This window comes from Schistocerca cancellata, chromosome 12 (assembly GCF_023864275.1).
Source record: "Schistocerca cancellata isolate TAMUIC-IGC-003103 chromosome 12, iqSchCanc2.1, whole genome shotgun sequence".
Lineage (NCBI taxonomy): Eukaryota > Metazoa > Arthropoda > Insecta > Orthoptera > Acrididae > Schistocerca > Schistocerca cancellata.
In genome coordinates this window covers 53,533,297-53,677,475 of record NC_064637.1, presented here as the reverse complement: position 1 = coordinate 53,677,475, position 144,179 = coordinate 53,533,297, and the positions used below count along the sequence as shown (strand labels likewise).

Here is a 144,179-nt window from a genome sequence, read left to right as displayed (position 1 = left end):
GAAGGAAGTCGGCCGTGGCCTTTCAGAGGAACCATCCCGGCATTTTCCTGGAATGATTTAGGGAAATGACGGAAAACCTAAATCAGGATGGCCGGACGCGGGATTGAACCGTCATCCTCCCGAATGCGAGTCCAGTGTCTAGCCACTGCGCCACCTCGCTCGGTGTGTGAAAAGTCAACCCGTATCTGACGAAGGTACTGTATCTCTATCGCAGTATTGGCTCAGTCTTCTTCCCTTTCACTGATTTTTGTCTCTAGTGTTATAAATATTATTGCAGTTCTAACCGGTAACTCCTCAAAATTCGGCGAGTGTTGATTAGAAAATGAAGCGATACGAAGTTAATTCATGTGTAAGCAGTACTGTGACGAACAAAAAGGTAACAATTTGTCATTACTACAGTGGTGCTAGTATTAATAGTAGTAGAAAATAATCTCACTTTCACTGTGTGAATGAGTCTTACTATTTTTTGTTTCAGCTCTCATCACGTCCAGTCTTTCCCTTTGACTATGTGAAGCAAGTATAGACGGCACGAAGAAGAAGCCGACAGCACTGTCGGGTGACGGTGTGAATAGAATAACACGGTTTCGGATGTGAATAAAAAGCACGCCAGTTGCGTTAAAAAACAAATTTTAACGCAACTGATGTGTTATTTCTGCTCATCGGCATTCTTGAAAAATAGTTGCTCAAACTGGTGAATAAAAATCTAAATAACAAGATTGTCTTTGGGGTGGACAGAGATGTATGGAGGAAACGGTGACGTGGTCGGCGCTACCAACAGAAATTGCAGCGTTTAGTTTCACCACGGAGTTTTAAGACTACAACTGGTAAGTCGCTGACGTTTGCAAAAATGAAAAATCATGGAAGGTGACATGAAGTGTTCCGGACAAATCCGATATGTGACGAAACCGAACGACAGACCCATCGGACAACTCTTATTGAGCTACGTACATGCAGTTACTACTGTTAGCAAAGTGGTTATCGCCAAGCGTAAACGTGCATCGTTTTCCTTTCAGTTCTTGCTGTACATCTACATCTACATATATATATATATATATATATATATATATATATATATATATATATATATATATATATATATATATATATATATATATATATATATATATACGTCTACGTGATTACTCTGCTATTCACAATAAAGTGCCTGGCAGAGGGTTCAATGAACCACCTTCAAGCTACCGTTCCGCTCTCGGAAGGCACGCGGGAAAAACGAACACTTAAGTTTTTCTGTGCGAGCCCTGATTTATTTTATCGTGATGATCATTTCTCCCTATGTAAGTGGGTGAAAACAGAATGTTTTCGCAATCGGAGGAGAAAACTGCCGATTGAAATTCCATGAGAACATCCCGTCACAACGAAAATCGCCTTTGTTTTAATGATTGCCACTACAGTTCACGTATCATGTCTGTGGCACTAGATCCCCTATTTCGCGATAATACAAAACGAGCCGCCCTTCTTTGTTCTTTTTCGATGTCATCCGTCAGTCCCACCTGATGCGGATCCCGCACCGCACAGCAGTATTCCAGAATAGGGCGGACAAGCGTGGTGTAAGCAGTCTCTTTAGTAGACCTGTTGCACTTTCTAAGTGTTCTGCCAATGAATCGCAGTCTTTGGTTTGCTCTACCCACAATATTATCTATGTGATCGTTCCAATTTAGGTTGTTTGTAATTGTAATCCCTAAGTATTTAGTTGAATTTACAGCCTTCAGATTTGTGTGACTTACCGCGTAATCGAAATTTAGCTGATTTCTTTTAGTACTCTTGTGAATAACTTCACACTTTTCTTTATTCAGGGTCAATTATCACTTTTCCCACCATACAGATATCTTATCTAAACCATTTTGCAAGTCGTTTTGATCATCTGATGGCTTTTCAAGACGGTAAATGACGGCATCATCTGCAAACAATCTAAGACGGCTACTCAGATTGTCTCCTATGGCGTTAAAATAGATCAGGAACAATAGAGGGACAATAACACTTCCTTGGGGAACGCCGGATATTACTTTTGTTTTACTCGATGACTTTCCGTCTATTACTACGAACTGTGACCTTTCTGACAGGAAATCACGAATCCAGTCGCACAACTGGGGCGATACTCCGTAGGCACTCAGTTTGGTTAGAAGACGCTTGTGAGGAACGGTGTCGAAAGCCTTCTGAAAATCTAAAAATATGGAATCAATTTGACATCTCGTGTCGATAGCACTTACCACTTCATGAGTATAAAGAGCTAGTTGTGTTTCACAAGAACGGTATTTTCTGAATCCGTGCTGTCTGTAAGGGAGATAAGCACGCTGATAGCTTGTCGATGTACAGAATATCTAATAACAAATCAATACATAAATATACTGCTCTAAAACCAGCAGTACATTTACAATGTGCAGCCTGCAGCGGGACATCCTCCTCTAGCACTACTGTGCCTCAACAGTAGTTGTCGATACCACTATTATTTTTCTTGTTGTGGACAGGTCAGTATTATCTCAGCTGCTTTTCTGAAAACATAAATGTAATTTTGCACAGAATATGTTATATTTAAAGCTAAAATTTGTGAAAAGGAATTACAATCGATAAGTACTAGCTCTGAATGTACAAATTGTCCAAATGGCTCCAAGCACTATGAGACTTAACATCTGAGGTCATCAGTCCCCTAGAACTTAGAACTAATTAACCTAAGGACGTGACCGAGGCAGGATTCGGTCCTGCGACCGTAGCAGTCGCGCGGTTCCAGACTGAAGCGCCTAGAACTGGCTTCTGATTGTACAGTTAAGATTATTTTTTTTATATAGAAACATTTCAAATTACGAATTATTTGGTGCACTTAAAATTTTCTATTATTAATTACGGAATCTAGTATTGTTTACCATGTTTATTTCAGGATTCTGTTATGAAATAAATAATCGAAATCAATAGAAACTCATTTGACAAGGAAAATTGTAAGTGGCAGTAAGCATGCCTCTGATGTGATTGGATGTATTTTTGTGTTTTAGGCAAACACTGTAATTTCGGCTTTATTAATGTGAAAATTCAAAAAGCTGTATGGCGTACTAAAATGTGACAAAAATTCTGCAACAACAGTCTTCACATCTGCTGAGATTGGGCCGGCCATGGTGACCGAGCGGTTCTAGGCGCTACAGTCTGGAACCGCACGACCGCTACGGTCGCAGGCTCGAATCCTGCCTCGGGCATTGATGTGTGTGATGTCCTTAGGTTAGTTATGTTTAAGCAGTTCTAAGTTCTAGGGGACTGATGACCTCAGCAGTTAAGTCCCATGGTGCTCAGAGCCATTTGAACCATTTTTTTTTTGTTGAGATTGGACACGCATTCGGGAGGACGACGGTTTCAATCCAGCGTCCGACCGTCCTGATTTAGATTTTCCGTGATCTCCCTAAATCACTCGAGACAAATGCCGGGATGGTTTCTTTCAAAGGGCACGGCCGACTTCCTTCCCCATCCTTCCCTAACTCGATGAGACCGATGACATCGCTGTCTCTCTCTTCTCCCAAACTATCCAATCCAATCTATTGGGATCAATTCAGCCATGTGGAACTTAAATGTGACAATTTCAGCTTCAAGAATCAGACCCCTACACAAGAAGAAAGGGAGACAACTTGAAACGTCCCCTTAGAAAAATTAATGAATTACTGTGCTGATAAACCCCTTACATTATTTGATTTTCAAACAGCTGAGCAGAACTGAACGTACTCAGGCATTTCGCTTTTTTACCTCTTCTGATCAACACTAAACTGACACACAATATTTTTAGCGCAACGCAGTCTTTCAATAATCCCTACAAAAGAATGGCCCTGACTAACAATAACCTATACCTTTCACAAGTCCATTACCTCACAAAAATCTTCGTATCTCGAACTACTGCAATACAGCGAGCGCCACTACTGCCAGCTAAATAAAAGATTCTAACTACTGAAGGCACTAACTACTCATAGGCATAGTTAGCAAATGAAAGATTTTGATAAAGAACAAACAATGTATTTACCTTAATAGTGTTCAAAAGTCATAATATATATAGCAGTTCATGACATCCAGTCTTAACAAATTTACTGTCTCTGATGGACACACGTCCACATCATCCGCTCTGAAAACTCCTCCATTTCTCTCCGCACCACTGCTGGCGGCTCACCTCCAACTGCGCAACGCTATGCGCTGTTAACAGCCAATTGGCCACTACAATAGAGAGTTTTTCAACAATGCCAACCGGCCACAGACTGCACACAGCACAGCCAGTGATTTCCATACAGAGTTCTACGTGGCGTAACCAATATAAAAACCTAAAAAGCCTACTTACAAACTCTATACGAAGTAAACTAGAAAGATTATTGTAAACATTGGTCTTCTCAAAGTTTTCATATAAGACTTCGCTTATTGCTGACAATAATGGTTCAATTGGCTCTGAGCACTATGGGACTAAACTTCTGAGGTCATTTGTCCCCTAGATGGTTCAAATGGCTCTGAGCACTATGGGACTCAACTGCTGTGGTCATAAGTCCCCTAGAACGTAGAACTACTTAAACCTAACTAACCTAAGGACATCACACAACACCCAGTCCCGTAGAACTTAGAACTACTTAAACCTAACTAACCTAAGGACATCACACACATCCATGCCCGAGGCAGGATTCGAACCTGCGACCATAGCGGTCGCGCGGCTCCAGACTGTAGCACCTAGAACCGCTCGGCCACAGCGGCCGGCTGTAGTTGTCAATACCAGTACTATTCTTCTTGTTTTGGACAGGTCAGTATTATTTCAGCTGCTTTTCTGCAAACTTTCATGTACGTTTGCACACAATGTGTTATATTTAAAGCTATAATTTGTGAAAAGGAATTACAATCGATAAGTACTAGCTCTGAATGTACAATTGGTCCAACTGTGAGCAGTATTGGACTTAACATCTGAGGTCACGCATCCGCGCCCAAGGGAGGATTCGAACCTGTGACAGTAGCGGTCGCGCGGTTCCAGACTGAAGCTCCTAGAACCGTTCGGTCACACCGGCCGGCTTCTGAATGTACAGTAAAGATTATTATTTTTCTATAGAAGCATTTTAAATTGCGAATTATTTGGTGCACTTAAAATTTCTATTATTAATTACGCAATCTAGTATTGTTTACTATGTTTGTTTCTGGATTCTGTTATGAAATAAATAATCGAAATCAATAGAAACTCACTTGTCAAGCAAAATTGTAAGTGGTAGTAAGCATGCCTCTGATGTGATCGGACGTATTTTTGTATTTTAGGCGAACAATGTAATTTCGGCATTGTTAATGTGAAAATTCAAAAGGGTGTATGGTGTACTAAAATGTGACCAAAATTCTGCAACAAGAGTCTTTAGACTTATTGAGATCATTTCAGCCATGAGGAACTAAAATGTGAGAATTTCAGTTTCACTAATCAGACCACTAGACAAGAAGAAATGGAGACAACTCTACACGAAAAGCTAAGTCAACTAGAAAGTTTATTGTAATCTTCGGTCTTCTCAGATTTTTCAGAATAGACTTTGCTTGTTGCGGACAATAGCAGGAATTAGTAAGGACGCGGGGGAGATTACAAGCCGATATTTTTATAGGCCGGTACATCGATACCTTTTGTCTATGTATCGATACTTTTTTCGGTTTATCTAGGGTCGATAATGGTACTTTTTAAATATAGGTGTATCGGAGTCCCGAAAATTTTAAAAATATCAACAGTCCTAGTTACAATGTATCCATGCTCTATTCTGCTCTGCGGTCGAAGCGAACTCTGTGCAGCCTTTACAGAATAAATATTTATTTTGTCTTTTTTTCCGGTATTTTAACTTGCTGACTCTTTCCGCTACCCCTGGATACGGCTGTCACAGTGCCCCTTAACCCCAGATTATCCCCGGGTAAGCCAGTCATACGCAGCGGTGATTCCGGCGCGCGTGTGTGGCGTAATGGCCGCTAGTCGAAAAACGCTACCCGTGTAAATATTGGCTTAGAGCGCATCGAGCCCCCGTGTTGTCGCGCGTTTTCGACACACACACACACACACACACACACAGACGAGCGAGTCGCGTAACACACAATTGTCCGCCGCCGACCTGTGTAAAGCACCGGCGCAGAGCGGATTAATCGCTGCCAATCCGGGGCCAGAGTTCAGCGAACCGAGAGCAGAATGACGCGCAGTGAATAGTGACAGACCAACAAACAGTCCCTCGTGTCCAGTCGCTCTAGGTAAATCAGGGAGCTTCCGAAGCGATTGTGGGCCTGCGCGAGCGGCGTCTAGTGGTTGCTACAAAATTATCGGTCGATTTCATAATGCCGCATTTTCAGCACAAACGAGCGCAAACGCGTTACCCATGCGTTATTACGTGCTTGCTCCCTGTTGTTTGCTGTACTCGCAATGCAGTACGGCTAGAGGTCCTTCTCTTATTATCTGCTGCTACACACGTACCTACACTGTCTGATGAACGCACTATGTTGTCCTCTGCGGCGAGTGTTCATCAGAGACAAGGGAGTCGTTAGGGGTGCCCCAGGGAAGTGTGGTAGGACTGTTGTTGTGTTGTACACAGAAGTGCCAAAGGAACTACGTATTCAAATACAGAGATATGTAAACAGGCAGAATACGTTGATGCGACCGTGGAGGTAAGAATAGAGGGAGACGCCGTGACGTCACAGCTGTGAAGCTATGTGAAGCCGAGGGTAGCCATCTCAATCCGACCAAAACATTGCTGCTGTAAGCTTGTGTGCATAGGCTTGTCGCTCGCTTTTGGAAGGATTTTGCGCTATTATGGTGACTTGTGTGGTGTTCGGATGTACGAATCGTTCTGATTGTGATGCGAAATCGAAGGGAATAACATTTCATGTGTAAGTTGTCTCGTTAAGTGTGATTTTACAAGATCATTGTGAATGAACGTGTGCTACATCGGTACTTGCACTATAGCGTGTTTTTCTCCTGTATGACTTTAGATTTCCTAAAAATGAAAGTCGGAAAGCTCTGTGGGAGAATGCCGTGAGGAGGAAGAATTGGCGTGCGTCTAAATGGAGCACTATATGTTCTTAGCATTTCCGAGAAGAGGACATAGACCGAACTTCCCTTTCAACAGTAAGGCTCCGAGAAAATGCTGTACCATCAGTTTTCCCTACACACCCAAAACATTTGCAAAAGGTATCTTAATTCAAAGAATTAAATTCTTAGTTTTCAAGTTCACGTTTCAGTATAATACGTACGTATCGTCAATAATCGAAGTGTTGAGTAACTCACTTTGTCTTCATCATGTACCAAATTAAAAGCAAACACTACATTAACTGGCGTAAAGTATAGGCCTAAACAGGACACTGTGTAGATTTGCCATTCTATGTACCGTATTTCAGTAAATATTGGTGGTAATGAACAGTGTTTCCCAGTAGTGTAACGTAACTGAAATGTCCCAGTACGTATTACAAACAAGATGTATTTATGGGGCTTTGGAGGGAGGGTATAGCTAAGTTAGTTTTCAGTTTCTATTATTTAGATTGTGATACACGTTTATTACTGAATTAACAAAATTGTATCGTTTAAATTGACGGATAGCTGTTCGTAATATTACATTAAAAACTATTTTTAATGAGAAGAAACGCGGAATTTCGCCTTTACGAGATTTTATTTTAAACAAAAACTTTGAAACAACCAATCTGATGACGTTACATGCGTATATGGTGCAATTAGCGACTGTAATACACGCAGCGCTATAGCACACTGGCAATGTTTTGGTCAGAGTGTCATGGCAGCGAGCCACGCCGCCATGGCTTCAAAACGTAGTACGGCTGGGATACGTAGCGCCATCTCCCCTTATTCTTACCTCCATGGATGCGACAATAAAGTAATGAGACAGATACTTTCAGCATTGCAGCGCGTCATCAATCGTAAGTATCGGAATAATTATGAAAAGTCCCCCTCGATTGCACAAACTACCTGGTGTTTACCTAGGTTTCAGCGTGCGTAACCACGCCTTCTTCACAACAAATATTAAAAAAAAAAAAAAGGTTCAAATGGCTCTGAGCACTATGGGACTTAACATCTGTGGTCATCAGTCCCCTAGAACTTAGAACTACTTAAACCTAACTAACCTAAGGACATCACACACATCCATGCCCGAGGCACGATTCGAACCTGCGACCGTAGCGGTCACGCGGTTCCAGACTGAAGCGCGTAGAACCGCACGGCCACACCGGCCGGCCAACAAATATAAGACAACTTGCCTAAATAGGCATAGTCAAAGGCTAAAATCAACACCTACAGCGGCAAGACCCCATAAAATTTTTTTTACCAATAAACGGTGCATATGTACCAAGTCAATAATATTACTTACCTCAACCCTGTGTGTGCTGGTTCGCCCCATCCAACGAACTCGGTGGAGAGCCTGTGACCTTCGTACGTTGGCTGGGACGAGGCAGCACACACAGGGTTGAGGTAAGTAATATTATTGACTTGGTACATATGCACCGTTTATTGACAAAAAAATTTTATGTGGTCTTGCCGCTGTAGGTGTTGATTTTAGCCTTTGACCATATCTATTTAGGCAAGCTGTTTTATATTTGTTCTGAAGAAGGCGTGGTTACCCACGCTGAAACCTAGGTAAACACCAGGTATGAAACTTCCTGGCAGATAAAAACTGTGGGCCCGACAGAGACTCGAACTCGGCACCTTTGCCTTTCGCGGGCAAGTGCTCTACCATCTGAGCTACCGAAGCACGAGTCACGCCCGGTACTCACAGCTTTACTTCTGCCAGTACCTCGTCTCCTACCTTCCAAACTTTACAGAAGCTCTCCTGCGAACCTTGCAGAACTAGCACTCCTGAAAGAAAGGATATTGCGGTGACATGGGTTAGCCACAGCCTGGGGGATGTTTCCAGAATGAGATTTTCACTCTGCAGCGGAGTGTGCGCTGATATGAAACTTCCTGGCAGATTAAAACTGTGTGCCAAACCGAGACTCGAACTCGGGATCTTTGCCTTTCGCGGGCAAGTGCTCTACCATGTGAGCTACCGAAGCACGACTCACGGCCGGTACTCACAGCTTTACTTCTGCCAGTACTTCGTCTTCTACCTTCCCTACTTTACAGAAGCTCTCCTGCGAACCTTGCAGAACTTGGAAGGTAGGAGACGAAGTACTGGCAAAAGTAAAGCTGTGAGTACCGGGCGTGAGACGTGCTTCGGTAGGTCAGATGGTAGAGCACTTGCCCGCGAAAGGCAAAGGTCCCGAGTTCGAGTCTCGGTCGGGCACACAGTTTTAATCTGCCAGGAAGTTTCATTTCAGCGCACACTCCGCTGCAGAGTGAAAATCTCATTCTGGAAACACCAGGTAGTTTGTCCAATCGAGGCGGATTTTTCATAATTATATTAATGAGACAGATGTTGTTTGCAAGATGTGGCAACCCTGCAGGTTTGCATAGGCACGATATCGTTGACCTTGGTCCATAAGATGCTTCTAGTCCAAGCGGCACATCGATGCAACAGCTCAGTCCTGCGTTGTGCTGTAATAAGTTAACACGTGTTTGTGTCTCACGTCGCGGAAATGGAACCGTATAACATTGCGCAACGGTATGCCATTTCTTTTTGCAGTTAATTGGGTGAAAACGCGACAACAACTTACAGTAAGCTTCAGTAGGCTTTTGGAAAGGAGGTTATGTCAATAGCTCAAGTTTTTTGTTGGCATAAAATGTTTGGTGAAGGCAGAACGAATGCTGAAGATGAAGACCTTAGTGGATGACCATCAACCTTACAGACAGATGTCCGCCTGGCCAGGGTGTGTGAACTGGTAAGATCTGGTCGAAGATTATCCGTGAAAATGATTGCAGAAAAACTGAACATCAATCGAGAAACGGTTCGTCTAATAATAACTGAAGATCTTGGTATCAGAAAGATTTCTGCATTACGATAATGCGCCATCCCATACTGCTCTGTCAGTAGAGCAATTTTTAACCTCAAAACAAATTTGAGCACAACCATAGCCACCTTATTCACCAGATATCGCTCTGCGTGACTATTTTCTATTTTCAAGAGCCAAAGCGACGGTCAAGAGACACAATTTTCAAACAACACAAGATGTCCAAAAAGCTGTGACGAGGGTCTTGAAGGATATTACAGAAGATGAGATCCAGAAATGTTACCATCAATGGCAGAAGCGCTGTAAAAAGTGTGTGCAATCAGAAGGGAACGAATTTGAAGGAGACAATACCAAACTTTACTAAAACTGTAGGCAACATTTTTTTTTTCACATCAGTCTCATTACTTTACTGTCACACCTTGTATATAAGACAAGTGTCTGGCGCAGTTAGATCTGTTACTGCTGCTACAAGATTTGAGTGAGATTTAACATGGTGTTATAGTTGGCGCACACAGCATCTCCGAGGTAGCGATGAAGTGGGGATTTTCCCCGTATGACCATTTCACGAGTATACCGTGAATATCAAGAATTCAGTAACACCAAGGGGACATTGTATGCGTAATTTGTTGAAATTTGACATTTGCTGTTTTCCACTCCATAATGTACTTTGGACTTTCCTAAATATTTTGGTATAAAACACACTAAAATCAGACACTTGTGAGACCTTCAAATAATATTTTGAATGTTGATGGGTGACTGTCAAAATTCGTGGCTACCCACATACTGCCACAGTTGAACAGTCATATCTTGGGAACGACACAGTCTAGAACGCTGTGAATTACTTTGTTTTGTGCCTGTTGTTATGTCTCAGAAGTTGGCATTACGAATAAACATATCAGTCCTTTGTTTCTGATACTAGTTTTCGTTGAAAGTAGTGTGATTATCGGCTATTTTTGTAGTAAGCTAGCTTCTATTGCTTTTTGTACGTAAATAAAATGACTAAGCGTAAAAGTAACTTCAAGGAACTCAAATTGGCGGGAAACAGATATGTGAGACCTGCATTTTCTTCTGAAGTACTTGAAAAGACGTGTGCTAACAGTGAAGGAAACCACAATAATGTTTCTGAAGTGGCCATGCCGCCTAGTGCATCGAAAAGGAAAGTAGCGTTAGAAACGGGCGACAGTGGTAAAAGTAATGATATTGTCACGTAAGAGAAAGTGTAATTAGATGAACCACGAACGCTAACTACACTGAACGATTGTTTTTTCAGCACTTGCACATACAAGAGCGCGGAGCGAACTTCCTCCGGCCGTAACAAAAATGGTTCAAATGCCTCTGAGCGCTATGGGACTTAACATCTGAGGTCATCAGTCCCCTAGAACTTAGAACTACTTAAGCGCCGGCCGGTGTGGCCGTGCGGTTCTAGGCGCTTCAGTCTGGAACCGCGTGACCGCTACGGTCGCAGGTTCGAATCCTGCCTTGGGCATGGATGTGTGTGATGTCCTTAGGTTAGTTAGGTTTAAGTAGTTCTAAGTTCTAGGGGACTAATGACCACAGATGTTAAGTCCCATAGTGCTCAGAACCATTTGAACCATTTGAACCACTTAAGCCTAGCTAACCTAAGGACATCACACACATCCATGCCCGAGGCAGGATTCGAACCTGCGACCGTAGAGGTCGCGCGGTTCCAGACTGAAACGCCTAGAACCGCTCGGACACTCACGCCGGCGGGCAGAACACATACAGTATGTATACAGCTATCGAACGTTCCAGTAAAATGATTCTTGACATTTGTGTATACTTGTAGAATGTATTAGAACCGAATATAAAAATTGAAATAGTACAGCTCAGGTGAATTTTGGACTCATGACCCTCCATGCAACAGTTTAGTATCAGAACCACTAAACCACGGAGCTACTCAGCTTCTTCTGCGACAATATTATGGACACCGTCATTATTGATTTGCAAATCCTTGGACTGTTTCTTGCTGTCTTCGTGGTGGTGAAGTTAAACTTGACGAGAATATTGGACTTAAAATAGGTGTTGTTTCTAAATTGATCATTAAATGTCAGAAGAGCAAAAACGAAAAAGCATTTCATACTTCATGAAAGTGTTCAGGTAATTACTTTTGAATACATTATGAGAGTGACAGTGGTCAATATGTTACAAATATTTACTACACTCCTGGAAAATGAAATAAGAACACCGTGAATTCATTGTCCCAGGAAGGCGAAATTTATTGACACATTCCTGGGGTCAGATACATCACATGATCACACTGACAGAACCACAGGCACATAGACAAAGGCAACAGAGCATGCACAATGTCGGCACTAGTACCGTGTATATCCACCTTTCGCAGCAATGCAGGCTGCTATTCTCCCATGGAGACGATCGTAGAGATGCTGGATGTAGTCCTGTGGAACGGCTTGCCATGCCATTTCCACCTGGCGCCTCAGTTGGACCAGCGTTCGTGCTGGACGTGCAGACCGCGTGAGACGACGCTTCATCCAGTCCCAAACATGCTCAATGGGGGACAGATCCGGAGATCTTGCTGGCCAGGGTAGTTGACTTACACCTTCTAGAGCACGTTGGGTGGCACGGGATACATGCGGACGTGCATTGTCCTGTTGGAACAGCAAGTTCCCTTGCCGGTCTAGGAATGGTAGAACGATGGGTTCGATGACGGTTTGGATGTACCGTGCACTATTCAGTGTCCCCTCGACGATCACCAGTGGTGTACGGCCAGTGTAGGAGATCGCTCCCCACACCATGATGCCGGGTGTTGGCCCTGCGTGCCTCGGTCGTATGCAGTCCTGATTGTGGCGCTCACCTGCACGGCGCCAAACACGCATACGACCATCATTGGCACCAAGGCAGAAGCGACTCTCATCGCTGAAGACGACACGTCTCCATTCGTCCCTCCATTCACGCCTGTCGCGACACCACTGGAGGCGGGCTGCACGATGTTGGGGCGTGAGCGGAAGACGGCCTAACGGTGTGCGGGACCGTAGCCCAGCTTCATGGAGACGGTTGCGAACGGTCCTCGCCGATACCCCAGGAGCAACAGTGTCCCTAATTTGCTGGGAAGTGGCGGTGCGGTCCCCTACGGCACTGCGTAGGATCCTACGGTCTTGGCGTGCATCCGTGCGTCGCTGCGGTCCGGTCCCAGGTCGACGGGCACGTGCACCTTCCGCCGACCACTGGCGACCACATCGATGTACTGTGGAGACCTCACGCCCCACGTGTTGAGCAATTCGGCGGTACGTCCACCCGGCCTCCCGCATGCCCACTATACGCCCTCGCTCAAAGTCCGTCAGCTGCACATACGGTTCACGTCCACGCTGTCGCGGCATGCTACCAGTGTTAAAGACTTCGATGGAGCTCCGTATGCCACGGCAAACTGGCTGACACTGACGGCGGCGGTGCACAAATGCTGCTCAGCTAGCGCCATTCGACGGCCAATACCGCGGTTCCTGGTGTGTCCGCTGTGCCGTGCGTGTGATCATTGCTTGTACAGCCCTCTCGCAGTGTCCGGAGCAAGTATGGTGGGTCTGACACACCGGTGTCAATGTGTTCTTTTTTCCATTTCCAGGAGTGTATTAAAAACAGTCCTGATCACAATTTATTTAGTACGGTGACCGGTGATTCTGTAGCAGAAGGAGGTTCTAACTCATTGGTATGAAGATGACCACAGTAGTGGTCGAAATCGGTCACCGTACTAAATAAATTGCGATCGAGACTGTTTTTAATAGTAAATATTTGTTCAGGTAATGAATTGTATGAAACTAATGTGAGAATCTTTTATGGCCTTACAAGGGAACCTCCCCATCGCACCCCCCTCAGATTTAGTTATAAGTTGGCACAGTGAATAGGCCTTCAAAAACTGAATACAGATCAATCGAGAAAACAGGAAGAAGTTGTGTGGAAGTATGAAAAAATAAGCAAAATATACAAAGTGAGTAGTCGATGGCCAACATAGGCCATATAAAGGACAGTGTGAACCCATGAGCGCCGTGGTCCCGTGGTTAGCGTGAGCAGCTGCGGAATGCGAGGTTCTTGGTTCAAGTCTTCCCTCGAGTGAAAATTTCACATTCTTTATTTTCGCAAAGTTATGATCTGTCCGCTCGTTCACTGACGTCTCTGTTCACTGTAATAAGTTTAGTGTCTCTGTTTTGCGACCGCACCGCAAAACCGTGCGACTGGTAGACGAAAGGACGTGCCTCTCCAATGGGAACCGAAAACATTTGATCGCAAGGTCATAGATCAACCGATTCTTCCAAAGTAAAACACGTCTGATATATTCTATACCACACTCGTGGCGGCATGTGCGTCACATGATAGGAATATGTTGTCGTCCCACGTAACTCGTACACTTGGCGAATGGGTAAAAAGATTTTTCTACCTTGCCCGATTTAGGTTTTCTTGTGCGTGGGATAGTCACTCCCAAAAAAGTGATGAAAACATAAGTTTGTCACATAAACTGAAAATAAAAAATTAAACTTTTCGGTCGAGGGAAGTCTTGAACCACGGACCTCTCGTTTCGCAGCTGCTCACGCTAACCACGGAACCACGGCGCTCCTGAGCTCACATTCTCCTTGATATTGCATATCGTACGCATGGACTACTCAGTTTGTATATTTTGCTTATTTTTTCATTGTTCCACACAACTTCTTCCTGTTTTCTCGACTGATCTGTGTTCAGTTTTTCAAGGCCTGTCCACTGTGCCAACTTATAACTAAATCTGAGGGGGGTGCGATGGGGAGGTTCCCTTGTTATATGCATTGGTAAAGGTGCTAGGGCTAGTAATGTTCTCTGCACTGTGTTGAATTTGCCAAAACCACCTTCTAGGTATATGAAATATGTAACAGCAATATGGGACTCTCTCAATGCCGTGGCTGAAGATTCAATGGTTGCTGCTACATCAGAAGCTGTTGAAGAAAAAATGGCTCTGAGCACTATGGGACTTAACAGCTATGGTCATCAGTCCCCTAGAACTTAGAACTACTTAATCCTAACTAACCTGCGGACATCACACAACACCCAGTCATCACGAGGCAGAGAAAATCCCTGGCCCCGCCGGAAATCGAACGCGGGAACACGGGCGTGGGAAGCGAGAACGCTACCGCACAACCACGAGCTGCGGACTTGTTGAAGAAACTGAAGGGTGACACAGACATCAGCACAGCTGTGGATGGATCCTGTCAAATGCGTGGGTTTAGTTCTAGAAATGGTTTTACATCTGCAATAAGTATTGACATTGGAATAGTTTTGGATTTTGAAGTTCTCAGTAAGACTGCCAAGGTTGTACAGTGAATCAGAAGAGCAGATTACTTCATAAGCAGCAGTGTTTAAAAATTATGATGGCACAAGTGGAGGAATAGAGGTAAAAGGAGCAGTTAACATTAAGAATGCTGGAGGTTAGATGGGTAGATCACGTAACTAATGAGGAGGTACTGAATAGAATTGGGGAGTTGTGGCACAACTTGACTACAAGAAGCGATCGGTTGGTAGGACATATTCTGAGGCATCAAGGTTTAACATTTTTTAAATGTTCGGATAATAAGTTGTCGTCTCTTTATCTAAGAATAGATGATGAATACAGCTAGCTGCTATGTCTGTGTAATGTCTTGTCTGTATAGACGTGTATCTGTTGTCTTTAAGATCCCTTCACCTTCACACATAAATCTATACAGTAAAGTAAGGCCCTCCCAGTTCTTGGCTGATCCGTGATAAGACAGGCGAAAATTTTAGACTAATGGAGGATTCTTAGCATTATCTCTATTTTCATTCGCACTCTCTCTTTGTCTCCTTTATCTATGTACAGTTTTTAATATAAAATTTCATTACGTGATATAATGATAAAAAGAATCAGCCAAATATAATCTTTGGTGGAGTCCTTCGTCTTGGTAATCAGCGGCTGGCTTGCTGTAAGAGATCTTTACATTTATTATTACCGTTAAACACTGGAGTCAGTCGGGAGAATCAATCGTTTGGACGATTTGTTTCTTTTACGAAAGATTGCGAATTCCAGATGTGTACGAAGCCTTTTTGGACGATTTAACACAGACTCAGTGATTGCAGGCTCTCTTCGACACAGCTGAAACTTCCCCGCTAATTACAGGGCCAACGTGATCATCAAATGATTAAAAAAAAACTCATCGTTCATTCACTCCAGAACAAAAAAGTTACAAACCTTATTTGGGGAGGAAATTGTGTATTAAATCCATCTCCATTAAATGTCCAGATCTCCGGTGATTCCACGCCTTAATTATTTTCCGTTTACAGTCTCTTTCTCTTCAAACAAACCGCTAGCGGCACAAATGTTAATTGGCTCGCTTTAGCGAGAAGAAAAGCAGAATATGTACCTCTCAGAAACTCGTCAATCCCTCAACAGATACTCCAGAAGCTGTCCGAGTTACCACTCTAACAACCATGGAGAACGCATATATGCATCTCTGTTATTTCAAAGAATAAACGCACCAGAAAATACTTTGGCGTCGTCGAGCTGTCGCCGCATATATTACGAGATAATCAGATCAGATAACTTTTCCAAAGTGAATGAATGTGGAAGGTTTGATTGAAAATGATTAACTGGTGCGTGGTAGAGGGTATTTTCTGTGGGTGCATTACAATGCCCCTCGCAGCGAGCGAAGTTTGTGAGCCAAATTTTGATTTACCAAACACACTTCGCGAGCTATCTATTAATGTGGGTAACCCGGAAGTGATGATAGTCAGTCCTCCAACTGAAAAAAATAATTATGTTTAAGGCAGACGAAGAAAAGAAACATTGAAAACATAAGAAATGAAGAGACAGCTACCGCGGCTGTATTGCTTTTACGTGCATCAAGGTGTTATGTTTGCTGTGCACAACCAAGGAAGATGATCTTTCATGAAACTGTTATCAGGGTCTACCCATTCGGGAACTTTCTTAGGCAGGGAAACCTTGGAAAACCTCTTAAGCCTAGACCCCCCAGCCTACGGTACATAGAAGATAGGATAGCCTACAGAAGAGAAAAAAATAATTTTGAAATTGATCTCTAAAGGAAAGATAGGGATCGATTTATATAACGATTTGGAGAAGAGTGATTTGTGCCTCTAGCTAAAAAAAAAATTACAATCAATAACTCGAGTTTGTTTTTTACAATCTTGTTACCAGGACAGTATCTTGCGGTGCTGATACTCCCCCGGATCTTGCATGTCCCCGACGTCCACATTTGTAGTTGGTCTTCTACGCGGCCCACAATGGGAAGAGTAGAAGGGACAGGGATACCAGATTTTACATGCAACATTCATTCCAAAAGAATTAGCAATGACCGAAAGGGAAACTCTTCCTGTAAAAGAACTGGTTAGGTTGCACCGTCCAAGATTCTCCTTTTTGAAAACAAAATCCCTAAGGCTTCATGCATCCTTTTTCTTACGAGGTACTGCAAGGAATTTAGCCATTGACTTAAGGTTTCCATTTCTCGATTGACTAATGCTGTTGCCGAAAACATCATAACATTTACTATAGTTTGAATTTTCTTTTGGACTCCGCATCACCACTTGTGCTTATAAGTCCAAAAATTCTGACACGTTTTCTGTCAATGATTTATTCTTCGTAATTTAAAGGATTCATGCAACTTGCAGTAGATTTTGGATTCAAATCATCGAATAATGGAAAGTGTGGTTCATTTTATACAAAGACATAATCCATCATTTCCTTGAAAAGTCATATCATTTATCTATACTCATAAAAATTTTATCCTAAATACATATATTTCTCCGCTTGATTGCTATAATGTAAAAGTTATTAGTAGTGAGGAATGTGGATTCACTTCTTTCATTTATTCTCCGATTCATCCGGCATTCATACATGCAAATATATGGAAATGGATTCTCAAACAAAATTCCAAAGTGAACAAGACCCATTAAATAACTACTAATTCTATGAATATTACTTTCTTTTGACATTCAACAATAAATCAAGAACTCTTAACGTCTAATTATGATACTTTTTATTTGAAGTTCAACATCAGTCAGTTTCCACTCGGGTTTGATGCGAGTCTCTTACGAAGCATATCTGTGTCGTCTATATCGATTCTAACTCTCGCGCCGACGTCAATTGTTTTGCGCGGGAAATTATCTTTGCGGCTTTAACCGTCACTCATGATTCACTACTTAACAACAAAACTTCACTTCACACGTTTACACATCTAAGCGTGCACTTGAAATTATATATGAACATTCACTGGGAACCTCTTTTGATTATGCACCGTCATTTTAGGGAAATATTTCTTTCTTCTTGAAGGTCATTCAGATCCTTTATAATTCTTGATGACATTAGCAATGCTAAAGTTCTATGTTTACCCAAACACAGGTGAAGCCTATCTCCACTATCTTCTTTGCAGCACTCGATAGTAATAGTGAGTCACTATTTCTACAATCTGTGTCACTGATTAATTATTTCAGTTTAAAGTTTTCTAACACACACAGTTTATTGTTATCTTTTTACGAGCGTTCATCTCTGTCACTCGCAACACCATTCCTCCGTATCTTCTAATCTTCATTAAATTTTTTTAGGTCGTTATGGGAAAATAAACCTTTAATTTTGTTAGATCCCGAGTATGCTAACAGATAAGCCCCAGGGTTCCAAATTTGTAGAATGATGTATGGGCCGGTATATAATAACTCCCATTTCTTTATACTCTCCTTTATTAAGAATGATTCGGTATGTCTTTTGACTAGTACCTTCTCTCCGACGTGGTACGCCTGAACCCTCTTGATTAATTTGTGATATTGTTGTTTTCTCTGACCAGCCTTTTGCGTCATATTTATGATGGCTTGTCTTATTTTTTCTTCCCAAGGCATCTCCGTTTCCTGAGTTTTGCGCATATGTTCAGTCCAGAAGTTTTCTTCTTTTGCCTCGAACATCAAATCATGAGGTGTATATCCAGTGGAGGAGTGGGGCATGTTTTTGTATATCTGCTCAAATTCTTCCACATAATTTTCCCACGCAGTCTGTGCTCTATTTCCTTTTGAACCTGAGCCTTTAACCTCCAGGGAACAGGATAGAAAGTTCTACAATACGTTTCGTGCGGCTTAACATAGAGATGGCATATGTATCCCTTAATAACTCCTGGCCTTTCATCGAAAACGTTTTCATACAAAATAATAATTCATTGAGTTGCTTCTTCTGATCTTTGATAATGTAGTCGGATTCATTTGACTTTTCAAACACTAATTGACCGAAATCTTCTTTGACTTGGAACTCATTAATTACGTGCTCTTTAGAATTTTGGGCCGTCCTGATTACTTGCACACTGATCCCACAATTATATTTTCTCGTAAGGCTTTTTTTTTCAACAACTCCAACTCAATTTCTTGTTTATTAACATTCAACCAAATTTTTCCTGTTTTAAAATCTATTCTGCATCCGTATTGACGTAAGCTGTCGACTCCGATAATGCAATCTACCACCAAATTTTTCACAACAAGGAATGTGCTTAATATAGCTACATTTCCGACTTCTACACTAAGTAGTGAATGCACTTTTACATTAGCCGATCTAGCCCCAACGGCGCCTATTATTCTGCAATTCTGAACTGGAAAAACTGGTACTCGTCTTATATTTCTGATCCTGTTGAATAGTGCCTCCGAAATAACATTTGTGGTTGCAGCTGTGTCTAAAACCGCCACTATGGGTACGGTCTCCATAATGACTTGCACTTCGGCTACTGCCACCTGTTCCTTATCCTCATCTTGTGGTTCTAAGTCCTCGGTCAGTTCATCTGCCAGTAATCGTCTATCATTATACTTTAGCATGGGTACACATATCCTGTTGCCCCTCAACCAATTGTTGACCGCTCCTCCGGGGCACGAGTGGGTCCTTACAAGTTTGTTGGATTTTGATTTGTCTGCTGGTTGACATCATCCGTCACTTCGGTAATAACCGGTTGATTCGTAGATGTCCGTCCCCACTGATGTTGGATATTATTCCTCCCGGTTGATTCCACTTTCTATTATTGTTATTATTGGCTTGGGGTCTGAAATTTCTTTCGTTCCCCAACACGGGGTTGTATCTTTTCAAATCAAAACGACCAGGAAATCTCACCTGTGGGGTCATTCTGCTCCACGACAATGCAAACCTGTATGTGTCCTAAGAGCCGATGATGGCGGCTTTAGTCTCGCCGAAACCGGTAATCATCGAATAAAAATGATTACTGCGATCTTGGCTACCAGTTTATTGTTTTACAATGCAAAGAATCATACAGCCAACACAGTCGTGCTACTTCTGCAGTAATTCAAATGGGAGGTTCTCGGCCACCCACCATCCAGTCTTGAACTCCCTCCCTGTGATTACGCCATTTCTGGTCCCCTTAAAGAGGCTCTGAGGCACAAAAGATTCACCTCAGACGACGACGTCCAGCAATACGTGCGGAACTGGTTTACATCGCAGCCCCGGGAATTTTATGAGACAGCCATACACCGCCTTGTGTCACAGTGCGATAAGTTTCTCAACAGCCAGGATCATTCCTCTGGCTCGTGTAACATACAGGTACTTGTTTCTGTAATCATTCCTCTGGCTCGTTTCTTTTTTCCCTATATATATATATATATATATATATATATATATATATATATATATATATATATATATACTCCTGTAAATTGAAATAAGAACACCGTGAATTCATTGTCCCAGGAAGGGGAAACTTTATTTACACATTCCTGGGGTCAGATACATCACATGATCACACTGACAGAACCACAGGCACATAGACACAGGCAACAGAGCATGCACAATGTCGGCACTAGTACAGTGTATATCCACCTTTCGCAGCAATGCAGGCTGCTATTCTCCCATGGAGACGATCGTAGAGATGCTGGATGTAGTCCTGTGGAACGCCTTGCCATGCCATTTCCACCTGGCGCCTCAGTTGGACCAGCGTTCGTGCTGGACGTGCAGACCGCGTGAGACGACGCTTCATCCAGTCCCAAACATGCTCAATGGGGGACAGATCCGGAGATCTTGCTGGCCAGGGTAGTTGACTTACACCTTCTAGAGCACGTTGGGTGGCACGGGATACATGCGGACGTGCATTGTCCTGTTGGAACAGCAAGTTCCCTTGCCGGTCTAGGAATGGTAGAACGATGGGTTCGATGACGGTTTGGATGTACCGTGCACTATTCAGTGTCCCCTCGACGATCACCAGTGGTGTACGGCCAGTGTAGGAGATCGCTCCCCACACCATGGTGCCGGGTGTTGGCCCTGTGTGCCTCGGTCGTATGCAGTCCTGATTGTGGCGCTCACCTGCACGGCGCCAAACACGCATACTACCATCATTGGCACCAAGGCAGAAGCGACTCTCATCGCTGAAGACGACGCGTCTCCATTCGTCCCTCCATTCACGCCTGTCGCGACACCACTGGAGGCGGGCTGCACGATGTTGGGGCGTGAGCGGAAGACGGCCTAACGGTGTGCGGGACCGTAGCCCAGCTTCATGGAGACGGTTGCGAATGGTCCTCGCCGATACCCCAGGAGCAACAGTGTCCCTAATATGCTGGGAAGTGGCGGTGCGGTCCCCTACGGCACTGCGTAGGATCCTACAGTCTTGGCGTGCATCCGTGCGTCGCTGCGGTCCGGTCCCAGGTCGACGGGCACGTGCACCTTCCGCCGACCACTGGCGACAACATCGATGTACTGTGGAGACCTCACGCCCCACGTGTTGAGCAATTCGGCGGTACGTCCACCCGGCCTCCCGCATGCCCACTGTACGCCCTCGCTCAAAGTCCGTCAGCTGCACATACGGTTCACGTTCACGCTGTCGCGGCATACTACCAGTGTTAAAGACTGCGATGGAGCTCCGTATGCCACGGCAAACTGGCTGACACTGACGGCGGCGGTGCACAAATGCTGCGCAGCTAGCGCCATTCGACGGCCAACACCGCGGTTCCTGGTGTGTCCGCTGTGCCGTGCGTGTGATCATTGCTTGTACAGCCCTCTCGCAGTGTCCGGAGCAAGTATGGTGGGTCTGACACACCGGTGTCAATGTGTTCTTTTTTCCATCTCCAGCAATTAGAAATAGCACGTATGTCTTTATGAAGTTTTTGTTGAAAAATCACTGATAGTATTACCCGTCCAAAACATGTTCCGTTCCTTCTGACTCACCCCGTACTGCTGCGTTCCTGCCTTTCCCTGCATATTTTCGTACACTACTGGCCATTAAAATTGCTACACCACGAAGATGACGTGATACAGACCCGAAATTTAGCCGAGGGTAAGAAGATGCTGTGATATGCAAGTGATTAGCTTTTCAGAGCATTCACACAAGGTTGGCGCCGGTGGCGACACCTACAACGTGCTGACATGAGGAGAGTTTCCAACCGATTTCTCATACACAAACAGCAGCTGACCGGCGTTTCCTGGTGAAACGTTGTTGTGATGCCTCGTGTAAGGAGGAGAAATGCGTACCATCACGTTTCCGACTTTGATAAAGGTCGGATTGTAGCCTATCGCGATTGCGGTTTATCGTATCACGACATTGCTGCTCGCGTTGGTCTAGATCCAATGCCTCTTTGCAGAATATGGAATCGGTGGTTTCAGTAAGGTAATACTGAACGCCGTGCTGGATCCTAACGGCCTCGTATCACTAGCAGTCGAAATGAGAGGCATCTTATCCGCATGGCTGTAACGGATCGTGCAGCCACGTCTCGATCCCTGGATCAACAGATGGGGACGTTTGCAAGACAAAAACCATCTGCACGAACAGTTCGACGACATTTGCAGGAGCACGGACTATCAGCTGGGAGACCATGGCTGCGGTTACCCTTGACGCTGCATCGTAGACAGGAGAGCGTGCGATGGTATGCTCAACGACGAATGGCAAAACGTAATTTTTTCGAATGAATCCAGGTTGTGTTTACAGCAACATGAAGGTCGCATCGCGGTGAACGCACATTGGAAGCGTGTATTCGTCACCGCCATACTGGTCTATCACCCGGCGTGATGATATGGGGTGCCATCGGTTACACGTGTCGCTCACCTCCTGTTCGCATTGACGGCACTTTGAACAGTGGACGTTACATGTGTTACGTCCCGTGGCTCTAACCTTCATTCTATCCCTGCGAAACCTTACTTTTCAGCATGATAATGCACGACCGCATGTTGCAGGTCCTGTACGGGCCTTTCTGGAGACAGAAAATGTTCGACTGCTGCTCTGGCCAGCACATTCTCCAGATCTCTCACCAATTGTAAACGTCTGGTCAATGGTGGCCGAGCAACTGGCTCGTCACAATACGCCAGTCACTACTCTTGATGCACTGTGGTATCGTGTTGAAGCTGCATGGGCAGCTGTACCTGTACACGCCATTCAAGCTCTGTTTGACTCAATGCCCAGGCGTATCAAGGCCGTTATTACGGCCAGAGGTGGTTGTTCTGGGTACTGATTTCTCATGGTCTATGCACCCAAATTGCGTGAAAATGTAAACACATGTTAGTTCTAGTATAATATATTTGTCTAATGAATACTCGTTTATCATCTGTATTTCTTCTAGGTGCAGCAATATTAATGGCCAGTAGTGTACTTCCTCCGCACACCGATCATCTGAAGTATTCCTCCTGCTAGCCAAGGAGTTTCTTCATCGTTACATTCGTTGTATCTATGTTCCTGTTTGCAGCTTGTGTTATGGCTCTTTGCGAAGTAGCCCCTCCGTCTTTACTGACCAGCATACTGTGCAGTCCATTATCGCAGTATATACAGCCTTAGAGACCTTCAGACGCATTTCATCACTCCTCACAATCCCAGGATCCTAATACTGGCTGTAGGGATAGCGAATAGTTGATTTAGGTTTAATGGGAAGCATGCAGGAAAGTGAATGTTGTGTGTACGGTAAATGAGATCTTGTATAGAACATTTGCATGACCCATTCTTGTGTGCTGCTCAAGTATTTGGGATCCCAACAAGGTCATGTTAAAGGAAGACATCGAAACAATACAGAGGCGTGATTTGATGCTAGATCTGTTGTCGTCAGGCTCCGTTCAAAATGACAGTATTACGGAGATGATCCGAGAACTCACATTCAATACTTGGAAAGAGGAAGACAACCTTTTCGCGATGCGCTCTTAAGAATACGAGATGCATTCAAATTATAAGGCCTCCAATTTTTTTTCTCTGGACTGGAAAGAGATAGAAACATGCACATTGTTTTAGAATGAGGCCACGTTCATTGTCAATACATCCCAGAGATGGCAGCACCGTACGGCAGATGGAATTTTACCGCCAGCCACGAGAATGAGAACTGTTTTAAATACTTAAAATGGTGACGTTTTCTTTACTTGAACAGCGTGCAATGATTAGTTTTCTGAATTTGCGTGGTGTGAAACCAATTGAAATTCATCGACAGTTGAAGGAGACATGTGGTGATGGAGTTATGGATGTGTCGAAAGTGCGTTCATAGGTGCGACAGTTTAATGAAGACAGAACATTGTGTGGCAACAAACTGAAACAATCTCGGGCTCGCACAAGCCGGTCTGACGACACGATCGAGAAAGTGGAGAGAATTGTTTTGGGTGATCGCCGAATGACTGTTGAACAGATCGCCTCCAGAGTTGGCATTTCTGTGGGTTCTGTGCACACAATCCTGCCTGACGACCTGAAAATGCGAAAAGTGTCACCCAGGTGGGTGCCACGAATGCTGACGGACGACCACACGGCTGACGGTGTGGCATGTTGCCAAGCAATGTTGATGCGCAACGACAGCACGAATGGGACTTTCTTTTCGTCGGTTGTGACAATGGATGAGACGTGGATGCCATTTTTCAATCCAGAAACAAAGCGCCAGTCAGCTCAATGGAAGCACACAGATTCACTGCCACCAAAAAAATTTCGGGTAACCGCCAGTACTGAAAAAATGATGGTGTCCATGTTCTGGGACAGCGAGGGCGTAATCCTTACCCATTGCGTTCCAAAGGGAACTACGGTAACAGGTGCATCCTACGAAAATGTTTTGAAGAACAAATTCCTTCCTGCACTGCAACAAAAACGTCCGGGAAGGGTTGCCCGCGTGCTGTTTCACCAAGACAACGCACCCGCACATCGAGCTAACTTTACGCAACAGTTTCGTGGTGATAACAACTTTGAAGTGATTCCTGATGCTCCCTACTCACCTGACCTGGCTCCTAGTGACTTTTGGCTTTTTCCAACAATGAAAGACACTCTCTATGGCCGCACATTCACCAGCCGTGCTGCTATTGCCTCAGCGATTTTCCAGTGGTCAAAACAGACTCCTAAAGAAGCCTTCGCCGCTGCCATGGAATCATGGCGTCAGCGTTGTGAAAAATGTGTACGTCTGCAGGGCGATTACGTCGAGAAGTAACGCCAGTTTCATCGATTTCGGGTGAGTAGTTAATTAGAAAAAAAATCGGCTGCCTTAGAACTTGAATGCACCTCGTATTTAGAGGACAGACTTTTCCAGATAACTGCAGAACGATTCCTACACCGCCAATGCTTACATCTCTGCTAAGGACCGGGAAGACGACTTAAGAGAAATCGGTGCTCGTACGGATGCACGCAGACAGTTGTGATCCCATCGCTCCATTAGTGGGTGCATCAGGAGAGGGATAGCTTAGCAGAGATGCAATGTACTCTCCGCCATGCACCGTGTAGTGACTTGCGAAGTATGTATTGTATACTGGGTGGCCTATTGATAGTGACCGGGCCAAATATCTCACGAAATAAGCAGCAAAAGAAAAAAAAATACAAAGAACCAAACTCGTCTAGCTTGAAGGGGGAAAACACATGGTGCTATGGTTTGCCCGATAGATGGCGCTGCCATAGGTCAAACAGATACAAACTGTGTTTTTTTTAAATACGAACCCCCATTTTTTATTACATATTCGTGTAGTACGTAAAGAAATATGAATGTTTTAGTTGGACCGCTTTTTTCGCTTTGTGATGGATGGCACTGTAAAAGTCACGAACGTATAAGTACGTGGTACCACGTAACATTCCGCCAGTGCGGACGGTATTTGCTTTGTGATACATTACCCGTGTTAAATTGGACCGTTTACCAATTGCGGAAAGGTCGATATCGTGTTGTGTATGGCTATCGTGATCAAAATGCCCAACGGGCGTGTGCTATTTTTGCTGCTCGGTATCCTGGACGACAGCATTCAAGTGTCCGGATCGTTCGCCGGGTAGTTACGTTATTTTAAAAAAAAAAAGGAAGTCTACAGCCACACGCGAAACGTCAACCACGACGTGCAACAAATGATGATGCCCAAGTAGGTGTTTTAGCTGCTGTCGCGGCTAACCCGTACATCAGTAGCAGACAAATTGAGCGAGAATAGGGAATCTCAAAAACGTCGGTGTTGAGAACGATACATCAACGTCGATTGCACCCGTACCCTATTTCTGTGCGCTAGGAATTGCATGGCGACGACTTTGAACGTCGTGTACAGTTCTGCCACTGGGTACAACAGAAATTACGGAACGGTGACAGATTTTGTGCTCGAGTTCTATTTAGGGACGAAGCGTCATTCACCAACAGCGGTAACGTAAACGGGCATAATATGCACTACTGGGCAACGGAATATCCACGATGGCTGCGACAAGTGGAACATCAGCGACCTTGGCGGGTTAATGTATCGTTCTCCATTATGGGTGGAAGGATAATTGGCCCCCATTTTATCGATGGCAATCTAAATGGTGCAATGTATGCTGATTTCCTACGTAATATTCTACCGATGTTACTACAAGATGTTTCACTGCATGACAGAATGACGATGTACTCCCAACATGATGGATGTCCGGCACATAGCTCGCGTGCGGTTGAAGCGGTATTGAATAGCATATTTCATGACAGGTGGATTGGTCGTCGAAGCACCATACCGTGGCCCGCACGTTCGCCGGATCTGACGTCCCCGGGTTTCCTTCTGTGGGGAAAGTTGGATATTTGCTATCGTGATCCACCGACAACGCCTGACAAGATGCGTCAGTGAGTTGTCAATGCATGTGCGAACATTACGGAAGGCGAACTACTCGCTGTTGAGAGGAATGTCGTTACACGTATTGCCAAATGCTTTGAGGTTCACGGACATCATTTTGAGCATTTATTTCTTTAATGAGGTATTTGCAGGTAATCACGCTGTAACAAAATGCGTTCTCCGAAATGATAAGTTCACAAAGGTACATGTACCACATTGGAACAACCGAAATAAAATGTTGAAACGTATCTACATTCTGTATTTTAATTTAAAATGCCTATGAGTTACCAACTGCTCGTCTAAACTTATGAGCCATATGTTTGTGACTATTATCATTAAGCGAAAAAAGTGGTCCAACTAAAACATTAATATTTATTTACGTAGTACACGAATATGTAATAAAAATGGGGGTTCCTATTATAAAAACGCAGTTGATATCCGTTTGACCTATGGCAGCGCTATCTAGTGGGCATACCATAGCGCCATCTGGTTCCCCCCTTCAAGCTAGACGAGTTTCGTTCTTTGTAGTTTTTTCGTTTGACGCTTATTTCGTGAGATTTTTGGCCCGGTCACGATCAATGGACCTCCCTGTATAGATTCAGATGTTGATGTGTGAGCAATACGTGCTGCAGTCCCTTTGTGTGAGACCTATATCCGCCACAATTGGAAAGTCCGATATGGTTATCGCTTCATGAAGAGGCTCTTTATCATCAAACAAACACTTCAGACGTTTGCCTCGCTATGCGTGTTTCCCTCCCTCTCGCCCCCCCCCCCCCCCCCGCCCTTCATCACAGTGTTTGCTCACTCTAAGCGGCTTCTTTCACGGCAGTTTGCTTCCTAGATAGTGGCACCATCTGGAGAGGCAGCGAACTGTGTTTGTTGTGCACTTGTTCGCACTTGCAGCTGAGCAGACCCGAGACTCGGCCAACATGAGGTTCCTCGCACAAGCCTTGCTCTGTCTTGCAGCGCTTTCGGCGGTTTGCGCTGTTCCAGCACCCATCTTGAAGCCGGCGAAAGATCTTCACACCGCACGGTAAATACTGTAACGCCATCCACGATCTTGAAGTCTTAGCGGTAAGTGTGAACAGGTGGGAGTGTGTCTGTCGTTGATGACTGATCAGGTGGGTGTTGTGGTCTACAGCCCAAAGACTGGTTTGATGCAGTTCTCTGCGCTATTCTGTCCTGTGCAAGCTTCTTCATCTCCCAGTACTTACTGCAACTACCTGTAGAGCACTTGCCCGCGAAAGGCAAAGGTCCCGAGTTCGAGTCTCGGTCCGGCACACAGTTTAAATCTGCCAGGAAGTTTCATATCAGCGCACACTCCGCTGCAGAGTGAAAATCTCATTCTGGAAACATCCCCCAGGCTGTGGCAAAGCCATGTGTCCACAGTATCCTATCTTTCAGGAGTGCTAGTTCGGCAAGGTTCGCAGGAGAGCTTCTGTAAAGTTTGGAAAGTAGGAGACGAGGTACTGGCAGAAATAAGGCTGTGAGGACGGAGCGTGAGTCGTGCTTGGGTAGCTCAGATGGTAGAGCACTTGCTCGCGAAAGGCAAAGGTCCCGAGTTCGAGTCTCGGTTCGGCACACAGTTTTAATCTGCCAGGAAGTTTCATATCAGCGCACACTCCGCTGCAGAGTGAAAATCGCATTCTGGAAGCATCCCCCAGGCTGTGGCGAAGCCATGTGTCCGTAGTATCCTATCTTTCAGGAGTGCTAGCTCGGCGAGGTTCGCAGGAGAGCTTCTGTAAAGTTTGGAAAGTAGGAGACGAGGTACTGGCAGAAATAAGGCTGTGAGGACGGAGCGTGAGTCGTGCTTGGGTTGCTTAGATGGTAGAGCAGTTGCTCGCGAATGGCAAAGGTTCCGACTTCGAGTCTCGGTCCGGCACACAGTTTTAATCTGCCATGAAGTTTCATATCAGCGCACACTCCGCTGCAGAGTGAAAATCTCATTCTGGAAACATCCCCCAGGCTGTGGCTAAGCCATGTGTCCACAGTATCCTATCTTTCAGGGGTGCTAGTTCTGCAAAGTTTGCAGGAGAGCTTCTGTAAAGTTTGGAAAGTAGGATACGAGGTACTGGCAGAAATAAGGCTGTGAGGACGAAGCGTGAGTCGTGCTTGGGTAGCTCAGATGGTAGAGCACTTGCTCGCGAATGGCAAAGGTCCCGAGTTCGAGTCTCGCTCCGGCACACAGTTTTAATCTGCCAGGAAGTGTCATATCAGCGCACACTCCACTGCAGAGTGAAAATCTCATACCTGTACATCCTTCTGAAATTGCTTACTTTGTTTTTTCATTGATCTCTCCCTCTTCAATACCCGCCCTTCCCCCTCCCCACTTCCCTCCATTCCCAAACTAAAGCCGTTGGCACACGTACCGTGCAACCGAACGTTGAGCGTGCCCAGTTTCTGACGTCATAACGTGGAATAGCACGTTAGGTAGTCTTTCCGAACGTGCAGAGCAATATCTGGCATGTCAGATATTCTGAGCGTGCGTCTGAGCGTTGACCAATGAGATGGCACAATGCCACCTACGTCACACGCACGCCGTCTCCCTTCAGTGTAGAGTTGTGAGGCGCCATATTGGCATCCATTTCAAGGCTATACGTATGTATACCGTTTCGGGGCACCAGCTAATTGAGAATCACTGGAAAACGCGTTGTTAAGAGTGTGGTTCGTTCCAATAAAATAATGAGAAACACGATATTCGTGGCAAAAGAATTACTGTAAATTGCGTGTTACGATAGTATGCTATTTGAAGACAGCGATACACTGAAGATCCACCCAAAACGTATTGCTCTTGGTACAATTTGTTATAATTAAATTTCAATTGGTAACATATCTACGATTAAAGTTTTCAGAGAGGGGTTAAAATGCTATGATTGCGCGTCAGTAGTGTGTTGTTGGTTTAGCGAAGTGAGTAGCGTCACTGATCCGTGAGTAGTAGTATGTGTGGGCAGTGGTTACCGACTCGACACACTGCGATAGCGTTCTCGCTTCCCACGCCCGGGTTTCCGGGTTCGATTCCCGGCGGGGTCAGGGATTTTCTCTGCCTCGTGATGACTGGGTGTTGTGTTATGTCCTTAGGTTAGTTAGGTTTAAGTAGTTCTAAGTTCTAGAGGACTGGTGACCATAGATGTTAAGTCCCATAGTGCTCAGAGCCATTTGAACCATTTGACTCGACACTTTCAAATTTTTTTCGTAACATTTGCGTTTTTATTAGGTTCTGATAGTTCGTTATTAGCTTAATATAAGTATATACTATACTATTTGATGTTATGTAAATATAAGTTCACCTTTTTTTGAGGGGTGACTTTCTTCTATTGGCTTAATTTATAGGATAGCTTGCGCTGCTTGTATAAAGATATTTTGCTCCTTTTTCTTTAACGCCTCGGCCAGCCGGGGTGGCCGAGCGGTTCTAGGCGCTACAGTCTGGATCTGCGCGACTGCTATGGTCGCGGGTTCGAATCCTACCTCGGGCATGGATGTGTGTGATGTCCTGAGGTTAGTTACGTTTACGTAGTTCTAAGTTCTAGGGGACTGATGACGTCAGAAGTTAAGTCCCATAGTGCGCAGAGCCATTCTTTTACGCTTCGTAGTTCACATGTTGCAAAGATTCAGCTACTGGGTAGGAGCAGTGATCAAGTAAGGCTGACCTTGGGGTTTTACTAAAATGTGGGAATGATGAAATAACGTTTATCTTATGTGGAGATGTATTGCAAATTTGTACCTCACTGTTTGTAATGGAACTTTTATAAGCCTGCGTCCTTATTGATTGGACGTGGTACTTTCCTTTTCGTGGATGATGGAGGAAAATGTTCGTTTTAATAGAGCAATGTGGGAATTTTACGCGTGTCCTTTTAGTAAATAGTGTAATTTACGAACTAGAAACATCCCGCAACTGCCGCTGGAGTGCGTTGCGATCGCGTATACCACTTTGGGGCCCACGTACCGTATGCACAAGTCGGATCGTTCCTGAGCGTTCAGCAGCGCGTTGAACTTGGCACGCTCAACGTTAACGTTCGACAGCACGGTCCGTGTGCCGACGGCTTGACGTTTTTTAGAATTCTCAGAATGTGTCCTATCAACGGATCCCTTTATTTAATCAAGATGTGCCAAATATTTATTTTCTCCCCATCTCGATTCAGTACGTCACGTCACCAGCTTAATATAGAGTGTTTCAAAAAGCGTACACGTTATAGGATATAACTTGCACCTGTATAGAAAAACACTTTCTTCTTTTTACCCAAAGATGTTTCGTGCCATCATCAGTGGGTTATTGCTAATCGAAAACTTTATTCTAAATTATATGGCTTTGCACTACCATCTATCTGGTGTCCTGCAGTGATAGCTACCAGCGCAAGACACCATGATGGTTCTGCAAAACCATATAACATAGAGGGACGTTTTGGATAAAGAACAAAGTACTGCTGATGACACAGTGGTTTCGGTAAAAAGAAAAAAAAAACAATGTTTTTGCGTCAAGGCTGAACTTGCACTGAAGAGCCGAAGAAACTGGTCCACCTGGTTAGTATTGTGTAGGGCCCCTATGAGCATGCAGAAGTGCCCCAATCCGACCTGGCATGGACTCGAATAATGTCTGCAGCAGTGCTCAAGGGAATTTACTCCTGCAGCGCTGTCCATAAATCCCTAAGAGTAAAGGGGGGGATGGGCAATGGGTTGGAGATCTCTTCTGAACAGCACTCTAGAAGACATGTCAGAGACGTTCATGTCTGGGGAGTCTGGTGGCCAACGGAAATGTTTAAACTCAGAAGAGGGTTCCTGTAGCCACTGTGCTGCAGTTCTGAGCGTGTGGGGTGTCGCAGTGTCCTGCTGGAATTGGGCAATTCCGTCGGAATGCACAATGGACATGAATGGTTGCAGGTGATCAGATAGGATGCTTACAATCTGTCTCAACTCTCAGATTCGTGTCTAGACGTATCAGGGGTCCAATATCACTCCAACTGCACACGCTCCACACCATTACAGAGCCTCCACCAGCTTGAAAAGTCGCTCACATCGATTCATGAGGTTGTCTGCATCCCAGTACACGTACTGCTCGATATAATTTGAAACGAGACTCGTCCGAACAGGCAACTTGTTTTCAGTCATAAACAGTCCAATGTCCGTGAAGACGAGCCCAGGCTATGCGTAAAGCTTTGTGTCGTGCAGTCATCAAGGGCACACGAGTGGGCCTTTAGCTCCGAAAACCCATATCGATCATGTTTCGTTGAACAGTCCATATGCTGACACTTGTTGATGGCCCAGTACTGAAATGTGCAGCAGTTTGCGGAAGCGTTGCACTTCTGTCATACTGAAAGATCCTCTTGAGTTGTCGTTGGTCCCATTCTTGTTTGATCTTTTTCCGGCCGCAGCGTTGTTGGAAATTTGATGTCTTACCGGATTCATGATACGATACACTCGTCTACTGGTCGAAAGAGAAAATCCTGACTTCATCGCTACCTCGGAGATGCTGTATCCCTTCGCTCGCGCGGCGACTGTAGCATCACGTTCAAACTCACTTGAATCTTGCTAACCTCCCATTGTAGCGGTTGTGACCTATCTTACAACTGCGCCAGACACTTGTTATCTTATACTGTAGTTGCCGACCGCAGCGCCGTATTCTGCCTGTTTACATATCTCTGTATTTTAATAGTCATGCCTATATCCGCTTCAGTCCGGAACCACGTTGTTGGTACGGTCGCAAGTTCGAATCCTGCCTCGGGCTTGGATGTATGTGATGTCCTTAGGCTAGTTAGGTTTAAGGGGCTCCGGAAAGGCTCAAAATCATGAAAAGTTCAATTTTTACTTTTTTGCGTTTTCTGAATCTGCAGACTATTACCTTTTAATAGATATATAATTTATTCAATTCCGAAGACTACAACTATTTTTAAATTTTTTTTGAAATGTGTTCTACATGGGCGTGACCTACTGTGGCGCTGTTAAACTGCTGTCAAATGGTGTTATTATTAACGTCCGTGTTCATCAGGTACATAATGGAGGTGATAAAACCTATTTTCAGAGACTTAGCAGCACCTGAACTGTTGAAAAAGTGTATTCACGGAAAAACTCAAAACCCCCAATGAAAGTGTGAATAGTGTTATATGGTCGAGAATCCCCAAGACTGTATTTGTTGGAATAGAAACACTTCACTTTGGTGTGTATGATGCTGTTGCGACTTTCAATGATGGCAACATTGTAAGGTGCAAGGTATTTAGAAATATGGGAATGAAGATAGGTTCTAACATGGTACGAGCGATGCTTGCTTTAGACAAGGAACGCCTTCGGGCTGCAGACAGGGCTGTAAACAGTCTAGAAATACAAGCAAGAGTAAACAGGAGGAGTAACAAGAGGAAGCTGGAGGAGGAGTTGGCAGAGGATGAAGATAATCCATCCTATGGACCTGGAATGCAATAAAAAGTTAATCCAATCTTTGTCGCTCGATTCCCAAAACTTTTATTTTCTCATACTAATTACATGTTTTCTAAGGATCTTCCAAACATATTTGTTTCAAACTTTCAGTAAATGTTACACAGTACCTTCTGCATAATTTAACACAGCCTTTTTCCAAAAAAACTGTATATTTTTGAATATATAAACAAAAAATTGCAAAAAAATGTTGTGAATTTTCATTACAATTGAAAAAAAAATCATCTTTAATAACTGAACTAAAATTTTGTAAAATCCCTGTGTTAAGTTGTAGCCTATATTCCAATAAATAATCTGTAAAAATTTCAACTTCCTACCTCAAATACTTTGTGAGGAAAGATGTAATTTATAAGCGTTATTTTAACATTGCAAGTATAGGGCGTTCCGCAGCCCCTTAAGTAGTTCTAAGTTCTAGGGGACTGATGACCTCAGATGTTAAGTCCCATAGTGCTCAGAGCCATTTGAACCATGCCTATATCACTTTTACGCTCCCGTGTGCGTCCTGTAAGGAGCTGCAAACACAGAAAGAAAGACAAGAGCTGCAGATCGAAAAAATGAAGAATATACGTCTTTCGAATACATTTATTCATTAAACTCTAAGATACACAGCTGTAAAACGTGCGATACATATTTACGAATCTCTCAAGTTTAGCTTGCGGATGTTCAATTTGTCATCCGATAACGACCCGAGCAATATCACATCGATATTCGAATTTCTCCCACACACGGGTAAGCATGTCCATCGTCAGTGACGCTACGACATTACGGATCCGATTCTTCAACTCATGCTGGTTCTGTGGTAGTGCTGGCACATGAACGTTGTCCTTAATGAAACCCCTCAGGAAGAGGTCAGAGAGTGTCAAATCCGGTGACCGTGGAGGACAACTCACAAGTGTTGAGTCGCCGACTGCTTGACGATGAATCAAAGGTCCGGTAGAGATTCATTCAGATATTCACGCAGTTGGCGACTCCAGTGTTGAAAAATGAAGTTTATCAAAACTAGACATGATTGTCTTAATGGGATTTCCGCGACCGTTCATTAGATAAAAATATGGCGTTTCAGTCTTTGATCGCTATTTTTTATTTTCAATGACCGGTTTCGGGCTAGCTGCCCATCTTCAGATCATATATTGCAGTTACACAGTAACTTGTCAGTACTGTCATAACTGACAGCGAACCGATAGTTCTGTACTGTCAAGTTACTATGTAACTGCAATATACACTACTGGCCATTAAAATTGCTACACCAGGAAGATGACGTGCTACAGGCGCGAAATTCAAACGACAGGAAGAAGCTGCTGTGATATGCAAATGATAAGCTTTTCAGAGCATTCACACAAGGTTGGCGCCGGTGGCGACACCTACAACGTGCTGAAATGAGGAAAGTTTCCAACCGATTTCTCATACACAAACAGCAGTTGACCGGCGTTGCCTGGTGTAACGTTGTTGTGATGCCTCGTGTAAGGAGGAGAAATGCGTACCATCACGTTTCCGACTTTGATAAAGGTCGGATTGTAGCCTATCGCGATTGCGGTTTATCGGATCGCCACATTGCTGCTCGATTTGGTCGAGATCCAATGACTGTTAACAGAATATGGAATCGGTGGGTTCAGGAGGGTAATGCGGAACGCCGTGCTGGATCCCGACGGCCTCGTATCACTAGCAGTCGAGATGACAGGCATCTTATCCGCATGGCTGTAACGGGTCGTGCAGCCACGTCTCGATCCCTGAGTCAACAGATGGGGACGTTTGCAAGACAAAAACCGTCTGTACGAACAGTTCGACGACGTTTGCAGCAGCATTTACTATCAGCTCGGAGACCATGGCTGCGGTTACCCTTGACGCTGTATCACATACAGGAGCGCCTGCGGTGATGTACTCAACGACGAACGTGGGTGCACGAATGGCAAAACGTCATTTTTTCGAATGAATCCAGGTTCTGTTTACAGAATCATGATGGTCGCATCAGTGTTTGGAGACATCGCGGTGAACGCACATTGGAAGCGTGTATTCGTCATCGCCATACTGGCTTATCACCCGGCGTGAAGGTATGGGGTGCCACTGGTTACACATCTCGGTCACCTCTTGTTCGCATTGACGGCACTTTGAACAGTGGACGTTACATTTCAGATGTGCTACGACCCGTGGCTCTACCCTTCATTCGATCCCTGCGAAACCCTACATTTCGGCAGGATAATGCACGACCGCATCTTGCAGGTCCTGTACGGGCCTCTCTGGATACAGAAATTGTTCGACTGCTGTCCTGGCCAGCACATTCTCCAGATCTCTCACCAATTGAAAACGTCTCGCCAATGGTGGCCCAGCAACTGGCTCGTCACAATACGCCAGTCACTACTCTTGATGAACTGTGGTATCGTGTTGAAGCTGCCTGGGCAGCTGTACCTGTACACGCCATCCAAGCTCTGTTTGACTCAACGCCCAGGCGTATCAAGGCTGTTATTACGGCCAGAGGTGGTTGTTATGGGTACTGATTTCTCAGGATCTATGCCCCCAAATATCGTGATAATGTAATCGCATGTCAGTTCTAGTATAATATATTTGTCCAATGAATACCCGTTTATCATCTCCATTTGTTCTTGGTGCAGCAATTTTAATGGGCAGTAGTGTATGATCTGAAGTTGGGCAGCTAGCCTGAAACCGGTAACTGAAAATAAAAAATAGCGATCAAAGACTGAAATGCCGTATTTTTATTTTTGAAAAATGAAGTTGTCCTCATTCAGTTTCGGAAAGAACCAGTTTTATAAAATATCAAGATACTGCTGACCGTTGACCGTGTTTCCATCGAATAAGAGTGGGCGAGAAACTGATGAGTGCTGTATAGCACAAAACACATAGACTGTGCAATAATCTCGGACGTGTTACACGGGCGCATGTGGATCCAAATTCGAACAGTGCTGTGTGTTCCGAGGAAGACACAGCCAGGGCAAAAGCATCGCAGGCGCAAATATGAGAGCTGCTGGCAGTGCCGTAGAGACTCGCCACTTGCCCGAGTTTCAGCGGCGCTGAGGATGAAGATATCGACCTCGCTCGGCCAGTTGCCGGGCGAGTATAATCCGCCAATGACCGGACGACAACGGACAGAGGTCTACTCGGAAGATAGAAGAGCAGCTTGCGAGCAGTCGGTTACAGATCATCGTCCAGGGCTGACTTAGAAGTGAACAGACAGTTGTCATAAATTGCATTTGCTGTCTACTGTGAAGTTTACCTAGCATTATTTGCACTTAGCCATTGATGGCCTTTTGTATGTTACATTACAAGCAGTGTTGCAGACTTCTTCTTCATCAACACACAAAGGAACCTTTTAGTTCATTTGGTGACTTTGTTACTAATTTGTTGGAGTGTCGTAGAACCTTCGTTCTCCTATCCTCTTTCCTGACCCTGTGGCATAGCAGCGTAATAGTGGCAGTGGGAAATTGTCCTAGCGGTGTATTGCACCAGGAGCTGTTTCCGACGGAAATGACTATTAATCAGATTGCGTGCATATGGAGTATCGTCTCAGTTGTGTGACTGGATTCGTGATTTCCTCTCAGAGAGGTCACAGTTCGTAGTGCTAAACGGTAAATCATCGAGTAGAACAGAAGTGATATCTGGCGTTCAGCAAGGTGGTGTCATAGGCCCTCTACTGTTCCTGATTTACACAAATGATCTAGGTGATAATCTGAGAAGCCCCTTGGATTGATTGCAGATGACGCTGTAATTTACCGTCTAGTAAAATCAGCAGACGATCAGTTCCAATTACAAAATAATCTAGACAGAATTTCTGTATGGTGCGAAAAGTGGCAGTTGGACCCGACAAAGAAAAGTACGAGGTCATCCACATGGGTACTAAAAGAAATCCGATAAATTTTGGGGATGTGATAAATCGCACAAATCTAAGGGCTGTGAATTCGACTAAATACCTGTTGTTGTTGTTGTTGTTGTTGTTGTGGTCTTCAGTCCTGAGACTGGTTTGATGCAGCTCTCCATGCTACCCCATCCTGTGCAAATTTCTTCATCTCCCAGTACCTACTGCAACCTACATCTTTCTGAATCTGCTCAGTGTATTCATCTCTTGGTCTCCCCCTACGATTTTTACCCTCCACGCTGCCCTCCAATACTAAATTGGTGATCCCTTGATACCTCAGAACATGTCCTACCAACCGGTCCCTTCTTCTCGTCAAGTTGTGCCACAAACTCCTCTTCTCCCCAATTCTATTCAATTCCTCCTCATTAGTTATGTGATCTACCCATCTAATCTTCAGCATTCTTCTGTAGCACCACATTTCGAAAGCTTCTATTCTCTTCCTGTCCAAACAATTTATCGTCCATGTTTCACTTTCATACATGGCTACACTCCATACAAATACTTTCAGAAACGACTTCCTGACACTTAAATCTATACTCGATGTTAACAAATTTATGTTCTTCAGAAACGCTTTCCTCGCAATTGCCAGTCTATATTTGATATCCTCTCAACTTCGACCATCATCAGTTATTTTGCTCCCCAAATAGCAAAACTCCTTTACTACTTTAAGTGTCTCATTTCCTAATCTAATTCCCTCAGCATCACCCGACTTAATTCGACTACATTCCATTATCCTCGTTTTGTTTTTGTTGATGTTCATCTTATATCCTCCTTTCAAGACAAAGTCCATTCCGTTCAAGTGCTCTTCCAAGTCCTTTGCTGTCTTTGACAGAATTAGAATGTCATCCACGAACCTCAAAGTTTTTATTTCTTCTCCATGGATTTTAATACCTACTCCGAATTTTTCTTTTGTTTCCTTTACTGCTTGCTCAATATACAGATTGAATAACATCGGGGACAGGCTACAACCCTGTCTCACTCCCTTCCAAACCACTGCTTCCCTTTTGTTATGTGTGTCGACAGAAGTGCCGACACAGTGTTATTATGAAGGGGCCGAATAGGGCACGCGTCAACTCACGCCGTCCTGCGTTAAGTCTGAAACAGGATACTTCATAAATGCTATAAAGAAAAGAACGGAGCTTCTCGTATACTCAACTTTATTCTCCTGTGTGGTACATCTCCATGGTGAATACAAGTAAGACTCTCTCCAGATATGGTTAACTGCGCCTTGCTAGGTCGTAGCTATGGACTTAGCTGAAGGCTATTCTAACTGTCTCTCGGCAAATGAGAGAAGGCTTCGTACGTCTAGTCGCTAGCAATGTCGTCCGTACAACTGGGGCGAGTGCTAGTCCGTCTTTCTAGACCTGCCATGTGGTGGCGCTAGGTATGCAAGTACTGACAGTGGCGACACGCGGGTCCGACATGTACTAATGGACCGCGGCCGATTTAAGCTACCACCTAGCAAGTGTGGTGTCTGGCGGTGACACCACATTCCTCCCCCGCAAATCGGCGAACGGTCGTGGTATAAGGCTTCCGCCCGCCGTGGGGAGGGCCCCATGTTGACGTAGGCGATGAGGTGGGGAGCCTAACAACAGGCGAGGCTGTGCCACCCGCACCCGGCCATTCGGTCCGAGGGGAGCTAGGAAACGCCTGGAAACCTACTCCAGGGTGCATGTCAACATGCGGCGTATGCGCCCGTAAAAAGACAGGGTCGACCTCCATTGCGTCGGGGTATCCGACGCGCGATGACGCCATGTGGTCCGGAGCGGGCAAGAGGTCCAGGGCGGACGACAGCTGGTCACGGGAAGCGATCGGCGGCGCGTGACCCAGGGAGGCGGTTGGCGGCTGCAGCGAAGCGTCCACTGCGGGCTGCGCCGGCGGCGGCTGCTGCGGCGGCGCGACATCATGGGGCAGAATGGAAGGCATCGTCGGTAACACCTGGGGATGAGGCGAGCCAGTAGATGGGTCCCCAGGGCGCTGACCGGACGGCTCCGTCGCTGAAAGCAGACGGGGAGCGGCAGAACCTAGGCGACGACAGAGGCGCAGCTGATTGAGATGCCGACGCACCTCACCAGAGGCCCCAAAACCAAATACATCGCGCGGCCGAGGCAGCGAAGAATGCGCCCTGCGAGCCAACGCCGTGAACCGCGATAGTTGCGATAGAATACAACGTCGCCTGGAGCAAAAGCAGGAGTCTGCCGCTGCACAGGAACCTGATGCGGCGGATGCAGCAAAGACATCAAGGTTCGATGAGGACGACCGTGAAGCAACTCAGCCGGCGAGCGACCATCGCGGGGCTGAGAGCGATACGAAGACAGAAAGAGCAACAACGCGTCCTCCCGAGAATGCGACTCTTTCAACTTCAACATCTGTGACTTAAAAGTCCGGACCAATCGTTCAGCGGCACCGTTTGACTGAGGCGAAAACGGCGCGGACGTCAGATGTTGAATACCATTGGCCTTGCAGAATGACTGAAATTCTGCGGACATGAATTGTGGGCCATTGTCGGAAACAATAGTCTGTGGAAGACCTTCAATGCAAAAGATAGCAGACAACGCTTGGATGGTGGCAGATGACGTCGTGGAAGACATCCGGACAACAAAAGGAAAATTACTGAAGGAATCGACAACAACCAACCATCGAGCATTCCAGAAGGGACCAGCAAAATCTATGTGTAAGCGTTGCCATGGGGAAGTGGCTTTTGGCCAAGCAAAGAATTTCCGCGGCGGTGCGGATTGTTGTTCGGCACACGCCATGCAAGAAGAACACATATTCGTAATCGCAGCATCGATGCCGAACCAAGTACAGTGCTGACGAGCAAGTTGTTTCGTACGCACTATACCCCAATGTCCTTGGTGGAGAAGCTTTAAGACAGAGGACTGTAACGAACGTGGGACCACGACCCTAGACTGATCATTATCAGAACGCAACAACAAAACACCACGTCGTACAAAAAGTCTCTCCTTGTGAGCAAAAAATCTGCGAACCAACGGATCCTCGATCCGCGACTTCGACAAGGGCCATTGCGTAGCAACAAAACGCAAAACGGTAGCAAGGACAGGGTCAGCAGCTGTGGCGGTAGCTACACGACGAAAATCAATCGGAAACGATTCGACCACGTCATCGGTTTCCGCATCCATGAACATGCAAGCAAGTTCGGAAGAATCGAATGCTTTATCCTCGGCAACAGGCAAACGGGACAACGCATCAGCGTTTCCGTGCTTAGCAGTGGACCGGTACAAGATATCGTAGCGGTACTGCGAGAGGAAAATAGACCAGCGAATGAATTTCTGCGCTGTACGTGGAGGTACAGGCTTGTTCGGATGAAAAAGCGATGTCAAAGGTTTGTGGTCTGTGATGATGGTAAAGTGACGACCATACAAGAAATCGTGAAACTTTGTAACACCAAACACGAGAGCCAAAGCTTCTTTCTCTATCTGGGAATAATTTCTTTGCGCTGACGAGAGCAATTTGGACGCAAAGGCAATAGGGTGATCATGCGAACCATCTTTGTGCGCAAACACAGCACCGATCCCGAAATCCGAGGCATCGACCATCAACAAAAGGGGTTTCTGGGGATCGAATGGCGTAAGGCAAGTATTTGAAAGCAACGCCGATTTCAATTGGCGAAAGGCGCGTTCGCATTCCGTCGACCAGACGAACGGAACACCTTTACGGCGTAAGCGATGAAGTGGAGCTGAAATGGAAGAGGCATGAGGAAGAAATTTATGATAATAGTTAATTTTTCCCAACACACTCTGTAGCTGCTTCACATTTTGCGGCGAAGGCAAGTCCTGTATGGCACGGAGGTGCTCCGGACTCGGATGTATGCCTTGGGCATTAATGACATGTCCCAGATATGGCAAGTCACGAGCAAAAAACACACATTTGTCCTTCCTCAAGCGAAGACCATTCTGTCGCAAGACCTGAAATAATGTTCGGAGATTTTGTAAATGTTCCGCTTCTGTCTTTCCTGAGATCACTATATCGTCCAGATAGTTAGCTGCAGTAGGGACCGACGCACAAATAGTTTGTAAATATTGCTGAAACAATGCAGGGGCGGATGCACACCCGAATGGCAGTCTTTTGAATCTGTATAGTCCAAGATGCGTGTTAACCACCAATACGCGCTGGGATTCTGCGTCCACCGGTATTTGCAAGTACGCATCTGCTAGGTCCAACTTTGAAAAATATTTTCCCGGGCACAGTTTGTCAAATAGATCTTCCGGGCGGGGCAAAGGAAAAGTAGCAGTCACTAGTTGTGGATTCACTGTTGCTTTGAAGTCCACGCAAAGTCTCAACTTTCCGGAAGGTTTTTGCAAAATTACTAAGGGTGAGGCCCAGAGAGAAGCCTGCACACGTTCAATTACACCTTGCGATTCTAGATCGTTTAATGTTCTTGCGATCTCATCACGCAATGCGTGGGGAACATTGCGCGCTCTGTAAAATTTCGGTTGCGCGTTGACTTTTAGTTCCAAATGTGCTTCATAGTTCTTAGCGCAACCAAGGCCCGGTGCAAAAATGTCTGCAAACTCCTCACATAGACTAGAAACACTGGCTGAAGGCACAGTCTGGTTCACTGATAGGACCTGATTCACGATAGACAAGTTAAACAATTGAAATAAATCTAAACCAAACAAGTTCACTGCAGCAGAAGAAAGAAGAACGTAAAACGACACAAGTTTTGTTTGTCCCTTGTATGTTGCAAGAAGGCTGCACTGTCCTAACACAGGGATATGCTGTCCTGAATAACTAGTGAGCTGAACTTTTGCGGCACGCAACGGCGGTGCGCCCAGTTGTTTGTACGTGGCGTGATTGAGCAATGAAACTGCAGCTCCGGTATCGAGCTGGAATGGTATCACTTGTCCGGCAAAGTCCAAATCTACAAAGAGTTTATTGTCTTGCTGACGACAAGAGCGACTGTTTTGTGCAACTTGAACAGACACTGGTACAGAAGCACTTGCGACGTGACGGGATTTCCGTCGACGTCGACGCACACGTTTTGTGGGACGAACACAGTCACTGTTAGAGAGAGGAACACTGGGCGGAGTGGCATTAACTACATGAATGTCCATGGGCGAATGTTCCCGAGCCTGAGTGTCCTTGGTTTGATTCCGGCGCGAAGCAAAGGGCCTGGAATGGTTAATAGTGTCCGATCTAAGCTTTTTCTGGCAAACACTTTGAACATGTCCTTTCCTATTGCAGAAAAAGCAAATAGCTTGGCGTGACGGGCAATTCTCACGCGAATGTCTAGTTGCACACCGCGGGCATGATTTCAGCACTGCATTTGCTTGCTTTCGCGGGACACGTGTTTTTGCACTTAGCGTGCGCGAAGGCTGTTTACAGTTCCTTGCAGCGCGCCCGGCGGGCCGGTTAATGCGACACACAGCTGGCGAAGTTGCAAATGATTCCTGAGCAAAGTCAAGTGTGTCTTGCCTATCCAGTATGTCTATCACTTGTTGAAGGGAGGGATTAACTAGTTTCAAAATCTGTTCCCTTATGCGAACATCAGAAACGTTCTGTGCTATTGCATCACGCACCATTGTGTCTGAATAAGGAAGGCCACAGTCACATTCAAATGCGCAATCCCTAGTAAGGCCTTGCAAAGTTGCAACCCACTCCCTATTAGTTTGACCGGCCGTACGTTTCGTACGAAAGAACGTATACCATTTTGCAACCACATTAACTGTTTCTTTGAAATAGGCATCTAAAGCCGACACAATTTCTTCGTAGGACAGAGTTGCTACGTCGCGTCGGGGAAACAATTTCACTATCACACGGAACGTTGGCACGCCGACACAAGACAATAAGTGAGGCTGCCGCTCGTTACCTTGAATTCTGTAGGCAGCGAGATGAAAGCCGAACTGTCGTGACCATTCCGGCCACGATTCTTGAGTGGAATCAAAGGGTCTGAATTGCGGTGCAACAGCATGTTGTGGCTGCGGCAGCTGTGAGGAAGCGGCGGCGGCCGCATCGTTTTGCAGCGCATGTTGACCCTGTACGAGCTGTCCCAGGGCATCCAATAACGCCTGCGTCTGCTGATTCTGCAAGCGATAAAATTCGGACAGTACATCTGGAGATTGTGGCGAAGCCATGACACAAGCAAATGAATTCAGAGCAAAGCAAGGAAAAAAAAGAACAATCCGTTAATCCGCGTCGCCAAATGTTATGTGTGTCGACAGAAGTGCCGACACAGTGTTATTATGAAGGGGCCGAATAGGGCACGCGTCAACTCACGCCGTCCTGCGTTAAGTCTGAAACTGGATACTTCATAAATGCTATAAAGAAAAGAACGGAGCTTCTCGTATACTCAACTTTATTCTCCTGTGTGGTACATCTCCATGGTGAATACAAGTAAGACTCTCTCCAGATATGGTTAACTGCGCCTTGCTAGGTCGTAGCTATGGACTTAGCTGAAGGCTATTCTAACTGTCTCTCGGCAAATGAGAGAAGGCTTCGTACGTCTAGTCGCTAGCAATGTCGTCCGTACAACTGGGGCGAGTGCTAGTCCGTCTTTCTAGACCTGCCATGTGGTGGCGCTAGGTATGCAAGTACTGACAGTGGCGACACGCGGGTCCGACATGTACTAATGGACCGCGGCCGATTTAAGCTACCACCTAGCAAGTGTGGTGTCTGGCGGTGACACCACACCTTTCATGCCCCTCGACTCTTATAACTGCCATCTGCTTTCTGTACAAATTGTACATAGCCTTTCGCTCCCTGTATTTTAGCCCTGCCACCTTTAGAATTTGAAAGAGAGTATTCCAGTCAACATTGTCAAAAGCTTTCTCTAAGTCTACAAATGGTAGAAACGTAGGTTTGCCTTCCCTTAATCTAGTTTCTAAGATAAGTCGTAAGGTCAGTATTGCCTCACGTGTTCCAATATTTCTACGGAATCCAAACTGATCTTCCCCGATGTCGGCTTCTACCAGTTTTTCCATTCGTCTGTAAAGAATTCGCGTTAGTATTTTGCAGCTGTGACTTATTAAACTGATTGTTCGGTAATTTTCACATCTGTCAACACCTGCTTTCTTTGGGATTGGAATTATTATATTCTTCTTGAAGTCTGAGGGTACTTCACCTGTCTCATACATCTTCCTCACCAGATGGTAGAGTTTTGTCAGGACTGGCTCACCCAAGGCCGTCAGTAGTTCCAATGGAATGTTGTCTACTCCCGGGGCCTTGTTTCGGCTCAGGTCTTTCAGTGCTCTGTCAAAGTCTTCACGCAGTATCGTATCTCCCATTTGATCTTCATCTACACTCTCTTCCATTTCTATAATATTGTCCTCAAGTACATCGCCCTTGTATAGACCCTCTATATATTCCTTCCGTCTTTCTGCTTTCCCTTCTTTGGTTAGAACTGGGTTTCCATCTGAGCTGTTGATATTCATACAAGTGGTTCCCTTTTCTCCAAAGGTCTCTTTAATTTTCCTGTAGGCAGTATCTATCTTACCCCTAGTGAGATAAGCCTCTACATTTGTGCTCTATCCAGCCCTGCTTAGCCATTTTGCACTTCCTGTCGATCTCATTTTTGAGACGTTTGTATTCCTTTTTGTCTGCTTCATTTACTGCATTTTTATATTTTCTCCTTTCAACAATTAAATTCAATATTTCTTCTACCTAAATACCTAGGAATTACAATTACGAGCAAATTAAATTGGAAAGACCACATAGATAATATTGTGGGGAAGGCGAAACTAAGACAGTGCTTTGTTGGCAGAACACTTAGAAGATGCGACAAACACACTAAAGAGACAGCCTACATTACTCCGTCCTCTGCTGGAATATTGCTGTACGGTATGGGATCCTTACCGGGTAGGATTAACGGAGGAAATCGAAAGAGTGCAAAGAAGGGTAGCTCGTTTCGTGTTATCGCGCAATAGGGGTGAGAGTGTCACTGATATGATACGCGAGTTGGGGTGGCAGTCACTGAAACAAAGGTGGTTTTCTTTGCGGCGAGATCTATTTACGAAATTTCAGTCACCACCTTTTTCTTCCAAATGCGAAAATATTTTGTTGAAACTCATCAACGCAGGGAGAAATGATCATCATAATAAAATAAGAGAAATCAGAGCTCGAACGGAAAGGCGTTCCTTTTTCCCACGTGCCATTCGAGAGCGGAATGGTAGAGAAGTAGTATGAAAATGGTTAGATGAACCCTCTGCCAGGCACTTAAGTGTGAATGGCAGAGTAACCAGACTACCGTAAACAGACTACCGTAACAACATCGGCAACTCCGCCTCCACAGCGGTAGCGATGAAGGCTTTACTGAACTGGCGACGAGGGTTTACGAAAAAATAGTGTGACTGTTTTGTTTCCCACTAAAGCGGAAACTCGCTTCATCTCTGAACGCGATGCATTTTGCGAATATATGATCATTGTCAATAGCTTTCTGAAACTCGAAAGCGAAAGACACACGTTTTCATTTGTCGTCGTGACGTACAGCCTGTAACAGCTGTAACTTGTATGACTTCACGACCAACCGACGCCTGAAAACACAACACGTTGTTGTTGTAGGCAGCTGTTAATTCCTGCTTGGTACGATCAGCTGATTTTGTAGGACTACTTTAGAAGGCAGTTCGGCTGCGTGAGACATTCTGCCTCTACATCTACATGGTTACTCTGCAACTCACGCTTAAGTGCCTGGCAGAGGGTTCATCCAACCATTTTCGTACTACTTCTCTACCATTCCACTCTCGAATGGCGCGTGGGAAAAAGGAACACCTTTCCGTTCGAGCTCTGATTTCTCTTAATTTATTATGAACCTCATTTCTCCCCACGTAGGTGGGTGTCAACAAAATATTTTCGTATTCGGAAGGGGACTTGGTGATTGAAATTTCGTAAATAGATCTCGCCGCAAAGAAAACCACCTTTGTTTCAGTGACTGCCACCCCAACTCGCGTATCGTATCAGTGACACTCTCACCCCTATTGCGCGATAACACGAAACGAGCTGCCCTTCCTTGCACTCTTTCGATGTCCTCAGTTAATCCTACCTGGTAAGGATCCCATATCGCGCAGCAATATTCCAGCAGAGGACGGACAAGTGTGATGTAGGTTGTCTCTTTAGTGTGTTTGTCGCATCTTCTAAGTGTACTGCCAACAAAGAACTGTCTTTGTTTCGCCTTCCCCACAATATTATCTATGTGGTCTTTCCAATTTAATTTGCTCGTAATTGTAATTCCTAGGTATTTAGTCGAATTGACAGCCCTTAGATTTGTGCGATTTATCGCATACCCAAACTTTATCGGATTTCTTCTAGTACCCATGTGGATGACCTCGTACTTATCTTTGTTAGGTCCAACTGCCACTTTTCACACCATACAGATTATTTTGTAATTGGAAATGATCGTCTGCTGATTTTACTAGACGGTAAATTACAGCGTCATCTGCAATCAATCTAAGGGGCTGCTCAGATAATCACCTAGATCATTTATGTAAATCAGGAACAGTAGAGGGCCTATGACACTACCTTGCGGAACGCCAGATATCACTTCTGTTCTACTCGCTGAGTTACCGTTTATCGCTACGAACTGTGACCTCTCTGAGACGAAATCACGAATCCAGTCACACAACTGAGGCGATACTCCATATACACGCAATGTGATTAATAGTCGCCTGTGAGGAACGGTATCATTTTCATCGGAAACACTAGAGCCGCCAGCCCTCTTTCTTTTACATACGCATTCTATGTCTAGAAAATGTCGACACTGGCTCCTCAACCTGAAACGTTTTCGCACTATAATAAAGGAATTACACTTCGCAAACTCGAGAACACAAAACGATTTCCGCTGCAGAGTAGCCATTTTACATCATGTGTCGTCATCTAATGAATTCTCTTACTACTTTGGTTTTGATGAAAGTCTATGTGTGTGTTAATGCAGCTAGCCGCTAACTTGGTGTAATGTTTTGTCTGTACAGAAGTGTATCTGTCGCCTTTATCGCTCTCTCACCCTCACACACAATTCTGTACAATAAAGTCAAGGGCTTAGATTTTCTTATCAGGCTTATCCGTGCAAAGACAGACAAAACATTATACTAATGGGAGGATTCTGAGTAACTTCTAGAATTCCATTCGCTCTCTCTCTCTCTCTGTCCTTTATCTGTGTACAGTTCAAATATAAGTTACATTAAATCAGCCTAGTAGAATCTCTGGTGGAGCCCTTTCTTCTTAATATTCAGCGGCTGGCTTGCTAGAAAAGATCTTTACATACGTTATTATTATTAAGCGCTGCATTCAGTTGGGAAAATCGATCGTTTGAACACTTCGTTCAGTTTACGACAGATCTAAAATATCAGATGTGGACGAAGCCTTTTTGGACGATTTCAATAAAACTCAGAGATTGCAGGCTCTCTTCGTCACAGCTGATACTTCCCAATTAAGTACAGGGCCCAGACAATCATCAATGATTCAGACAGAGAACGCATTCGTCATTCACTCTAGAATAAAATGGTCACAAACCTTATTTCTGAGGAAAATTGTATATTGAATCCATTTCCGTACATGTTCCGTTTCCGTGGATTTTAAGTCTCATGCAATTTACTTTTTCAAGTCCTTCTTTCTCTTTATCTACCACGCTAGCGGCACAAACTTTCCTGTCTCGCTTTAGCGCGAAGAAGAGTAAATAAAATCTCCTTTAGCAATCCGAAAATCTTCCAACCGATACTTTCCGAAGCTGTTCCTTTCTCTCTCCCTCTATAATAACCATGTACCTCTATAATAACCATGTACCTCTGTTGTTCCAAAGAATAAACGTACTAGAAAAATACCTTGGCGTCGACGAGCTGTCGGCGCATATATTACTAGAAAATCTGCTCAGATACTTTTCAAACGTAAATAAATGTGGATGATTTGATTGACATTATTAATTATGGCGTGGTAGAGGGTAATTTTCCGTGGGGCGATTACAGTCAACCAATGAAATGGAAGACATCCGATATCTAGTGGCAATGAATATAAACTGGACAATGTATTTGTTCCTCCAATAACCGAGCTGTGACGCTGTGCCGCAGTGACGATACTTTTGACAACAAAACACTGTGTAATGTGTGTATACTTTTTCCCTTGTGTTCACCCTTGTCCTGTAGTACCATTATCCAAAAATTTCCCTTAACTTCTTTTCTAAGCTGTTTAACTTCCCTGTTTCATTCCCATACGAGGTTACACATTAGACAAAACTCTTCATACGCGATTTAGTTTCGCTATCGATACGTTAATCTATGTTAGCTACGCATTTGTTGCTGTTGCATACTCTGGTCGCCATGTTTATGTTTAGGAAGAATGCATTTTCTGACTACAGCTTACAAGTGCCTCTGTAGTATGTCAACAGTTCCACAACATCGTAGCATTATATGTGTGTACTAGCATATAAGTATGCTAATATATACAATGTCATCCACCTGCCCCTACCGATGTCGTTTTATGCAACCTGCAATGTTATATCTGGCCTTTAAAAACTGCGGGCGAGATTTTCGTATTTTTTCGCTCGCTACACGCAAACTGTTAGTCCTACAGAGAAAATTAACAGAATTTTGTTGACACACACACACATATACACATACACACACACACACACACACACACACACACACACACACACACACACACACTCTTATCCCTCACCAGTCAGCATTCGTGGCACTCCCTCTTATTACTGTACAAAATTTCTGATTGCATGAAATCTTCCTAAAATTCGACATTTTTTGGTCAGAATTGATTGAGTTGTTTCCGCCACCACAATAGTCAGGTATTGCGTTAAAATTATTAATTTATTTGTTCCTGGAAAAAGCTTTCGTCAACGTAAAGTGGTGCAAGATGTTCGAAATTCTGAGAAAAATAGGGGTAAGCTGTACGGAGAGACATGTAATGTACAATAAGTCAAGAGTGAATAATGAGAGTGGACGACCAAGAGCGAAGTGTTCGGATTAGACAGGGTATAAGACAGGGATGTACTCTTTCGCCTATACTGCTCAATCTATACGTCGAAGAAGCAATGACGGAAACAAAAGAAAGTTTCAATCTGTACATCGAAGAAGCAATGATGGACGTGTGTATTTCAATTCGTAAGGGACCAAATTGCTTAGATCATCGGTCCCTACACCTACATACTACTTAAACTAACTTATGCTAGGAACAACACACACACACATGCGTGAGGGAGGACTCGAACCTCTCGCTGGAGGTTTGATGCCTCAAATCTCGCGGCCACTCCGCCCAGCAAGCAATGATGAAAACAAAGGAAAGTTTCAGTAGTGGAATTAAAATTGAAGGTGAAATGATACCAGTGATGCGATTAGCTGATGACATTGCTATTCTGAGTGAAAGTGAAGAAGAACTACATGACCTGCTGTATGGAATGAAGAGTGTAATGAGTGAGGCTGTAGGGACTGAGAGAAAACTGAGGAAGTACGAAAGTCATGAGAAGTAGCAGAAATGAAAACAGCGAGAAACTGAACATCAGGACTGGTAGTCACGAAGTAGATGAAGTTAAGGAATTCTGCTTCCTAGGCAGCAAAATCAGTAATGACGGACGGAACAAGGAAGACATCAGAAACAGACTAGCACTGGAAAACAGGGCATTCCTGTCCAAGAGAAGTCTACTACTATCAATCACAGGTCTTAATTTGAGGAAGAAATTTCTGAGGATGTACATTTGGTAATGAAACATGGACTGTGGGAAAACCGTAGCAGAAGAGAATCGAAGCACTTTAGCTGTGGTGCTACAGAGGAATGTTCAAAATTAGCTGTACTGATAAGGCACGGAAATGAGGTGGTTTTGCGTAGAATTGAAGAGGAAGATGTGGAAAACACTGGCAAGGAGAAGGGACAGGATGATAGGTCACCTGTTCAGATATCGAGGAGTGATTTCCGTTGTAATAGAGGGAGCTGTAGAGGGCAAAAACTGTAGAGGAAGACAGATTGGGATAGATCCAGCAAATACACTATGGCCTTTAAAATTGCTACACCAAGATAAAATGCAGATGATAAATGGGTATTAATTGGACAAATATATTATACTAGAAATGACATGTGATTACAGTTTAACTCAATTAGGGTGCATAGATCCTGAGAAATCAGTACCTCTGGCCGTAACAACGGCATCGATACGCCTGCGCATTGAGTCAAACAGAGCTCGGGTGGCGTGTACAGGTACAGCTGCCCATGCAACTTCAACACGATACCACAGTTCATCAAGAGTAGTTACTGGCGTAATGTGACGAGCCAGTTGCTCGGCCACCATTGGCCAGACGTTCTCAATTGGTGAGAGACCTGGAGAATGTGCTGGCCAGGGCAGCAGTAGAACATTTTCAGTATTGAGAAAGGCCCGTACAGGACCTGCAACATGCGATCGTGCATTATCCTGCTGAAATGTAGGGTTTCACAGGGATCGAATGAAGGGTAGAGCCACGGGTCGTAACACATCTCAGATGTAACGTCCACTGTTCTAAGTGCCATCAATGCTAACAAGAGGTGAGCGAGACGTGTAGCCAATGGCACCCCATACCGTCATGCCGGGTGATACGCCAGTATGGCGATGACGAATACACGCTTCAAATGTGCGTTTACCGCGATGTCGCCAAACACGGATGCTACAATCATGATGCTGTAAAATGAAGTTTTGCCATCTTTGCCATTCGTGCACCCAGGTTCGTCGTCAAATACACCATCGCAGCCGCTCCTGTCTGTGATGCATTGTCTAGGGTAGCCGCAGCAATGGTGTCCGAGCTGATAGTCCATGCTGCTGCAAAAGACGTCGAACAGTTCGTGCAGATGGTTGTAGTCTGGCAAACGTCCCTATCTGTTGACTGAGGCATCGAGACGTGACTGCACGATCCGTTACAGCGATGCGGGTAAGATGCCTGTCATCTCGACTGCTAGTGATACGAGGCCGCTGGGATCCAGCACGGCGTTCCGTATTACCCTCCTGAACCCACCGATTCCATATTCTGCTAACACTCATTGGATCTCGACCAACACGAGCAGCAATATCGCGATACGATAAACCGCAATCGCGATTGCTACAATCCGACTTTTATCAAAGTCGGAAACGTGATGGTACGCATTTCTCCTCCTTACAAGACGCATCACAACAACGTTTCACCAGGCAACGCCGGGCAACTGCTGTTTGTGTATGAGAAATCGGTTGGAAACTTTCCTGATGTCAGCACGTTGTAGGTGTTGCCACCGACGCCAACCTTGTGTGAATGCTCTGAAAAGCTAATCATTTGCATATCACAGCATCTTCTTCCCGTCGGTTAAATTTAGCGTCGGTAGCACGTCATGTTCGTGGTGTAGCAATTTTAATGGCCAATAGTGTAGTTGAGGATGTTACGCAGAAGACCAAAGACTCCGTGACGGTAACGAAAGAAAAGCGACTTTTATAAATGTTATTACGACGTAGTTGTTTATTTTATGCTGTTAAATTTCAAAAAGTTGTTAGGTAAAATTTGTACAAACATTTGTTTTACATGTATTACAGTTTGAAAGCGCTAGATTAAGCTGATGGCGGTATAAGGTCACCAAAAAGGTTGAGAGTGGGAACTAATTGTTGCAGTCGTAAACTTTTGTACAGAGTACGGGAAACGTACTAGAAATACTGACTGGTGGGGACTGAATGTTGCAGTGGGATGCGTTTTAATATCACATTTGTACGGTTTTCTTGAATAACTCGAAAAGTACTGCCTCTAGCGGAAACTTATCGTAGAACAAAATTTAACTACTTTAAATTTCATATAAAACGGTCCAGTGCATTATGTTTGTAGCTCTAATAGCTTGCGCATAGTGAGAGAGAGTATGAAAATCCCGCGCGTGCTGTTTGAAGGCCTGAAATAACACTGAGGGTTGCATGGAACGACATCGGTAGAAATAGCTGAATCATCCCATGTGTATTATTATACAAACGGAGTAGTATGCAAAAATTGATTCTTTGTCATGACAGCTGTGTCAATTCTGATATATATATATATACACTCCTGGAAATGGAAAAAAGAACACATTGACACCGATGTGTCAGACCCACCATAAATGCTCCGGACACTGCGAGAGGGCTGTACAAGCAATGATCACACGCACGGCACAGCGGACACACCAGGAACCGCGGTGTTGGCCGTCGAATGGCGCTAGCTGCGCAGCATTTGTGCACCGCCGCCGTCAGTGTCAGCCAGTTTGCCGTGGCATACGGAGCTCCGTGGGCGTGAGGTCTCCACAGTACATCGATGTTGTCGCCAGTGGTCGGCGGAAGGTGCACGTGCCCGTCGACCTGGGACCGGACCGCAGCGACGCACGGATGCACGCCAAGACCGTAGGTTCCTACGCAGTGCCGTAGGGGACCGCACCGCCACTTCCCAGCAAATTAGGGACACTGTTGCTCCTGGGGTATCGGCGGGGACCATTCGCAACCGTCTCCATGAAGCTGGGCTACGGTCCCGCACACCGTTAGGCCGTCTTCTGCTCACGCCCCAACATCGTGCAGCCCGCCTCCAGTGGTGTCGCGACACGCGTGAATGGAGGGACGAATGGAGACGTGTCGTCTTCAGCGATGAGAGTCGGTTCTGCCTTGGTGCCAATGATGGTCGTATGCGTGTTTGGCGCCGTGCAGGTGAGCGCCACAATCAGGACTGCATACGACCGAGGCACACAGGGCCAACACCCGGCATCATGGTGTGGGGAGCGATCTCCTACACTGGCCGTACACCACTGGTGATCGTCGAGGGAACACTGAATAGTGCACGGTACATCCAAACCGTCATCGAACCCATCGTTCTACCATTCCTAGACCGGCAAGGGAACTTGCTGTTCCAACAGGACAATGCACGTCCGCATGTATCCCGTGCCACCCAACGTGCTCTAGAAGGTGTAAGTCAACTACCCTGGCCAGCAAGATCTCCGGATCAGTCCCCCATTGAGCATGTTTGGGACTGGACGAAGCGTCGTCTCACGCGGTCTGCACGTCCAGCACGAACGCTGGTATAACTGAGGCGCCAGGTGGAAATGGCATGGCAAGCCGTTCCACAGGACTACATCCAGCATCTCTACGATCGTCTCCATGGGAGAATAGCAGCCTGCATTGCTGCGAAAGGTGGATATACACTGTACTAGTGCCGACATTGTGCATGCTCTGTTGCCTGTGTCTATGTGCCTGTGGTTCTGTCAGTGTGATCATATGATGTATCTGACCCCAGGAATGTGTCAATAAAGTTTCCCCTTCCTGGGACAATGAATTCACGGTGTTCTTATTTCAATTTCCAGGAGTATATATATATATATATTGTAAACCACATCAAATACTGAGGAATCGATTCCACAGATCGAACGTGAGGAGAGGGGATAGTGTAATTGGTTAATACAAACCATAAAGAATGCACGGAAGTATGTTTTTTAACGCAAACCTACGTTTTTTTTAAATGGAACCCCGTTAGGTTTGTTAGCACACCTGAACATATAAACAAATACGTAATTAGTGCCGTTTGTAGCATTGTAAAATGTTAATTACATCCGGAGATATTGTAACCTAAAGTTGACGCTTGGGTACCATTCCTCCGCTGTTCGATCGTGTGTATCGGAGAGCACCGAATTACGTAGGGATCCAAGAGAGACTGGAACAGCACATTACGTCCACATTCTAACACCGTTTTATTGGTCTTTTTCACTGACGCACATGTACATTACCCTGAGGGGTGAGGTACACGTACACACGTGGTTTCCGTTTTCAATTACGAATTGGAATAGAGTGTGTCCCACTGGAAACGCGTCGACGTATGTGGTATCAGCATGATGGTGCACCTGCACATTCAGCAATTAACACTAGGCTGACTCTTGACAGGATGTTCGACGGGCGTTTCATAGGACGTGGAGGACGCATTAATTGGCCACCCCGTTCTCCTGATCTTACACCTCTGGACTTCTTTCTGTGGGGTACGTTAAAGGAGAATGTGTACCGTGATGTGCCTACAACCCCACAGGATATGAAACAACGTATTGTGGCAGCCTGCGGCGACATTACACCAGATATACTGCGGCGTGTACGATATTCATTACGCCAGAGATTGCAATTGTGTGCAGCAAATGATGGCCACCACATTGAACATCTATTGGGCTGACATGTCGGGACACACTCTATTCCACACCGTAATTGAAAACGGAAACCACGTGTGTACGTGTACCTCACTCCTCATGTTAATGTACATGTGCGTCAGTGAAAAAGACCAATAAAAAGGTGTTAGCATGTGCACGTAATGTGCTGTCCCAGTCTCTTCTGTAGCTAAGGTCCATCACCGTTCCCTTTGGATCCGTACGTAATTCGGTGCTCTCCGATACACACGATCGAACAGCGGAGGAGTGGTACTCAAGCGTCAAATTTAGGTTACAATATCTCCGGATGTAATTAACATTTTACAATGCAACAAACGGCACTGATTACGTATTTGTTTATATGTTCAGATGTGCTAACAAAACTAACGTGGTTCCATTAAAAAAACGTAGGTTTGTGATAAAAAACATACTTCCGTTCATTTTTTTATGGTTTGTATTAATCAATTACACTAGCACCTCTCCTCACGTGCGGTCTGTGGAATCGATTCGTCAGTATTTGATGTGGTTTACGAAATATATCCAGCGGTAACGTTAGGTGACTCACCCTGTATATATATATATATATATATATATATAATCGCGTGGCGAGATCCTTGCCGCATGTGGATTCTAGATGACAGCCTCAGTAATTGTCAGAAAGCTCCTTCTTGATTTCAGCCTAGGACGTGCGGGCTGACGACCATATAGTGGATGGGCTTCCTTCTTTGTGGCCTTACTTTTCTGATACCTCGCAGCTACGTCACGTCTGATTTCAGGAGGAGGTATGCCAGCGAGACAATGGAGTTTGTCCACAGGAGTAGGTCTTAAGCAACCCGTGATAATCCGGCAAGACTCGTTTAGAGCCACATCTACGTTCCTGGCATGGCTGGACCTGTACTATACCGAACATGCATATCCAGCAGTGGAATAACACAGAGCAAGCGAGCTTGAGCGCACAGTGCATGGACTGCTGACACTATGAAGAGCAGAAAATCGTTGCTTGAAAGTATTTACCACACCGTCGGAAGCCATACGCCTCGTATCGAAGTATGGTTCAAAGAATAAAGTTCAAATGGTTCAAATGGCTCTCAGCACTATGCGACTTAACTTCTGAGGTCATCAGTCGCCTAGAACGTAGAACTAATTAGTCCTAACTAACCTAAGGACATCACACACATCCATGCCCGAGGCAGGAGTCGAACCGTAGCGGTCGCTCGGCTGCAGACTGTAGCGCCTAGAACCGCACGGAAAGAATAAAGTCTGTCCTCACATTGCGTTATCTTACTGTCAATTACTGTTTACCGTTTTTCATATATGTGATAAAATTCATACAACAAGACGTACATTTATAGAACAAAAATGAAGGATCTGAAATTTCGTCAGCCCTATACATATATGTATCCTTTAAAGATAATGCAAATTACATAAATGAATATCAGGTAAATAACGTACAGAAGCATACTATTCTGGGAACCAAACGAGAAGATAGATGAGACAAAACAATGTACCCTCAACCACACATGCCATTATCACTTCCAGGTTACACATTACATCTATTTACCTATTTGTATGAGGTGCAATCAAATTCTAAGGCATCCGATTTTTTTTTCTCTGGACTGAAAAGAGATAGAACATGAGCACTGTTAAAAAATGAGATCGCGTTCATTGTCAATACGTCCCAGAGATGGCAGCACCATACGGCAGACGGAATTTTACCGCCAGCGGCGACAATGAGAACTGTTTTAAATACTTAAAATGGCGATGTTTTCGTTACTTGAACAGCGTGCAATCATTCGTTTTCTGAATTTGCGTGGTGTGAAACCAATTGAAATTCATCGACAGTTGAAGGAGACATGTGGTGATGGAGTTATGGATTTGTCGAAAGTGCGTTCGTGGGTGCGACAGTTTAATGAAGGTAGAACATCGTGTGACAACAAACCGAAACAACCTCGGGCTCGCACGAGCCGGTCTGACGACATGATCGAGAAAGTGGGGAGAATTGTTTTGGGAGATCGCCGAATGACTGTTGAACAGATCGCCTCCAGAGTTGGCATTTCTGTAGGTTCTGTGCACACAATCCTGCATGACGACCTGAAAATGCGAAAAGTGTCATCCAGGTGGGTGCCACGAATGCTGACGGACGACTACACGGCTGCCCGTGTGGCATGTTGCCAAGCAATGCTGATGCGCAATAACAGCATGAATGGGACTTTCTTTTCGTCGGTTGTGACAATGGATGAGACATGGATGCCATTTTTCAATCCAGAAACAATGCGCCAGTCACCTCAATGGAAGCACACAGATTCACCGCCACCAATAAAATTTCGGGTAACCGCCAGTGCTGAAAAAAATGATGGTGTCAATGTTCTGGGAGAGTGAGGGCGTAATCCTTACCCATTGCGTTCCAAAGGGCTCTACGGTAACAGGTGCATCTTACGAAAATGTTTTGAAGAACCAATTCCTTCCTGCACTGCAACAAAAACGTCCGGGAATGGCTGTGCGTGTGCTGTTTCACCAAGACAACGCACCCGCGCGTCGAGCTAACGTTACGCAACAATTTCTTCGTGATAACAACTTTGAAGTGATTCCTCATGCTCTCTACTCACCTGACCTGGCTCCTAGTGACTTTTGGCTTTTTCCAACAATGAAAGACACCCTCCGTGGCCGCACATTCACGTCGTAGATTCACGACCCTGCAGCACATTCGCCTACGGCCAAAAATTTCCCGTTTCATTTTAATGGGTGGAAAAAAAATAGGCTACTGTTCACAACTTAGTTCACTTTAAGTGTTACTACATACTGTTTAATTGTTAAGGAAATCACGTTTTAATTAGAAATGTAGTTGTTTTTGTTGACCAGTCTGTTACCTGTGTCAGCAAGATGCATGATTCATTCCCTGTATGTCAGCCTTTACCTGTTTACCCGGCAAACACTTGTTCTGCACACAGGCCTCAGCTGCGTCAGGCCGGCGGCCGCCTGAGTATCGAATTCAACGAGCTGTTCGACCGCCTGATCGACGGCATATCAACCTTCATAGTGTCCAGCGGCCTGGACCCGCTGCCGCTGCCGGACGAGGGCATCGAGTCCAGCATCGTGAGTAGTCGATCTCCACCTCTCTACCATACGGACATCCTCCTGGACCACTACATAGGATAGTTTCACTAGCAAGTAGGGACTGCCAAATTTTCTGAAGCAGTGGTATACCGAGCATACAGTAAATGATCGAGACTTCTCAATACAGTCGATGTTAAATTATCGATATTTTCTAGCTATCAGTAATCTTATATAATATGGATCTGTTTTACACACCAGATATCTGATATGTGAAAAATGGCTGTTGTTTGGGAAATGATAGTGTTGAAAGAGGAAACTGTTATCCCCGAAATCTTTATTATAGATGACATAAAAGTATTATAAAAGTCCACTATCCTTGTTATACTCGACATATATCTTGACAGCTATTTATTTTTTTAGATTAGGAAATGAGACACTTAAAGTAGTAAAGGAGTATTGCTATTTGGGGAGCAAAATAACTGATGTGGTCGAAGTAGAGAGGATATAAAATGTAGACTGGCAATGGCAAGGAAAGCGTTTTTGAAGAAGAGAAATTTGTTAACATCGAGTATAGATTTAAGTGTCAGGAAGTCGTTTCTGAAAGTATTTGTATGGAGTTTAACCAAGTATGGAAGTGGAACATGGTCGATAAATAGTATAGACAAGAAGAGAATAGAAGCTTTCGAAATGTGGTGCAACAGAAGAATGCTGAAGATTAGATGGGTAGATCACATAACTAATGAGGAGGTATTGAGTAGAATTGGGGAGAAGTTTCTGGCACAACTTGACTAGAAGAAGGGATCGGTTGGTAGGACATGTTCTGAGGCATCACAAATTTAGCATTGGAGGGCAGCGTGGAAGGTAAAAATCGTAGAGGGAGACCAAGAGATGAATACACTAAGCATTTTCAGAAGGATGTAGGTTGCAGTAAGTACTGGGACATGAAGAAGCTTGCACAGGATAGAGTAGCATGGAGAGCTGCACGAAACCAATCTCAGGACTGAAGACCACAACAACAAAAGCCATCATAGCCACCGTTGACTGTATGAAATATTTATTATTACGATTGCAATATCGGCCTTAGGGCCATTTTCAGGTAACAGTGCAGAAGTTACTTAAACACAAAAATGACGTACAGAGTGTATATACAAAATTAGACAATCATTTCATTAAGATAATAGCGTAATTATAAAAATTAATTAGAAATGCACATAACTTACATTCTGCCACTAATATGAAGTACAGAGTGTATATACTAAATTAGACAGTCATTTCATTAAGATAATAGCGTATTTATGAAAATTAATGAGAAATGTACATAACTTACATACTGTCAGACATGAGTATATATCATCCTTTTTTTTTTTTGCCTTTATTGTGTTTCAATTCCCCATCGGGGCGGGCTGGCAGCAGCATAGGCGCTGCTCTTCAGCCGAAAGACAGAACAAAACAATAGAAGACATTTAAAAACAGCAAAGGAGAGAATAAGGTGAACATAGATATAAAAAAGGGGGAACAGCATGGAAGGCAATAGACAAAAAAACGGTGTGACTGTAAAATGGAGATAAAAAACTGTTTAAAAGTAGCACATACAAAAAGCCACACACTGCGACGGTTAAAAGAACACGAGGCACAGTATGACAGGAGCATACAGGTAGCGACAGACGTCATAGCACGTAATGTAACACTGACGGCGAACCTCAAGGCAGGACACAATTAAAATCACATCTCTTGACGCACACGAGAAACAGCACTAAACACAACACTGAAGTGGCACACTGATGATGATCAATACAGAGGATCTGCCAGGCGCTAGGAGATGAGGGAGAACTGAAGAAGGGAGGGAGGGAGGGGAAGAGATGGTGGTGGTGAGCAGGGGGGCGCGCGGAAAAGGGCCAGGTAGGGTGGGTAATATATCATCGTCAAAAAGCAACCTTTTTGACTGCGAGAATCCCACAAGATCCGATGAGTTCGACACTTATTACATCGTAAAATGTTGTTAAATATGTGTTGTATTGTCAACGTTACCATCGTTCTAATAATCTATCACAATAGTTATTTGTTCCTGGTGACGCCGAGGCGTCCGTCTTTATCCACCGTTCCTTTCAGCTTTCATTCCGGCTCGATCTGAGTTGTAGTTTCCGCGCAACTCTGATGTGTCACTTGTCACTGAAATTTTGTAATACCTGAAACATGGGTTTCATTGTACTGGGTTTTTCATATCTTATCCAGAAAGAGAAACTGTGAGTTGTTTCTGCTGTTGTATTTTAAAACGTGTTCTCCTCCTGTGGAAGTTTTTGTCAGTCAACCAGTTATTATTTGTATAGTTCTTAAGATTTACGTAAAGAGGGTTTTGAAATTGTGGTGTCACCGCCAGACACCACACTTGCTAGGTGGTAACTTTTAAATCGGCCACGGTCCGCTAGTATATGACGGACCCGCGTGTCGCCACTGTCAGTGATTGCAGACCGAGCGCCACCACACGGCAGGTCTAGAGAGACGTACTAGCACTCGCCCCAGTTGTACAGCCGACTTTGCAAGGAGCGGTTCACTGACAACTACGCTCTCATTTGCCGAGACGATAGTTAGCATAGCCTTCCGCTACTTTTGCTACGACCTAGCAAGGCGCCTTATTCAGTTGATATTAAGATTCTATACTGTATCATCAAGAGGGATGTTCTACAAATGTGGATTAAAGTTAAGTATTCCAGAAGCTACGTACTTTTCTTTATAGCATTCATTACGTATCCTGTTTCAGACCTCACGCCAGCCTGCGTGAGCTTATAGCGTGCATTTCGGTCTCCTCAAACAAAACAGTGTTGGCACTTCTGCCGACACTTCAGAAATTACGTGTTGTTTGGGGTGGGCTTCGACGCCTGTAGACATTTTGTCTGTTTAGTAATGTTTCAGATTCTAGGGCAATTATGTATATTATTCTGGGGTAACTGCAATATACTGCTGTCATGCAATTGAGAAATAAAATCTGTTGCAAGTTACAAGGCAGAGTTTGCGTTTGATTCGTAATTATTGCCATGTCTTTACTGAGTTGCCGGGCGTGTGACCGAGCGATTCTAGGCGCTTCAGTCTGGAACCCCACTGGTGCCGCGGACGCAGGCTCAAATCCTGCCTCGGGCATGGGTGTGTGTGATGCCCCTAGATTTTTTAGGCTTAGGTAGTTCTAAGTCTAGGGGACTGATGGCCTAAGATGTTAAGTGACATAGTGCTTAGAGCCATTTGAATCACTTTATTGAGTTGAAGTATCCTCGAGCGTGGGTCCCACATCACAAAATACGTTAGTGAATGACGTCGGAAGCTGACTGACCCATTTCGTGCATGATGCTTTTGTGTACAGGGAAGTGGCGACACTAGAGAATTTTAGCAAAAGAAACAAAACTTGCAGAGAATCAACCCTTGGTGGCAGTTGATAGTCAACATAAACAAATATAACGCATTCGGAATATATGAACAAAAAGATCATTTATTATTATGATTACAAAGCCGCAGAGCAGTCACAGGAAGCAGTTACTTGCGTAAATTATCTAGGAGTATACGTACGGAGCGATTTGAAGTGGAACGAAAACATTTAACAATTCGCGAGTAAGGCAGATGTCAGACTGAGATTCACTGGAAGAATCCTGAGGAAGTGTAGTCCGTCAACAAACGAAGTAGCTTACAAAACACTCGCTCGACCAATATACTACGAATCGGTTATTATGGAAAGGTCATAACTCCATAAAACATGATTTTGAGATATTCAAAGAAAACTGTTTTATGCTTCAATGGCAGAAGATATGAAGTACCGGTACTTGGACAGGTCTACCTGGAAACCATTAAATCTACATCTTCAAATCGTCAATTTTTATTTTCACATTCTACAAATTAATTTTTTTGTATCTTGGACTCAAGACCTTTTTGAACCAAATTAAAGTAAATAATAGTACAACGCTAGAATTTTGACAATTTATTGATAAACTCAAATTACAGATACTATTTTAACATAATTATCATTACAGATAAGCTTTGTTGCAACATTTTCTGTAGGTTTCATAGATTTTCATCTTCTTCAGTTGTTGTAGGCCAAGCGAATAAATCAATATAAAAGTATTGGGCTCATCAGGGATGTACTGTTCCAGTTTTTTTATATCGTTTATCTTTGTTTATAGGACAATTCACACCGTGTGCTAAGGTTGTTGGGAGTCTGATATTTGGTAGGGGTTTTAAAAGTCTGGGTCAGTCCATCAGGGAATGATTGAGCTACTAATAACCCTGGGTTGTGGCTGTCATACTCTAAGATATTGTACTGTGAAACACTTATTTTCACTTTCATTGAACTGTCTTTTCCCATTGATTGTAAACTCTAGGAATTGCATTTAAAAAGATCTGGTTACCAGTCCTTATAGTTCTTAACAATGTTGTTATCCTCAAGGTAGTTGACAATGAATGAGTTCTTTTTATTGGCAGAATGAAGAATATGTTCAGTATATTCTTTCGCATTGTAAACTTTATCAGTTTGGCCTAACTTTCTTCTTATATTCCCGAACACCCTATCACAAGGTGGGAAACAGTGTCCCCAGATAGGAAAGCGTTGAAAAAATTTTTCAAACATATCAGTTGCAGGAATGTTTTGTCCTTTGTAGTTAATGTACGCTTATCCTCCTAATCTAGTCTTCTTTATAATGAAGTGTGTGAGTTTATCATAGTGCCGTACACCTTTCGTCTTGTTAGACCTTGGCTGTTACCTTCTTCATTTGAGTAAATTCTCTCTTTTCTGATTAAATTGTCCCTGCTAATGAAATATTACACAACAACCACACACGATTTGTCTTACTGTGTGGTGCCAACATTAGATCATGAAATCGGTACTGGTAAAATTTGATTTTTGTTAATATAGGAACAAAACCGTAGGTTACTTCCAGTGATTAAAAAAAATTACATAGAACTAATGAGAAGATGTAGTATGGAAACGTCATGAGTCCTGGACTCATGACATTTTCATACCAACTAAAAATTTTGGCAACGATTTTCTTGGCTTTAAAGGCAGAAACTCATGACGTTCTCAGCACAGATACATGCGTCTGCAGATGGAGAATGCAAAAGTACTGAAATCTGAATTTGTGAAAAATTGGACTCATGACCTTTTCATAATAACTGATTTATTACTCGTCAGTATGGAATCCGTAACAGACAGGATTGATAGAGGAAATAGAGAACATCAAAAGAAGAAATAAACATTGTACAGCCAAAGAAACTGGTACATTTTCCTAATATCGTGTAGGGTCCCTGCGAGCACGCTAAGTTCTGGAACACGGCGTGGCATGCACTCGACTAATGTCTGAAATAATGCTGGAGGGAACTGATACCATGAATCCTGTAGGGCTGTCCAAAAGTCCCTATGAGTACGAGGGGGTGGAGATCTGTTCTGAACAGCACTTTTCAAGGTATCCCAGATATGTTGAATAATGTTACTGGCCAGCGGAAGTCTTTAAACTCAGAAGAATGTTCTTGGACGTGTGGGGTGTCGCGTTGTCCTGCTGGAATTTTCCAAGTCCGTAGAAATGCACAGTGGACATGAATGGATGCAGGTGATCAGACAGGATGCTTAAATACGGTATCTAGACGTAACAAAGGTCCCATGTCACTCCAACTACACACGCCACAGACCATTACAGAGCCTCCATCATCTCTAACAGTCCCCTGCTGACATGTAGAGGCCACAGATTCGTGAGGTTGTCTCCATACCCATACACGTCCATCCGTTCGATACAATTTGAAACGAGACTCGTCTGACCGGGCAACATGTTTCCAGTCATCAACAGTCCAATGTCGATGTCGGTGTTCACTGACTCAGGCGAGGCGTAAAGCTATGTGTCGTGCAGTCATCAATGGTACAGGAATGGGCCTTCGGCTCCGAAAGCCCATATCGATGATGTTTCTTTGAATGGTTCGCGCGCTGACACTTGTTGATGGCCCAGCATTGGAATGTGCAGCAATTTGCGAAGGGTTGCACTTCTGTTACGTTGAACGATTCTCTTGAGATGTCGTTGGTTGCGTTCTTGCCGGATCTTTTTCTGGCTACAGCGATGTCGGACATCTGATGTTTTACGGGGTTCCTGATATTCATGATACACTCGTGAAATGCTTGTGTGGGAGATACTCCACTTCATCGCTACCTCGGAGATGCTGTGTCCCACCGCTCGTGCGCCGACTGTAGCCCCACGTTCAAAGTAACTTAAATGTTGATAATCTGCCATTGTATCAGCAGTAAGCGATCTGACAATTGCGCCAGACATTTGTTGGTTTACATAGGCCTTGATGACTGCAGAGCCGTATTGTGTCTGTTTACATATCTCAGTACTGAAAAATACGCGTACCTTACCAGTTTCTCAGGCGCTTCAGTGTATTCTTTCCTGCTACATGTGTTGCCAAAAGACCGTGCAAATAAAATCAGAGAGATTAATAAATGGTTCAAATGGTTCTAACCACTATGGGACTTAACATCCAAGGTCAGCAGTCCCCTAGAACTACTTAAACCTAACTAACTTAAGATGAACATCAACAAAAGCAAAACGAGGATAATGGAATATGGTCTAACAAAATGGGGTGATGCTGAGGGAATTAGATTAGGAAATGAGACACTTAAAGTAGTAGAGGAGTTTTGCTATTTGGGGAGCAAAAAAACTGATGATGGTCGAAGTAGAGAGGATATCAAATGTAGACTGGCAATGGCAAGGAAAGCGTTTCTGAAGAAGAGAAATTTGTTAACATCTAGTATTGATTTAAGTTTCAGGAAGTCGTTTGTGAAAGTATTTGTATGGAGTGTAGCCATGTATGGAAGTGAAACATAGACGATAAATAGTTTAGACAAGAAGACAATAGAAGCTTTCGAAGTGTGGTGCTACAGAAGAATGCTGAAGATTAGGTGGGTAGATCACATAACTAATGAGGAAGTATTGAATAGGACTGGGGAGAAGAGAAGTTTGTGGCACAACTTGACAAGAAGAAGGGACCGGTTGGTAGGACATGTTCTGAGGCATCAAGGGATCACCAATTTAGTATTGGAGGGCAGCATGGAGGGTAAAAATCGTAGAGGGAGACCAAGAGATGAATACACTAAGCGGATTCAGAAGGGTGTAGGTTGCAGTAGGTACTGGGAGATGAAGAAACTTGCACAGGATAGGGTAGCATGGAGAGCTGCATCAAACCAGTCTCAGGACTGAAGACCACAACAACAACAACAACCTATGGACATCACGCACATGCCCGAGGCAGGATTCGAACATGCGACCGTAGCAGCAGCGCGGTTCCGGACTGAAGTGCCTAGAACCGCTCGTCCCGGTCAGAGAGATTACAGCTCACGCGGATGTTTACCAGCAATCGTTCTTCCCACGAACCATTTGCGACTGCAACGGGAAACGGATAAGTGACACTGTTACAAAAAGTACTCCCTGCCACACTCCAGAACGTGATTTGCGGAGTGTAGGTGTAGATGTAGGCCAACGCCCTTGCCTCAGTAACAGCACCGATTCGCGTACGATTATCGAAGTTAAGCACTTTCGGGCTTGGCTAGAACTTGGATGGGTGACCATCCAGTCTGCGGAGCGCTGATGCATTGTGCTGCTCTCAGACCTTGTGAGGCACAGTGAGCAGCTACTTGGCTGAGAAGTAGCGACTCCGGTCACGAAAACTGACAACGGTCCATCCACATCCGCGTCGATACTTCGTTCATCATAAGAATAAACCTGATGTAAACATTACGTCATGTATTCTTCCGCGGTAGCTTGAATCTCATTGGGTGGAACGGAAACCAAGCTCTGACCGGTACAGTCAAGTACGATCATAGCAGGTATACATTTGATGCTGCATTACAAGCACATAGCTTGAGCGATAATGCGGGACAACAGCTATAGCGGCGCATTAAACTTGGACAGCACTGGCCAGCCAGCAATCCAAGTTACCTGCAATGGTGTGGGCAGTTCAGTTCAGACGCAAAAAGAGACGAGCAAGGAAACAATACAGCTTCGAATTTTATATAATTTTAAAAGAGGATGAAATAATATTCGGCAAAACTCCAGCACTATCACGCGCATGTGACCAGACGGAAAGCATAAAATGCTCTCGTTCTCACCTAACATAGTATTCTAATTACAAACAAGAGTGATGAATTCTCCGAACTTAAATACAGGGTAATTTTTCTGGACGAGCTACGTGTGATGCAAAAGCATGCTGCAGGGATTCCACTGTACTGTTGAATACTGATTCAGTACTGGAGCTGTCCACGTCTATGTTGATAAGGAGTCCATCAACAACAGAATCCACGGATCCACACCGGCGTCTCATTTTTCCCTCTTTCTTTACGACGTGCCGTTCTATATCCCTTAACTTTGGCCCAGATCAGTTCTGTTGGGTTCATATTGTAATGAATCAGTGCAAATGTAAAAATGCAGCATTTACTGTGAAAATGTTTTCTTGTTTCTACGATACGTATCTACGTCTGTGCTATGAAACAATGGACATAACCCAAATAAAGAGTAGCTAGGTTTTCATTTTCGCCTTAAGAAATTGAATTGTTACGTTTTCTTAATTTAACTAACCTTTACTAATACTCTTTCACAAAATATCGATAATTGAGAATTTATACGGGGTGTTAAAAAAGCCTCTCCGCAGTGCCGTATGATTGTTCGCCTGCCTGGGTTACTTCCCTTCAAGAGGACTCTCCCAACATTCCACTGTTTATCTCAGCCGGCGTCAGTAGTATCGTTGGTGTGTGTCGTTACGTGTTGACGTGAACATTTAAGTTTAGTTCATTTACTCGTTTGTTTCGTTTTTGTCACTGTTAAAATGCTAAGCACTGAAGAACGTGTGTTTTTAGACGAACAAGTGTTCAAAGCTGGCAGTAAATACACAGTTCCTCAAACATTTAATTCAGTTTTCCCGGAGACAATACTCCCACATCGCGATACTGTGCGAGATTTGATTAACAAATTTCGCAGTACTGGTTCAGTGACATATGCACCGAGAAGTGGTCGTCCTAGCGTTTTGTCTGAGGATAAACTACTCGATACTTCCGATAAAATGTCCACGAGACCAAACAAGTCAGTAAGAAAACTCGCCCAGGAAATCGATGTTATTGTCGGAACGGCCCACACAGCTGGAAGGAAAAAATTAGAACTTTTCCCATACAAAGTGACAGTCGTGCAGAAATTGAAAAATATTGATTATGGCAAGAGACTGCATTATTGTCAATGGTTCAAAAATTCGTTCAACAAAATGGAAGCGATGTTCCTAATGAAACGTTTTCCACTGATGAGGCGTGGTTTCACTTATCTGGCTACATGAACTAACAAAATTCTCGTATGTGGAGTACTGCAAATCCATTCTGTATTCTTCAGAAACCACTTTACAGCTTGTGTTTGGAAACATGATTAGACGAATTGAATAGTGTATTCAACAACAGAGGGGACACTTTCAACATTTAACGTGGAAAAAACTTGTATTTCACTGAGTTTCATTTCGGCACATTCACTGCGGCATAGGCCACGCACGGATAACAATTATACGGCACTGCGAAAAGACTTTTTGAACACCCCGTATTTGAAATGAAAACAGGAATTTCCCGTGGAATGTGTAATTAAAAACAAGAAGTCGTACATTATTCGTAAAAAATGATGACAAATTTTACAATTACTAAAAATGTTCAAATGTGTGTGAAATCTTATGGGACTTAACTGCTAAGGTCATCAGTCCATAAGCTTACACACTACTTAACCTAAATTATCCTAAGGACAAACACACACACCCATGCCCGAGGGAGGACTCGAACCTCCGCCGGGACCAGCCTTACAATTACGAGATTTATGTATTTCAAATTTAGCGAGAAGAAAGTTGAGTCGGGTTAAACTAGGAATAGTCAATCCTAACTGCGGTAAGTTATCAAGCTACTATGCCACCGATATCGCTATTTACGAAGGTGCATTTATATGTCAACTGTATCTAATACAGTCCGCTGGAAAACTTCAAAGCCGATTATCTCTGTACATTTACGAGAAACATTAAGAACAACCTATTTCCTCGGCACTTTTTAACCGTGTTCCAGACGTGTGTTTCACTACGGAACAGGAAGCAGCCTAAGCCATACATACAGCGTATTAACAGCGCTACAATCAGAGCTCAACAATGCACAAGCAGTGACTGTACACTACATTTGAAATAAAAACTACACAAGTAAAGCGCAATTAAGAAAGACGTTGATGGCTGGTGTGGTGGTTGCACACTCTAACCTTGTATACCAGTAACACAACCAGTTTTTAGTTGCAACACTTCTTTATTGATTACACATACACATGAACTCATCAGCCGTAATGATCAATTAACAACATTTGCATATCAAGGCCCTATCCACAATTAGTGATTACAATATTAACCGTCATGACAACGACCCCTTTACGTGCCGGTAGCAACAACCAAAATAATAGATGAAATAGACTGAAAGTGTTGTTAATAAAAATTCTCTATTTAAACTAGACTGAACTGCATGTGACTGCTTTAGTCTTTAATAAAACTTGCATCTGACTGCGTATTTAACTGAACTGAACTTTATTTGACTGCATGAAAGTATTGTTGGAAAATTAGTACTGAAAATACACATCTGACTGCATGAAAGTTTAGTGGTAAAAATAAATGAAAGTCACCAATGTGCATTTGACTGCATCTGTGGACTTAGCTCATGCACTCCTTCCCGTTTAGCCAATAATAAAACATATATTCAACTCAGCCGTAGCGCAATGGCATAAAATTGTCATTCTAGCTAACTTTACTCATGTTGGCCCTGTTTGTTACTCAGTAAAAATTCTGTCCTGATCTGAATAATTTGCCAACTGTGCAATGGCATATAGATTATTTTACTCTGATAAATGAAATTATTAGCTTTACTCATGGGAACTTTACATTAATGTACCTTTTGGTTCAATGCAAGCACAGGATGCGGAGAACGACATAAGGTGTGAGATGAAGCTCTAATTTTATCTAAAAAATATGTATTGTTCACACTTTTAACGCACATTTGAAAAACTAAAAAAAACTTCTATAGCATGGATTTACGAGAAAGTTTCACAAAACGCTTATTGCATCAACAATGGGATTTCTATCTAGCTTTTAGACATTATTTAACCGAAGAAAACCCATTTTATTAATTACTCTTTCTAATTTCCCAGGTATGGGCGGAGTTTCGCACAATATATAGCTCATTATGTGCGTAGCGCCAATTCTTACTTTTAATGCTGTCACGACCCGGCTGCCTCCTGCAAGCATCCAGCTCCGACTCGAAACACGTCTGCTGTCTCTGCGCATCTCCTCACCACTACCCAAACTTTTACCGCGTGCACCTAGCTCTGTTAGCTGTCAAAGATCTTACTACTCGAAGATGTACTACTCGTCCAACCTTGCGGTTGGGAACTATCGACATTTTTCACTGGCTCTATCCTGATTGAATCTCAGCACATACCTTTCAAGACAACCAAATGTTTACAATGTCGGCTATCGCCTTTTTCAGTTTTACACTTACTGAAAAGGTAAAATTAATTTGATGCTATCTGACCTGAAGGGTACTATTAATTGTTCTGTTTACACTTAGAGGTCTGCTACACTCAACGTCCGGAATATTCCAGACTTTATGCAAGCTTAAAGCAAAACGTCAATTTGATGAATATGTGATGGACGCGAGCAAACGTTAATCTATTACGATTTCACAAACACACGATGCAAAGGGTGAACTTATACTCAACTTTGGGCAGTAGAAAATCTTGTACCTAAAACAAGCCTCTCGTTGAATGGAACAGAGAAATCGAGCGTTAACGGGGTCCGGACGGCCCTGAGTTCAAATCCTGAGATTTCCGTCACACTGAAAGCTAGCGGAGCGAGGTTTGCTGGCGTCGACCGCTATACACGTTTCTGAAAACAGGAAAACATAAGCGGCAAACACACTGTAGTATATACAAGTTACACGAATATATATACAGAAACCCAAGTCCTTAATGCAAACATATTGCAAGTTAACCAATGAACATAATTAAGGAGCTTAGTTTCCTTTGACGCAAATATATGAAAAGATGTCAGTCGACACCCAATGACTTAAGGTCCACCTTACAAGATAACCTGTCTTTGCTGAATGGCTGACACCACATAAATCAAACGTGCAGTATCTAACGTGACAATCAACCTCCAGATAAGTATATGAAATTGCAATAGAAAACTAATGTCACTTCAATAGGTCGCTAATGGAATAAGCACGGCACCTATGGCCAGAGACCAAAACACACACAGACCATAAAACACAATGTGACCTATATTTATCATGGCCACTTGCCTTTTTATACACACAAGACATTATTAAGAGGAGACAACTACCACTTATTCGTAAAAGAAGAAAATTCTAAATTTATAACTAAATTAAGAAATGACGTTGGGTGAATCAGCTACCTTCAGCGAGCCTCTAAGCACCAAATCTAATCTTACAAATGCGAGGCGCTATTTATAGCCACTTTAGTAACATAATTTCATGGTTCCAGAACATAACTCGCCTCGCCTCCACTACAGTGAATGTTTTGCTGGCCACGAGCAGAAGCAACTGCGACAGTCAACAGTCCTTACGTCCACAATAATATTGACTATACAAGGTGAGTCACCTAACATTACCGCTGGATGTATTTCGTAAACCGCATCAAATACTGACGAATCGATTCTACACACCGAACGTGAGGAGAGGAGCTAGTGTAATTGGTTAATACAAACCATAAAAAATGCACGGAAGTATGTTTTTTAACACAAACCTACGTTCTTTTTATGGAACCCCGTTATTTTTGTTAGCACATCTGAACATATAAACAAATACGTAATCAGTGCCGTTTGTTGCATTGTAAAATGTTAATTACATCCGGAGATATTGTAACCTAAAGTTGACGCTTGAGTACCACTCCTCCGCTGTTCGATCGTGTGTATTGGAGAGCACCGAATTACGTAGGGATCCAAAGGGAACGGTGATGGACCTGAGGTACAGAAGAGGCTGGAACAGCACATTACGTCCACATGCTAACACCTTTTTATTGGTCTTTTTCACTGACGCATATGTACATTACCATGAGGGATGAGGTACACGTACACACGTGGTTTCCGTTTTCAATTACGGAGTGGAATAGAGTGTCTCCCGACATGTCAGCCCAATAGATGTTCAATGTGGTCGCCATCATTTGCTGCACAGAATTGCAATCTCTGGCGTAATGAATGTCGTACGCGCCGCAGTACATCTGGTGTAATGTCGCCGCAGGCTGCCACAATACGTTGTTTCATCTCCTCTGGGGTTGTAGGCACATCACGGTACACGTTCTCCTTTAACGTACCCCACAGAAAGAAGTCCAGAGGTGTAAGATCAGGAGAACGGGCTGGCCAATTTATGCGTCCTCCACGTCCTATGAAACGCCCGTCGAACATCCTGTTAAGCGTCAGCCTAGTGTTAATTGCGGAATGTGCAGGTGCACCATCATGCTGATACCACATTCGTCGACGCGTTTCCAGTGGGACGTTTTCGAGCAACGTTGGCAGATCATTCTGTAGAAACGCGATGTATGTTGCAGCTGTTTGGGCCCCTGCAATGAAGTGATGACCAATGAGGTGGTCGCCAATGATTCCGCACCATACATTTACAGTCCACGGTCGCTGTCGCTCTACCTGTCTGAGCTAGCGAGGATTGTCCACGGACCAGTAATGCATGTTCCGTAGATTCACTGCCCCGTGGTTTGTGAAACCCGCTTCATCGGTAAACGGGTAGAACTGCAACGCATTCTCTGTTAATGCCCATTGACAGAATTGCACTCGAAGTCATCACCACGTAATTGCTGATGTAGCGACACATGAAACGGGTGAAAGCGGTGACGATGCAGTATGCGCATGACGCTACTTTGACTCAGTCCACCGGCTCTCGCAACTGACCGTCGGAGCTTTCAAGCGCCAACTTTAGGTTACAATATCTCCGGATGTAATTAACATTTTACAATGCAACAAACGCCACTGATTATGTATTTGTTTATATGTTCAGATGTGCTAACAAAACTAACTGGGTTCCATTTAAAAAAAACGTAGGTTTGTGTTAAAAAACATACTTCCGTGCATTTTTGTATGGTTTGTATTAAACAATTACACTAGCCCCTCTCCTCACGTTCGGTCTGTGGAATCGATTCGTCAGTATTTGATGTGGTTTACGAAATATATCCAGCGGTAATGTTAGGTGACACCCTGTATATAGAAGGAACCCACCACGAAAGCTTGGCGATTAATTTTTTCTTCTTCATGTGAAATTTACACGCCATCCATTCACATCGCTCTCGAGGTAATAGCAATCCTTGTCACGACTGGCCAGTCGTGCCGATACAACTTTAATACCTTCCGGCATCGGCCCATGCTTCTTCGTTGCTCCAACTCAGCTGGTCCTCACGGCATACGGCCCTGACACGTGACATGGTGTCGCCAACTCCCCACAACGGCAACACCGAAAGCACGTCACGTGATAGGCTGCCTCGGCTCATGCGCGGACTCACTCTCCTCGACTTGCGCACGCACGCCACCATAAATAGCCTGCCTCAGAGACGCAAAGAGAACAAGGCACAGCGACAACGCTCAAAGATGAAAGTAAGAATCGATATCGCCTGGCGCCAGAAACCCACCGGCTCAGCGGCTGTTAAGATCTTAAGATTACATTTAACGTAACTTAGTAATAATATATCTAATAGATAACTAGCACCTACTTCCAAGAGAGTAGCAACACCGATGTACGGGGTGCATTCAAGTTCTAAGGCCTCCGATTTTTTTTTCTAATTAACTACTCACCCGAAATCGATGAAACTGGCGTTACTTCTCGACGTAATCGCCCTGCAGACGTACACATTTTTCACAACGCTGACGCCATGATTCCATGACAGCGGCGAAGGCTTCTTTAGGAGTCTGTTTTGACCACTGGAAAATCTCTGAGGCAATAGCAGCACGGCTGGTGAATGTGCGGCCATGGAGAGTGTCTTTCATTATTGGAGAAAGCCAAAAGTCACTAGAAGCCACGTCAAGTGAGTAGGGATCATGAGGAATCACTTCAAAGTTGTTATCGCGAAGAAACTGTTGCCTAAAGTTAGCTCGATGTGCGGGTGCGTTGTCTTGGTGAAACAGCACACGCGCAGCCCTTCCCGGACTTTCTTGTTGCAGTGCAGGAAGGAATTTGTTCTTCAAAACATTTTCGTAGGATGCACCTGTTACCGTAGCGCCCTTTGGAAACCAATGGGTAAGGATTACTCCCTCGCTGTCCCAGAACATGGACACCATCATTTTCTCAGCACTGGCGGTTACCCGAAATTTTTTTGGTGGCGGTGAATCTGTGTGCTTCCATTGAGCTGACTGGCGCTTTGTTTCTGGATTGAAAAATGGCATCCACGTCTCATCCATTGCCACAACCGACGAAAAGAAAGTCCCATTCGTGCTGTCATTGTGCATCAACATTGCTTCGCAACATGCCACACGGGCAGCCGTTTGGTCGTCCATCAGCATTCGTGGCACCCACCCGGATGACACTTTTCGCATTTTCAGGTCGTCATGCAGGATTGTGTGCACAGAACCCACAGAAATGCCAACTCTGGAGGCGATCTGTTCAACAGTCATTTGGCGATCCCCCAAAACAATTCTCTCCACTTTCTCGATCGTGTCGTCAGACCGGCTTGTGCGAGCCCGAGGTTGTTTCGGTTTGTTGTCACATGATGTTCTGCCTTCATTAAACTGTCGCACCCATGAACGCACTTTCGACACATCCATAACTCCATCACCACATGTCTCCTTCAACTGTCGATGAATTTCAATTGGTTTCACACCACGCAAATTCAGAAAACGAATGATTGCACGCTGTTCAAGTAAGGAAAACGTCGCCCGTTCTCATTCTCGCCGCAGGCGGTAAAATTCCATCTGCCGTACGGTGCTGCCATCTCTGGGACGTTTTGACAATGAACGCACCCTCATTTTAAAACAATGCGCATGTTTCTATTTCTTTCCAGTCCGGAGAAAAAAAATCGGAGGCCTCAGAACTTGAATGCACCTCGTGCGTGTGCTACGGCGTCTGACCAATCATCGCGTTTGTGTTTGTTTACGTCACGTTTATTCTTACGATGAACGGAGTATAGCGACGGCTGTAGGATGGAGATGGCCTAGCGGTTCGTCACTACCTCTGGGGTCTTCCAAGACCTATTCTGACGGAGTTATCGAGTTTAGTCTTAGTCGTAGACGTAGGTTGCGTTTTACGCGCGAAAAACTTTGAGTATTGCTTATGTGGAGAATGTGACGAACGTTTCGAAATGCAGGAGACGTGCAACACAGCCTTTGCTGTGTGAGCATTTGACAAAGTAATAAAGGTTTCACATCATGGAAGGAATGGAAAACAGGTTATTTGTCAGTAAATTACGAGCTATGGTGGCAATATTAACAATTTGTGTCGCAAATAGTTGGGACGCTTTCGGGCGAATAATACGCACTTCATTTGTCAATACGATTGCTTATTAGCATTGATTTGTCATTAAGTATCGTAGTCACAAGTATGTAAATCTGATAACGAAAATAAAGTGGATAATTCCATCTGACTTTCGCTGAGTACTTGGTGACTCGTAATAACGCGAGAAAAATATACTTTTAGCCACTGATGATCACATATTACCCCCCCACTAGATTTCGGGTCATCAGTTCACTGTTTTGCGTTACTGGCGTAGATGTTATTGTGAATACTGCTCAGAACATAAACAGAATAGATAATATACAAAGTAGATAATATACAGCTTTCAGTAATATTAACCGTGTTAATACTAAATATAGAAAAGAAACATAATCAGTCGTAGAACACTAAAACACAGACTGTATACAAAAATCTCTGTGATTTCCTAACGCAGTTAAACAACTGTGCGAGATCAATACTTGTGCCATCATGTAAAGTCAACCCAAAAAGTTTTGCAAAAAAAAGTTAGCACAGCTTTAGACGGACTCTTTTCGTAATCCGTAAAATGTCATGACAATACCCTATCTCACCCCACGTACGCAAGAGCATGTGATGGTGGCTTTTGCATCCGCAGTTGTTCTGTGGAGACCGCCAAGGTCCCATACAGGCGACGCATACGCAATGTGATTCACATAACCGCACAGCAAGAAACCCAGAGTCGTTACGTCCGGATATCGCGGTGGCCACATCGTTCGACCATCTCTCTCTCAAAAATGATATGCTGCTTCTTCGGGTATTCAACACTTTGCTCGCGTCTGTGAGCTCCTGACGTGGCATTCAGAAACTTCTTCCCCTTTGCTCGGAAAATCATTGCATGGCTGCGCATCCACAGAACGACATCCAGAGGGTTTTCGAGCTGCAACAAGTTCTGAACAGAAAACGACACACACCACACGCACACACACACACACACACACACACACACACATATTCATTAACACACGCAAACGTCCCTCACACACGCACATACACTTCATCGCCATCTCTGGGATTTTCACCTGCCTCGAGATGACTGGGTGTTTGTGTTGTCCTCATCATTTCATCATCATCCAGGAAAGTGGCGCAATTGGACTGAGCAAAGATTGGGTAATTGTACGGGCGCTGATAACCACGCTGTTGAGCGCCCCACAAACCAAACATCATCATCATCTCATCGCCATCTCTAGCAGCTGGGACTGCAATGCGTGTCGGAGCTGCCAGAGATGGCAGTCATGAGTGTGTGTGCGTGTGTATATGTGAGAGCAGTATTTGCTTGTATTAATGAATATCTGTGTGTGTGTGTGTGTGTGTGTGTGTGTGTGTATGTATGTGAGAGCAGTATTTGCTTGTATTAATGAATGTCTGTGTGTGTGTGTGTGTGTGTGTGTGTGTGTGTGTGTGTGTGTGTATTCCCTTTTAAAACGAACGCTGTTGCCGGGAGCTAACGTGTAAGAGTGTTATAATTGTGCGTGTCTGCAACTTGTGATACTATTGGATTTCAGACATTTTGCATATGAGAAAAGACAGCCACCGAGCTGTAGTTTGTAATGATACTAAGCGTGACAACGCGAGAGTTAAGAAACGAAATCTGTTTATAACGTGCGCCTATACCAAGACGCGCGGCCAGCGTTTAGAAGGTACTTTTAAACACTATGACTCGCTGGGCGCAGATATTTGAAATCATTGCCGCAGCGCTTGATAGCAAGTAGCTGCGAAACAGAAGAAAGAACAATTTATCATTTGTTAGGAAAATTCTAGAGTCTTTATAGTTAGTTGTACTTCTGGTCGCCGATATGTTAACATGTACTTCATTAACTTTGATGTTTGGTCGCCGACTTGTTAAGACGTGTTGTGTAGCACCGCTACAAGTTATATTTCATTTAGTGTGAAAAACCATATTATCACCAAGAAAAAGGAAACGCTTTTGTAAACCTTGTGACGATAAAAAATACTTACGCCCACGCCGGGACATTTAATTTTTACAAAATATCACACATACAAAAGCAGCGATTGTTGGACTGCTCCATGTATGAAAAAAACATAAAAATGTAAGTTTTGTATTCATTGTAAATTTGTTAATCTTTATAGTTTAACGCCTTTGTTCTTTGAGAATATATTGATGCTTCACTGTACAGAAAATCTATGCTTATTCTTTTCTTTAAATTAACCACGAATAATGTTTATGTTTAAATGAACTTTGTTACAGGTTCGCTCTTTATCGCGGTGTCTCGATTGTATTTGGGAGACCATAAATGTGTTCAATTTCCGATCTGACAACCTTTTTTTACAAAATTTCACTGTTTTGCAATCGTTTCCAATTTTTTTTATTATTCAAATAGGTCCCTTAGGTAATTTCATTGAAGAGTCTGATTGCGTGAAAGCAATCCGGGTTAAGAGGTCATTTGAGAAACTATTTTCGCGCAATCAATCTGTACGTCTCCTGAACACAATAGAGAACCGACGCATCGGCGATCATTCATTAATTTTTCTCTCTTTCCAAGTCGTACCAAAAAACGGCCAAGGAGAACTGCCGTGAGTACGCAATCTAGTGTTAAAGGCTGCATTCTTTATCTTCTCGGCAAACATTGCCATAAATTATCATCATCAATGTTATATTTGGTTAAATGTGAAAAGCCAAAAAACCTTTTAACGCTAGAAACTAAACGTGTCATCTTTACGTTAAGAAACAATCTATCTTTTCCTTACATTGTAAATAGATTTTTCAATGTTTTGAAATATAGAGTATACTAGTAGGTTACAATGTTTGTAATAGGTTGTCACAAACTGCCCATCCCTCCTGCTGTTGGTAAGGCTAGCGTAAAACGGTGAAAAATGTGTTGTATACATGGTCATCCACGACGCCAATTTTTTGATATGTTATTGCACAAGAAAAGTAAAGAAAAAAGTTCATATAAACTTAGGTTCACAAATGTTTAGTTACGGAGTTACGGCCGAAAAAAAAATATTGCTGAAATTTAGTATCTTCGCTAATATGAAGCCATCGCAAAACTGTACGAGGTTAAAGTACAACACAATTTCCATTTATTTTGTTGTTATAAGTCTGGTGAATCTAATAAAACATGTCCCAGACGTGAATCTGCAGTAGTTTTTCAGAACATCCAGAGAAGCCCAGAAGTAATTTCGTAAAATTTTTAATTATAATTTAATTACTCGGCCCATTGTGCTATTTAAATTGCACAAAATTTTCAACAGAAGTTTAAGAGAATTTAATTTTGTAAATTAATATGACAGCAATAACGTTAACTGAAACTGTATGAACGTGTTGCATAATCTGGTTTTCTATTATACCATGTTGTTGTTGTTGTGGTCTTCAGTCCTGAGACTGGTTTGATGCAGCTCTCCATGCTACTCTATCCTGTGCAAGCTTCTTCATCTCCCAGTACCTCCTGCAACCCACATCCCTCTGAATCTGCTTAGTGTATTCATCTCTTGGTCTGCCCCTACGATTTTTACCCTTCACGCTGCCCTCCAATACTAAATTGGTGATCCCTTGATGCCTCAGAACATGTCCTACCAACCGATCCCTTCTTCTGGTCAAGTTGTGCCACAAACTTCTCTTCTCCCCAATCCTATTCAATACTTCCTCATTAGTTATGTGATCTACCCATCTAATCTTCAGCATTCTTCTGTAGCATCACATTTCGAAAGCTTCTATTCTCTTCTTGTCTAAACTATGTTTCACTTCCATACATGGCTACACTCCATACAAATACTTTCAGAAATGACTTCCTGACACTTAAATCTATACTCGAGGTTAACAAATTTCTCTTCTTCAGAAACGCTTTCCTTGTCATTGCCAGTCTACATTTTATATCCTCTCTACTTCGACCATCATCAGTTATTTTGCTCCCCAAATAGCAAAACTCCTTTATTACTTTAAGTGTCTCATTTCCTAATCTAATACCCTCAACATCACCCGACTTAATTCGACTACATTCCATTATCCTCGTTTTGCTTTTGTTGATGTTCATCTTATATCCTCCCTTCAAGACACCATCCGTTCCGTTCAACTGCTCTTCCAAGTCCTTTGCTGTCTCTGACAGAATTACAATGTCATCGGCGAACCTCAAAGTTTTTATTTCTTCTCCATGGATTTTAATACCTACTCCGAATTTTTCTTTTGTTTCCTTTACTGCTTGCTCAATATACAGATTGAATAACATCGGGGAGAGGCTACAACCCTGTCTTACTCCCTTCCCAACCACTGCTTCCCTTTCATGTCCCTCGACTGTTATAACTGCCATCTGGTTTCTGTACAAATTGTAAATAGCCCTTCGCTCCCTGTATTTTACCCCTGCCACCTTTAGAATTTGAAAGAGAGAGAGAGAGTACAGCACACGTGAATTGATGTTAAACCGGAAATAACAAAGCTCAGTGTTAAGGAAGTTCTACAGTGTACAGAAAATTTCACAATACATTCACAATAAATGTTCACAACTGCCTCCACCGAGTTCAAAACATTTAGCTACCTCATGTATGAGCGGATTTTATTGCTCGTTTCGCAGGGTTCTTTTTAAATTCGTCTATTACATTCATAATGCGAGCAAGCAATGGCTCACGTGTATTGACTTTGTCCTCATAAAGTACGTCTTTCATCCATCCCCATACACAAAAATCTACTGGTGTTAAATCTGGCGATCAGGATGACTACAGTCGTGTAGCACCATGACCAATCCATTTCTGGGGAAAACGTTGATTTAAATGTGTAGTAACGGCGCTGGTGGAATGTGGAGACGCGCCCTCGTGTTAAAAATACTTTAGCAATCGCGTGGCAAGTGGAACATCTTCGAGCAAACGGGGTATATCTTCTTGAAGGGATTATAAGTACGTCTCGCCAGTTAGATGTCCTGGGAAAATGAATGGTCCAATAAAGCGTGTGTTGATAATACTGGACCACACATTTATGCTGAATCGCAGTTGGAAACTGCGTTGCACTGTTGCATGTGGGTTTGCTTCAGTACATACTTGGTCGTTATGTAAATTGTTTATACCATCTCGAGTAAACTGTGCCTCATCAGTAAATAAAGCGTATTTGTGTAAGTGCTGATTGGTATTTAACCAGTTGTACAATTACAAGCGAAGGGGAGGATCTCCCGGATGTAAATGATGCACTTTTTGCTTACGGTAAGGATACAGATTATTGTACTTCAGTGTACGCCATAGCTTAGATTGTGATATGCCTAATCGTTGAGACATACGTCGTGTACTGGTACCATGGCTACGGTGAACAGCATCCATAATATCCTCATCATCGTCTTCACATATCGAGCCCTCATATTGATTATGAACGGTAGGTTGAGAACCTGTCACACGTAACGTTCAAAATACTCCGGTAATGGTTCGCGCATTCGGAATCCTCTGTGTTAGATAACGTACGCGATATTCGTTAACTGCAGCCGTAGCATTACCATCACACCTGCCATTAATAAACATGATATCTTCGTATTCCTGTGTTGTAAATTTAAAAGACATCCCTTTTTCATAAATAATATACAAACTCTTACAGGGTGTTTCAAAAATGACTGGTATGTTTGAAACGGCAATAAAAACTAAACGAGCAGGGATAGAAATACACCGTTTGTTGCAATATGCTTGGGACAACAGTACATTTTCAGGCAGACAAACTTTCGAAATTACAGTAGTTACAATTTTCAACAACAGATGGCGCTGCGGTCTGGGAAACACTATAGTACGATATTTTCCACATATCCACCTTTGACAACGTGTCTGGCGGAATGGCTTCACATGCAGATGAGATGTACTGCTTCAGCTGTTCAATTGTTTCTGGATTCTGGCGGTACACCTGGTCTTTTAAGTGTCCCCACAGAAAGAAGTCACAGGGGTTCATGTCTGGCGAATAGGGAGGCCAATCCACGCCGCCTCCTGTATGTTTCGGATAGCCCAAAGCAATCACACGATCATCGAAATATTCATTCAGGAAATTAAAGACGTTGGCCGTGCGATGTGGCCGGGCACCATCTTGCATAAACCACGAGGTGTTCGCAGTGTCGTCTAAGGCAGTTTGTACCGCCACAAATTCACGAAGAATGTCCAGATAGCGTGATGCAGTAATCGTTTCGGATCTGAAAAATGGGCCAATGATTCCTTTGGAAGAAATGGCGGCCCAGACCAGTACTTTTTGAGGATGCAAGGACGATGGGACTGCAACATGGGGCTTTTCGGTTCCCCGTATGCGCCAGTTCTGTTTATTGACGAAGCCGTCCAGGTAAAAATAAGCTTCGTCAGTAAACCAAATGCCGCCCACATGCATATCGTCGTCATCAATCCTGTGCACTATATCGTTAGCGAATGTCTCTCGTGCAGCAATGGTAGCGGCGCTGAGGTGATGCCGCGTTTGAATTTTGTATGGATAGAGGTGTAAACTCTGGCGTATGAGACGATACGTGGACGTTGGCGTCATTTGGACCACAGCTGCAACACGGCGAACAGAAGCCCGAGGCCGCTGTTGGATCACCTGCTGCATTAGCTGCGCGTTGCCCTCTGTGGTTGCCGTACGCGGTCGCCCTACCTTTCCAGCACGTTCATCCGTCACGTTCCCAGTCCGTTGAAATTTTTCAAACAGATCCTTTATTGTATCGCTTTTCGGTCCTTTGGTTACATTAAACCTCCGTTGAAAACTTCGTCTTGTTGCAACAACACTGTGTTCTAGGCGGTGGAATTCCAACACCAGAAAAATCCTCTGTTCTAAGGAATAAACCATGTTGTCTACAGCACACTTGCACGATGTGAACAGTACACGCTTACAGCAGAAAGACGACGTCCAGAATGGCGCACCCACAGACTGCGTTGTCTTCTATATCTTTCACATCACTTGCAGCGCCATCTGTTGTTGAAAATTGTAACTACTGTAATTTCGAAAGTTTGTCCGCCTGAAAATGTACTGTTGTCCCAAGCATATTGCAACAAACGGTGTATTTCTATCGCTGCTCGTTTATTTTTTATTGGCGTTTCAAATATACCGGTCATTTTTGAAACACCCTGTAAATACACTGTTGTTGTTATGTTGCTCCAGTGAACATTACAGAAAAAACTCGTTTCAAGGTTAGGAAACGACTGAAACAACTGAGTAACGGTTGCCAACAATGACATAAACATTTCCATATTCTTAATGGAAAGTGATGAAACCTACTTGCAAATAATCTTTGCTTCTCTGGACGTTCTGGAAAACTACTGCAGATAAACGTCCGATATGTGTTTTATTAGAGTCACCAGACCAAAAACAATAATGGAAATCATGCTTTACTTTAACTTTGTACAGTTTTGCGATGGCGTCATATTAGCTAAATTTCAGGCAAAAATTTTTTTTGGGCCATAACTCTGTAACAAAACATTTGCGGACCTATGTTTATATGAATTCTTTTCTTTAGTTTTCTTGTAGAATAACATATTAAAATATTTGCATGTCTTCCTTAATCACTCTATACAGCCACATAACAACTGTAATACAAACAACACACCAGACTGTATTGTGTTATTCCCTTCAAAGGTGTATCTTATAGTGCAGTTCAACCGAGTCTCAATCTTTTATAGCAAAAGCTGTAGACTGACTGCCGGGTGGTTGCTGTATTGTTGTCGCCAGACGGACCCACTGGGCATCGAGCGCAAGACAGAGATCTCGCTGAAGAAGGGCTGGCTCACCGACCTGTCCACATTCCAGCGGGATGGCGATGCTAAGGTCCGCTACGTCAACTCGTCGCTGCACGTGTTCAGCGTGGGCCTGGACTTCCCCACGGTCTCTGTAAGTGCCTGTTGTTCCGTCTGTCATGTCAACCCACTCCCGGACCTCCCCACGGTCTCTGTCAGTGCCTGTTGTTCCGTCTGTCGTGTCAACCCACTCCCGGACCTCCCCACGGTCCCTGTAAGTGCCTGTTGTTCCGTTCATCACCTCAACCCACTCCCGGATTTCCCCACGGTCTCTGTAAGTGCCTTTTGATCCGTTCATCGTCTCAACCCACGCCTGGACTTCCCCACAGTCTCCATAAGTGCATGTTGTTCCGTTCGTTGTGTCAACTCACTCCCGAACCTCCCCACGGTCCCCGTAAGTGCCTGTTGTTCCGTCTGTCACGTGAACCCACTCCCGGACCTTCCCACGGTCTCTGTGCCTGTTGTTCCGTTCATCACCTCAACCCACTCCCGGGCTTCCCCACGGTCTCCATAACTGCCTGTTGTTCCGTTCGTCGTGTCAACCCACTCTCGGACCTCCCCATGGTCCCCGTAACTGCCTTTTGATCCGTTCATCATCTCAACCCTTGCCTGGACTTCCCCACGGTCTCCATAAGTGCCTGTTGTTCCGTTCGTCGTGTCAACTCACTCCTGGACCTCCCCACGTTCTGTGTAAGTGACTGTTGTTCTATCTGTCGTGTCAGCCAACCCACCACATCCGTAACTACCTGCATACCTAGCTCTTGCTGCCTTTTCTCCACAATACCCTTGCCTCGAATCCACAGCCTTGCTGGTTGCCTATGTCATAGGCAAGTAAACCTCTTTCTGCTTAGACTGTGATCAACACAATTTGTGACACACATCTCCAACTATCAGATGGTAATAACTGAAGTTCAGTTAGTAACACCTATCCAGTGTGATCTGTAACTACTGCATGGCAGCAAAACTTGTTAAGTATTCGAGTGCATTAATGCACAAATGATTAACGCTGGAAAACAAGTTAGTTCCAGCTTTGGCTACCAGCTGCATATCTGGCGCTCTCAATGCAAGGAATAGGTACAGAAATGTTTCCATATGTCATGCATTAGGAACTGTATGTGGGCAGGAAATGTCCAACAACTGAGAAAGACATATTGTTGATTTTATTATGAACTGCTGCTTGTGCAGTTTGTTCAGTATGAGCACTGCAGATGTTGAACAGATGAAGCATCAGTTGCTCCCAGCAGCAGCAGCAAAATGAGACCAGCATGTTGCTGTATACTGACTATCAGATCAGGTAGAGATTGGTGAACGCATTCATTTAGATATCCCCAGTGCCAACAGTCACGTGTATTCACGTCAGGTGATCTAGCAGGCCATGCATCTGGGAAACCTCTGTACACAACGCATTCGTAAAAGGTTGCATGAAGCAGATCTTTCACTGAGCGAGAGGCATGATGTGTTTCCCAATATTGTATGAAAATGGTGCTTTGCACACATTCATGCTCTACCCAGTCAGGAATTACATGCTGCACAAGGATTTTATCAAAACACATGTCATGATTCACCTGACATGCCCTCTGGGTGTATTGTCTTCAGAGAAGAATGGATCAAGAATAAAGGTGCTTGTGAATCCACAACACATGGTAACATATGGCGAGTGTGATGATACTTTGTCCACAACACATGGTTTAACAGTACCCCAAATCCAGCTGTTGTGTGTCTTAACTGCATCTTGTAGTGTAAAGTGTACTTTGTCACTACACAGAACATTGCCCAGCCACATGTCATCAACTTCGATCCTTGCCAGAAAGCAAAAGCAATTTCAGATACGGTGCTGGAAAATCACGACGTTACAGTTGCTGCACCATCTACATGTTGTTCAGGTACAGTGTAAAATACACTGCAAAACTATCCGTACAGCTGAACATGGTTTGGATGATTCTTGAACACTAGCACTACATGCATGGTCAGTTATAGCAACAGCACCCTCGTCAATAACTTCCATCCGGATGGTGGTGGTGGTGGTGATTAGTGTTAAACGTCCCGTCGACAACGAGGTCATTAGAGACGGAGCGCAAGCTCAGGTTAGGGAAGGATTGGGAAGGAAATCGGCTGTGCCCTTTCAAATGAACCATCCCGGCATTTGCCTGAAACGATTTAGGGAAATCACGGAAAACCAGGATGGCAGGAGACGGGATTGAACCGTCGTCCTCCCGAATGCAAGTCCAGTGTGCTAACCACTGCGTCCACCCGGATGCTCAAGGTAGCTGCACGGGGTAGCTGCACAGTCTCAAGCACATAGTCACGGTTTGCGCGGCTCGCCCCATTGGAGGTTTGAGTCCTCCCTTGGGCATGGGTGTGTGTGTGCTGTCCCTAGCGTAGGTTACTTTAAGTTAGATTAAGTAGTGTGTAACCTTAGGGACTGATGACCTCAGCAGTTTGATCCCATAGGATTTTACCACAAATTTCCAAAAAGACTTCGACCAGGACAGGACACCTTGAGCCTCCAGGTGCCACACCAAACTCACCCATGTTTTCCAGTTTCAGTATTATCTTCTTTAAACCATTTTATGACATGAGGCCTCTCATCACATCCTTCAGTTGGCGATACCCTCTCAGTGCCGTACTGTAATTCCTGCCATGCGCATAAAGCAGTACCACTAACAGCACATGGTCTCCACACACAATAGCCATACTGTGCACTGAAGTTAAGGCTTGTCAAATGACATTGTGGATGTCATACCATCACACATACTCTGTCTATGCAGCAGTGTAATTGCTGCCATTCACATATAAATCTGTATCGCAAACAGCACAAGGTCTCTCTTCTCTATAGCCACACTGTGTACTCATATTATGTCTTGTCAAATAACAACGTGGACGTCATACCGTCATACACTGTACAGTGTCAGAAATGCATCTGGCGGCCAAATTCAGAACGGTGGTTTTCAGCGTAAATTGGTTCTGCATTAACATGTCTACAACGTTTCGTTACCACGGTATGGTTACAGTCCACACGACTTTCACGAGTAGCGGCACTCAGTTCTAACCACCTGGTACTTTCTCTTCATGTGCAACAGTCCGCTGTACTTAGCTAACATACTCTAAATTACATCTACAGCGAGTCAGCCTTAACACTCATGTGTGGAACATGCAATGAAAAGAATCTAAAAAACTATTTCCTATACACAATTGATAATTATTCCAAAGGTTGCAGGAGACGATGGCATGAAAACAGCCAGACCTACAGAAAGCGGCCACGTATCAGTGGACACAGCAGTTCTCCAAATTCCTAGTTCACAGGGAAGATGTCCATCGCTAACACCATTTGTGTTGCGGGAAACCCCAATATCAGTTGAAAAGCATGTGTGTGCGATTCACTGAAGACACTGCTGCTGCTAAGACAGCTGTGTTGCCTATCTGCAGTGGTGAACTAAATCGATGCGACAATATGGAGAGGATGACATATCAGCATGTTCTGATATACATCTCCTCAATGGGTTTAGTCTGCAACTACGCCAAACTTGGAGATATATTGAAGTCCTGGAGATACTTACAAGTTATCCAGTATACAAATCGATGTCAATGGGAAGTACAGGCCTGTTATATACATAGTTTGTTTTAGTTCCACTATGCGTTTCGGAGTTTAAAATCTCGTCAGGTAGATTTATAGCAACTGCCCATGCCACTTACATGACATAAAAGCAACTAAAGATGGGTGTTTAAACTTCTGAAAGACATAGTGGAAATTACAGAAAATTGTGACTGGTTACAGTAAATGTGTAGTTTTAAGTTGTATACGTAAGAGTCACGGAAATGGGTAAACTAAAATGTCTGCATTTAAAGACGTAATGCTGATTTACATGTGTTTGCATGTATGTCACCATACACAGCCCGGTATTCTGTGTGACAGCATGCCAGGACACACCCTATCGTCCTGGTGTAACGAGCAAAATGATGCATATGCCCAGGCGATGTTTCTGTGCATCCACAGTCTAGTCTCCGCTACTCATACACACAACCGTCGTAACTGCCATTGTAGTTAGATCAACTGAGGAACACATCATCTACTGCAGAGCCCCAATTCTGCTATGTACTCTGAAACGCCAACATTTTATTCTGTCCTTAGATATGTCACAGATAGTCGCCTATTCTGCTTTACCGAGCAATCAAGAATCCCACCTATCCATGCTGCGATGAGGACTGGATGTCCAACACCTTCCAGCTTTCCCAAGATCCTCATGCCCAGATGCTCAGTAAAAACTGACGTTTTAGGAAGTCGCCATCTCAGAGGTTTTCCTCACATGCGTCCTGAATCGTTGTCTCTAGAATGAGTCTCAGTTCATCTTTTCCCCATATATACAGGCTGTAACAAAAATGTACGGCACAAACTGCAGGACACATTCCCCGCCCATAGACGAACATGTGAACATGGGTCTGGAAACGCTTTGTTTCCATGTTACAACTCATTTTCTCCAACTCATTAGCCATGGGCAACATGTGAACAGAACACACCAGCATACCAAACGAAACACTATCAGCGGCAGATTTTCCTGCACAGGTACTCTTCTGCGAAAGGTTTATTCAGTAAAGTGTCAACCCTACAATGCTCCAGTTTCATGGCCTGCTCGTCCATCAGCTCTGAACCCTCACGTGGGGCCATCTCCAAAGTACTGTGCATGCGGAGCCCATTGCAGATGTGGAGACACTGGAGCACAGTATTCCTGCTGCCTTTGACACTGTTCGGATGCAGCCTGCCCGATGAGAACGTGTGAGACAGAACATGCCATATCTTATATTTTATGCATTTGCTTACATATTATCATTACTGTAAGGATTCTGTATGATAATAATGACTTATTTATAACCTCAGTGTACAAACTACATGTATCTGAAACGGTAAATTAAAAAACAAAAAATCAATAACATGAATGTAAAACTAAAGTAACAATTTCAAACCTAAAACAAATATAACTAAGATAAATAACTACTATAGTAATGAATGTTCAGATATTTAAATTACGTTTGTTGAAAATAATGCAAAAGCACATTGTTTATAGCTCATTATCCAAAAATTGGTATTTCAGGAACCAGATTTACTATGCACGGAAGTATGTATGTGTCTTGGAAGCTTCTTCAATTTGCGTTGTAACAAAAATTCTCATTTTTCAAAATTAATTATTGTTGTTGGGGGATTTCTCAAAATTTCTAATTATTACGAAGTTGATTATACACTCACAAAGAACGCAAATTACATGTCAACTTTTACATGAAAAACATGTTTTGTATATCATCCTTTTGAGGATTCTCTCTCTAAATGTAACACACCGAATTATCTATCTGGGTGTGGTTTACCCCTTCAAAGTAAAACTCGGCGCAGGCAAAAAAAAAAAAAATAAATAAATAAATAAAAAAAATAAAAAATAAATAAAAAAATAAAAAAATACGCTTAGCATTATTTTGTCTCTTATGTACTATCGCCAAGTTTCATCACGATCGTTAATTTACACTTGGGGATGTTTCATTGTAAGCTGTAGAATCGAAAGTACTCTCAGCCATGGTACTTCACAGAGGTTGACAGTTCATGGACGAAGATGTAAATCGAATCTGCTAAATCTGAAGTCGGTTGCTCAATTTGATTTAGAGAATATACAGGGTGAGTCACCTAACGTTACCGCTGGATATATTTTGTAAACCTCATCAAATACTGACGAACCGATTCCACAGACCGAACGTGAGAAGAGGGGCTAGTGTAATTGTTTAATACAAACCATACAAAAATGCACGGAAGTATGTTTTTTAACACAAACGTACGTTTTTTTTAAATGGAACCCCGTTAGTTTTCTTAGCACATCTGAACATATAAACAAATAAATAATCAGTGGCGTTTGTTGCATTGTAAAATGTTAATTACATCCGGAGATATTGTAACCTAAAGTTGGCGCTTGAAAGCTCCGACGGTCAGTTGCGAGAGCCGGTGGACTGAGTCAAAGTAGCGTCATGCGCATACTGCATCGTCACCGCTTTCACCCGTTTCATGTGTCGCTACATCAGCAATTACGTGGTGATGACTTCGAGTGCAATTCTGTCAATGGGCGTTAACAGAGAATGCGTTGCAGTTCTACCCGTTTACCGATGAAGCGGGTTTCACAAACCACGGGGTAGTGAATCTACGGAACATGCATTACTGGTCCGTGGACAATCCTCGCTAGCTCAGACAGGTAGAGCGACAGCGACCGTGGACTGTAAATGTATGGTGCGGAATCATTGGCGACCACCTCATTGGTCATCACTTCATTGCAGGGGCCCAAACAGCTGCAACATACATCGCGTTTCTACAGAATGATCTGCCAACGTTGCTCGAAAACGTCCCACTGGAAACGCGTCGACGAATGTGGTATCAGCATGATGGTGCACCTGCACATTCCGCAATTAACACTAGGCTGACCCTTGACAGGATGTTCGACAGGCGTTTCATAGGACGTGGAGGACGCATAAATTGGCCAGCCCGTTCTCCTGATCTTACACTTCTGGACTTCTTTCTGTGGGGTACGTTAAAGGAGAATGTGTACCGTGATGTGCCTACAACCCCAGAGGATATGAAACAACGTATTGTGGCAGCCTGCGGCGACATTACACCAGATGTACTGCGGCGTGTACGACATTCATTACGCCAGAGATTGCAATTGTGTGCAGCAAATGATGGCCACCACATTGAACATCTATTGGCCTGACATGTCGGGACACACTCTATTCCACTCCGTAATTGAAAACGGATACCACGTGTGTACGTGTACCTCACCCCTCATGGTAATGTACATGTGCGTCAGTGAAAAAGACCAATAAAAAGGTGTTGGCATGTGGACGTAATGTGCTGTTCCAGTCTCTTCTGTACCTAAGGCCCATCACCGTTCCCTTTGGATCCCTACGTAATTCGGTGCTCTCCGATACACACGATCGAACAGCGGAGGAGTGGTACTCAAGCGTTAACTTTAGGTTACAATATCTCCGGATGTAATTAACATTTCACAATGCAACAAACGCCAATTACGTATTTGTTTATATGTTCAGATGTGCTAACAAAACTAACGGGGTTCCATTTAAAAAACGTAGGTTTGTGTTAAAAAACATACTTCCGTGCATTTTTTTATGATTTGTATTAACCAATTACACTAGCCCCTCTCCTCATGTCGGTCTGTGGAATCGATTCGTCAGTATTTGATGTGGTTTACGAAATATATCCAGCGGTAATGTTAGGTGACTCTTCTGTATAGGTTGATATGACAGGTCATGAGACCTTGAGGACCAGTGAAAATCCTAATGTAGCGAATTGTGGATGGGAGATGGAGCGAAAATTGTAGTTTCGAGTACAGCAAGCAGCTTGATATATTTATAGTTTTTCGTAGTTACTCAGAGATGAGGAGTTAACTACATGTTGTACCAGTGTGGAGAGCTGCATCGGACAAGTCTTCGGGCAGATGACCGCAGCAACAACATTGGGCTCTCACTAGATGACCTCGTGTTGACTGACTCTGTCTCCTTACTGCGGTTGCAGGTAGCGTACGACTATACACTGAAGATCCTGGACATCGGGCCGACAGGCAGCATCAACGCCAAAGCGGAGGACCTCCTCGTCTCGCTGGAGGTCAACATCGATGTCGCGACATCGCAGCTCTCGCTGGGGAGCTACACTATCACCGATGCTGGGTGAGTCCACTTCCCAGGTTCACATGCAGCATTGGGAAATTATAACCACTGGCGTAGCGAAATACTCCTCGACCATTACACAGTTGATAATGCTAATACAATACAATACTCCAGTCAAGATCTTACGTAAGCTGGTCAAATATTAAATCTGAAATTATATCGTAAAAGAAGAATTCAAACAGCAAATATTATGTACGAAGACAATAACTGTTCTCGAAAGAACAGTTACTGTTGATGACCGTGAAGCTTTTCCCTGGAATAAATGATGACTAACTGTAACCCTCAGCTGCCGACAGGTTTTGTTGATATACCTTGATGTGGACAGCTGAAAATGTGTGCCCCGACCGGAACTCGAACCCGGCATCTCCTGCTTACATGGCAGACGCTGTATCCATCTGAGCCACCGAGGACACAGATGAATAGCGCGACTGCAGGGACTTATCCCTTGCACTCTTCCCGTGAGACTCTCATTCCCAACTGTCCACAATTCCACATATGTATTGTACCATGTAGACATTTGCCCACCAACTCATATACAGGGTGTTACAAAAAGGTACGGCCAAACTTCCAGGAAACATTCCTCACACACAAATAAAGAAAATATGTTATGTGGACATGTGTCCGGAAACGCTTACTTTCCATGTTAGAGCTCGTTTTATTACTTTTCAAATCACATTAATCATGGAATGGAAACACACAGCAACAGAACGTACCAGCGTGACTTCAAACACTTTGTTACAGGAAATGTTCAAAATGACCTCCGTTAGCGAGGATACATGCAACCACCCTCCGTCGCATGGAATTCCTGATGCGCTGATGCAGTCCTGGAGAATGGCGTATTGTATCACAGCCGTCCACAATACGAGCTCGAAGAGTCTCTACATTTGGTACCGGGTTTGCGTAGACAAGAGCTTTCAAATGCCCCCATAAATGAAAGTCAAGAGGGTTGAGGTCAGGAGAGCGTGGAGGCCGTGGAATTGGTCCGCCTCTACCAATCCATCGATCACCGAATCTGTTGTTGAGAAGCGTACGAACACTTCGACTGAAATGTGCAGGAGCTCCATCGTGCACGAACCACATGTTGTGTCGTACTTGTAAAGGCACATGTTCTAGCAGCACAGGTAGAGTATCCCGTATGAAATCATGATAACGTGCTCCATTGAGCGTAGGTGGAAGAACATTGGGCCCAACCAAAACATCGCCAACAATGCCTGCCCAAACGTTCACAGAAAATCTGTGTTGATGACGTGATTGCACGATTGTGTGCGGATTCTCGTCAGCCCACACATGTTGATTGTGAAAATTTACAATTTTATCACGTTGGAATGAAGCCTCATCCATAAAGACAACATTTGCACTGAAATAAGGATTGACACATTGTTGGATGAACCATTCGCAGAAGTGTACCCTGCGAAGCCAATCAGCTGCTGATAGTGCCTGCACACGCTGTACATGGTACGGAAACAACTGGTTCTCCCGTAGCACTCTCCATACAGTGACGTGGTCAACGTTACCTTGTACAGCAGCAACTTGTCTGACTCTGACATTAGGGTTATCGTCAACTGCACGAAGAATTGCCTCGTCCATTGCAGGTGTCCTCGTCGTTCTAGGTCTTCCCCAGTCGCGAGTCATAGGCTGGATTGTTCCGTGCTCCCTAAGACGCCGATCAATTGCTTCGAATGTCTTCCTGTCGGGACACCTTCGTTCTGGAAATCTGTCTCGATACAAACGTACCGCGCCACGAATATTGCCCCGTGCTAATCCATACATCAAATGGGCATCTGCCAACTCCGCATTTGTAAACAATGCAAAGACTGCAAAACCACGTTCGTGATGAACGCTAACCTGTTGATGCTACGTACTGATGTGTTTGATCCTAGTACTGCAGAGCAATGAGTCGCATGTCAACACATGCAACGACGTCAACATTACCTTCCTTCAATGGGGCCAACTAGCGGTAAATCGAGGAAGTACAGGGCATACTGACGAAACTAAAGTGAGCTCTAACATGGAAATTAAGCGTTTCCGGACACATGTCCACATAACATCTTTTCTTTATTTGTGTGTGAGGAATGTTTCCCGAAAGTTTGGCCGTACCTTTTCGTAACACCCTGTATAGTTCAAGGCTACCCAGCCATTGACCTTCGTCTGTGCGAATGCGCACAGGTTGCCCAAACTCTTACGGGAATCTCCAAAGCGTGCGCGATTAATGAGTGGGTGGGCAAATGTCTATAAGGTACAATGCATAAGTAGAATTGTGGACAGTTGGGAATGTGGGTCCCACGGGAAGCGTGCAAGGGATAAGTCCCTGCAGTCGCGCTACTCATCTGTGTCCTCGGTGGCTCAGGTGGCCGGCACGGTAACTCAGCGTGTTCGGTCGGAGGGTTAGCTGCCCTCTGTAATAAAAAAGCTGAGTCAATCGATCAACAACGAACTTAAACGGATGTCTTACGACGTCCGCTCCGACCAGATTCAACGAACAAAAAAAAAAAAACGCCGGCACGGTAGCTCAGCGTGTTCGGTCAAAGGGTTAGCTGCCCTCTGTAATAAAAAAACTGAGTGCACCGATCAACTACGAACTGAAACGGATGTCTTACGGCATCCGCCCCGAGCCAATGCAACGAACGAAAGCGAACAAAATGAGATTAAAAAAAAAAAAAAAGGTGGATATAGCGACTGCCATGTAAGCAGGAGATCCCGGGTTCGAGTCCCGGTCGGGGTAAACATTTTCAGCTGTCCACATCAAGGTATATCAACAACACCTGTCGGCAACTGATGGTTTCAGTTAGTCATAATTTGTTCCAACAAATATTATCTTTCTTGAAAGTACCTAATTAGTTTTTGGTTTACAGTAATGTATAGTCCCGTTCAATGGTATTTAGTCTGTATGGTAATGTAACACTGAAACTTTGATTAGAGGAACAGTTAAGCTCGTATTCAAGTTCGTAGGTAATTCCGAAATTCTTGAAAAGTGTTCAGTAATGCAAAAGTTAATCGGAAATGCAAAATATTAAACTGTGTACCGCAACGCTCATGGGGAGAGTACATTCTGTTCTGTTAAATTTATGAAAGCTCTCCTGTCAGCAATAATGCTAGCAGTCTGACTACGAGTAAAACTCTCCGTCTGAAAAGGTCTTGAAAGGACTGACGGGACCGACCGGCCGCCGTGTCATCCTCAGACAAAAGGCGTCACTGGATGCGGATACGGAGGGGCATGTGGTCAGCAAAATGGTTCAAATAGCTCTGAGCACTATGGGACTTAACTGCTGTGGTCATCAGTCCCCCTAGAACATACGAGGTGCATTCAAGTTCTAAGGCCTCCGATTTTTTTTCTAATTAACTACTCACCCGAAATCGATGAAACTGGCGTTACTTCTCGACGTAATCGCCCTGCAGACGTACACATTTTTCACAACACTGACGCCATGATTCCATGGCAGCGGTGAAGGCTTCTTTAGGAGTCTGTTTTGACCACTGGAAAATCGCTGAGGCAATAACAGCAAGGCTGGTGAATGTGCGGCCATGGAGAGTGTCTTTCATTGTTGGAAAGAGCCAAAAGTCACTAGGAGCCAGGTCAGGTGAGTAGGAAGCATGAGGAATCACTTCAAAGTTGTTATCACGAAGAAACCGTTGCGTAACGTTAGCTCCATGTGCGGGTGCGTTGTCTTGGTGAAACAGCACACGCGCAGCCCTTCCCGGACGTTTTTGTTGCGGTGCAGGAAGGAAATTGTTCTTCAAAACATTTTCGTAGGATGCACCTGTTACCGTAGTGCCCTTTGGAAGGCAATGGGTAAGGATTACGCCCTCGCTGTTCCAGAACATGGACACCATCATTTTTTCAGCACTGGTGGTTACCCGAAATTTTTTTGGTGGCAGTGAATCTGTGTGCTTCCATTGAGCTGAGTGGCGCTTTGTTTCTGGATTTAAAAACGGCATCCACATCTCATCCATTGTCACAACCGACGAAAACAAAGTCCCATTCATCCGGTCATTGCGCGTCAACATTGCTTGGAAATATGCCACACCGTCGTCCGTCAGCATTTGTGGAACCCACCTGGATGACACTTTTCGCATTTTCAGGTCGTCATGCAGGATTGTGTGCACAGAACCCACAGAAATGCCAACTCTGGAGGCGATCTGTTCAACAGTCATTCGGCGATCCCCCAAAACAATTCTCTCCACTTTCTCGATCATGTAGTCAGACCGGCTTGTGCGAGCCCGAGATTGTTTCGGTTTGTTGTCACACGATGTTCTGCCTTCATTAAACTGTCGCACCCATGAACGCACTTTCGACACATCCATAACTCCATCACCACATGTCTCGTTCAACTGTCGATGAATTTCAATTGGTTTCAGACCACGCAAAATCAGAAAACGAATGATTGCACGCTGTTCAAGTAAGGAAAACGTCGCCATTTTAAGTATTTAAAACAGTTCTCATTCTCGCCGCTGGCGGTAAAATTCCATCTGCCGTATGGTGCTGCCATCTCTGGGACGTATTGACAGTGAACGCAGCCTCAATTTAAAACAATGCGCATGTTTCTATCTCTTTCCAGTCCGGAGAAAAAAAATCGGAGGCCTTATAACTTGAATGCACCTCGTAGAACTACTTAAACCTAACTAACCTAAGGACATCACACACACCCATTCCCGAGGCGGGATTCGAACCTGCGACCGTAGCGGTCGCGCGGTTCGAGACTGTAGCGCCTAGAACCGCTCGGCCACTGCGGCCAGCTGTGGTCAGCACACCGCTCTGCCGGCCGTTGTCAGTTTACGACACCGGAGCCGCTACTTCTCAGTCATGTAGCTCCTCAGTTTGCCTCACAAGGGCTGAGTGCACCCCGCTTGCCAACAGCGCTCGGCAGACATGATGGTCACCCATCCAAGAGCTGACCCAGCCCGACAGCGCTTAACTTCGGTGATCTGACGGGAACCGGTCTTACCACTGCGATAAGGCCGTTGGTACGAGGAAAATATGAATTATAAATAACTACCAAAAATATGTCCCATCTGAGAAGTATGCCACTGTTGAAATGTTAACTGCATTACATGTAAATTATAAATGGCCTGCCTGTTTGAGCAATGAATAAATGCTGTGCTGCCGCCTCCAAACTACTGCTGTTGCTGCTTCTGCTATGCCAGTTGCAAATAAAAATTCAAACTACTAGCAACGTGATGTGCAATGCGTGCTTTAAACTGTAGAGATATCCACAACACTTCGCTGCTAATAAATCTCATTGCTGCTATGATCATTTACTCCATTTACATAAACGATCTGGTTAATGGTATTGACAGCGAGACTGTTTGCCGATGATGCTGTAGCCTACAGGAAAATAGTATCACACGAAAGTTGTGAACAAATCAATGTGGATTTGCAGAAAATAAATGCGTGGTGTAATGACTGGCAGTTATCTCTCAATATTAGTAAGTGTAACCTACTGCGTATAACAAGGCAAAAATCCCCATAAATGTACGAGTATAAAATAAACGTCCAATCTTTGGAAGCGGTAACAGCCGTCAAGTATCTGGATGTGACTATTCGAAATGATCTCAAATGGAATGATAAGATTACACAAGTAACGGGCAAGGCGAAGTCTAGATTGAGGTTTCTACGATGCAGTCCTTCAACAAACGAAATAGCTTACAATATGTTAGTTCATCCAGTCTTGGAGTATTAATCGTCTGTATGGCACCCTTAACAGTTGGGTCTGATTCGAGAGTAAGAAGGTCCAAAGAGGAGCGGAAATATTCGTGACTGGTACATTTAGCCATCGAGAGAGCGTTACAAATCTCATAGAAAGTTTGAAGTGGGTCATCTTGCAGATAGATGGCGCGCTACGAGGAAGGGGCTGTTCACTAAATTCCGAAATCCGATCTTGATGTAGAGCATATATTATTACCACGAACTTTCAAGTCGCGCACTGATCACCATTCAAAGACAAGGGAAATTATAGCTCGTACTGAGTCGTTCAGACAGTCGTTTTTCCCTCGCGCGATCCGTGAGTGGAACAGAGGGCGGAAATATGATTTTGGCGCGAATTGTGCTCTCCGCCACACACCGCTTGGTGGCAAGCGGAGTATATATGTAGATGTAGATGTACATCATCGTCAGTTGGAGTTATGTTACTGAAAAACCCGGAATAGCAAAATTATATATGTGAAACTTGAAATAAAGAGACGAGTGCTGATTGATAGAGAAAACAACACACTAACTGTATTATCAAAATTTTACATCAATAAGACGAAATATTTTAACTCTTGAAACATTAAAAATTCACTTTACATCAATAGTGGCAAAACCTGAATAAATTCTCGTTACTTTCTTGAAGAAGAATCAGTGCTCACACATTGCTATATTATCACAAAAATCTCCAATTCTAAATCCCTGAGCTAATTAATTACTGCACTTCGATGTGTCGGCAAATGCGCTATTACAGTACCTTTTGAAGTCTTCTGAATGATTTTACAAAAAATCTCTCAATAAATAAAAAGTAATGTAAGAAAATTATTGCCGGCACACATCTTACTCCATCACAAGATACAACTAGACTCCTCCTCTCTATGTCTAAGACTGCACTCCACTAACAAGCAAAGGTTCTACTAACAATCTCTCGCAGCACAACCTCTCTGGCAGAGATGTTGCCCACTATTTCTGAGATGCTACTGAAGATTTACTTTTCCACGTGACATTCAAAATATTAACAAAATTACAATTTTCTGTATAAAACAGAACCCTTAGATGCAAAGGTTTGTGTTATGGGCAAACCGAAGAGATGAAATCCGTAATTTAAAATAAATGTTGAAACAATTATTTGTGTCACTCACTTTTGTTGCATTCTGCAAATCTCTCTACTTCGACCATCGTTTTACTTTTCTGTCCAAACAAAAAAACTGATATACTACTTTTAGAGCCTGACTTCCAAACCTAATTACCTCAGCATCACCTGGCGGCATTCAATCATCCCTGTCTTACTTTTCTTAAGGTCCATCTCTCTGAATTTTAATACCGTTTCCCAGTTTCTCTATGGTGTCCTTAGATTTGTGCTCTGTGTCCGGATTGAATAACATGGGGGAAAGGCTATAATCCCGTTAATAAACTGCTGTTTTTAACAAATGATTTTCATACTGCTTGCAGTCTGAATCCTCTCTACTTCGGTCATCGTGAGTTATTTTGCTCTGCAATTAGCAAATCCCATCCATTACATTTAGTGTTTCATTTTTTGATCTACTTCTACAAGGATCACCTTATATAATCCGACTACACTATTCAGTGTTCAGGAGTTGGCAATTGCAGATGGTCATGCAGAGTTTGGGCAAAATACCAGCAAGAGTTTGCCTGGAGAGGTCTCATTCCATCAACTCTTGGATACTGTTCGATGGTGTGGGACCCTTCCCACACTGAATTCACTGAAAATATAGAGAATATTCAGAGAGGAGTGACGTTGTTTTTCACGAATTCGTATAATCAGCGTGAAGGTGCTACAGAAATGCCAAGCGAACTGCACTGAAAATGGAACTTCCTGGCAGATTAAAACTGTGTGCCGGAGCGATACTCGAACTCAGAACTTTGGCCCTTAGGGGCAAGTGCTCCACCGTCTGAGCTAGCCAAGCACGACTCACGCCCCGTCCTCACAGCTTTATGGTATTGCTGCCAGTACCTCGTCTCCTACCTTCCAAACTTTACAGAAGCTGCCCTGCGAAGGAGCTCTGTTGCGAAGGAGAGCTTCTGTAAAGTTTCAAATGGTTCAAATGGCTCTGAGCACTATGGGACTTAACATCTATGGTCATCAGTCCCCTAGAACTTAGAACTACTTAAACCTAACTAACCTAAGGACATCACACAACACCCAGTCATCACGAGGCAGAGAAAATACCTGACCCCGCCGGGAATCGAACCCGGGAACCCGTGCGTGGGAAGCGAGAACGTTACCGCACGACCACGAGCTGCGGACCTGTAAAGTTTGAAATGTAGGAGTTGAGGTACTGGCAGAAGTACCATAAAGCTGTGAGGACGGGGCGTGTGTCGTGCTTGGGTAGCTAAGATGCTTGCCCGCGAAAGGCAAAGGTCCCGAGTTCGAGTCTCAGTCCGGCACATAGTTTTCGTCTGCCAGGAAGTTTCATATCAGCGGACACTCCGCTCCAGAGTGAAATTCTCATTCTGGATGCATTGGAAATACCCCGCAGTTTGTGGTGCTATATGCTACATTAACGACGTGCATTATTTGGAGCCTATGTCATAAAGTTCTGAGAGCCGATGTTCAAAAACCGGTCATGAAAGGTTCTAATTTATCCAACATGCTTCTCGTGGAATGACATACACTGATCGGCCTAAACATTGAGATCATCCTGATTAATAGGCTATTCGTCCGTCTTTGGAACGAAATGCATCACTGATTCTGCCTATCAGGGATCCGACAGATAGGTTTGTGGAGGTACGTGGCATCACATGTCTACGCGCAGGTGACGTAATACGCGCAAATAACGGACCGCTAATCTGCGTACGCGGTGATGGCTCCTGATAGCGACTCAGATGGATAATGTAGCATCTACATCAGGCAAATTTCGTCGCCGACACGTCAATCGTGAGTTCACTACAACACTCCAGAAATCACTGTAGCGCGGTTACAGCTTCGAGACACAGATAATTATACTGCTGAAAGATGACATCACCATTGGGGGGAAGACATCGAGCATGAAGGGATACAGGGGTTTCGCAGCTGTCAGCGTGTCATCTGTTACTGCCACAGGTCCCATGCAAGAATGTCTCCCACAGCATGATACTGGTCCCACCAGCATGCGTCGATAGCGCGCTGCACGTTTCGAGCCGTCGTTCTCCTCGATGACGGCGTTCGTGGAGACGACCAGCGACGTAATGTGGTAAAAACGTGGTTCACCTGAAGAGCCAGCACGTTTTCATAGATCGACGGTCGTGTCCCGGTGGTCCCGTGCCCACTGCAATTGTAGCTGACGATGTGGTAGGGTCAACTTGTGTCCGCCGCTCGTGGTCTCGCAGTAGCGCTCTCGCTTCCCGAGCGCGGGGTCCCGGGTTCGATTCCCGGCGGGGTCAGGGATTTTCACCTGCCTCGAGATGACTGGGTGTTTGTGTTGTCCTCATCATTTCATCATCATCCAGGAACGTGGCGAAATTGGACTGAGCAAAGATTGGATAATTGTACGGGCGCTGATAACCAAGCAGTTGAGCGCCCCACAAACCAAACATCATCATCATCAGGGTCAACTTGCATACTCATAAGTGTGGTATCCCGAGGAGCTGCAGGTTCAATAATATGCCACGATCAGTAACCTCCATAACACTTTTACGTGCACCAGCATTGTGCTCTTTCGGCAGAGATGACACAGAACACCATCCGTCCTACTTTACAGAGCAGTTTTTTTTTTCTTTATTGATTTTCAATTCCCCCCGAAGGGGGCGGGTCGGCAGCAGCTTACTACGCTGCTCTACAGCCTACCGACTTTTTTTAAACAAAGGGAGGAGAAAGCAAAGGGGGTTGGCAGTGTAGATAAAAAGACACAGGAATCAGACAAGTAACACAGTAGACACACAATTAAAAAACATGGCGACAGTCTGGTTTCTGTTCGCAAGTAATAAAAAGCACACCCAGCGACAGTACGATGGCTGTTCGCTACACTTCCCGAAAGACACAACACGGAGCACGCACTGGAAAAACACACTGTAAAACACTGCACGAAAAAGGCGGCACAAAGATGGCACTCCCGACCCAAGGCAGATCGGCGGGGGGGGGGGGGGGAGGACCTGGAGTAGGGGGAAAAACAAGGAGGGAGGAGTGGAAAAAACGAAAAGGGGGTGGGGAAACCAAGGAGGGAGAGGACTAATAAAGGGGGAGAAGGGCAGACGCGAGAGGGAATGAGAGGAGGCAGAGGAGGGAAATGTAAAAGGACGCGGGGGAGAGAAGGGGGCATAGAGAGGGGAGGTGGGGAAGAAAGAGGATGGAAGGGGGGGAGAGGGAGCCCGGGAAAAGGACAGAGGAAAGGAGGGGGAGTGAGGATCAGAGTTGATAGGAGGGTTACAGAGCAGACAAGGGAGGATAATATTAATGTCATCTTCCGTCCACCAGCAAAGATCAGGGCGTTAGTCGGAACCGTTAAAGACGATTTACGATTGAGGAAGGCGGGTGTTTATAAAGTTCCCTGTGAGTGTGGCTCTGCATATACAAGGTGGTTCATTGATAGTGACCGGGCCAAATATCTCACGAAATAAGCATCAAAAGAAACATCTACAAAGAACGAAACTGGTCTAGTTTGAAGGAGGAAACCAGATGACACTATGGTTGGCCCGCTAGATGGCGCTACCATAGGTCAATCGGATATCAACTGCGTTTTTTAAAAATTGGAACCCCCATATTTTATTACATATTCGTGTAGTACGTAAAGAAATATGAATGTTTTAGTTGGACCACTTTTTGCGCTTTGTCATACATGGCGCTGTAATAGTCAAACAAATGGCTCACAATTTTAGACGAACAGTTGGTAAAAGGCAGGTTTTTTAAATTAAAATACAGAACGTAGGTCCGTTTGAACATTTTATTTCGGTTGTTCCGATGTGATACATGTACCTTTGTGAATTTATCATTTCTGAGAACGCATGGCCGGCCAGTATGGCCGTGCGGTTCTAGGCGCTTCAGTCTGGAGCCATGTGACCGCTACGATCGCAGGTTCGAATCCTACCTCGGGCATGGATGTGTGTGATGTCCTTAGGTTAGTTAGGTTTAAGTAATTCTAAGTTCTAGGGGACTGATGACCACAGATGTCAAGTCCCATAGTGCCCAGAGCCATTTGAACCATTTTTTTGAGAACGCATGACTGGGTGTTGTGTGATGCCCTTAGGTTAGTTAGGTTTAAGTAGTTCTAAGTTCTAGGGGACTGATGACCATAGATGTTAAGTCCCATAGTGCTCAGAGCCATTTGAACCATTTTTGAGAACGCATGATGTTACAGCGTGATTACCTTAAAATACCACATTAATGCAATGAATACTCAAAATGATGTCCGTCAACCTCACTGCATTTCGCAACACGTGTAACGAAATTCCTCTCAATAGTGAGTAGTTCGCCTTCCATAATGTTCGCACATACATTGACAATGCGCTGACGCATGTTGTCAGTCGTTGTTGCTGGATCACGATAGCAAATATCCTTCAACTTTCCCTACAGAAAGAAATCCGGGGTCGTCTGATCCGGTGAACGTGCGGGCCATCGCATGGTGCTTCGACGATAATTTATTGAATCATCATAACGGCCTTTAATTGGAATCCAGTTATTAAAATTATGCGGTCACAACGGAATCGACATGCTCAGTCGATACTCAGCAATTATTTTGTTCTAACTTCACCACTGAGGGCAGCACACACAACTTGGCTACCTCGCGCATATCACCTCCTAATGCATGCTCCGTAAACCGCCAGTACGATAAGCATGCGCGGAATTCGCTATAAATACCATGACTGCGTCAGGCCTCTACAGTACTTCGTCTGCTCACCTGAGGATGGCCGGACGTCTCTGGGCCGAAACATCGTGACAGAATGTTGATGGGATCCGGCTGCATCCCAATGTACTAAAATATGCGTGACGCACAATAGGATATTTTGTTTTATGTTGTGTTCCCCGTCATGTGTCGTATGTGAATGAATTTCATTCATTTTACGTACGTGGTATGAATAAACGTTTTGGTTTGAGCATATCTTTACAGATTATCATTATTGCAATGATTTTGTATCATAATAATAAGGTACACATAGCTTTCAATTAGCAAAATATGTGTACATGAAACAGTAATGTGAAAAACAAAGGAATCATGAATGTAAGAATTTAAACTAACAAGTTAAAACATAAAACAAGTGCAAGTAAAATAAATAATTAGAATATTAATGAATATTTAGATATTTTAAACAAGTTTTCTGAAAATACTCGGGTTATTTTCGAAAAATGGTCTTTCAGGAACTAAGATTGTTACACTGAAAGGTTTCTGCTGGATTCCTTTCATGTTAATTTCTTAAATCTGTTGTCATTTACGGCATAAATTCCTCTTCTAAATTTACTGTGGCGTTTATATCTGGGAGGAGACTGAGTAGTGGAACGTGTTACTTTTACACATAAACAAGAACGATCTGTCACACTACTACACTTCAAAACACAGTTTATATGTAATTGATGTCACACAGTCTCATACGGAACCTACATCCGCTTTCTTTTATATATTGTATATGATAAGATACTGTCATCCCCCTTCCCTTCTGTGTGAGATGATGAATGATCAAATGTTTTTCTAGTTGCATGCTTGAGGGTAGCAGACAAGCCTGTCTGCTAGAGAACAGTAGGACCAACGTCGGAACAGGTAGCTATGCTTTCTAAAAGCAAAGAGGTTTCTATCCTTAGTATGGTCCTGTCCGTCCCTTGTCATGTTGATATAGGAAGCTGCCCCTCTGGCCACTTCCGTTTGTATTTGTGAGCCACCCTCAGGAAGGGACCAGGTCAGTCTGTCCGTGGCGAGCGTCTGAAGTGGTAAGGTCTCCGGCTAAGCGCGTGTCTGCTAAGTCCGTAGGACAATGGATTTCTTAAGTTCAGCCTAACTGAAGATTTAATCACCTTTATTTCAGGTTTAGCTCTAAATTATCTAATGTTATCTTAAATTGCAACGCAGTGTAATTCGAGTGTGAAGTTCAGAATATATTCCGGTAGTTGCTTTGTCACTACTTTATGAGTAAAGTGGAACCACGTGTAGATCAGTAACTCTAACAAGCATCATCAATCTTCAATGCGAATGTGCGTGAGATTATAATGTCTCGTCTTGACAATATTTTTCAATATAGCAACTTTTCTTTGTGTTCAACCCACGTGGGGTGTACTTTGTGAGACCAGTACCACGTGCTTATACAATTGTTTGACCCATCAGGTTAATATTAAGACGATAGTAACCAGTTCGAGGTTTTTTTTGTAAATTGCTTTTCGATCTAATTTATTTTAATTATCAAAATTATTGTGGGGTTACACTCTTTGTGTAAACCAAGTTGACCACGTGAAGCATGTGGTGTAATCATCAAAGTAGCCCTCAGCTACTCTTTTCGGGAAGATTTCACAGAGAGTTAGTATGAATTTAGTATACCAGTGTGTGGTAATTACATGACGGACAGGATTGTGCTACGAACGTAACTTCTTTGGGCGAAAATTGAATCGGTTGGTTGTGGTTAATTTCCTCTTGCATATGTTTCAACGCTCTTCGTGTGTTATTTTATGAATGCAGTGTTGTATGTAGTCTCCAAATCTCGGCTCCATATTTGATGTGTTCCGTAAGATTACAATCTCACATTTTCACAATCCTAAATACGGCACCAGCTTAGTTATGACTCACGTTTAATATGCTGAAATTTCAATGATCAATGTTAAAACAAATTTCCAAATATAAACTGATTTATTTCTTTAGTCTGGTTGGGAATTTGGTAAGCTAGACTGGATACCAGGTGAAACAGTTGCTCAGTAATGCAAGGTTAACTTCCCCAGACAGCTCACAGCTTTTAACCCGCTTTTATTGTCTATCAGCACCGCTTACACCACAAATTAATGCAACAACGTTACAACACATGCATGTATGTTTTTATTGCTCAAAATTAATTGTAGGTGGTGGGATGTTTTGCAGAATTTCACATTATTACAAAAGTTTATCTACTGTTTTCAAGGGCGTTAATTGAATGTAGAGTCTTATACGAGAAACATTTTGTATACATCATCGTTTCTAAATCTAATATGGTAAATTACCATTCAGAGCAAGGTAAAAGTCAATTTTTGGTACAAACAGTATAATATGTACTGCTTTATTTTGCCTATTCTTCACGCCCACCAAAGTTCTCCCACGAGAGCTGTGCTTGGAGGTGTTTACACTGCAAAAGCTGACGCTGGATACATTGCTTTGCAATTTTAACACACTGTTCGAGTTCTTCTGGGGAGACTTTCCACGTCAACATTAATAACCATTTTATCACTGTAATCGTCTTTTTAAGCGCTTCCGGACGCCGTTAATAACAGCGAATCACACAATACGAATAAAAGGAGTGTTACATCTTACGTGAGTCACCCCGTATATGAAAGGGTGCTTCTTGTCGGTACAAATTTCGGCAGGTTAAATGAATAAATGAAATAAGCTATGAAAGCTATTATACATTTCGATTGATGTTAACAATATACTTTTTCTACGCCTGAAGGCTTCTTGGCATGCAATCATTTACTGCCACTGCTCGAACCAAATTAATTACTCCCCACAGTTTTGCCCCGTAGCAGCGTATTATAACAGGCGCAGGGCTTTAATTAAAAAATAACAGGGGCAAATTGAAGCTGTCCTTCCGAAAATGTAGTGCACGTTCATAGCAATGAACTGCGAATGCGGAGGATGTGGGTTGGGGGATGAGGGGTGAGAAGTGATAGAGGGGGTGGATCGCTGGTGGAGGGAGGAATGGGGTGTGGGTGGGGAGCGATCGAGGGTGAATCGAGACAGGACGGGAACGTGAACGAGATACCGGGGGGTTTCTACGATGCACTCACTAAACTGAAATGGCAGGTGAAAAAAATTTGAATGTCTTGCTCCCGACGTGAAACGGGGGCAGTTAATTAAAAATCCAATCAGGGAGCGGAGTTTCCAATTGAAACTGCACCAAATTGCTGTAACTCCTTTTTACTGCAACAAATTCGATCGTGTCATATTTCCTGCATAACTTTACAGAACACGTTGCGTAACAGGGCTCGCAAAGCATAAGCTATGAGTATATGCACAGAGGACAAAAATTTACGATTTGGAAATACTTTACTTTTATATACACTACTGGCCATTAAAATTGCTACACCAAGAAGAAATGCAGATGATAAACAGGTATTCATTGGACAAATATATTATACTAAAACCGACATGTTATTACATTCTCACGCAATTTGGGTGATAGATCCTGAGAAATCAGTACCCAAAACAACCACCTATGGCCGTAATAACGGCCTTCCCACGCCTGGGCATTGAGTCAAACAGAGCTTGGATGGCGTGTACAGATACAGCTGCCAATGCAGCTTCAACACGATACCACAGTTCATCACGAATACTGACTGGCGTATTGTCACGAGCCAGTCGCTCGGGCACCATTGACCAGACGTCTTCAGTTGGTGAGAGGTCTGGTGAACGTGCTGGCCAGGGCAGCAGTCGAACATTTTCTGTATCCAGAAAGGCCCGTACAGGACCTGCAACATGCGGTAGTGCATTATCCTACTGAAATGTAGGGTTTCGCAGGGATCGAATGAAGGGTAGAGCCACAGGTCGTAACATATCTGAAATGTAACGTCGACTGTTCAAAGTGCCGTCAATGAGAACAAGAGGTGACAGAGACGTGTAACCAATGGCACGCCATACATCACGCCGGGTGTTACGCCAGTATGGCGATGACGAATACACGCTTCCAATGTGCGTTCACCGCGATGTCGCCAAACACGGATGCGACCATAATGATGCTGTAAACAGAACCTGGATTCCTCCCAAAAAATGACGTTTTGCCATTCGTGCACGCAGGTTCGTCGTGAAGTACACCACCGATGCAGCGTCGAGGGTAACCGAAACCACGGTCTCCGAGCTGATAGTCCATGCTGCTGCAAACGTCGTCGAACTGTTCGTGCAGATGGTTGTTGTCTTGCAAACGTCCCAATCTGTTGACTCTGGGATCGAGACGTGGCTGCACGATCCGTTACAGCCATGCGGATAAGATGCCTGTCATCTCGACTGCTAGTGATACGAGGCCGTTGGGATCCAGCACGGCGTTCCGTATTACCGTCCAGAACCCACTGATTCCATATCCTGCTAACAGTCATTGGATCTCGACCAACGCGAGCAGCAATGTCGCGATACGAAAAACCGCAATCGCCATAGGCTACAATCCGACCTTTATCAAAGTCAGAAACGTGGTGGTACGCATTTCTCCTCCTTACACGAGGCATCAACGTTTTAGCAGGCAACGCCGGTGAACTGCTGTTTGTGTACGAAAAATAGGTTGGAAACTCTCCTCATGTCAGCACGTGTTAGGTGTCGCCACCGGTGCCAACCTTGTGTGAATGCTCTGAAAAGCTAATCATTTGCGTATCACAGCATCTTCGTCCTTTCGGTTAAATTTCGCGTCTGTAGCACGTCATCGTCGTGGTGTAGCAAATTTAATGGCCAGTAGTGTATTTATAAACCGCGCTTTTCATCGGTCAAAGGTTTATCGTAAGCTCACGATTCCCATATGATGGATTTCTTCATGCAAAAAGGCCTTTTCCTCCTTTTTGTTTCTTTTTTTCCGGTCATCAGTCTTCTGGCTGATCTGATGTGGCCCACCACGAGTTCCTCTCTTGTCCTAACCTTCTCATTTCAGAGTAGCAATTGTAACCTACATCCTCAATTACTTGCTGGGTGTATTCCAGTTTGTGTTTCTCTACATTTTTTACGCTCTTCACCTCCTTCTAGTAACATGGAAATTATTCCGTGTTGTCTTATCAAATGTCCTATCACCGTGTCCCTTCTTCGTCTCAGTGGTTGCATCATACTCGTTCTCTCCCCGATTCTGCGGACTATTTTCGCATTCATTGTCTTATCAGTCCATGTAATTTTCAACACTGCTCTGTAGAGCTGCATCTCAAACCCTTCGACTCTCTTCTTATCCGGTTTCCCCACATTCCATGTTTCAACACAACACAATTCTGCGCTCCAGTGGTACATTCTCAGAAATTAAGGCTTACTCTTAGCACCAGTAGACATCTCTCGTCGAAGAGGATGGAACACGCTTTTATGTAGCGCCCTGATGGGTTAACGGAAGCGTCCGATTCCACCCGTCTGCTTTGACCCCATGACGTAAGGGTGTTTTCGTGTGTGACGCCAGTACGGCGCGGAGTTTATGAGTTGGTTGTGTTTGTAGATGTCGTCTCGTTGTGTTTGATGGCGCCGTGTGTTCGTCTCTCTCTCTCTCTCTCTCTCTCTCTCTCTCTGTATGTGTGTGTATCTGTGTGTGTGTGTGTGTGTGTGTGTGCGTGTGTGTGTGTGTGTGAGAGAGAGAGAGAGAGAGAGAGAGAGATGGCCGACCTACTTTGAAGCACCGAAATTTGTTGGTGGTAAGTAATTGTTTTTTTTTTTTTTTGGAACTGTTTTTCTCGAGTTGTAATGTTTTGTGCATTTCTTGTGTATTGAAGGTGTTTTAATTTACGTAGGGATGTTTGATTTTTTACTTCTTGAGGTGTTATGGGGTTGGTTTTGTTTTCCGTAGTTGTAGGTGTTGGATATTTCGTATCAATAGATATGGTTGACCTATATAGGTCAAGGGAAATGACTGATTGCAATTTTCGTAGTTTTATATTTAGGAATTTGTGTTTTGGTATCGTCAGCTGTGGTCAAGGGAAATGTCTCTTTCCAGTTTTCATAGCTTTTGCTGTAGGCATTGCTGTTTTGGTTTCGTCAACTGCGGTTGACGTATATAGATCAAGGGAAAAGTCCGAATCCTGTAGATTTTGTAATTATTGTTTTTTGTTCGTCGTTTTGTGTGTTTTGGCATCTCGGTGTGTTTTTTGACTGTTATATTTAGCTTGTCCCCTCTCTAAAACCCCCAATTTCCAGCAGTTGTCGCGTTAGTTTGATTGTATTTTTCGAAGGAGATGTTATTGTCTTATTTATACATATTTTCGTGGTGCCGTGTGTATATAGTGACATCATAGGCACCATATTGCAAAAGCTTAGAATAGCCATTTCTTCCAAATTGATGACGTTATGGGTCAAAGCAGACGGGTGAAATCGGACGATTCCGTAGCCCCAGAATTTTTCTTCTGCAGATATGGATGTAAACTATTTTTTTTTTTACTTGCAGCGACAGTATGGGCGGATTTTTTCCGTTAGTGTCCATTTATCTGCTTCCATTTTGCTGGCCAGTTGGTATATGTCACTTCAAACACTTTTACACAATCTATATTAATTTAGACCCTGACAGCGAAACTTTGCCAGCATCCAGCACGCGCTTGTACGACCGTTGCTTATAACAAAGATTTTGACAAAAAGTTATGGTATAGACTTACTTTGCACAGAGGTGTAATTTGTCCTTTTTTTGCATGTATTAAAGTCGATATAAGGGCAAATATTTTAATCAGACTGGCATTAACATGAGAGCACAAAATAATATAAATAAATGAAGTACCACAATAACAACTTCAAGTGATCTGGTGTCTTATCTCTATTAATTCTATTCTATTTCATCTATATCTATTTGTACATTAACGTATGAAACAATCAGTTTATAGCAAATATTTTAATCAAGATAGCACTTAACATGAATGCCCAGGAGTCAATAATACACAGATATTGTATCTGCAATGAGATACAGCTGTTTGTATGACCGTAAGCATTATATTTAAATTTAATTTTAAATAATAACAAAAATTAAAATGAACTGTTGACTTATTTCTGTTATTACGTTAATATGATCTGGAATATCAGTAAGAGTAGATTCTGTTTATTTTAGCTAAAGGTAATATGTATAAAAGTTATATTGTTCGTAATGGACGAAAGCTGTTTGTATGACGACGCACTTTATATTTAAAAAACCAGTAACAATATAATATTAAGCAATATAAGTCTACTTACATTATGCACTTCTATAGCAATGACATGCTTGTCAATTAATACGACAGGATCTGAAATATGTCCGATATTATAATACACAGTTTGTCATGCATGTTACTGTTGTCAAATATTAGTCTGTGACAGTTCTTGATAATAGTTGCAACTGTCATATAGAGCAGACAGGTCAGGCAGTGTGAAACGTCCCCTTAGAACAATTATACATGACTGTGTTTAAACTGACACACAATATTTTTTAGCGCAACGCCATCTGACTTTCAATAATCCCTACAAAAGAATGGTCCTGACTAACATTAAACTATACCTTTCACAAATCACTTACCTCACAAAAATCTTCGTTACTCAAGCTACTGCAATACAGCGAACGCCACTACTGCCAGCTAAATAAAACATTCAAACTACTGAAGGCACTAACTACTGATAGGCATAGTTAGCAAATGAAAGATATTAATAGAGAACAAACAATGTATTTACCTTAATAGTGTTGAAAAATCATAACATACATAGCAGTTCATGACATCCAGTCTTACAAATTTCAAAACTCCGCCATTTCTCTCCCCACATCCACCACTGCTGGCGGCTCACCTCCAACTGCGCAACGCTACGCGCTGTTCACATCCAGCTGCCCAACGCTACAATGGCAGACAACAATGCAAACTATCCACAGACTGCACACAGCACAGCCAGTGATTTTCATACAGAGCGCTACGTAACGTTGCAATAAGAAAACATAAAACGGCAAATGAAGCAACGTAGTAAGAGCAGATATCAGATCACATTAGAAAAGAGCAAGCAAGTAGACAAAGGTAGGTTTATAACTTTACCATACCAGTATCGCATTTCTGACTAAGTTTTTCAAGAAACTAGACTGCAAATCGGCTTCAGGACAGAGAACAATGCAACATCACGTCGTATAAACGATATCGATAAGATATCACACAACACATCAGTAGTGTATAAAGTAACATGTAATGATTGTGATAAATGAGAGAACAAAACAAGATTTAGAGGACATACTAATGTTAATTACGTAAATCCCTCAGCATTGAGTGATCATTTAAGGGAATACAAGCTCTCAGCTAGTGACATTAACAAAAACATCGTCATTCTCCAAAAAATCAGAAAAAAGCCAGATTATTAAATATTTTAGAAGAAACTGAAATATACACCCGTACAACAAAACAACCAGACAATATATTTAATGAAAAAACAGTTACAGTATAACATGTACATACAGAATTTCAATAGTGTTTTAACGAACAATTTTGGCTTGAGCTCTATCTCCTGCACGTCACAACTATGTAATTTGGCGTGATATGTTGGATGACTCTGCAATCTTTTTCCTTCTTTACTTTCTGTCTTCTCAAGCAAATTGCCAAAATCTGTAATTTACATAATTAGGCCTATACGAATGCATGTCACTGACATATATATAAATATGTTCTTAGACATAACAAAAGAGAGGCAATGTACCCTACTTGGCCTGTCGGTTACACGTCTGCTCTGTATGACACTTACGTCAAACATTATCAAGAATTGTCAATGCCTAAAATTTACAACAGTAACGTACTTGACAAACTGTGTACAATGCTGTAGGACACATTTCAGACCCTGTCGTATTAACTAACAAGCAAGTCATTGCTATAGAAGTAGACTTACATTACTGCTACATATGTACAATTATCATTTTGTAGAAATCTATACACACATAGTTGATTCTTCCTCTGTATCGTATGTCGCTGACGATGGGTTATAAATCCGAAAACACATTCTAGTGCAGGTCATGGTGTATAGGAGAAGTCTTTTAATAAATACTTAATTATGTATTTGTCTATTCATCGGGATGAATTCTATAAACAGTTGCCTTTCATATAGTTCGTAAATTATTTTCTCTTTGACTTGATACAGTACTCCTTCCTTAGGAATCTTATATACCCGTGTCATCTGCTGCAACATTCTGTAGCGGCAATAGTATCCTCTTCCCGTATGTGGCGCATGTCGTCCTTGTTTCAGTTCCATACAAGGCTACACCATAGACAAACATATTCATAAAAGCTTTATAAGACTTACTTCTACATCTGCATGACTATTCTACAAAAACGGTTCAAATGGCTCTGAGCAGTATGCGACTTAACTTCAGAGGTCATCAGTCGCCTAGAACTTAGAAATACTTAAACCTTACTAACCTAAGGACATCACACACATCCATGCCCGAGGCAGGATTCGAACCTGCGACCGTAGCGGTAGCGAGGTTCCAGACTGTAGCGCCTAGAACCGCACGGCCACTCCGGCCTGCGACTATTCCACATTTCTCGCAGAGGCTTCAACGAATCATCTTTAGATTATATCTCTACCGTTTCACTCTGGAAGGGTGCACAAGAAAAATAAACATGCTTACATTTATGTTCGAAAAATGTTTGTGAAATCTTACGGGACTTAACTGCTAAGGTCATCAGTCCATAAACTTACACACTACTTAACCTAAATTATCCTAAGGACAAACACACACACCCATGCCCAAAGAAGGACTCGAACCTCCGCCGGGACCAGCCGCACAGTCCGTGACTGCAGCGCCTTAGACCGCTCGGCTAATCCCGCGCGGCGCTTACATTTATATCAGAAATTAAAATATACTGTGAACTCGAATAACAGTGACAAAATTCCAGAGGATTTTCAAGGACGCTCCCGAAAATTAGAGAATCTAACTGCCTTGTATAAAACGGCTTGAGACAGCTGACAACTTTATGAATGAGGTTACGAGGTAAATATGTGACCTTAAGCATACAAGCGAGATATAGTTTAGGAACGATCTTAAGTTATGGTGAACGACTTTCCAAAGTCGGTAAGTGCTCTCATTCTAAAATACCGGAGGAAATAGTCACTGGTGTGTTGTAAGGTACGATATCTCAAGATAAAGACAAAGTTCGAAATAGTGATACTTGTCTTCCCCTTTTAAACTTTTAACATACAACTGAAGCTCTCGACGAGTATATAAGACAGCACTTAAATTATTAAATTTGGTTAATAATTATATTAAATGTGAACTGGTAGATAAGCTATTGGCAACAGAGGTCGTCCGCTATTTTTTCCCAGAAATAATTTATTGATGGAACTGCACAACTTTTCACCCTATTACAGTCATATTCACATCAAGCAACATTTGGCACATCATAAAAATTCCATGTTTTCCATGATAATTCGCTTTTCTTTTACAGGCTTGACCTATAATATCCTCACTACCGACAGTTAATCCTCATCTTCTTCTTGTTCTATTTTTGTCGTGGCTACTACTTTTGACATGGTTTCAAAATTTATCGTGTATTTGACACATAGCGTCAGTTTACAGCGATTGTTTTCAATCTAAACTCGTAATAAAAAATCGTAGTATGTTGTTGCAGGGTGATATGTTATAGAGGGGGTAAGCTGTATAAGTGCAGAAATTTCTATTGTTGCGAGTGGGCACTGTGCTGACAACATTACAACAAAATTTACTTCATTTGCTGGCTAATACACTGAAGAGCCAAAGAAACTGGTACACATGCCTAGTACCGTTTAGGGTCTACGCAAGCACGCAGAAGTGCCACAACATGACGTGGCATGGACTCGACTAATGTCTGAAGTTCTGCTGGAAGGATCTGACATCATCAAACCTGCATATGCGAAAACGGGCAGTCAGTACTGACAGGCATAGTCCACCATTCACGGCATAGTTATGACCATGTAGAAAACATCAGATAGTAAAAGATGGTCCAAATGGCTTTGAGCACTATGGGACTTAACATCCTAGGTCATCAGTCCCCTAGATTACTTAAACCTAACTAAGCTAAGGACATGATACACATCCACGCCCGAGGCAGGATTCGAATCTGCGACCGTAATGGTCGGGCAGTTCCAGACTGAAGCGCCTAGAATAAAAAAAAATGTTTCAAATGTCTCTGAGCACTACGGGACTTAACTTCTGACGTCATGAGGCCCCTAGAACTTAGAACTACTTAAACCTAGCTAACCTAAGGACATCACACACATCCATGCCCGAGGCAAGATTCGAACCTGCGACCTTAGCGGTAGCGCGGTTCCAGACTGTAGCGCCTAGAACCGCTCGGGCACGCCGCCCGACACCTAGAACCGCTCGGCCACAGTGGCCGGCGCTTGGCCATCACCAGACCACGTGGTGACGTTACAAAAAAGAAGAACACTGTTGATAGTTATGGCTGTGCCCTCTTTTAATGTTGGTGGTTTCTGGGTGGTATGATAGATGGGTGGCCGGTATTCTCTCATTACTACAGAAAATACACTTGTGATTAAAATATACTTTATTGCGAGAACCAATTGAGTACTTAACTCCAATGATGTCAGATCTGTAATTTTGCAGCTAAGAGCAAACAATAACATGTACCAATTCATGACTGTTGTCCGTGTCCATATTACAACTATGTACAATGATTAGCAATTCCTCACAGCTACCTAAAATACGAGGCGACGGCTATCAGTGAGGAAGACTGGAGCACAGTATGACGTGCTGAGGTGCAATGCGATCCGAGTCCCATCGACATATTGAGGTACTGAGACTGAGAGACTAAGAGATTGAGACAGCTCGGTCGTCGTCGGCGGCCTGTATGCAGACCGCCCAGGTGACGTTATTGGGGAATAGCCTCGAGGCGTGCCTTGGTCTTCTCTTGTGACAGGAGCGCTTAGTTCAGCGCCTGCTGTACAATGTTTACTAGTGCCGGCGAAGGCGTACGCCAGCACAGTGGTCAAGAATAACACATCATGCTGTCAATGCTTTCTGGGCAGTTTTGCATATACAGTACTATCGACCCAATTACGCGTTGATTCACGCTGAACTAACCAAACCTCCCTCACAGCCAGGTGCAGTAATACCGGCGTGTTATCCAGGACAGAATACAAAATCAGTCGCATCCCATTCGCTGCCACTCTCTCCCTTACATGTTCTTCGGCTTATATACGTGCAATCTCGTTTCTGCCCAAGGTGTACACAACAATTTTCCTCTTCATATTTTATAACTGAAAGTTCAGGAATAAATATCTTCATCTGTGAAAGTATCTGGATTCACAGGAGAAATACCTATTTCTCTGAACTCTAGAAAGATCATTTCCTAGAGTGGCTGCTTTGGACTATACAGTGTTAAACAATCCACTCACACTTCGTCTTCAGGCCACGAGTGGCCTACCGGGACCATCCGACCGCCGTGTCATCCTCAGTGGAGGATGCGGATAGGAGGGGCGTTGGGTCAGAACACTGCTCTCACGGTCGTTATGGTGGTATTCGTGACCGAAGCCGCTACTATTCGGTCGAGTAGCTCCTCAATTGGCATCACGTGGCTGAGTGCACCCCGAAAAATGGCAACAGCGCTTGGTGGCCTTGATGGTCACCCATCCAAGTGCCGACCACGCCCGACAGCGCTTCACCTCGGCGATCTCACGGGAACCGGTGTATCCACTGCGGCAAGGCCGTTGCCGTTAAACAATCCAGCAACAGCATATGGACCAATTTTCTAATCAGGTGGCTTCGGTTTTGATATCTGATTCACGTTGAAAGGCAGATTTCAGTGGGGAATACGGTAAGACACTGGGGCAATCCACACGAGAAAAGATGCTCAGAGGAAATAGCGAAAACATGTCTCGGTAGTCGTTTGCCAGCGGTCTGTGGGCTGTTGACAACAAGCACTTTGGGGCCGTGTGAAACATTTGCCAGATCTGCCCGTCCGCGACACTGGCAGCCATTTACGGCGACAGGCCTTTTTTCCCAGGTTGGTTCGACAGCGGATGCCTCATTGTTGATACAGGTCTGGCTTTGGCTCGGAAGACGGGCGCTGGGGAGTGGCGACGAATTTTTAAAGCCGTCCTACGCGCCGTCTAACATCTGCCCTCGCTGGAAAACGATCATCCAGCAGCGTGTGTGTGTGTGTGTGTGTGTGTGTGTGTGTGTGTGTAAGAGAGAGAGAGAGTGAGAGAGAGAGAAAGTAGGCGTAGCGACATCGCGTGCGGCGCTAATAATTGCGTCAGCAGCGACGGCCGCCGCGCCCTCATTAATAACGCTGCCTGAGGATGGGTGGGCCCATACATCAGCGTCGAAACGTCAGCCGCGCTCATCCGGAGAGTTGGCGGCTGCCCGGCCTGTTCTGCAGCGTCCTGAGTAATTGAACGCGAAGGCCACCGCCCGCGTGTTGATCGTGAGTATCCACGAAACCGCGTTTCCGCGGGACCAGTGGAGTGCGTACTATTCCTTTCGGTAAGGAGGCTGATACGACATTACATACCTATACTTGTGACACCTGCAAAAAAAGGAGTAAACTTGCAATTTCCGACAATGCGCGTGAAAGGTCTACATCTACATCTACATCGATACTCCGCAAGCCACCTGACGGTGTGTGGCGGAGGGTACCTTGAGTACCTCTATCGGTTCTCCCTTCTATTGCAGTCTCGTATTGTTCGTGGAAAGAAAGATTGTCGATATGCCTCTGTGTGGGCTCTAATCTGTCTGATTTTATCCTCATGGTCTCTTCGAGAGATATACGTAGGAGGGAGCAATATACTGCTTGACTCCTCGGTGAAGCTATGTTCTCGAAACTTCAACAAAAGCCCGTACCGAGCTGCTGAGCGTCTCTCCTGCAGAGTCTTCCACTGGAGTTTATCTATCATCTCCGTAACGCTTTCGCGATTACTAAATGATCCTGTAACGAAGCGCGCTGCTCTCCGTAGGATCTTCTCTATCTCTTCTATCAACCCTATGTGGCACGGATCCCACACTGCTGAGCAGTATTCGAGCAGTGGTCGAACAAGTGTACTGTAACCTACTTTCTTTGTTTTCGAATTGCATTTCCTTAGGATTCTTCCAATGAATCTCAGTCTGGCATCTGCTTTACCGACGATCAACTTTATATGATCATTCCATATTAAGTCACCCCTAATGCCTACACCACAGATAATTTATGGAATTAACTGTTTCCAGTTGCTGACCTGGCATATTGTAGCTAAATGATAAAGGATCTTTCTTTCTATGCTTTCGCAGCACGTTACACTCGTCTACATTGAGATTAAATTTCCATTCCCTGCACCATGTGTCAATTCGTTGCAGATCCTGCTGCATGCCAGTACAATTTTCCATTGTTACAACCTCTCGATAAACTACAGCATCATCCGCAAAAAGCCTCAGTGAACTTCCGATGTTATCCAGAAGGTCATTTACGTATACTGTGAACAGCAGCGGTCCTAAGACACTCCCCTGCGGCACACCGGAAATCATTCTTACTTCGAAAGACTTCTCTCCATTGTGAATGACTTGCTGCGTTCTGGTCACATACATATTCCAGAAATATAGGAGTAGTTACCGCTGGGGGGGGGGGGGGGTAAAATGAAGTTTTATGGCGGGTAAAAACTAAACGATTCGGTTGTTTTTCAGTGAAGAAACTGAATTATCTTCAAAAGATAATTGCTATTATCGTAATATTGTCAGACTCCAGTACGAAGTAGTGATGGAGGAAATTCCCAATATGATTCCTGCAAGGTTGTCCTTAAATCCGCAAGAGTATGAAGCAGAGGAGATCTGTTCTGAACAGCGCATTGCAAGGCATCCAAGATATGCTGAGTAATGTTTATGTGTGGGGAGTCTGCTGACCAGAGGAACTGTTTAAACTCATGAGTGTCTTACTGGAGCCACTCTGTAGAAAATATGGACGTGGGAGGTGTCGCATTGTCCTGCTGGAATTGCCCGAGTCCGTCGGAATGCACATTGGATGCGAATGGCTTCAGGTATAAGACAATACGCTTATGTACGTGTCACCTGTCAGACGTATCAGACGGCCGCGGTGACCGATCGGTTCTAGGCGCTTCAATCCGGAACCGCGCTGCTGCTGCGGTTGCAGGTTCGAATCCTGCCTCGGGCATGGGTGTGTGTGGCTTAGGTTAGTTAGGTTTACGTAGTGCTAAGTCTAGGGGACTGATGACCCCAGATGTTATGTCCCACAGCGCTTAGAGCCATTTGAACCATTTTTGGTCCCATATCACTCCAACTGCACACGCCCCACACCATTAGAGCCTCCACCAACTTGAAAAGTCCCCAGCTGACACGCAGGGTCCATGGATTCATGAATTTTTGGCAATATCCGTACAGGTCCATTCGCATGATACAATTTGAAACGAGACTCGTCCGACCAGGCAACATGTTGTCAGTCATCAACAGTCCAATGTCGGTGTTGACAGGCCCAGGTGAGCCCTTTGGATTTCGGCTCCGAAAGCCCTTATGGTGATGCTTCGTTGAATGGTTCGCACGCTGACACGTGTTCATGGCCCAGCAGTCTGCAGAAGGGTTGCACTTCTGTCACGTTGAAAGATTCTCTTCAGTGGTCGTTGGTCCAGCTGTTGCAAAATCCACCAGCTTGAACAGTTACCTCCGGCCGAAGTGGCCGTGCGATTCTAGGCGCTGCAGTCTGGAACCGCGAGACCGCTACGGTCACAGGTTCGAATCCTGCCTCGGGCATGGATGTGTGTGATGTCCTTAGGTTAGTTAGGTTTAACTAGTTCCAAGTTCTAGGGGACTAATGACCTCAGAAGTTGAGTCCCATAGTGCTCAGAGCCATTTTTTGAACAGTCACCTGCTGACATGCAGGGTCCATGGATTCATGAGGTTGTGACCATATCCGTACAGGTCCATTCACTCGATACAATTTGAAACGAGACTCGTCCGACCAGGCAACATGTTTCCAGTCATCAACAGTCCAATGTCGTTGTTGACAGGCCCAGGCGAGGTCTTCGGTCTACGGCTCCGAAAGCCCTTATGGTGATGGTTCGTTGAACGGTTCGCACGCTGACACCTGTTGATGATCCAGCATTGAAATGTGCAGCAGATAGGGGAAGGATTGCACTTCTGTCATGCTGAACGTTTTTCAGTTCTCGCTGGTCCAGTTCTTGCAAGATCTTTTTCCAGTCCCAGAGATGCCGAAGATTTGATGTTTGACCGGATTTTTCACATTCACACTGCAGTCGTGAAATGGTCGTACGGATAAAATCCCCAGTTAACCTTGGAGATGGTGTGTCCCATCGCTCGTGCGCTCATTATAACACCACGTTCAAACTCACTTAAGTCTTGATAACCTGCCACTGTAGCAGCAGTAACCGATCTAACAACAGAGCCAGACACTTGTTGTCTTATACAGGCGTTGCCGATCGCATCGCCGTATTCTGGCTGTTTACGTACCTCTGTATTTGAAGCCGCATGCCTATACCAGTTTCATTGGCGCTGCACTGTACCAGATGTAGAAATACGGAACCGCATTTTCCCTATGGTTGGTGCTAGCCGTCAGTGTGTGGCCCGCGAGACCTTGTCTGCAGCGTAGTCTGGTTCCTGTTACGGCTGATGACGAATGTGAACACACAGTAACGGAATTTCCGGATCAAATGACTCTGAGCACTACGGGACTTACCATCTGAGGTCATCAGTCCCCTAGACTTAGAACTGCTTAAACCTAACTAACCTGAGGACAGCACACAAATCCATGTCCGTGGCAAGATTCGAACCTGCGACCGTAGCAGCAGCGCGGTTCCAGACTGAAGCGCTTAGAACCGCTCGGCCACAACGGCCGTCTGATGTGGGACCCCTGATACGTCTGACAGATGACACGTACATAAGTGTATTGTCTTATACCTGCAGCCATTCGTATTCATTCCGCATTCCGACGCAGTCGGGCAATTCCAGCAGGACAATGCGACACCTTCCACGTCCATATTTTCTACAGAGTGGCTCCAGTAAGACTCTCATGAGTTTAAACAATGCTTGTCGAAGCTTTTGGCGAACATGCTCTCTGGAAAAAAAAAAAACAATGTTTCCAGTCGTCCAAAAAATTCGAAAGTGGTGATTTTGACATGAGAAACGACGAGCGTGGGCAAGCACCGAAAAGTTTCGAAGACAACGAATTGAATTGCAGGCCTTATTGGATGGAGATGATAAACTCAACAGGAACTCGCGGAACAATTGCATGTGACTCAGAAAGCCGTTTGTCTTTGATTGAAAGCTATGGGAAAGTTGCAGAAAGTGGGAAAATGGGTTCCGTACGAGCTGCATGAAAGACAGCACGCAACTCGAAAGACCGCTTCTGAAATTGTGCTCGCTAGATACAAAAGAAAGTAGTTTCTCCATCGAATAGTGACAGGTGATGAAAAATGGATATATTCTGAGAATCCTAAGCGTCAGAAGACATGGGGGAATGCAGGCATAGCATCGATATCCACTGAAAGACCAAATCGCCTTGGAAAGAACACAATTATCTGTGTTTGGTGGGTTCAAAATGGCTCTGAGCACTATGGGACTCAACTTCTCAGGTCATTAGTCCCCTAGAACTTAGAACTAGTTAAACCTAACTAACCTAAGGACATCACACACATCCATGCCCGAGGCAGGATTCGAACCTGTGACCGTAGCGGTCTCGCGGTTCCAGACTGCAGCGCCTAGAACCGCACGGCCACTTCGGCCGGCTTGTTTGGTGGGATCAGAATGAGCTGCTAAAACGTGGTGATACCGTTAAAACTGATCACTGCCAACAGCAAATTATAAAAAAAAAAAAAAAAATGTTCAAATGTGTGTCAAATCTTATGGGACTTAACTGCTAAGGTCATCAGTCCCTAAGCTTACACGCTACTTAACCTAAATTATCCTAAGGACAAACACACACACCCATGCCCGAGGGAGGACTCGAACCTCCGCCGGGACCACCCGCACAGTCCATGACTGCAGCGCCCCAGACCGCTCGGCTAATCCCGCACGGCTAGCAAATGATCGATTTAAATCGAGCATTATGTGAAAGAAGACCGTAATATGGAAAAAGGCAACGACAAGTCCTATTGCTCCATTGTAACGCCCCATCACACACAGCAAAACGGTTCAGGGAAACGGTGGAGGTGTTCAGTTGGGAAATACTAGGGCATGCGGCTTGTTCTTCAGACTTGGCTCCGTCCGATTATCATCTATTTGCATTTTGCATCACTGAGACACCCTCTCCATGAAAATCGTTTTAGTTTGCATGAAAATGTACAAAACTGGCTCGCTGAATGGCTCGCTGAATGGTTCGCTTCAAAAGAGAAACGGTTTTTTAGGCGTGGCATTCATAGCCTGCTGGAGAAAAATTGGAAACTTGTGGTAAGGACCATGGGACCAAACTGCTGAGGTCATCGGTCGCTATGCTTACGCACTACTTAATTTAATTTAAAGTAACCTACGCTATGGACAACACACCCAACTGTGCCCGACGGAGGACTCGAACCTCCGACGGGGGGAGCCGTGACAAGGCGCCTCAGGCCGCATGGCTACTCCTTCTGGCCCTGCCGGAGAGATGAAAGAAATGTGTAAATAGTAGTGGAGATTATTTTGAATAAAATATTGGTCATAAGTTTCAAACAATAGATGTGTGATTCATCATCATCACCATCATTTAAAACTGATTATGCCTTTCAGCGTTCAGTCTGGAGCATAGTCCCCCTTATAAAATTCCTCCATGATCCCCTATTCAGTGCTAACATTGGTGCCTCTTCTGATGTTAAGCCTATTACTTCAAAATCATTCTTAACCGAATCCAAGTACCTTCTCCTTAGTCTGCCCTGACTCCTCCTACCCTCTACTGCTGAACCCATGAGTCTCTTGGGTAACCTTGCTTCTCCCATGCGTGTAACATGACCCCACCGTCTAAGCCTGTTCAACCTGACTGCTACATCTATAGAGTTCATTCCCAGTTTTTCTTTGATTTCCTTATTGTGGACACCTCCTGCCATTCTTCCCATCTGCTAGTACCTGCAATCATCCTAGCTGCTTTCATATCCATAACCTCAGCGTTATTGATAAGGTAACCTGAATCCACACAGCTTTTGCTCCCATACAACAAAGTTGGTCGAAAGGTAACCTGAATCCAAACAACTTTTGCTCCCATACAACAAAGTTGGTCGAAAGATGTGTAATTATTGCAACCAAATTCCGGTTTCATACTTCTGCACTTGGTAAATACACTCCTCGAAATTGAAATAAGAACACCGTGAATTCATTGTCCCAGGAAGGGGAAACATTATTGACACATTCCTGGGGTCAGATACATCACATGATCACACTGACAGAACCACAGGCACATAGACACAGGCAACAGAGCATGCACAATGTCGGCACTAGTACAGTGTATATCCACCTTTCGCAGCAATGCAGGCTGCTATTCTCCCATGGAGATGATCGTAGAGATGCTGGATGTAGTCCTGTGGAACGGCTTGCCATGCCATTTCCACCTGGCGCCTCAGTTGGACCAGCGTTCGTGCTGGACGTGCAGACCGCGTGAGACGACGCTTCATCCAGTCCCAAACATGCTCAATGGGGGACAGATCCGGAGATCTTGCTGGCCAGGGTAGTTGACTTACAACTTCTAGAACACGTTGGGTGGCACGGGATACATGCGGACGTGCATTGTCCTGTTGGAACAACAAGTTCCCTTGCCGGTCTAGGAATGGTAGAACGATGGGTTCGATGACGGTTTGGATGTACCGTGCACTATTCAATGTCCCCTCGACGATCACCAGTGGTGTACGGCCAGTGTAGGAGATCGCTCCCCACACCATGATGCCGGGTGTTGGCCCTGTGTGCCTCGGTCGTATGCAGTCCTGATTGTGGCGTCACCTGCACGGCGCCAAACACGCATACGACCATCATTGGCACCAAGGCAGAAGCGACTCTCATCGCTGAAGACGACACGTCTCCATTCGTCCCTCCATTCACGCCTGTCGCGACACCACTGGAGGCGGGCTGCACGATGTTGGGGCGTGAGCGGAAGACGGCCTAACGGTGTGCGGGACCGTAGCGCAGCTTCATGGAGACGGTTGCGAATGGTCCTCGCCGATACCCCAGGAGCAACAGTGTCCCTAATTTTCTGGGAAGTGGCGGTGCGGTCCCCTACGGCACTGCGTAGGATCCTACGGTCTTGGCGTGCATCCGTGCGTCGCTGCGGTCCGGTCCCAGGTCGACGGGCACGTGCACCTTCCGCCGACCACTGGCGACAACATCGATGTACTGTGGAGACCTCACGCCCCACGTGTTGAGCAATTCGGCGGTACGTCCACCCGGCCTCCCGCATGCCCACTATACGCCCTCGCTCAAAGTCCGTCAACTGCACATACGGTTCACGTCCACGCTGTCGCGGCATGCTACCAGTGTTAAAGACTGCGATGGAGCTCCGTATGCCACGGCAAACTGGCTGACACTGACGGCGGCGGTGCACAAATGCTGCGCAGCTAGCGCCATTCGACGGCCAACACCGCGGTTGCTGGTGTGTCCGCTGTGCCGTGCGTGTGATCATTGCTTGTACAGCCCTCTCGCAGTGTCCGGAGCAAGTATGGTGGGTCTGACACACCGGTGTCAATGTGTTCTTTTTTCCATTTCCAGGAGTGTAGTACTGGGGAGAGAGGGCAGCCTTGCCCCACTCCCTTTTCCATTGAGCTTCTCTCATTCATCTCATTCCTAAACTGTACTCGTATTTTCTGTTGTAACCGCGGTGTTTGTACGTGTGTGTTTGTGTGTCTCCAGGAAGCTGACCGTACAGCTGCAGGGGGGCACGCTGGTGGACTGGATCGCCAACGGGGTCATCAACCTCTTCACGTGGCTCTTCCAGGACGTGCTGCTGGGGGTGGTGGAGGACAGGGTGCGCCCCGTGCTGGCGCAGCGGCTGGCCCAGCTCACCGTGCAGGACGTGCTGGAGGCGGCGGGGGTGGCGCAGGGGCTCTGAGGCTCTCACCTCCTGAGGACGAGACAGCTGCAGAGAAACCTCTCTGAGGTTCACTCACCACCAGCAGGTTGTAGCGTTCTCTGACGTCTGTCTAAGAATACTGCGATTCGCTGCACTGGGCAAAAAAAAAAAAAAAAAAAGCACAATACATTTTTAGTAATTTAATTTGTGTCAGGAGCGCTTGATGTATCCATAGAAATTATTTTTGTATTATGGCATAACTCGGTGAAAATTATCATTATTAATTATGCATGTACAAATTAACTAATAAACTGCAACAATAACATGAAATAAATGTGCTTAGCATAAATCGAAAATTAATTAATGTTGGTCTGTGACAATTATTAAATTGTCAGCTGCTGAGTTAACATTGTCCATTTATTGTTTTCAAATGAACACACCGCTATTTGATTGTATTGTTGTTTATTTATTTACGAACCAGGTTACGGACTTTTATGCCTTTATCAATTGTCAGAGTTTGTGTTATTAACTTATATTGCGTAACATCAAGCAAAAAATCGGCTATAAATTAAGAAAATGCTGACTTCTCACTGAATACCATATGTAAAATCGGCGTATTGTAAAAAGTCCAGTAACTATGGTGATTTTACATATTGTAAAAGGTTCAGTAACTATGGTGATTTGCAATTTTGTTCTTAATTTATGGCCAAATTTGAGGTTATGCTAATGACATAAACGCAATAACTTGAAAAGCTTAAAAGGCCGAATCCTTGGTCGTAATTAAATAAACAACAATACAGTCAAATGGTGCTGTGTTCATTTAAAAATTATTGTATGACTCTTGTTCACCAATATCAAACACAGTTTATTGTCTATTTGTTTATTTATTTATCCCAAAACACACACACACACACACACACACACACACACAGACATATATATATATATATATATATATATATATATATATATATATGTTTGTGTGTGTGTGTGTGTGTGTGATCAAAAGTTTCCGGACATACCCAAAAACATACGTTTCTCATATTAGGTGAACTGTGCTGCCACCTACTGCCAGGTACTCCATATCAGTGACCTCAGTAGCCATTATACATCATGAGAGAGCAGAATGGGGCTCTGCGGAACTCACGGACTTCGAACGGGGTCAGGCGATTGGGTGTCACTTGTGTCATACGTCTGTACGCGAGAATTCCACATTCCTAAACATCCCCAGCTCCACTGTTTCAGATGTGATAGTGAAGTGGAAACGTAAAGGGACACGTACAGCACAAAAGCGTATAGGCCGACCTCATCTGTTGACTGACAAAGACCGCCGGCAGTTGAAGAGGGTCGTAAAGTGTAATAGGCAGACATCTATCCAGACCATCACACAGGAACTCTAAACTGCATCAGGATACACTGCAAGGAGGGAGGTGAGAAAAATTGGATTTCATCGTCGAGCGGCTGCTCATAAGCCACACGTCACGCCGGTAAATGTCAAACAACGCCTCGCTTGGTATAAGCAGCGTAAACATTGGACGATGGAACAGTGGAGAAACATTGCGTGGATTGACGAATCACGATACACGATGTAGCAATCCGATGGCAGGGTGTGGGTATGGCGAATGCCTGGTGAACGTCATCGGGCGGCGTGTGTAGTGTCAACAGAAAAATTCGAAGGCGGCGGTGTTACGGTGTGGTCGTGTTGTTCAAGGAGGGGGCTTGCACCTCTTGTTGTTTTGCGTGGCACTATCCCAGCGCAGGCCTACATTGATGTTTTAAGCATCTTCTTGTTGCCCACTCTTGAAGATCAACTCGGGGATGGCGATTGCATCTTTCAACACGATCGAACACCTGTTCACAAAGCACGGCCTGTGGCGGAGTCGTTACACGACTATAACATCCCTGTAATGGACTGGCCTGCACGGAGTTCTGACCTGAATCCTACAGAACGCCTTTGGAATGTTTTGGAACGCCGACTTCGTGCCAGGCCTCACCGACCGACATTGATACCTCTCCTCAGTGCAGCACTCCGTGCAGAATGGGCAGCCATTCCCCAAGAAACCTTCCAGCACCTGATTGAACGTATGCCTGCGGGAGTAGAGTCTGTCATCAAGGCTAAGGGTGGGCCAACACCATGTTGAATTCCAGAATTACCGATGGAGGGCGCCACGAACTTGTAAGTCATTTTCAGGCAGGTGTCTGGATACTTTTGATCACATAGTGTATGTAGTATTTAACAGTTCATATTACACTCAGCTATTGGATTTAGAGGGATCTTACTGTAACAAAAACTATGCTACACAGCATCAAAATTAGAAGTGCTGGTGCCTGTAAATATATGTTTGTAAAGGGTGATGTTACAAAATTTTAAGGGCGATGGAGAAGGGTAGATGTATCCGCATGCAAACGAGTGAGAAGTTACAGGTGAAAACCAATCTGATAACTCTTACAGTAGAATACACGTACTGCTGCTATTGTTGCTAAGACTGTAGGGTATACAACTTTTAGAGTTGGTAGTATGAACCAAGACAATGAAAAGTGTCTGATAAGCATAATTAAGAGCTACGAGCACTGGCTCTATACGTGAAATATGTTTCACAGAAGCGAAGACGAACAAGTGCTCAAACCCCCTCAGGTATAAATTTTAGTGCCCATTATTACTCGACATGTTTGACGTGTTTTGTCCACATTAGAACGTTTGAAAGTTGTCTAGCCTACAATCTTAGCAACAGTAGTACCGGTACATGTGTTCCACTATCAGAGCTATCAGATTGATTATCGCTTGTAACTTTCGACTCACTAGTTTCCGAACCTTCAACACGTTTTTCCATCCCCACCACCCTTAAAAGTTTGTAAAATCATCACGGAATCAACCTCCATATGCATGCATTTACAGTCGTTGGCGCCTCTAATTTTCACACTGTCTATCATCGTTGAATGCATTTCAAGGCAGAGTTTCCTATGTAAGACTTCATCTACTAAGTTTCCTCTAGAAACTGTAGGAGAGTGTAACATGAATTTTTAAACACAGGTAAGACAGCTAACATTTTACACCCAAAAATTCGTTTCACATTAGAAACAGACAAGATAGTAAATTTTCTCAATCTCACAACACAAATAATAAACGTAATAAACAACATTCGTGACGTAACAGTGTTCAGGAAACCGACAACCACGAGCATCAACAATCGCAGTCTAACCACCGACTGACACACAAAGAAGCAAATTTCAGATTCATCCTCCACAACCTGAACACCTACGTATAAGAAAGCTGAACAGCGTACAGAAGCTAAACACAATATAAACAGTGTTGGAAAACGTTTATAATATCCATGGATAGAAAAACTAAACCGACAAATGTGTAAACTGAAAAGAAATGAACAGGCCACAAGTACAAAAGACGTTCCACAACAACACAGCAGAACACATCACAAACACAAGGACCACATGCATGACACAACGGAACAACAACCCACACATCGAAGAAAATGACACATATTTACCTACTGTAATAAAATAGTTCATATAACAGGAAACATTTTAAAGAAACAGGGAAGTCGAATAAGATTCAATACAGGCAACACAGCACGGAAAAAGTTCACAACACACGAAAGACCCACATATAAATCCAACAGATCAATATAGAGTAAACATGCAACGCTTGTCAGTCAGTATACACAGGGCAAACACGCAGGAACTTTATAAGCTAGATATACAAAAGATATCCGAGCTTTAAAGAGTAACAGCTCCCACAGCACATTTGGAGACCATCTAGTAGACCACAAGCGTCAGCGAACAGATTTTAAACGACGACACTACACTATACTATGACAGAGTGTTACACACACACACACACACACATAGAGAGAGAGAGAGAGAGGGAGAGAGAGAGAGAGAGAGAGAGAGAGAGGGAGGAGGGAGAAAGGGAGAAAGAGAGAGAGAAGAGAGAGCGAGTAAGGAAGTAAACAAAATTCTAATTTGGTGCCAACCTCACTTGAGAAGAAGGGAACGCCTACTGGGACTGGACACACAACGACAACAATCGCACTGTGTTTTGTCAGAGTTGAAATGTATTGTTTAAAAACTAAGATATGAAAAATATGGGTAGTGTTTGTGTCTGCTTCTTAACAGTTCATGGGAATGCAGTAAAAAAAGGATTTACGAGAGTAATCGCAAGTAATGTCGCAAAATATCTTCTCACAACAAAACTGTATTTTCGTGTAAAGTGAAGTGTCAATGCTTGAACCAAATTCACATTAACATCATTTAGTTGCAGGTGACCAGATACCAATAACTAATAATATACACAGGGTCCTGTATAAGGCTACAGTGTAAAAAATTTAGGTAATGACCACAGACAAAGACTGTTAGATAAATACCACTCACTGAATATACCTGGCCGTAAATCAGAGCGAGAAGCGATCTATGATGGCAAAAGTGTGAGGGATAGCCCACACAGGATACGGTGGGCGATGCGCATGAGCAGTTTTCGTCCAATGCGCTGGGCGAGTGTTTCGACGACAAGTGTTTCGACGTTTCGTCCGGGCACAGATGACATAATCGAGGCGCGCACTCTGCAGCCCTTCTCAAACAATGTTAAGAAAGATATCATCATCATCATCATCATCATTTAAGACTGAGTATGCCTTTCAGCGTTCAGTCTGGAGCATAGCCCCCCTTATACAATTCCTCCATGATCCCCTATTCAGTGCTAACATTGGTGCCTCTCCTGATGTTAAACCTATTACTTCAAAATCATTCTTAACCGAATCCAGGTACCTTCTCCTCGGTCTGCCCCTACTCCTCCTACCCTCTACTGCTGAATCCATGAGTCTCTTGGGTAACCTTGCTTCTCCCATGCGTGTAACATGACCCCACCATCCAAGCCTTTTCGCCCTGACTGCTACATCTATAGAGTTCATTCCCAGTTTTTCTTTGATTTCCTCATTGTGGACACCCTCCTGCCATTGTTCCCATCTACTAGTACCTGCAATCACCCTAGCTACTTTCATATCCGTAACCTCAACCTTGTTGATAAGGTAACCTGAATCCACCCAGCTTTCGCTCCCATACAACAAAGTTGGTCGAAAGATTGAACTGTGCACAGATAACTTAGTCTTGGTACTCACTTCCTTCTTGCAGAAGAGAGTAGATCGTAGCTGAGCGCTCACTGCATTAGCTTTGCTACATCTCGCTTCCAGTTCTTTCACTATGTTGCCATCCTGTGAGAATATGCATCCTAAGTACTTGAAACTGTCCACCTGTTCTAACTTTCTTCCTCCTATTTGGCACTCAATCCGTTTATATTTCTTTCCCACTGACATTACTTTCGTTTTGGAGACGCTAATCTTCATACCATAGTCCTTAAATTTCTGATCTAGCTCTGAAATATTACTTTGCAAACTTTCAATCGAATCTGCCATCACAACAAAGTCATCCGCATATGCAAGACTGCTTATTTTGTGTTCACATATCTCAATCTCACCCAGCCAGTCTATTGTTTTCAACATATGATCCATAAATAATATGAACAACAGTGGAGACAGGTTGCAGCCTTGTCTTACCCCTGAAACTACTCTGAACCATGAACTCAATTTACCGTCAACTCTAACTGCTGCCTTACTATCCATGTAAAGACCTATAATTGCTTGCAAAAGTTTGTCTCCTATTCCATAATCTTGTAGAACAGACAATAACTTCCTCCTAGGAACCCGGTCATATGCCTTTTCTAGATCTATAAAGCATAGATACAATTCCCTGTTCCACTCATAACACTTCTCCATTATTTGCCGTAAGCTAAAGGTCTGGTCCTGACAACCTCTAAGAGGCCTAAACCCACACTGATTTTCATCCAACTGGTCCTCAACAAAACTCGCACTTTCCAGAAAGATATTTGGTAAAAAAAAAGACATTTTTGCTCTACTTATAGCTTTGTAGGTCAGGTTCATGATGATGTGTCCATTATTTCGTCATTGGTCGTAGTTATTGTGTGGTATGTACATGAAAGTAAGATCCATGGGCGAAATTCAGAAAAGTGTGCAATGAAACATAGACATGTCTACGATTTTGCGTTTGGTGCATATTACATAATGTGTTATTGTGTATGAAATCTAGCTAACATATTGAATTTTTCTTTAGACTTGGATGAAGGTATCTGTCCGTCACCAATCTCAAGATCTGATGTGGCACACTCATTTGCGATCGAACCACACCAGAGATAAAGTCAAAGTGAAGTATCCACAATATTACTCATATTTCATAAATGGGTTCCGATATCGAACTACGATTTTGAGAAATGATAGCACTCAGAGAGCAGAGTATTTTATTATATCGTCAATATGCAAAACTTCATTATCTACGGTGTTATTCCAATAACTACTGACTTTTTTGGTGAAAAAATAAAATTCTTGAGGATCATCGATAGCTGATGAAACGAGAAATGATGTGGGTTTTGTAACAAAATAAGTGAAGACATTATACGTTTGTTTTGTACCGAGGATGTGCTTTTTTGTAAGCTACTGACCTTGTTCTTCCTCGGTTCCTCACTTACTAAACTTAATAAACTGCAGTTTCTGAATTCTCTCGCAATTGCATCTGCACATGTTAGTAAAGTGAGACAGTGTAAACTCCGCTGTGTTTCGTAAAAAGAAGCAAATTTTGACGTGCCAAAGAGAGAAGTGCGTAGGTTTTACTCAAAATTCGCCACTCATGAGGGTTCTATGAAAGTTGCAAATGCTTAACAAGCCTGGAGAAAATGAATCGCTGTGTATTTGGTGGAATTACTTTTAGATACTAACGAAAGCAAAGGTGACAGTAGATGTGTTCGAATGGTCCCCATGCAAGTGAGGGCGTGGTGGGGCCCCACATAATATGTACAAAAAATGTGAGTGTATGCTTCAGTTTAGAGTGGCACTTCTCCTGCAGTGCTCGGCATTTCCCCTGCAGCGCTCCGAGCGATCCCCCACCACTGCAGCTCTCCCCACGCTTCCCCAGCCAACTGCGCATCTAGTGGGCACAACATTTTGCCACACTGTACGTATGCTTCAGTATAAATGTAGATGCTAGCCGTGCCCACAAGTTGCGCAGTCGTATTAGACTCTGAACGGCTCCTCTGCAATATCCTCAATACTTTGCAAGTTCTGTAGTTGTGTGTGCATTGTGCAGAAGCTACGAGACTTTGAACATGGGCTAATTGTTAGTGTTCGTATTGTGTGTGGTTCTGTAATCAAGACAGTCGAAGGGTCTGTTGTCTGAAGAGACGTCATATGAAGATTTATGCTGCATACAGGGGAAGTGGAGAAACTTCATCCACTAAGTCACAATGTGGACAGAACAGTGTTGATTGATCGTGAGGAGGTGGGGGGGTTGTGACAAAAAGCTGCAAAAGTCTTGGCAGAATCAAATGTCGCACTCGTGAACGCTGTCAACACCAAACCAACATAAAGGGAGCTGCATAACCAGGGAATTTCAGTGCGAGCCCGAATTGCAAAACCACACATCAGTGAAGCATAACATAAAATTACCAGTTTATGACACTGGTGTGATTGTGCCAACTGTAAAAATTGTTACTTCGTCTAAACATGTCATTCCAAAGGATTTAAATATGCTAAATCTCATGTTAGTAAACTGTCGAAGTGTCTGTTACAAAATCCCCGAGTTACTCTCGCAAATAAGCAGTAACAATGCCAATATTGTATTAGGCACTGAAAGCTGGTTGAAACCAGACATAAATAGCAGTGAAATTTTGAACTCGGATTGGAGAATGTTTAGGAAGGATAGGACTGATGCTATGGGAGGTGGTGTGTTCATTGCAGTTAAAAGCTGTTTAAACGCAGTTGAGATCGATACTGGGTCGCACTGTGAAATAGTCTGGATAAAGCTGTCAATCAGACAAGGATTGACCATTGTATTAGGATGTTTTCATAGACCACCAACATCTGCAACAAACGTCGCAGAACGTTTCAGGGGAAGTCTTAAGTACATAGGAAATAAATATCCAAATTATACATTGATTGTGGGTGGAGACTTTAATCTGGCATCCATTGCCTCGGAAAATTACACGTTTATCACAGGGGTAGAAGCAAAGATTAGTGTGAAGTTATTCTAGGAGCACTCTCATCATACAACCTTGAACAGTTGATTAGAAAACCAGCTCGAGATGGGAACATATTAGATATCTTGGCGACAAGCAGACCTGATCTTCATGACGAAGTTAATCTAGAAGAAGGTGTTAGCGTCCATAAAGTCTTTGTGCCTTCTATGTCAGTGGAAGCCCAAAAAAAAAAAAAAAAAAAAAAAAAAAAAAAAAAAAAAAAAAAAAAACCACCATAGAGTTTCCTTGTTTGGGAAAGCAAATAAAAGTGTGATTAATGAATATCTTCAACATGAGCTCCAAGCATTCACTGCAGGACACAGACATTGAGCACCTTTGGTCGGAATTTAAAGGTACTGCCCACCACGTGTTAGAGAAGTATGTGCCTAGCAAAAACATAGGGGAGAGAAAGGATCCATCTTGGTACGAGGTGCATTCAAGTTCTAACGCCTCCGATTTTTTTCTAATTAACTACTCACCCGAAATGGATGAAACTGGCGTTACTTATCGGCATAATCGCCCTGCAGACGTACACATTTTTCACAACGCTGACGCCATGATTCCATGGCAGCGGCGAAGGCTTCTTTAAGAGTCTGTTTTGACCACTGAAAATCGCTGAGGCAATAGCAGCACGGCTGGTGAATGTGCGGCCATGGAGAGTGTCTTTCATTGTTGGAAAAAGCCAAAAGTCACTAGGAGCCAGGTCAGGTGAGTAGGGAGCATGAGGAATCACTTCAAAGTTGCTATCATGAAGAAACTGTTGCGTAACGTTAGCTCGATGTGCGGGTGCGTTGTCTTGGTGAAACAGCACACGCGCAGCCCTTCCCGGACGTTTTTGTTGGAGAGCAGGAAGGAATTTGTTCTTCAAAACATTTTCGTAGGATGCACCTGTTACCGTAGTGTCCTTTGGAACGCAATGGGTAAGGATTACGCCCTCGCTGCCCCAGAACATGTACACCATCATTTTTTCAGCACTGGCGGTAACCCGAAATTTTTTTGGCGGTGGTGAATCTGTGTGCTTCCATTGAGCTGAGTGGCGCTTTGTTTCTGGATTGAAAAATGGCATCCACGTCTCATCCATTGTCACAACCGACGAAAAGAAAGTCCCATTTGTGCTGTCGTTGCACGTCAACATTGCTCGGCAACATGCCACACGTGCAGCCATGTGGTCGTCCGTCAGCATTCGTGGCACGCACCTGGATGACACTTTTCGCATTTTCAGGTCGTCATATAGGATTGTGTGCACAGAACCCATAGAAATGCCAACTATGGAGGCGATCTGTTCAACAGTCATTCGGCTATCCCCCAAAACAATTCTGTCCACTTTCTCGATCATGTCGTCAGACCGGCTTGTGTGAGCCCGAGGTTGTTTTGGTTTGTTGTCACACGATGTTCTGCCTTCATTAAACTGTTTCACCCACGTACGCACTTTCGACACATCCGTCTCCATCACCACATGTCTCCTTCAACTGTCGATGAATTTCAATTGGTTTCACACCACGCAAATTCAGAAAACGAATGATTGCACGCAGTTAAAGTAAGGAAAACGTCGCCATTTTAAGTATTTAAAACAGTTCTGATTCTCGCCGCTGGCAGTAAAATTCCATCTGCCGCACAGGTGCAGCTATCTCTGGGACGTATTGACAATGAACGCGGCCTCATTTTAAAACAATGCACATGTTTCTATCTCTTTCCAGTCCGGAGAAAAAAACTCGAAGGCCTTAGAACTTGAATGCACCTCGTACAACGAAAAGACTAGGAAGTTGCTGAGAAAGCAGAGAACTTTGGACAGTCGTTTTCAACGTAGTCACTGCCCCGATGACAAGCAGAAATTATGCGAAATGAAAGCAGCTGTCAGAAGGACGATGAGAGATTCTTTTAACGAATTTAAAACCAATATTTTCTTTGCAGATTCTAAAAATAACCCCAAAAATTTTTCGTCGTATGTAGAATCTATGAACACTACAAACAATTCAGTACCATCTCTTGCTGACAGTACTAGTAATGTAACTGTTGATGATAAACAGAAAGCCGAAATTCTAAACCTAGTTTTCAAAAACTTTTACGATAGAGGACTGCTGCACTCTCCCCCCTTTCAATTATCGAACAAACGCATGGTTGGCTGACAGTGGTTAGCGTATCTGGGACTGTATAACAGTTAAGATCCTTAGACGCCAGGAAGGCATCTGGCCCAGACGGTATCCCCGTAGGATTTTATGTTGCCTATGGGACAAATATAGCACCATTCTTATCCATCATCTTTCAGAGATCGTTGGAACAGGACTGGAAGAAGGTAGGGTAGAATGTCGGATGCACATAATTACCGGCCATTTTCACTGACGTCGATTTGTTGTAGAATTATTGAACACATTTTGTGTTCAGACATAATGACCTTTCTAGACTCTGATAAGGTCATCTGCAGAAACCAGCACGACTTTAGGAAACAGCGGTCATGCGAGACACAGCTGGCCCTCTTTGTGCATGATATACAACAGGCTCTAGATACCGGCTCCCAAGTTGATGCCACATTTGTCGACATTCGAAAGGCGTTCGACTCAGTTCCGCACTGTCACTTGCTCCAGAAAGTGCGCGCTTTCGGTCTGTCCGATAACATATGCGGTTGAATAGGAAGTTTTATAACAGACAGGGTGCAGTATGTCGTCGTGAATGGGATGACATCAACAGAAACAAGCGTAACTTCAGGTGTGCCCCAGGGCAACGTAATAGGTGCTCTGCTTTTTACGATTTTCATAAACGATCTGGTTGATGGTATTGACAGCGGCCTTAGACTGTTTGCCGATGATGCTGTAGTCTACAGGAAAGTAGTATCACACGAAAGTTGTGAACAAATCAATGAGAATTTGCAGAATATAAATGCGTGGTGTAATGACAGGCAGTTATCGCTCGATATTAATAAGTGTAACCAACTGCGTATAACAAGGCGAAAATCCCCATTAATGTACGAGTACAAAATAAATGCAGTACAAAATAAATGCCCAGTCTTTGAAAGCGGTAATATCCGTCAAGTATCTGGGTGTGACTATTCGAAATGATCTCAAATGGAATGACCAGATTACACAAGTAACGGTCAAGGTGAACTCTAGATTGAGGTTTATTGGTAGAATCCCGAAGCGATGCAGTCTTATTGTTCGCCTGTATGGGACCCTTACCAGTTGGATCTGGTTCAAGAGATTGAGAAGGTCCAAAGAAGAGCGGCAAGATTCGTGACTGGTACATTTAGCCATCGTGAGAGCGTTACAAATCTCATAGAAAGTTTGAAGTGGGACACACTTGAAGATAGACGGCGCGCTAAACGGAAGGGGCTGCTCACTAAATTGCGAAATCCAATCTTCGCCGAGGATGTAGAGCTTATGTTATTACCACCAACTTTCATAGAGCGCAATGATCACTATTCCAGGATGAGGGAAATTAGAGCTCGTATTGAGGCGTTCAGACAGTCGTTTCTCCCTCGTGAGATCCACGAGTGGAACAGAAGGGAAAGGGGGAGGGGGGAGGAATATGACTTTGGCGCGAATTGTGCCCTCCGCCACACACCGCTTGGTGGCTAGCGGAGTATATATGTAGTTGTAGATGTAGATGAGAATAACAGGGAAACGTGACACTGAAGCCAAAAAACCTCAACTTCCGTGCAATACAAGAAATTCTCTCGGATGTCTTGTTTCACATTTCTTTCCTACTTCTGGCCGAATTTATGAGCCAACAATGAAACATGACGTGCGTTCTGTGGTGATATGTGTAGCCATATCACGGTATTCCGTGGGCCCCATAGCTACTTTGCAAAGTCGCGTTACTTCCAAAGATTATGTGACCATTTCGGCTGTTCGGGTCCATCTCAGGATACAGTGTTTGTTACTGAATGGCAATGCTATGTTCAAGGTCGACAACCACCATATTACGCTACTGGCCATTACAATTGCTACACAAAGAAGAAATGCAGATGATAAACGTATATTCATTGGACAAATATATTACTTTCGAACTGACATGTGATTACATTTTCACGCAATTTGGGTGCATAGATCCTGAGAAATCAGTGCCCAGAACAACCACCTCTGGCCGTGATAACGGCCTAGATACGCCTGGGCACTGAGTCAAACAGAGTTTGGATGGTGTGTACAGGTAGAGCTGCCCATGCACAGGGATCGATTGAAGGATAGAGCCACGGGTCGTAACACATCTGAAATGTAACGTCCACTGCTCAAAGTGCCGTCAATGCGAACAAGAGGTTACCGAGACATGTCACCAATGCCACCCCATAGCATAACACCGGGTGATACTCCAGTATGGCGATGACGAATACACGCTTCCAATGTACGTTCACCGCGATGTCACCAAACACGGATGCGACCATCATGACCCTGTAAACAGAACCTGGATTCATCCGAAAAAATGACGTTTTGCCATTCGTACACTCAGGTTCGTCGCTGTCTGTGATGCAGCATCAATAATAACCGCAGCCACGGTCTCCGAGCTGATAGTCCATGCTGCTGCAAACGTCGTCGAACTGTCCGTGCAGATTTTTGTTCTCTTGCAAACGTCCCCATCTGTTGACTCAGGGATCGAGACGTGGCTGCACGATCCGTTACAGCAGTGCGGGTAAGATGCCTGTCATCTCGACTGCTAGTGATACGAGGCCGTTCGGAACCAGCACGGCGTTCCATATTACCCTCCAGAACCTACCGATTCCATATTCTGCTAACAGACATTGGATCTCGACCAACTCGAGCAGCAATGTCGCGATACGATAAACGGCAATTTCGATAGCCTGCAATCCGACCGTTATCAAAGTCGGAAACGTGATGGTAGGCATTTCTCCTCCTTACACGAGGCGTCACAACAACGTTTCACCAGGCAACCTCAGTAACAAGATGTCAGTATTATTGAGCGTATCTGGTCTGCCTTGAAGGACTGGCACCCGGCGAACGGTCTACCCTAGTCACACAACATTCACACGACCATCCTAATAACAAAGGGTTCGGGCAGAAATATGCTAAGACTGAAAACACTACACATTTTAGTACTGTGTGGCAAACCCGTTAGCATTCAAAACAGCTCCCGTTCATCTTGGCCGGAGTATATACAGGTCATGTATGGTATCTCGTATCGTTCTACTTGCAAAAATGTGGCACATTCAGGTAAACAAGACGGAGGTGCAAAACTGCTAGACCACGAAGACGACGTGCTGCAGACACGAAATTTAAGCGACACGAAGAAGATGCTGTGATATGCAAATGCTGTTTTGTATATGACAAATCGGTTGCAAACTTTCCTCATGTCAGCACGCTGTAGGTGTCGCCACCGGCGCCAACCTTGTGTGAATGCTCTGAAACTTGCCCGCACGCGTTCAACCGTTTCTTCACTCACTGCAGGCCTACCCGTTGATTTCAATTTTTTCAATGTCCTTTTGTTGCAGAGCGCATTGAGACAAAATGGCGACGGGAGCCGAGACAGCGTATATCGTGCTTGAAATGCACTCACATCAGTCGTGCTTGGAATGACGTGAGGTTTTATTAGAACGAAAAAAAGTTCAAAAAATGCCCGACAGATGGCATTGGACAGCAAAACTGCTGCCGTGACGGGTGAGAGGTACGCCGATATGTTACAGAATCGCATCATCCCCAGCCTCGCTGATAAACACCTGCTGGAACGTACGATGTTTATGCAGGATGGCGCTCCACCCCATATTGCTAGACGCGTGAAAGACCTCTTGCGCACGTCTTTTGGTGATGATCGTGTGCTCAGCCGCCACTTTCGTCATGCTTGGCCTCCCAGGTCCCCAGACGTCAGTCCGTGCGATTATTGGCTTTGGGGTTACCTGAAGTCGCAAGTATATCGTGATCGCCCGACATCTCTAGGGGTGCTGAAAGACAACATCTGACGCCAATGCCTCACCAAAACTCCGGACATACTTTACAGTGCTGTTCACAACATTATTCCTCGACTACAGCTATTGTCGAGGAATGATGGTGGACATATTGAGCATTTCCTGTAAAGAACATCATCTTTGATTTGTCTTACTTTCTTACGCTAATTATTGCTATTCTGATCAGATGAAGCGCCATCTGTCGGACATTTTTTGAGCGTTTGTATTTTTTTGGTTCTAATAAAACCCCATGCCATTCCAAGAATGTGTATCAATTTGTACCTCTCTATCTACATTATTCCGTGATTTATTCAGTTTTCAAATTTATACTGACTTTTTGATCACATTCTCAGAAACTTTTTCTTCAAATTAAGGTTTATGTTTGATACTAGTAGATATTTTGCGAGTGCTAGTGTGCTCTCATATCACCTTTGATATTTGATTTTTATTCTATATTCTACAACTTGGACACCTGATTTATTTTCAGTGTTCTTGGACAGTCAAAAAGTAATTTCATTTTTCTTAGGATTAGTCTTCGTACTACCTCATCTGATGGACAGGCCTTTCTATAGTAACTGAGCCACCATTTTTTGAAGCTACGCGGATAATTCCAAAAGTAAGGTCTCCTACTTTTTTAATAAGTACATAACTCTGTTTGTGTGGCAGTTGGTGACACTGTTATGAAGAGTTGCTTCACCCGCTGTGTGTAAACATGCGCTCATGCAGAGGCGCTCAGTCTTGGCCTGGCAGCCGCTGAGAATGGAGCTCCCGTCGGATGTTACCGCCAAGTGCGAATTGCGCGCAGTTATTCGGTTTTTGAACGCAAAGGGCACTGCGTCGATTTAAATCCATCGCTAATTGACGTGTATGGTGAGCCGTACTTGGGTGTCAAAAATGTTCGTAAGTGGTGTAGACAGTTTGCAGCTGGCCGGACCGAAATTCAAGACGAACAAAGGAGCGCAAGACCGTCAGTTTCTGAGGAGACAGTGTTGAAGGTTGAGCAAAGCATGCATGAAGATCGGTGGATCACCTTGGATGATCTCTGCACGTTGTTTCCTGAGGATTCCCGAAGCACCGCTCACAGAATTTTAATGGAAACATTGAATTACCGGAAGGTGTGCGCAAGATGGGTGCCACGCATGCTGACTGAGGACCACATTCGGTAACGAGTTGATGCTTACCGCGCATATCTTCACCGCCTTGCAGCCTAACAGGACAACTTTCTGGACTCAGTTGTCACGGGTGACGAAACCTGACAGGTACGTGGGACTCTGGAAAAGCTCAAACGTGCAATTCAGAACCGGAGAAGAGGAATGTTGAGCAAGGGCGTATACATTCTCCATGACAACGCTCGCCCACACATCGCTCGGCAAACCGTTGCTCTCCTGCAACAGTTTCAGTGGAACATGATCACCCGCCAACCCTATAGTCCTGACTTGGCGCCCACTGACTATCACCTGTTCCCTAAGTTAAAATAACATTTGGCCGGAAAGCGATTCAGCTCCGACGATGAGGCGAAAGAAGAGGTTCATAACTTTCTGAACAGCATGGCGGCAAGCTGGTATGACATGGGCATACAAAAACTGCCACCGCGTCTACAAAAATGCATCGACAGAAATGGTGATTATGTCGAAAAATAGTTCAATGTTCAAGCTGTGAAATGAAATGAAATGTCGTGTGGCTAGGGCCTCCCGTCGGATAGGCCGTTCGCCTGGTGCAGGTCTTTTGATTTGACGCCACTTCGGCGACCTGCGCGTCGATGGGGATGAAATGATTAGGACAACACAACACCCAGTCCCTGAGCGGAGAAAATCTCCGACACAGCAGGGAATCGAACCTGGGCCCTTTGGATTGACAGTCTGTCACGCTGACCACTCAGCTACCGGGGGTGGACTGTTCAAGCTGTAAACTGATGTAAACCACTGTAGACGTAAACAGGTCTATGTACTTATAAAAAATAGCAGACCTTACTTTTGGGATTACCCTCGTATATCTGAATTCATCACTCAGATATGCGTTTCTGCCTCTGCAACACGGGGGCCCACATTCGATTTCCGGCCGTGTAGGGAATTTTCCCCGACGGGGACTGGGTGTTTGTGTTGCCCTCATCATCATTTGGGATTTGCCGAGACTGGAAATAGAAAAATTTGGAACTTGTACGGGCGCTGATGACCACGATGTTGAGCGCCCCACGAACCAACATCATGCTCATCACTCTGATATAAGAACTCTTTCCCTGCGGGTCTCCACAACAAACTCTTCTTAGCGTGCTGACGCTACGAGCGGCAAATCTACTATGCAGCTCAACTGCGCAATGCACAAAGGACATGTTTACTCTGCAGAAATGGAACAGCTGTGCTACATATATCCAGTCTCCATTTTTCATGATAATCAACAGTTAGCGTGATGACGTTCCAGTGGACACGTGTGTGACCTTTCTGCACAGTGCATAGGGTTAACACTTCACCTGGCTTGATGGAAACTAAAGAAACTTTCAAATTTTGTTAAATATCCATTTTCTAAATCCTTAAACCTTGTATCTCAACTTCAGACCTGGGCATCCCTTACTGCAAACTTACTGTATCATCCTTTGTAATTTTGTATTACCTTCATTCATTTGTTAAGTCGAGAGTTCTTCTTAGGATCACAATGATCTGTCCCACTGCTGTAACAAATCCTGTATTTTCTGTTTCTATTAATATTAAATTCGCACCGTACTTTGCTGCCCTCAATACAGGGCTATTACAAATGATTGAAGCGATTTCATAAATTCACTGTAGCTCCATTCATTGACATATGGTCACGACACACTACAGATACGTAGAAAAACTCATAAAGTTTTGTTCGGCTGACGCCGCACTTCAGGTTTCTGCCGCCAGAGCGCTCGAGAACGCAGTGAGGCAAAATGGCGACAGGAGCCGAGAAAGCGTATGTCGTGCTTGAAATGCACTCACATCAGTCAGTCATAACAGTGCAACGACACTTCAGGACGAAGTTCAACAAAGATCCAACAACTGCTAACTCTATTCGGCGATGGTATGCGCAGCTTAAAGCTTCTGGATGCCTCTGTAAGGGGAAATCAACGGGTCGGCCTGCAGTGAGCGAAGAAACGATTGAACGCGTGCGGGCAAGTTTCACGCGTAGCCCGCGGAACTCAATGAATAAAGCAAGCAGGGAGCTAAACGTACCACAGCCGACGGTTTGGAAAATCTTACGGAAAAGGATAAAGCAGAAGCCTTACCGTTTACAATTGCTACAAGCCCTGACACCCGATGACAATGTCAAACGCTTTGAATTTTCGGCGCGGTTGCAACAGCTCATGGAAGAGGATGCGTTCAGTGCGAAACTTGTCATCAGTGAAGAAGCAACATTTTTTCTTAATGGTGAAGTGAACAGACACAATGTGCGAATCTCGGCGGTAGAGAATTCTCACGCATTCGTGCAGCAAATTCGCAATTCACCAAAAGTTAATGTGTTTTGTGCAATCTCACTGTTTAAAGTTTACAGCCCCTTTTTCTTCTGCGAAAAAAACGTTACAGGACACGTGTATCTGGACATGCTGGAAAATTGGCTCATGCCACAACTGGAGACCGACAGCGCCGACTTCATCTTTCAACAGGATGGTGCTCCACCGCACTTCCATCACGATGTTCGGAATTACTTAAACAGGAGATTGGAAAACCGATGGATCGGTCGTGGTGGAGATTATGATCTGCAATTCGTGTCATGGCCTCCACGCTCTCCCGACTTAACCCCATGCGATTTCTTTCTGTGGGGTTATGTGAAAGATTCAGTGTTTAAACCTCCTCTACCAAGAAACGTGCCAGAACTGCGAGCTCGCATCAACGATGCTTTCGGGCTCATTGATGGGGACATGCTGCGCCTAGAGTAGGAGGAACTTGATTATCGGCCTGATGTCTGCCGACTCACTAAAGGGGCACATATCGAACATTTGTGAATGCCTAAAAACATTTTTGAGTTTTTGTATGTATGTGCAAAGCATTGTGAAAATATCTCAAATAATAAAGTTATTGTAGAGCTGTGAAATCGCTTCAATCATTTGTAATAACCCTGTACTTTTAGTCAGCTCTGTTATCAATGGTCAGAAAACTAGCCCCTTCCTCTAAGCATGGCCCTTGTTCTAAGCCCTTAAGAACTGTGAGCGCTTTTTCAGTGGAAAAGATGAGTTTTAGAGTAGCGAAGATGAACAAATGTTCATATGTCTTTAGCTATGTATTATACAGTCCATCTTTACTAGACACTCTTGACTCGAACGATCGTTCCTGTCAAAACCCTTGAATGTTGAACACTCCCCCTGGAAAAACCTGTCTAACTGACCACAGTCGCATCCAAAACAGCAGATCTCTTGAGAATTTGATTGACATTTTCGACAAGGAATGTTCAGGAATGTTTAGAATTATGGTACCCCAGGGGCGTTACGCTTATCACCATCTATTAGATCTGTTTCAAAGCTGCAGCAAAACATATTACACAAAGAAACTATCCGTTCAGTGATAAAACAACGGTAAAGGTGTGCACAACAGCACAGAAGCTATGATTCTGCTGCATGATGCATTTCCCTTCCCATCAGTTTTAAATCAGTGCAGTTTCCGAAGTGTTATAAGCAACAGAGTACTTTTCTACGAAAATAAGCAGTTTGTTACAGATTTCAGTTTGAAGATTATTTTGATGCGGTTCACCCTTTCATTCGCATGGGTGGCCTCTTCGTCCCTGCATTGCTAACAAACTGTATATCAGTTTAAACGTAGTTACTGTGCTTCTTTTACCCTAACAACTTCCTTCTATGTTAAACGGATCTTCGATGCCACAAAATATGCCCCATCAGTCAGGCCCATCTTTTTGTCACGTTGCTGGTGTCTACTGTCTGATGTACAGGGTGTTTCAAAAATGACCGGTATATTTTAAACGGTAATAAAAACTAAACGAGCAGCGATAGAAATACACCGTTTGTTGCAATATGCTTGGGACAACAGTACATTTTCAGGCAGACAAACTTTCGAAATTACAGTAGTTACAATTGTCAACAACAGATGGCGCTGCGGTCTGGGAAACTCTATAGTACGATATTTTCCACATATCCACCATGCGTAGCAATAATATGGCGTAGTCTCTGAATGAAATTACCCGAAACCTTTGACAACGTGTCTGGCGGAATGGCTTCACATGCAGATGAGATGTACTGCTTCAGCTGTTCAATTGTTTCTGGATTCTGGCGGTACACCTGGTCTTTCAAGTGTCCCCACAGAAAGAAGTCACAGGGGTTCATGTCTGGCGAATAGGGAGGCCAATCCACGCCGCCTCCTGTATGTTTCGGACAGCCCAAAGCAATCACACGATCATCGAAATATTCATTCAGGAAATTAAAGACGTCGGCCGTGCGATGTGGCCGGGCACCATCTTGCATAAACCACGAGGTGTTCGCAGTGTCGTCTAAGGCAGTTTGTACCGCCACAAATTCACGAAGAATGTCCAGATAGCGTAATGCGGTAATCGTTTTGGATCTGAAAAATGGGCCAATGATTCCTCTGGAAGAAATGGCGGCCCAGACCAGTACTTTTTGAGGATGCAGGGACGATGGGACTGCAACATGGGGCTTTTCGGTTCCCCATATGCGCCAGTTCTGTTTATTGACGAAGCCGTCCAGGTAAAAATAAGCTTCGTCAGTAAACCAAATGCTGCCCACATGCATATCGCCGTCATCAATCCTGTGCACTATATCGTTAGCGAATGTCTATCGTGCAGCAATAGTAGCGGCGCTGAGGGGTTGCCGCGTTTGAATTTTGTATGGATAGAGGTGTAAACTCTGGCGCATGAGACGATACGTGGACGTTGGCGTCATTTGGACCGCAGCTGCAACACGGCGAACGGAAACCCGAGGCCACTGTTGGATCACCTGCTGCACTAGCTGCGCGTTGCCCTCTGTGGTTGCTGTACACGGTCGCCCTACCTTTCCAGCACGTTCATCCGTCACGTTCCCAGTCCGTTGAAATTTTTCAAACAGATCCTTTATTGTATCGCTTTTCGGTCCTTTGGTTACATTAAATCTCCGTTGAAAACTTCGTCTTGTTGCAACAATACTGTGTTCTAGGCGGTGGAATTCCAACACCAGAAAAATCCTCTGTTCTAAGGATAAACCATGTTGTCCACAGCACACTTGCACGTTGTGAACAGCACACGCTTACAGCAGAAAGACGACGTACAGAATGGCGCACCCACAGACTGCGTTGTCTTCTATATCTTTCACATCACCTGCAGCGCCATCTGTTGTTGAAAATTGTAACTACTGTAATTTCGAAAGTTTGTCCGCCTGAAAATGTACTGTTGTCCCAATCATATTGCAACAAACGGTGTATTTCTATCGCTGCTCGTTTAGTTTTTATTGCCGTTTCAAATATACCGGTCATTTTTGAAACACCCTGTATGTCTCCATTCTATCCTGTGCAGGTCTTTGTATTTCTTCGTAGCTACTGAAATCCACAACCATTTGAGCCTAATTTCTGTATCCAAAATTGTTACCACTCCCACTCTCACAAGCAGTACTTCACGCCACTACGAAACTGACAAGTTTTTGTTGCCTCAGGATATCCCTGTCAGCTGATCCCTACTTATAGTCAAGTTGTTTACAATTTTCTCCCAATAAGATACAGTCACTATCCACTAGTTATTCCTTCTACCCATGTAATACTCAGCACTTCTCTATAGCATCACATTATAAAAGCTTCTATTGTCTTCCTCTCTCAGACGCTAATTATCTATGTTTCACTTCCGTACAGGGCTGTACTGCATACAACTATCTTCAGAAAAGACATAATCGGTGTTAAGAATTGGCTCTGGTTTGCAACCGCTTCTCTTGCTGTTTCCAGATTGCATTTTACATCTGATATTCTTGGGCTACAGTCAGTTATTTTACTGCTCAAATAGCAAAACTCAACTTCCACTTTCACTGTCACATTTGCTAATCTAACTCATGGAACATCGACTGAATTAATTAGTATGCATTGCTTTACCCTTGCTTTATTTTGTTGATGTTCACCTTATAACATATTTTCAAGACACAAACCATACCGCAGAACTAATTTTCCATTAGTTCGTTTACAAATAACTTTTCTGCTAGCAGTGTGGATTTTATCTCCATGTTTCACGAAGCGTTTCAGAAATTGATTACCATTTCCAAGTGTATTTTTCTCTTTGTATGTCAATGATACCTGTATACAAGTAGAGAAACGTTATAATAGAAGGACTAAAGACTGTTGCTTATGTAAGATTCGATATGTACTGCCAACGCCTACTCGGGCATGGGTGTGTGTGTGTAATCCATAGCGTAAGTTAATTTAAGTTAGATTAAGTAGTGTGTAAGCTTAGGGACCGATGACCTTAACAGTTTGGTCCAATAAGATCTTACCACAAATTTCCAAATTTAAGGTGAATACCTGGACAACGGGTATTTCAGTCTGTGTTTTAAGCCAGACTTCAGCTCTCAACGGTGTGATGGGTCGCCAGAACTGACAGGTGGTTTGGCTGCCGCGTTGAACTGTAGGTCCCATTTCCCCAGTTGGATAATGCTGACTGCAAACTGAGACGCGTATAGCACGTGTGACATGACACGACACTACAACACGACGTGCACGTTCTGCACATGCCGTGCAGGTCCAGCACATATTGAAATGCTCTTATGACATTTATTGCCCAGGATATGCCCTTCGGGGTTCGGCCGAGGCACAGGTAGAAAAAAAAAGGGAGGCCATTATCCTCGCTGTTGACATTCCTTTGTAGAAAGCATCGTAAATACGACACCCTCCAACTTGAAAACATGATAACACTGTAGAGCTCTTGATTTATGATATTTACTGCAATACCTAATGAAATGACGAGAAATATTTTTATGTCTATACACCTGATTATGACTACTGTCTTTCTAGTTGAGAGAAATGCCATATGGCTTGCTTTATGTATTTATTTGCTCATTTTCTTTAATATCTACTTTCTAGCTGCACTGCAGCATTGTTTAAAATAAAATTTTATGAATGTACTGATATAGATATTTTATGCCTACAGATCCAGTAAACAATAACTTAAAAAAAAAAACGAAGGAGCACAAAAAGACATTTCCCTTTACAGGACTTGCATACATAATTTTCTTTTCAACTACTTGGTAATATTTTTCGTAGAATAAGTTGTGGTGCACCACTTTAATTACATAGACATTAAGATGTGAATATACATTTCCCTTATCTGCATTGTTGTTTTTACTGTAATATTCTTTCTGCTTGAGCTATGTCATGTTTAGGTATAAGTTACTGCTGCTTGCCAAACATAGTGTTACTGAATTTGACTTTGTGTTACTCTGCTAAGGCAGTTTATTACTGATTTATTTTTCTTGTTTGCTGCTCATTGCATATTAGTTGTAATATTGTTGCTTACTTTGCCAATTTGAATTTTTTGTCATTGCTGTTCGTGTTATTGTTTTGTGCTGCTGCATTGCCTCACCCTTAGTTTAGCATCTGAGCTCAGTAGATTTAAGTTAGCTTAAGAAGGGGTAGACTATATAAGAGAATGAGTTGTGATGAATTTGAAGAAATGCACTGAGAGGTTATACGAGAAAAATACAGAAAGCATGTTTGGATAGGATTTT

At 44.0% G+C, this 144,179-nt stretch overlaps 1 protein-coding gene across 1 annotated transcript; it reads left to right on the top strand.

Annotated features, from left to right (window-relative positions):
• The first annotated feature begins 27,641 nt into the window (after positions 1-27,641).
• LOC126109700 (uncharacterized) lies at positions 27,642-121,717 on the top strand. The gene is made up of 5 exons (XM_049914752.1): positions 27,642-27,854; positions 57,125-57,269; positions 81,395-81,553; positions 89,015-89,166; positions 121,391-121,717. Exons 1-5 carry the CDS (start codon positions 27,751-27,753, stop codon positions 121,587-121,589), a joined length of 759 nt encoding a protein of 252 aa, XP_049770709.1. The 5' UTR covers positions 27,642-27,750; the 3' UTR covers positions 121,590-121,717.
• Positions 121,718-144,179: the final 22,462 nt, after the last annotated feature.

Excerpts from the sequence above, each read along its gene's own strand:
- LOC126109700 (XM_049914752.1), top strand. The coding sequence starts at position 27,751 with ATGAGGTTCCTCGCACAAGCCTTGCTCTGTCTTGCAGCGCTTTCGGCG. Across the intron at positions 57,270-81,394 it reads AGGGCATCGAGTCCAGCATC|ACGGACCCACTGGGCATCGA; the intron begins GTGAGTAGTCGA and ends TGTTGTCGCCAG. Across the intron at positions 81,554-89,014 it reads TGGACTTCCCCACGGTCTCT|GTAGCGTACGACTATACACT; the intron begins GTAAGTGCCTGT and ends CTGCGGTTGCAG.